Source organism: Leucoraja erinacea, chromosome 15 (genome assembly GCF_028641065.1).
Source record: "Leucoraja erinacea ecotype New England chromosome 15, Leri_hhj_1, whole genome shotgun sequence".
Taxonomy (NCBI): domain Eukaryota; kingdom Metazoa; phylum Chordata; class Chondrichthyes; order Rajiformes; family Rajidae; genus Leucoraja; species Leucoraja erinaceus.
Window position 1 is genome coordinate 20,167,201 of NC_073391.1, and position 121,896 is coordinate 20,289,096.

At 40.5% G+C, this 121,896-nt stretch overlaps 3 protein-coding genes across 4 annotated transcripts in view; 2 read left to right on the forward strand and 1 right to left on the reverse strand.

The window, feature by feature from the left end:
- The window catches only part of bag3 (BCL2 associated athanogene 3), a 16,752-nt gene extending 8,884 nt beyond the window's left edge, over positions 1-7,868 (reverse strand). The window contains exon 1 of the mRNA XM_055646836.1: positions 4,937-7,868. Within this exon, the coding sequence (XP_055502811.1) occupies positions 4,937-5,116 (180 nt within the window). The 5' untranslated portion in view covers positions 5,117-7,868. The remainder of the gene's footprint in view (positions 1-4,936) is intronic.
- A 23,858-nt stretch (positions 7,869-31,726) lies between these two features.
- Positions 31,727-63,359, forward strand: tial1 (TIA1 cytotoxic granule-associated RNA binding protein-like 1). Of its 2 annotated transcripts, XM_055646837.1 has the most exons (12): positions 31,727-31,880; positions 33,644-33,740; positions 37,639-37,788; positions 40,866-40,920; positions 45,741-45,828; positions 53,111-53,186; positions 57,501-57,609; positions 59,103-59,198; positions 59,297-59,381; positions 60,795-60,918; positions 61,021-61,163; positions 61,701-63,359. In XM_055646837.1, the coding sequence occupies exons 1-12, from the start codon at positions 31,852-31,854 to the stop codon at positions 61,819-61,821; spliced, it is 1,173 nt and encodes a 390-aa protein (XP_055502812.1). In that variant the 5' UTR covers positions 31,727-31,851; the 3' UTR covers positions 61,822-63,359. The 2 variants fall into 2 exon arrangements, with proteins under 2 accessions (XP_055502812.1, XP_055502813.1); XM_055646838.1 differs by lacking the exons at positions 31,727-31,880; positions 33,644-33,740; positions 37,639-37,788; positions 40,866-40,920; positions 45,741-45,828 and adding an exon at positions 52,582-52,660.
- An 11,808-nt stretch (positions 63,360-75,167) lies between these two features.
- LOC129704019 (regulator of G-protein signaling 10-like) lies at positions 75,168-117,454 on the forward strand. The gene is made up of 5 exons (XM_055646839.1): positions 75,168-75,424; positions 94,391-94,509; positions 102,895-102,981; positions 106,999-107,142; positions 116,040-117,454. Exons 1-5 carry the CDS (start codon positions 75,373-75,375, stop codon positions 116,187-116,189), a joined length of 552 nt encoding a protein of 183 aa, XP_055502814.1. The 5' UTR covers positions 75,168-75,372; the 3' UTR covers positions 116,190-117,454.
- The last annotated feature ends 4,442 nt before the right edge of the window (positions 117,455-121,896 follow it).

The following is a 121,896-nucleotide window of genomic DNA, read 5'->3' on the forward strand; positions in this document are numbered from 1 at the left end:
GTTTATTGCCTTTTCCTCGTAAATTAACAAACTAAATGCTGGTAGACAGATCAGCTACGATTTTGCACTGGACCATGAAGGCATACTGTTGGAAACTGGCAAGGCAAGTCAACATTTCTGAAGCATCACATCATACACCTCTGAGGATTTTCACTGCTGTTCCTATGTTGAATATTAATGACAAGAGCACGGATGTCCTGAATGAAATTCTTTCTTTAAGATTCACTCATTCCTCAGAAGTGATGTCAAATTGTGGTCCAATGTACAAATAATTCCACAATGGGTTGGAAGTACAGCTGGAGAAATCTTGGTTAGATCCCATTTGTAGTGCACCACCCTGTTTTGGATGGATCACAGATTCACCAGTTAAAGACCAGGCTTTAGAGAATTAAGTTATGAGGATAAACTGGTTCTACATTTCCTTGAATTTCGAAGGATGAGGGATGATCTCATCTGCATATGCAATAAAGTATGTGAAAGGTATGTCTTTAATAGGAGAGCTCATAACAAGGAACACAATCTAAAAGTTAGGGTATAGGCTGTTTAGGAAAGGAACCAGGAAGCACACTGGCTGAAGGCACAGAGGGGATTGAAAATCTGGAACTGGTGCCAGCAAAGAAAGCTCACTTTTATATCAGATGGAATATGGAAGAGAGTCAAGTGGTAGAAACAAAGCATGTAAACAGACATGAGATGCAGTTGAGCCAACACTGAGTGGTGTGTAGGGCTTCCTCCTATTCATGTGCTCTTCACGCAATCTATTTTTTACAGCTTCTACCATCTCCTTATCACCTATACGATACCCCACCTACACACCTCCCAGATGTCATCACCACCACATGACAAAGAGTGATGTACGTAGGTCTTAGCTCCTCCATCTTCCTTTCCAAAACATTTCACTTATACACTTGGCCCCAAAACTTTCCTCAAAACTCGTTTTCTGGAAAGGTTTTTTGCTCCGTCCCTCCGGGCTTCATAATTCTTAATATATGTTTATTCTCTTTACTTGAGAAACTCTGTGAAATATTTTTATGTTTAAAATATGATTTGATGTTGTTGTTAAAATCTGCATATTCCTATGAGTTATATCTTGCTGTACAAATCACAACTGAACCAATAACTGGACAAACTAGCTCTCAGGTTTCTCATCTGAACATTGTTTATTTTACTAGACTGTCCAAATGTGCTCAGCTCCAATTTAATTTCCATGAAGGAAATGCCACATAGAATTAATTGGAACATACAGCACAAGCACAGGTCGTTTAGCTCAACCAGTCTCTGGTGACATCTATGCCCTAGTTGAAGCTTCCCCGCCCCACATACACTCCCACATCTTTTCTCACAATTATATCAGCAAAGCCTTATATTTCCTCTTCCTTCATATGCTTATCTAATCTACCCTTAAATGTGCCGACATCTTGCACCTGAACTACGCCCTTCGCAAGCAAATTGCAAATCCTTGGTACAGAAATTTCTTCTGTATTTCCCTTTTCACTTGTGTAAGATGGAACTGCAAATGCTGGTTTACACCAAAGAGACACAAAATGCTGGATTGACTCAGCGGGGCAGGCAGCATCTCTGGAGAGAAGGAATAAGTGACATTTCGGACCCATTAGATGAAGTTCCTTCTCTCCAGAGATGTTGCCTGACCCGTTGAGTTACTACAGCATGTCGTAGTCTCGGGTCTTTCTCAAAGACTTGTGCCTACAATCTCAGATGTCTCTATAAAGTCGAATTATTGCCTTCTCTTTTCCAGAGAAGGCTGACCCATCTTATTCATATTTCCTAAAGAATGTCACTTTCCATTTCCAGGATCATCCTGACCAATCTTTTTACAACCTCCAGTACCTCTATATAATTTCTATATAATAGCATCCAGAATTGCAGATACCAAATGTGGTTGACTTAGAAGGAAACCAAAATACTGGAGTAACTCAACGGGGACAGGCAGCATCTCTGGAAAGACGTTTCAGGGCGAGACCCTTCTTCAGACCAGCATCTGCAGTTCTTTCCTACACGTTGTGGTTGACAGAGTTTTATACCAGTTTAGCAGAAATATTTTATGTTTTAAATCATGTATTTCCCTCTAGAAACAAACTCTAATGATTTGGTTTGCATTTTTAATGGATTCATTACGATTTACTTTGAGTTACTCTTGGAATGAAGAACAGCAACAGACCTTTTAGAACACAGGGAGATTTCCACCTCCAACATTTTGAAAGGAGTCAGATTACTGTTCCTGCACAGGTGTTCACATTGTTGCCTAAAAGGTTTTTATAACCTTGAATCTCCAAATCTATTCATTTACTAGAAGCATACAAAAAAATGACTGTTTTTTTTCTCACCCAAATGGTTGTCAGAGTACAAACTTCCAACATTACCACAAGGGACAACTGCATTAGGAATAAACTTGTGATTAGCTGACTTTGCCTTGTATATTTTTTCTTGAAAACTTTACACTTTCACCCAGAGAGTTGTGAATCTGTGGAATTCTCGGCCACAGAAGGCAGTGGAGGCCAATTCACTGGATGTTTTCAAGTGAGAGTTAGTCTTAGCTTTTAGGGCTAAAGGAGTCAAGGGATATGGGGAAAAAGCAAGAATGGGGTACTGATTTTAAATGATCAGCCATGATCATATTGAATGGCAGTGCTGGCTTGAAGGGCCGAATGGCCTACTCCTGCACCTATTTATCTATGTTTCTAAGTCAATTAAGGTATTAAAGGGGGTCTAGTTTTGACCAAAATTATTTAAGAGGTAGGGTTATAAAGTAAATATGATTCAAAGAGATTGTTTGAAAGTAGTACTAATAGGTTAAAGGAAATTTGTTCAATATAAAATTTCCAGCATAGATTTCAGGCCAATTTCCCCAAACCAGAGTCTCACTGCCTTAGTGTACGACTCCGAGGAACGTCTAGGCTTAAATCTCAGGTACACTTTATCTGGTTGGTGTTCAGTTCACTCTCATCAGAGCCATTGAAAAGCATATTAATGTGAAGTCATCCCTTTCACCTTGAGGGTAGTGTCTGGCCTGAAGTGTATGAATAATATCTCCTGCTTGTAGAACTTAATGAAGTATTTATGGCCAAGCATTGACCACTCTCCCAGTGCCCACAGGATAGAGAACTGTAGAATGATACAGCAAAAGAGAGGGCCATTCAGCTTTGAATCAAGATTTTGCCAATTTTTCCCAAAGAAAATGCAGTCCTTCACAATCTCCTGTTCTTTCCCATTTATTTTCAGGCATTGTCTTTCTCTGTGTTGGAAGGAACTGTAGATGCTGATTTAAACCGAAGATAGACACAAAAAGCTGGAGTAACTCAGCGGGACAGGCAGCATCTCTGGAGAGATGGAATGGGTGACGTTTCGGGTCGAGACCCTTGTTCAGATGGAGATGCTGCCTGCCTCGCTGAGTTACTCTAGTTTTGCCCACAAACCTCCACATTTTAGGGATCAACCTAAAGGTTGCTTTCTGAAAAGCCAACATTATAACGTAGCTTGTGTTTTAGTGTAAAGTCTTCAAGAAATACAAGGCACAGTCAGCTAAGCACAAGTTTATTCCTAACTTGTTATTTTAAAATGTTATGAATATTTATAGATAAAATGAGTTACCGTTTTTCTATAAACTTTATTTAGAAACCATTCATTGTCTGTTTTTATTTTAAGCATTTAGTATGAAAATCGAAAAAAAATTACATAAATGTTATATAATTGTTTTTAGATAACAATGTCAATCAGCAACAAGATCAAATACCTGATTAGTTAAGAATTACAAAGCTCGTCCTTGAAACTATATACAATCTGTAGATCTTTTATTTTTTCTAATTATTTCAGCTTTATCTCCTACTGCAACTGTGGACACTTTTTTTCACTGTCCACGTTTGGTACAAAGATTGGAGCGCTTGCCTTGTACGTGTGAAAGACACTTCAAATTTATGAGCGCATCGCTGGAAAAAACAATCAGTTTTTGGTCGCTTACTTCACATGGTAGACACTTCACTGCATGCCTCTGAGCTATGCTGGATGTCACAACCAACATAGCACTACTTTTAACATCTGACAGCTGTGAAGCTCCACCAGTTCCCCAATGTCTCCAAACTTTCTCCTGACAACTGGCTCGGTCAGTTAAACAAGGTGCCAGCTGCCCGACTCCATTGAGTCTATCAGACTCTTGGCGAATTCGACTTCATCTCAAATTGTACAAACGCAATCTCATTCGGGGGGAGTGAGTGAGGGAGGGGGGTTGGTTGGTTGAACTTGCAATTGGTTCTCTGTTTTGTCATTTTATACACTGACGGGGTCAACTTCCCCAAAACGTAAGCTCATATTTAACACCGTAACAGTAATAGCTTTAAATAAACCTTACTAAAGGGTGAAAGTTAAAGGTTAACCAGCCGATGCTTCATCAGATTGGACTGCAGTGCGTCATCCGAGGCACAGTCTTAATCTCTGAAACTATACCGATGCCATCTTGTTTCTGGGTAACTTTAAAAGACTTATTAATTGTGTTTAAATTTAATTCCCATACATTTACAGGACCTTGAGGGGGAGGGGGGTCAGAAAAATGTGTTGATTTGTAACTGTCAATCGTTACTCTCGTGGAAACTGGATGATTGTGACAATGCCTGTAAAAATGTGTAAAATATCAGCACCAACCCCCCTGCAACCCTTTGCTATGCACTGCTTGCAGGCAGCACAGAGGGAGGTGACACACGGAGGGAATGGACACACGCACTGCAGTCTCTGCGCACTGGGTGCACGGCCTCGCTGCCTGTATATAACACAAACATTACTGAGCAGCAGAACGCGCTATAAAAACACTTAGCAAAACACTTATTTGGTACAATTTATATGCAAATAGAACTGGTCAGATTAAAAAGCGAGGAAACTCTTGGTGGCTTTGACTCGCCGACAAGGAGCTCTAGGGCATTGCACTGACCTTCTGTGGCTCCAGCCTCGGGTCGCTCCACGTTGTCGTCCTGTTGTTGTGGTCGACGAAGAAAGGCCAGCCGGTCTGTGGGTCAATCTTAACCTCCCAACCCGGCGGCAGAGAGTCGCTGTCGGCCTTGGTGTTGGGAGAAACCTTCATCGCAAAGCTCGGGACGGTGAACTGAGCCATTCTTGACACCGCTCCCCTCTGTGTGATATATAGACTGACGAGGGAGGCTGGGGCAGGGCTGGAAAGTGTCTGGAACACGATCTGAGAGCAGTGAGCAATCAGAGTGTCCAAGAGCTGGAAGATTCTGGGTGTTTCCCTGCTCTTCTGTAAATGACCGGGTTAGATGATTAACCAACACATATGAACTATTACTCTGCGTCTGCCAGTAACCCTGGAATAGGTGCTGAGGAAGTGGATCGTATTTACTGTACTGGCTTTCGGTAGAAATAGGGAGGAGCTTTAGGTCATAATCTATTGACAGAGGGCGTCTTTTTCTCCACAGCCCTGAGCAATTATCGTACACCCCTTTAAATTTATGAAGTGGATTTCTGATTATAATAGTGAAGAAAGCATCTATAAATGCGATTCCAGCCAAATACGGTCAAAGTTTCACCGTGATATAAGGACAGGCAATGATAAAAGGATTTGACTGGATGTCATTTTATTTGAATGGTATATCCATATAAGGTGGATTTCCAAAATCACATCTTGGGTCCAATGCCAGTAGTAACACTCACAGTGCAAGGGAGATGTAACTGTATTTAAAATTCCAGCGGGTAGGCAATGAAACATAAAAAAACACAACAATGATCTGGAATTTACAATTAGATTTGTGATTAGTGATTCTCAGCATTCGCCGGTACAGACTAGAGGGATCCAATAGGAATTTCTGGAGTATAGTTAACCATGGAAATTCAGAGTCACTCTCAGTATTACTCTGTTCTGTGCTGCTGTTGCAATCTTTGCAAAAGTGATTAACATGGAATTGTTTCTTTTAAACACCATCTTCAACCACTCAATGAAAAAGGAAACAATTTATGCCATGCAGAATACATTAAAGGAAGGGCTTTTTTTAAAGTTCTTCTAAACTACTCAACATTATTTCTGGTCCTGAAAGATTGATTGCTGTGGATCCAATTCATGAAGAATAATTATTGAAAATATCATGGGTTTAAAAAAAATGTCTATTTGAGATAGAGAGTCATACAGTGTGGAAACAGGCCCTTTGGCCCAACTTGCCCACACCGGCCAACAATGTCCCAGCTGCACTAGTCCCACTTGCCTGCGCTTGGTCCATATCCCTCCAAACTTTTGTACACCTCTATAAGATCCTCCCTCATTCTCTGGCGCTCCATGGAACAGAGACCCAGCCAATTAAATGTATCTTGTATCTTGTATCTTGTACTCATCCTATCCCTATAGCTCACACCCTCTAGTTCTGGCAACATCCTTGTAAATCTTTTCTGAACCCTTTCAAGCTTGAAAATATCTTTCCTATAACATGGCGCCCAGAATTGAACACAATATTCTAAATGCGGTCTCACCAACATTTAAAATGCCAAAAGCCTTTTTGACCACCTTATCTACCTGCGACTCGACCTTCAAGGAACCATACACCCTCTGCTCAACAACACTCCCCAACCATTTACTGTGTAGGTCCTGCCCTTGTTTGACATCCCAAAATGCAACACCTCACACTTCGCTGTATTAAATTCCATCAACCATTCTTCTGCCTGCCTGGCTAATCGATCCAGATCCTGCTGCAATCTTTCACTACCATCTTCACAATCTGCAAAACTACTCACTTTTGTATCATCAGCAAACTTGCTAATCTTGTCCTGTATGTTCTCATCCAAATCATTGATGCAGATGACAAAACGTAATGAGCTCAGCACCAACCCCGAGGCACACCATTAGTCACATGCCTCCAGTCCAAGAAGCAACCTTCCATCATCACACTCTGCTTCCTTCCATGGAGACAATTTGCTATCCATTCAGCTATCTCTTCTTGGATCCCATGCGATCTAACTTTCCAGAGCAGCCTACCATGTACACAACATCTACAGCTCTGCCCTCATCGACCTTTTTGGTGACGTCCAAAAAAATCAATCAGATTTGTGAGGCACGACCTCCCACATACAAAACCATGCTGACTAACCCTAATCACACCTTGCCCATCCAATAGACAATAGACAATAGGTGCAGGAGTAGGCCATTTGGCCTTTCGAGCCAGCACCACCATTCAATGTGATCATGGCTGATCATCCCTAATTGGTACCCCGTTACTGCCTTCTCCCCATATCCCCTGACTCCGCTATCTTTAAGAGCCCTATCAAGCTCTCTCTTGAAAGTATCCAGAGAACCTGCCTCCACTGCCCTCTGAGGCAGAGAATTCCACACTCACAACTCTCTGTGAGAAAAAGTGTTTCCTTATCTCCGTTCTAAATGGCTTCCTCCTTATTCTTAAACTGTGGCCCCTGGTTCTGGACTCCCCCAACATCGGGAACATGTTTCCTGCCTCTAGTGTGTCCAAACCCATAATAATCTCATATGTTTCAATAAGATATCCTCTCATCCCTCTAAACTCCGGAGTATACAAGCCCAGCCACTCCATTCTCTTGGCATATGACAGTCCCGCCATCCCAGGAATTAACCTTGTAAACCTATGCTGCACTCCCTCAATAGCAAGAATGTCATTCCACAAATTAAGGGACCAAAACTGCACATAATACTCCAGGTGTGGTCTCACTAGGGCCCTATAGAGCTGCAGAAGGGCCTCTTTGCTCCTATACTCAACCTCTTGTTAAAAGGGCCAAAATGCCATTCACTTTCTTCAATGCCTGCTGTACCTGCATGCTTACTTTCATTGACTGATGAACAAGGAGCCCCAGGTCCCGTTGTACTTTTCCTTTTCCCTTGACACGATTTAGATAGTAATCTGCCTTCCTGTTTTTGCTACCAAAGTGGATAACCTCACATTTATCCACATGAAACTTCATCTGCCATGCATCTGCCCACTCCCCCAAACTGTCCAAGTCACCCTGCATTCCCATAGCATCCTCCTCACAGTTCACACTACCACCCAGCTTTGTGTCATCTGTAAATTTGCTACTGTTTCTTTGAATCCCTTCATCTAAATCATTGATGTATATTGTAAATAGCTGCGGTCACAGCACCGAGCCTTGCGGTACCCCACAAGTCACTGCCTGCTATTCAGAAAGGGACCTGTTAATCCCTACTCTTTGTTTCCTGCCTGCCAACCAATTTTCTATCCATGTCAGCACTCTACCCCCAATAGCATGTGCCCTAATTTTGCCCACTAATCTCCTATGTGGGACCTTATCAAATGCTTTCTGAAAGTCCAGGTACACTACATCCACTGACTCGCCCTTGTTCATTTTCCTAGTTACATCCTCAAAAAAATTCCAGAAGATTAGTCAATCATGATTTCCCCTTTGTAAATCCATGCTGACCCGAACCAACCCTGTTACTGCTATCCAAATGTGCCAGTATTTCATCTTTTATAATTGACTCCAGCATCTTCCCCACCACCAATGTCAGGCTAACTATTGTATAAATCCCTGTTTTTTCTCTCCCTCCTTTCTTAAAAAGTGGGATAACATTAGCTACTCTCCAATCCACAGGATCCTGAATCTATAGAACATTGGAAAATGATCACCAATGCATCCACGATTTCTAGGGCCACTTCCTTAATGGCCATTCCTTAATGGATGCAGACCATCAGGCCCTGGGGATTTATCAGCCTTATCAGCAAGTCAGCCATCAGTCTATCCAGCACCATTTCCTGCCTAATGTGGATTTCCTTCATTTCCTCCGTCACCCCGTCCTCTGGCCACTAGTATATCAGGAAGATTGTTTGTGTCCAAATGGTATAACTTATCCCTCAGAATATTCTCTAGTAACTTTCCACTTACAGATGTTAAGCTCAACAGCCTATAGTTCCCAGCATTTTCCCTGCAGCCCTTCTTGAAAAGCGGCACAAAATTTGCCACCCTCTAATCTTCCGGCACCTCTCCTGCGACTTGCCAATTTCAACCAGGGCTCCTGCAATTTCCTCTCCAGTTTCCCGCAATGTCCTCTGATATATCTGATCAGGCCCTCGAGATTTGTCTACCTTCATGCATGACAGTACCTTCAGTACTTCTTCGACAGTGACACTGACTGCTCTCAATACGACTTCCATTGACTACCACAAGTTCCTCCGTCTTACTGTCTTTCTCCTCGGTAAATACAGAGGAGAAATACTAATTGAGGACCTTGCCGAACTGAGGCTCCACACAGAGGTGACCGCTTTGATTCCCGAAAGGTCCCGCTCTCTCTCTCTCTCTCTAGTTATCGTTTTCTCCCTTATGCATCATATTTATAAAATCTTTTGGGATTGTCCTTAATGCTATCCACCAGAGCTATCTCCTGGCCCCTTTTTGCCCTTCTTATCTCCTATATTTCAACCTACGTAAAACCAAAAAAAAAAGTTATTTGGCCTCACATAGAATGTTTACGATTATTTCTGGAAATATTTCTGATGGTTTGCTTTCAGTGAGAATTGTTCGGCCGAATTGGCTGCTTAGATACTAACATCACTGTAGCTGGAAGCATTAACATTTCATTTAGCAGGCATTAGACTATCTGGTGCTGGGAAAGGGGAAATCTGCACTTTTGTGGATTTGTTTTTGAGGTCAGCAAAGCAGTCGACAGTGCACCACAGTGGGAGTGCTGATATGTGCTAATACTGGTAATAATAATAATTACACAAAAGGGTAGCATCTGTACAAAGGCATGTACTTTATTCTAATCATACAGCTAGTGTACACCAACATATAGTGCTTACATCATAAACATACATTACTTCTAATGACCGCATGATTTATTTACATTTTATATGGAAATACACCAGGATTCAGCAGCTTTACGTTTATTTGGTGGGCAGTGAGATATTCCATTTCAGAGAGACGCGGAAAAGTAGAGAAGTCTGAAATGTTCACAAAAATAATTCAGTGTTATTTTGAATCCTGGTAAGGAGAGGTGATGTGTTCTGTTTTGTACATTTATCAATTTAAATCAACTATTTGCAAGGGCAGGTTACATAGAAACATAGAAATTAGGTGCAGGAGTAGGCCATTCGGCCCTTCGAGCCTGCACCGCCATTCAATATGATCATGGCTGATCATCCAACTCAGTATCCCGTACCTGCCTTCTCTCCATACCCTCTGATCCCCTTTAGCCACAAGGGCCACATCTAACTCCCTCTTAAATATAGCCAATGAACTGGCCTCGACTTCCCTCTGCGGCAGAGTTCCAGAGATTCACCACTCTCTGTGTGAAAAAAGTTTTTCTCATCTCGGTTTTAAAGGATTTCCCCCTTATCCTTAAGCTGTGACCCCTTGTCCTAGACCTCCCCAACATCGGGAACAATCTTCCTGCATCTAGCCTGTCCAATCCCTTCAGAATTTTGTAAGTTTCCATAAGATCCCCTCTCAATCTCCTAAATTCTAGAGAGTACAAACCAAGTCTATCCAGTTTTTCTTCATAAGACAGTCCTGACATCCCAGGAATCAGTCTGGTGAACCTTCTCTGCACTCCCTCCATGGCAATAATGTCCTTCCTCAGATTTGGAGACCAAAACTGTACGCAGAAGATGAGAGTGAAAGCCAGAGTATCAGTCAAAGCTCTGGACCTATTTTGAAGGATTTCTGGCAACATGGGGATGCTGGAGACTGCAGATGCTGCAATCTTGAACAAACAACAAACTTCAGAAAGAGCAGGTAAGGAGACTTTGATGCTACTTTCAACCTTCACTCTACTCTGAGTCATCTGGCAATCAACCCCTTCTTACTTGGATCCACCATCTTTCCCCACTTCTTCCCTTATCTCTTTATACCAGCTATTTCTTCTCTACTCCGAGTCCTGAAGAAGGGTCCCAGTTCAAAATATCGTCTATCCATTTCCTTCCACAGATGTTGCCTGACCGTTGACTTCCTCCAGCAGTTTGTTTTTGGTTCAGGATTTCTGGCACAACTGCTCGATGTATCTGCCTGAAGTCAAGAGTCAAGACTGTTTTATTGTCATCTGTCCCAGATGGGACAATGAAATTCTTACTTGCTTCAGCACAACAGAATATGTGAATATGTAAACATAGTACATAAGAAGGGTCCCGGCCCAAAACGTCACCTTTCCATGTTCTCCAGAGATGCTGCCTGACCCTCCAGCACTTGGTTTCTTCTTTTTTGTAAACCAGCAACTGCAGTTCACTGTATTCACTCACTACTTTTTACAGGTTTTGTAACATGTGTTTATTGCAGATTATTTGTCTCCAAACCAGGCCATTGCAGAAGGGCTTCGTCCCGAAACGTCGCCTATTTTCTTCGCTCCATAGATGCTGCTGCACCCGCTGAGTTTCTCCAGCAATTCTGTGTACATTGCAGACTATACAGACTTACACAAGTGGAGACACAAAATGCTCAAGCAAAATATTTATGAAAGGGTTCTTCACAAGCAGCCCAGAGAGTCGTCTGTTTGATGGCACAATCATTAAACACAGCCAAGAATTAGCGATCACATTCAAAATGGCAGACATTATCTCCCCATTAAAATAATCAAAAACTGATTTAACACATTAGCAAATTTTATATATTTAATCAAGTCACCAGTTTACACACTGATCATTGAACAGAATAACTTGTGTTGAAGGTCTTGCATTGTGATATATATGTGGTTGCATTGTGACACATTATGGTGATGCAGGTGGTAGAGCTGCTGCTTCATAGGGCCAGAGACCCGGGATCGATCCTAACGGTCCACTATGCCTCAATAGTTCTTTATGATCACGTGTACCAAGGTACACTGAAAAGGTTTTTTTTGCATACAGATCAGAAAGATTATTGCCAAACATAAGTACAATCCCCGCTTGAGTACAGAATGTACAGAAACAGTTTTGGCACAATTTTACAGTCCCACTGGCAGCTGTCGCCTCCATTCGGATCGCCAGCGAACCGTCGTCTCCCTCCTCACCCGGACTTCAGCCTTCATGCGCCAGGGCCACCCTCCTGCAACCAACCGTGAGGGTGCAGAGAGTAAATCTCCCCTCCCCTCGTTCTTCTTACCGATCCATTATTCTAGTGTCGGCCACCGTCTCTGACTCCCTCCACCCTCCTCTGCGGTGCTACAGACCTCAGGGATGAGCAGGGCTGGGCTTGGCAGCTTCCCTCGTCGAAAGGGTTCCCTGTAGGTTTGACCCGGGTGCTCCGGTTTCCACCCATTCCCAAAGGCATGCGGGTTTGTAGATTGTGTAGGAAGGAATAGCAGATGCTGGTTTACACCAGAGATAGACACAAAACTCTAAACTCAGTGGGTCAGGCAGCATCTCTGGAGAAAAGTATTAGGTAAAGTTTCAGGTCGAGACCCTTCTTCAGACTGAAGAGTATCGACCCGAAACGTCACCTATTCCTTGAGTTCTAGGAGCAGAATTTGGCCCATCAAGTCATCATGGCTGATCTATCTCTCCCTCTCAACCCCAACCCTGCCTTCTCCACTACTTCTTTTTTACAGAGATGCTGCCTGACCCACTGAGTTACTCGAGCATTTTGTGTCCATCTTTGGGTTTATAAGTTAACTGGCCTCTTTAAATTGCCCTCGTTTTTGGAGAGTGGATGAGAAAGTGGGATAACATAGACCTATGTTATTAATGGTCAGTGTAGATTTGATGGGCCAAAGGGCCCGTTTCCAGAAAAAGACACCCAACTAGAATTTCCAGAAAAAGACATCCAACAACACCTGGTGAACTCCATTTTGCACATTTCAGAAATAATCGTGTTAACACTTTTTTAGTTTTTAGTTTTCTAGCATTAGCCCGTGGATCACAAGATAATTCCTAGACCTGTATACTTCCTTTATTATAATTCCACATCTGATTATTGGATAGTCTCAGTATATTAACTCTGCTGTGCAAATTAAACTCTATAACTCTTCCTCAATGAAGCTCGAATAAAGTAAAACACAACAGTATTGTATTACATTGTTCTTCGTAGAATGATCAACGGTAAATCCTCTAAACTGAGTTCGATTATCCTATGAGGAAATCAGAACATGTTTCAAGATTTGATCTTAACTCTTTTATCATTAAGAATCCAAACACGTTGTGTGTGTAGTAAGGAACTGCAGATGCTGGTTTAAACTGACGATAGACACAAGAAGCTGGAGAAACATATAGAAACATAGAAATTAGGTGCAGGAGTAGGCCATTCGGCCCTTCGAGCCTGCACCGCCATTCAATATGATCATGGCTGATCATCCAACTCAGTATCCCGTATCCCTAACTCCCTCTTAAATATAGCCAATGAACTGGCCTCAACTACCCTCTGTGGCAGAGAGTTCCAGAGATTCACCACTCTCTGCGTGAACAAAGTTCTTCTCATCTCGGTTTTAAAGGATTTCCCCTTTATCCTTAAGCTGTGACCCCTTGTCCTGGACTTCCCTAACATCGGGAACAATCTTCCTGCATCTAGCCTGTCCAACCCCTTAAAAATTTTGTAAGTTTCTATAAGATCCCCTCTCAATCTTCTAAATTCTAGAGAGTATAAACCAAGTCTATCCAGTCTACTCAGCGGGTCAGGCAGCATCTCTGGAGAAAAGGAATAGGTTACATTTCGGGTCGAGACCCTTCTTCAGACTGAGAGTCAGAGGAAAGGGAAATGAGAGATATGGATGGTGACGTAGAGACATTTAGAACAAATGAATGAAAGATATGCAAAAAGGTAACGACGATAAAGGAAACAGACCATTGTGAGCTGTGTGCTTGGTGAGAACAAGTACAGAGATTACCTGGCTCATGTTGCTGATGGTGATGCAGAGGAAAGAATCATAATTCCCGAGCCTGGTGAATTCTTAACTCATCTGTCATGCATTCTGTGAACCCCATAGGTTTCAGTAATGGTCACTTTGAATATCTGCCTATTAATACTAACTCACATATTCCTTTCACACAATAATCAATAAGGACCAACTGGAATGGTTTGGTTGGCCAATTCCATGCCTGGAGCTGTGGCTTAGACAGATCATGCATCCCAAGAAGTGGGCAGGGCTGGATTCACCCCCCTACCTAGTCTGTAACTTAAATTACCCATTTATTTCTCCTTTCCAGTTCTCACAAAGAGTCTTGGCCATTAAATGTTTTTTCCACAGATGCTTCCTGACCTGTTGACTATTTCCAGTATTTTCTGGTTTTATTGCAGATTTCCATTGTCTACAATTTTTTTATTATTTCTATTGCCAATTTGTGTTGTCTTCCACTTTGACAATGAGTTCAGTGTATTTTTAACCGCAATCAGTTTTGTTTGCACTGCCTCGTGCTGGGTTCCGCACCTCAGACTTGCCACTATTTAAAAGCTTCATTAGGTATGTAAAGTAAAAGCTTCTTTAGGTATGTGAGGAGAAAAAAATGAGTTAAGACCAAAGTTGGACCCCTGAAGACCGAAAAAGGTGAATTTATTATGAGGAACAAGGAAATGGCAGATGAACTGAACAGGTACTTTGGATCCGTCTTCAGAAAGGAGGACACAAACAATCTTCCTGATATATTAGTGGCCAGAGGATCTGGGGTGACGGAGGAACCGAAGGAAATCCACACTCGGCAGGAAATTATGTTGGGTAGACTGATGGGACTGAAGGCTGATAAATCCCCAGGGCCTGATGGTCTGCATCCCAGGGTACTTAAGGAAGTGGTTCCAGAAATTGTGGATGCAATGGTGATAATTTTCCAATGTTCTATAGACTCAGGATCAGTTCCAGTGGATTGGAGGGTAGCTAATGTTATCCCACTTTTTAAGAAAGGTGGGCGAGAGAAAACAGGGAATTATAGACCAGTTAGCCTGACATCGGTGGTGGGGAAGATGCTGGAATCAATTATAAAAGATGAAATAGCTGCACATTTGGATAGCAGTAACAGGGTCTATCCGGGTCAGCGTGGATTTATGAAGGGGCAATCATGCTTGACTAATCTTCTGGAATATTTTGAAGATTTAACTAAGAAAATGGACAAGGGAGAGCCAGTGGATGTAGTGTACCTGAACTTTCAGAAAGCATTTGATAAGGTCCCACATAGGAGATTAGTGGGCAAAATTAGGGCACATGGTATTGATGGTGGAGTGCTGACATGGATAGAAAATTGGTTGGCAGACAGGAAACAGAGAGTGGGGATTAACGGGTCCCTTTCAGAATGGCAGGCAGTAACTAGTGGGGTACCGCAAGGCTCGGTGCTGGGACTGCAGCTATTTACAATATACATCAATGATTTGAATGAAGGGATTCAAAGTAACATTAGCAAATTTGCAGATGACACAAAGTTGGGTGGCAGTGTTAACTGTGAGGAGGATGCTATGAGAATGTAGGTAGACTTGGACAGGTTGGGTGAGTGGGAAGATGCATGGCAGTTGACGTTTAATGTGGATAAATGTGAGGTTATCCACTTTGGCAGCAAAAACAGGAAGGCAGATTACTATCTAAATGGCGTCAAGTTGGGGAAAAGGGGAAGTACAGTGGGATCTGGGGGGTCCTTGTTCATTAGTCTATGAAGGTAAGCATGCAGATACAGCAGGCAGTGAAGAAAGCGAATGGCATGTTGGCCTTTATAACAAGAGGAGTCGAGTATAGGAGCAAAGAGGTCCTTCTGTAGTTGTATAGAGCTCTAGTGAGAGCACACCTCGAGTATTGTGTGCGGTTTTGGTCCCCTAATTTGAGAAAGGACATTCTTGCTATTGAGGGAGTGTAGCGTAGGTTTACAAGGTTAATTCCCTGGATGGCGGGACTGTCATAAGCTGAGAGAATGAAGCCGCTGGGCTTGTACACTCTGGAGTTTAGAAGGATGAGAGGGTTTCTCATTGAAACATATAAGATTGTTTGGACACGCTGGAGGCAGGAAACTTGTTCCCGATGTTGGGAGAAGTCCAGAACCAGGGGCCACAGTTTAAGAATAAGGGGTAAACCATTTAGAACGGAGATGAGGAAACACTTTTTCTCACAGAGCGTTGTGAGTTTGTAAAATTTTGTGCCTCAGAGGGCGGTGGAGGTAGGTTCTCTGGATGCTTTCAAGACAGAGCTGGATAGGGCTCTTAAAGATAGTGGAGTCAAGGGATATGGGGAAAGGGCAGGAACGGGGCACTGATTGGGGATGATCAGCCATGATGACATTGAATGGCGGTGCTGGTTAGAAGGGCCGAATGGCATACTCCTCCACCTATTGTCTATTGTTTATTTACTGCCATAATTATCTGACCATTGCAGTCATGTGGCCACTCAAAGTCCTTGATTAATTCATCAGGCCGTGATTCTTCACTACCACATCACCATCAGCAATGCAAGACATGTGTTCTCAGTGGATTCCTAATCCCAAACTATGTTGATTGCAGAGTTAACGGACTGATGATTGAGGAGATCAGACAAAGAGTGAGAGTTAATTCAATGGTTCTTCACAGACATGCATGTTGCAGGCCAGAAAGCAATTAGTCAAACAATCTTCAAAGAGATAACTTCCTTAAAATAATGGTCACAAATAATATCTAGTGAGGCCTTGAGATCCATACTTCCAACCATGCTTTCCAGTGAGCTCCCTTCTGGGTTGTCTTCAGTGTTTGTTGGGCACAAAATGCTGGGGTAACTCAGCGTGACAGGCAGCACCTCTGGAGAGAAGGAATGGGTGATGTTTCGGGTCAATGTCCTTCTTCAGACTTCTAGTTACAGTGCTAGTTATTGTTTATTGTTTACTCATGCTGAGTATTCCAACATGTGCAGAACCCTCTGACACTGATTAATCCATGTAGAGTACCAGGCTATGTACTAGTATATTAGAGTGGGGTGCAGTTCACAACGGTGCTTTCTTAGTAGGTATGTTACTTCAGCGGCGCTGCAGTTCTGCCACTGGCCATGTGCGCGACTTTGGCGCCTTTGTGGGGTGGGGGGGGATTAAACTGACGTTTTATCCTGCCTGTCTGAGGTATATTTTCTCGGGCTACTACCTGATGCTGAAAAATCATTCCGATTTCCGTTCTCGGAAGTTTAAAAAAAAAATCACGGGGCAATTTAATCGCTGGAGTAAAATAAAAAAGCTACTTCTAACGCTGTCAACGCCAACAACGGGACAGATCTCACGTAGGGGACAAATCATAATGTAAGTCGTCTATTTTACATATAAACTTACTTCTTAGGATGACTTTAATCCAAATTTCATTGGCGAAAATGTGATTATGGCCCCAGTGATTACGAACCGGCAGTGTTTTTCCTGCCTGGGGTTCAAAATCGCTGCAAATGCAACGTTCCAATCGATCGCGTTCCACAAAAACCCACTCGCAAGATGATTTAAATGGCCATTAATTTACGGGAATTAAACATTAAATTCCTTCCATTTGGCCTATAAATTAGTGACAATGAGATTTAAGAATCATGTTATACCTGTATTGCGAATTGTTGTGTGAATGTTATTTGGACACTTAGGCTATTTAAAAATGTTAATCTTTTCTTAAGAAATGGATAGATGTTTAGATCTAGTAATTGAATTTTGTAATTAGCTACAATTAGGTAACTAACTAATTATATGCTTTAATTTCAGGTCATCCAAGTAAGATTGTTTCATATTTGTTTCAGAATGTTTGAATCTATAATAACTGAAAATGTCTTTTAGTTCTCTTAATTTTTAAGAAAGTTATGGGCTTTTGACTGTCCTCGATCACAGCTTTTGTGTTCAGTCAATGGAAAAGCAATAGGGAACAAGATGCTAATTTCCAAGTATGAAAATGACCATAACTTTTTTAATACTGAAGATATGACAGTGAATTAGGTGTCAAATTAAACTTCTTGTTATGCTTTATCTGATGGGATAAATTGCAGACTTGATTTTTAAATCTCAAAATGTTGTAACATTGCTATTCTTAGGTGACCTGGCCTCCTCTGCTCTGTCAATTTGAGATGAGGAACAAGTAATATTCAGATGCCAGAATCTGATAAATCACCAGTCACATTTTATGCAATGTACAGGACTTTTTGCTGGACTATTGATATCCAGGGATTTCCCTTCATATTGATATATTATTGTCTCCAATGCACCTATACATCAAGTTATACGTCATCTTGTATTGCAAAAGGAGAGAATTAATGACTGGCCAATGAAAAAGAAAGCGGTGGTGTGGAAAACTTTTCCACGCGGTGCAACTGCTGCAGAGAAAAACGGGATGCAACCAGGACAAGGAGGAGAGGAATTTGAAGCCAAGTATGTGGAATTTAAAGTGAGTCTTTGCATGTTAAAAGAGAATGCGAGTGAGGATTGTGTGAAGAAAGCAAATAAGGGGGTGCTTGTTTTGGGAATGAGGGCTTGGTATAAAATTTAAACATGGTGAAATTATTGGGCATTCTGGGAGATGAAATTGATTGGTGTTCATTATTATCATGTGTACCGAGGTAGAGTGGAAAGCTTTTGTTTGCATGCTATCCAGACGAAGAAAATACTGTACATGATTACAATGAAGCCACCCACTGTGTACGGATACAGGATAATGGTTGAACATTCAGTGCAAGATAAAGTCCGATTATAGATAGTTTAAAGGTCTTCTATGAGATAGATGGGAGGTCAGGACCGCACTCCAGCTGATATAAGGACTATTCAATTGTCTGATAACAGCTGGGAAGAAACTATCTTGGTAGGTCTTGTTATCAATGATCCAAAATCAAAATACTTTGGTTTTGTATCTCTTTTCAATGGAAATCTGAAATAAAACAATAAATGCTCAAAATAATCTTTGGGGTGAAAAATCGGAGATAATATTTTAGGCGAGTGACTATTCATCAAAACTGGCAAAAAATACCATTTGAAAGCAGTTAGATCACACTAGTGTGGTTGGGTGCAGGAGGCTGTAAATAAGAAAAAAACAAGTTTGGAATATGTAAGTTTGAATTCTGCCAATCCTCTTTGGTGGACAATCCTTTTGGTGGACTGGGCAAGACCTTTGATATTGGATTAACTGTGGGTGGGGCCATTGAAGGACATCACAACATGCAGATTAGCGTGTATTTTATTCTGTCGCACTGAATTAAAAAAAAGTAGTGTAATTAAACTAAGTGGAAAGAGGTAGAATTTACTCTCACTTGACTGTACCTGCTCACCCACCCCTCTTTTTCCATTTGGTGAGCATGAGTTAAAATTGCCATCGGTTTAGAAGAATGAGGGATGATCTAATTGAAATGTACAAATGGGGCGTGACAGGATAGATGTAGAAATGAAGTTTCCCCCTAGCTGAAGAGTCCAGCACTAGGAGATATACCAGTACTATCTTAAAGGGATCAGCAATTCAGGACCAAGATATGAACATATTTTCTCAACCAGAGGTTGATGAATCTTAGGAATGCTTACCCCAACAGGGCTAAGGAGGCTTAGTCAATGAAAATATTCAAAACATAGATAGATTTTTGGTTACAAAATGGAATCAGGAGATATGGTTTGTGCAGAAAGTGGCTCTGAGATTTAAAAAATCTGTCATGATCTTACTGAATTGTAGAGCGGGCATGAGGAGCCAAATGATTGGTTGATCCCTGCACATAAGACTTTTTAACATGTTTTTTTTCTTCTATTTCCTATATGTTGTGACCCATCATAAACTCAATGGGCCAAAAGCCTCTTTCTGTGCTATAGCATTTCAATGATCCTCAGCATAAAATGCACCGACACATCAAGAGTTAGTACAGGTAGGGGCAAGCGGCACTGAGTTAAAAGGTCAGCCATGATATTACAGAATAGCAGAGCAAGTATAAGGGGCCGAACGGCTCAATCCTGCTTCTGATCCTCTTTTTTTCTTGTAGGTTGACCCATATCACTGAAACAAGTTCACAGGGACTCATTGGGCCCTTCCACAAGGATTTTCCCTTTCTCGTGGTCAGATAATATCCAACACACTGAATTACAACTTTGAATATAGAGTATCCTTAACCATAACCATTTACCACGCCACTGATTTGCAGGCTTGATAGTGAGTGGCACCAAGAACCTTTCCTGTTATGGTGGCTGGTCAGTCTTGAAAGGCACTTCAGCATTTGATGAGGCATTTCAGGCACATCCTCAGTATTCTAGTTGTTTTTAAATTTTTGGATGCCTTTGATTTTACTGTTTCCCGGCCTCTTTAGTTGAGTTCCTCACTGATATCATTAACTATTTTTTTTAATCCTTCCCATACCTCTCCTCCAAGCAGGCACCTAAAGGGTCATCAGCTGCTTGGAAACCATGCAGGCTCAAGCATAAAGATGGTTCTTTTGATTTTGTTCACCTTTTGAAAACTCCTTGGTGATCTGAGGGAGCCTTGGTCACAACAAGCATGCCTTTCATGACATTCAGAAACCCATACATAAACCCATGCTCACCCATTCTGTTTAATATCAACCCAGTGCTTTGGCCAACCAAGCCATCAGCTACCTATCTTACATATTTGTGACTACAAGGTCTGGCAAACACTTAAATGATCCTGACAAATAAATTAACGCAATCTGATTCTTTACATTGGCCACCAGCCAGGCAGTAGGTTTTAGGACCATAAATCATAGTCATACAGCATGGAAACAGGCTCTTCGGCAACTCATCCATTCTAACCAGGATGCCCCATCTAAATTAGTCCCATTTGACCCAAATCCCCCTCAACATTTCATATCCATGTATCTGTCCAGGTGTCTTTTAAATGTTGTTAATTGTACCTGCCTCAATTACCTCCTCTGGCAGCTCAATCCATATATCCACCACCTTCTGGGTGATAAAGGTGCCCATCTGATTCATATTAAATCTTTTGTCTCTCATCTTAACCCTATGTCCTCTGGTCCTTGACTTCCCTACCCTGGGTAAAATACTCTTTGCATTCACCCTATTAATTCCCCATATGATTTTATATTCCTCTAAAAGGAATAAAGTCCTAGCTTGCCCAATCGCTCCTTATAGCTCAGGCCAAGTCCTGGCAACATCCTCGTTAATCTTCCCTGCACTCTTTCCAGCTTAATGACATCCTTTATTATATCATATAATAACCGACTCCAACTGGTCCAGAACGCAGCCGCCCGACTCATCACCCACACCAAATCCTGGCATCACATCACTCCAGTCTTCAAACAACTTCACTGGCTTCCCATCTCCCACCGGATCACCTACAAAATCCTGATCCTCACCTACAAAGCCCTCCACCATCTGGCCCCCCCATATCTCACTGACCTCCTCTCCCCCTACCAACCCTCACGGTCCCTCAGATCCACATCAGCTGGTCTCCTCTCCATCCACAAGTCCAACCTCCACAGTTTTGGGGACAGAGCCTTCTCCAGGGCAGCTCCCAGGCTCTGGAACTCCCTCCCCCAACTGATCCGCAATTCCATGTCCCTCGCCATCTTCCAGTCCCGCCTCAAGACCCATCTCTTCACCTCTGCCTATCCTTAGCCCCACGTGCCGTCCCTTTTCATCTGTGCAAAACTGTGTTTTGTATTGAATTCTGTATTTACTTTGTGTACTAGTCATGTCTCTACTATTTATTTCATTCCCCTTACATGTTTTTCCTCTACCTGCTAAATATTTGTAAGGTGTCCTTGAGACTCTTGAAAGGCGCCCATAAATAAAATTTATTATTATTATTATTATCCTTCATATAGCTGGATGAGCAAAATTGAACACAATACTCCAAATGCGGCCTCGCCAACGTCTTGTACAACTGTAACATCTCAACTTCTATACTCAATACCCTGGCTGATGAATGACAATGTATCAAAAGCCTTCTTTACCACCGTATCTACCTGTGAAGGTTGAATCTGGGGGAGGTTGATGAGAGTGTGGGAGGTAAAAAAAATTAGATTAGTGTAGACTTAGTGTAACTGGGAGCTTGGTGTTCAGGGTTGGCTCAATGAGGGTCTATTTCCATGCCGTTTGACTCTTTTTCTATTGGCCTTAATAAGTTCGTTCAATAGACTCCTGCATGCCAGATGTTGCTTGGGACTTTAAATTACATGTTTATTTAGTGACAGGAATACAACATTGAATGGATTCAACATTGGTGTTGGGAACTGTAAAACATTTTTGGTGAATCATTCCATTTATTCAAGGCACCAGGATGTTCGTAACAATCTCACAGAAGAACATTGCTGTCAATGTCTATTTTTATAGACTTGCCTTTGAAAAACAAGGTCAGAAATAAAATACCTATTGAAAAGGTTTAGAAAAGGTATTGAAATTGTTGGGTATAACAAATACATTCCAGGACAATGAAGAAGGCTGTTGAAGCTTAAAACAGGATAATGATCAACTGGGATATTGGGCAGAGGAATGGGTCATAAAATGTAACTCAGACAAGTGCAATGTGACCAATTTTCCGGAAGTTAAAGCAGGCCAGGACATACACAGTGAATTATGGAGTCCCAGGGGAGTGTTATTGAACAATGAGATATTAAAAGATACGACAAGAGTGGTGATGAAGCTGTATGGTATGCTTACCCTCAACAGCTGACGCATTGTGAATGGGAGATGGGATGTCGCGTTACGGTTATGCAAATCATTGGTTAGGCTGCACTTGATTGTATTTATTAACTTTATTTCGCCTTCCATCACAGTGAGGAATGTGTAGGAGTCACTGTGTTGGATGTTCATGTTAAAATGCGTTTTTGAGTGATCTGTTACTTTTAATTGTATGACTGACCTGGCCAATGAAATTCCTCGTAAGTTGCAAAACATACTTGGCGAATAAAGTGTGATTCTGATTCTGATTTCCCAGTACCTGTACCAGTAGGTTTCATTATTCATGGATCGACCAAGATGAAGCATTTTATACAGATATTTGTGCATCGTACTTGACACGTTTTGCCTTTGATTTACTGATGCATCAGATCAGATTGATGCATCAGATTTACTGAATTAATGTATAACCTTCTTGCCATATTAGTCATAGAGCTATGCAGCATAGAAACATGGTGGTTTGGGTCAACTTTAGTTTAGATTTTAGTTTAGTTTAGAGATCCAGCGCAGAAACAGGCCCTTCGGCCCACCGGGTCCAGTGATCAGCGATCCCCGCACATTAACACTATTCCACACACATTAGGGGCTATTTTTTTTACATTTACCAAACCAATTAACCTACATACCTGTGCGTCTTTGGAGTGTGGGAGGAAACCGAAGATCTTGGAGAAAACCCACGCAGATCACGGGGAGAACGTACTGACAGCACCTGTAGTCAGGATCGAACCCGGGTTTCCGGCGCTGCATTCGCTGTAAGGCAGCAACTCTACCGCTGCGCCACTGTGACCATGCTGACATTGTGGGCTATTGGCATTCTGGGTTAGTCCCATTTGACTGCATTTGGCCATATCCTTCTAAACCTTTCCTATTCATAAATTTACACAAATGTCTTTTGAAAGTCTCAATTGTATTTGCTTCTATAACTTCCTCTGGCACCTGGTTCCAGATATGGACCATCCTCTGAGTGAAAATGTGGCCTCTGAGGTCCCTCTTAAATCTCTCCCGTCTCACCTTAAGCCTATGCCATCTAGTTTTAGAATCCCCTACTCTGAGAAAAATGTGAGCATTCACTTTATGCATGATTTTTAGGGGAAGGTTAAATCACCATAAATACTCTTTACATTCTATAATTAAATATCAATCGACAAAAAAATTGACAAAAAAAATTGTTAAAATGTAACTAATTTTATTTACTTCCTCTAAATCTTCAGTCCCAAGATAAAATATTACTTTTCTTTTGCTATATTTTTAATATGGATTTGTTGACATGGATTACTTTGATTTGTGATGTGATTTTGTATCATTTCTGCCTGGCAGTTACAATATATGCAAAGATCGCATGCCATGGAAAAGAATGAAAACAGGAATTTCCCGTTGCTTCCCTCCCACTTGGATAGAATTTCTCTATCTGATACAATACACATGTGCTGTTAATCTAAGGTCCTAGCTGTCCTATAAGTGAATCTTCTTTTCTTGCCTCCATAATGTGAAATCCCCATTTTCGGATAGATTGATTGGGTAATTCCATTGCCCATCAAACCTCAGATAGACACAAAATGCTGGAGTAACTCAGCGGGTCAGACAGCATCTCTGGATAGAAGGAACGGGCGACATTTTGGGTTGAGACCCTTCTTCAGACATTATAGAAACATAGAAAATAGGTGCAGGAGTACACCATTCAGCCCTTCGAGCCATGACCATATTCAATATAATCATGGCTGATCATCCAAAATCAATACCCCGTTCCTGCTTTCTCCCCATATCCCTTAATTCCATTAGCCCCAAGAGCTATATCTAATTCTCTCTCTCTCGAAAACATCCAGTGAATTGGCCTCCACTGCCTACTTGGCCAGATAATTCCACAGATTCACAACTCTTCAGGTGTAAACGGTTTTCTCATCTCAGTCCCAAATGGCTGACCCCTTATTCTTTGACCCCTGGTTCTGGACTCTCCCAACAATGGGAACATTTTTCCTGGATCTAGCCCGTCCAACCCCTTAAGAATTTTATATGTTTCTATAAGATCCCCTCTCACCCTAAATTCCAGAGAATATAAGACTAGTCGATCCATCCTTTCATCATATGTCAGTCCCGCCATCCCGGGAATTAACCTGGTGACCTACTCTGCACTCCCTCAATAGCAAGAATGTCCTTCCTCAAATTAGGAGACCAAAACTGCACACAATACTCCAAGTGCGGTCTCACCAGGACCCTGTACAAGTGCAGTAGAACCTTTTTGCTCAAATCCTCTCGGTATGAAGGCCAACATGCCATTTGCTTTCTTCACTGCCTGCTGTACCTGCATGCTTACTTTCAATGACTGATGTACATCCAGGTCTCGTTGCACCTCCCCTGTTCCTAATCTGACACCATTCAGATATTAATCTGTCTTCTTGTTCATGCCACCAATGTGGATATCCTCACATTTATCCACATTATACTACATCTGCCATGCATCTGCCCGCTCACCCAACCTATCCAAGTCACCCAGCAGCCTCATAGCATCCTCCTCGCAGCTCACCCTGCCACCCAGCTTTGTGTCATCCGCAAACTTGGATATGCTACATTTAATTCATTTGTCTAAATCGTTAATATATATTATAAACAACTGGGGTCCCAGCAATGAGCCTTGTGGCACCCCACTCATCACTGCCTGCCATTCTGAAAAGGACCCGTTAATTCCTACTCTTTGCTTCCTGTCTGCCAACCAGTTCTCTATCCATATCAATACCTTACCAATACCATGTGCTCTAATTTTGCACACTAATCCCTTGCGTGGGACCTTGTCAAAGGCTTTTTGAAAGTCCAGATACACCACATCCACTAGCTCTCCCTTATCCATTCTACTTGTTACATCCTCAAAAAATTCCAGAAGACTAGGCAAGCATGATTTCCCCTTCATAAATCCATGCTGACTGACCGATCCTGTCACTGCTTTCCAAATGCGCTGCTATTACATCTTTAGTAATGGACTCAAGCATCTTCCCCTCTACTGATGTAAGGCTAACTGTTCTATAGTTGCATGTTTTCTCTCTCCCTCCTTTCTTAAAAAAGTAGGGTTACATTAGCTACCCTCCAGTACACGGAAACTGATCCAGAGTCCATAGAACATTGGAAAATGATCACCAATGCATCCTCAATTTCTAGGGCCACCTCCTTGAGTACTCTGGGATGCAGACCATCAGACCCTGGAGATTTATTTGCCTCAAAACAGTTTACCTAACACCATTTCCTGACTAATGTGGATTCCATTCAGTTCCTCCCTCCCACTAGACCATCGGTCCCCTAGTATTTCTGGGAGATTGTTTGCGTCTTCCTTAGTGAAGGCAGAATCAAAGTACTTGTTTAACTGGTCTGCCATTTTCTTGTTTCCCATTATAAATTCACCTGTTCCTGACTGGAAGGGAACTACATTTGTCTTCACTAATCTTTTCCTCTTCAGATACCTAAATAAGCTTTTACAGTCAGTTTTTATATTCCCCACAAGCTTTCTTTCATTCCCCTCTCTTAATTAACCCCTTTGGCCTCCTCTGTTGAATTCTAAATTACTCCCAGTCCTCCGGTTTGCTGCTTCCTCTGGCTAATTTATATGACTCTTCCGTGGATTTAACTATCCCTAATTTTCCTTGTTAGCCACGGTTGAGCCGCCTTCCCCATTTTATTTTTTACGCCAGACAGGGATGAGCAATTGTTGTAATTCATCCATGCGATCTTTAAATCTTTGCCATTGCCGCTGTCAACCCTTTATGTGTCATTTGCCAGTCTATCCTAGCCAATTCCCATCTCATAGAAAAGTCACCTTTCTTTAAGTTCAGGACCCTCGTCTCTGAATTAACCTTGTCACTCTCCATCTTAATGCAGAATTCCACCATATATGGTCACTGTTGCCCAATGGGCTTTGCACAACAAGATTGCTAACTAATCCTTCCTCATTACACAATAATTTGATAGTTATATGGACGGGAAAGGAATGGAGGGTTATGGTCTGAACGCAGGTGTATGGGACTAGGGGAGAATACGTGTTCGGCACGGACTAGAAGGGTCGAGATGGCCTGTTTCCGTGCTGTAATTGTTATATGGTTATACCCAGCCTGGGATGGCCTGCCCTCCAGTTGGTGCCTCTACATATTGTATACACTCCAGGAAATCTTCCTTCTCAGCGACGTTTACCAATGTGGTTAGCGCAATCTATATGTAGATTTAAGTAATCTATGATAACTGCTGTATCTTTGCTACACACATCCCTAATTTCTTGTTTTATGCTATCCCAACCACACTACTGCTGTTAGGTGGTTTGTACACAACTCCAACAAGCATTTTCTGCCCTTGGCTATTCCGCAATTCTACCCATACTGATTCTACAGCATCCAAGCTAATGTCTCTCCTTACTATTGCTCTTTAACCAGCAATGCCACCCCACTGCCTCTTCCTTTTTGTCTATCCTTTATGAATATTGAATACCCCTGCATATTGGGCTCCCAGCCTTGGTCACCCTGGAGCTATGTCTCCGTAATCCCAACTATATCATATCCGTTAACATCTATGCACATAATTTAAAGTGATGATCTGTAATTTTTTTAGAACATTGTAGTGCAACAAATAGAACTGCTGTCTCACACCACCCAAGACCTGATTGCAATGCTGACTTTGGGTGCTGTCTGTTGAGTTTGTACAATCTTTCTATGACTGCACAGGTTTCTTGTTTACTGCCACATCCCAAAGAAGTGTAGGTTGTTCCTAAATTGTCCCTGGAGTGTAGGTGACTGATAGAATAGTGGGGGTGTGGGGGGATGGTGTTGATGAGAACGTGGGGGAAAAAACATGGGATTAATGTTAGAGTAGTGTAAATAGATGGTTGATGGTTGGCACATACTCAGTCGGTCAATGGGACTATTTCCTTGCTGTATCTCTCCATCACAGCATGATTCTGAATTGCCTTGGACACATTGCTGTTATTTGTTTCCACTGACCTGTAAATGGGTTTGTTTCTAATTAAATTTTTCAGCGGTACAATATGTATCCAGCAGCTGAATGGTTGACACAGCATTGACAAAGGACACTCTGTTCAAGAAGTATCTATATATCAGTAAACAAATATCAGCTGTACACCTTGTTAGGAAATCGTGAACGAACGAACTTCATTCTGTCACTGCATGAGGCACAAATTCTGAATGCCTTTAGTCTGTCAGGTATTTTTATAATGCAGAAAGCAAACATTTGGAGAACACACTGTTGAATCGTATATGATGATCTGTGACTAATTCAAATCTTCACTTCATGGAATTCAGAACTTGACATGTTTTTTCAGTTGCTTGTGTTGTGCCATGACTAAAATTCTCCTATCAAAGCAATACATCATCAGTGCTTCTGAATAGGGCTGGGAGTGAAGAGTGAAAAAGCAGTGGATGGCGCCATGCAAAATTAATTGGGGGAAGTGATAAGGCGAGGCAGGAAAGTTGCTGTAGGGGTAACAAGCAAATCCAAAGGGAGACACAGCAGTGATGGTCACACTGAGTATAGCCAGGCACAGGTGGCAGCAAGGATCATTTGCGCAGGAACGGGATAAAAACATCTTTATGTTGCATCTCGCCAATAGATAGAATTACTCAGCGAATCACAAGCATTGTGTGCCTCTTGTAGAGGCATTATGAACTGCTTGAAGACTCCTTGACTCAATTCAAGGACCCAAGCAGTCTTTCCAGGTGCGGCAGAGGTTCACCTGCATCTCCTCCAACCTCATCTATTGCATCAGCTGCTCTAGGTGTCTGCTGCTCTACATCGGTGAGACCAAGCGTAGGCTTGGCGATCGCTTCGCCCAACACCTCTGCTCGGTTCGCAATAACCAACCTGATCTTCCGGTGGCTCAGCACTACAACTCCCCCTCCCATTCCAAATCCGACCTGTCCTGGGCCTCCTCCATGGCCAGAGTGAGGCCCACCGTAAATTGGAGGAGCAGCATCTCATATTTTGCGTGGGCAGTTTACACCCCAGCGGTATGAACATTGACTTCTCTAATTTCAGGTAGTCCCGGCTTTCTCCTCCCCTTCTCAGCTCTCCCTCAGCCCACTGTCTCCGCCTCTTCCTTTCTTCTTCCCGCCCCTCCCACCCTCACATCAGTCTGAAGAAGGGTCTCAACCCGAAACATTGCCTATTTCCTTCGCTCCATAGATGCTGCCTCACCCATTGAGTTTCTCCAGCATTTTTGTCTACCTTCGATTTTCCAGCATCTGCAGTTCCCTCTTAAACATGAACTGCTTGAAGGCATGTGCAGGGGCCTGGTGTCACATCCTGCCATTCTAATTCATCCGGATTTGTAATTGCAAATTTCATTTTGTCTGCATGATAATGCGTGTCATCCGTGGCTGATGACTGGCACAGGCTTGCTATGTCTACTTCCCTACCTGCCATTTGCCCAATTTTGGTTTTAATACTGTGGCAATCAGAGTTGTGAGAGAATGGGATGATATTCTATATTGAACGAGATAGAACTGGAAACATTCTTCATTTTGAAGTCATATGAACTTAATTTTATCATGTTGCTGAAAATGGGTTTGAACAGGCCCAAGTCTTTGGCAATGGAAGTATCATACTATAAATGACACATTAAAAACATGCTCATGGCACAGTTTGCCCTATGTTATTTGGCTGTGAGTGAAAAATGACAAGACAGCTACTCTTAAAGAAGTTGTGGTTGGCATAGTAAAAATGGATATGAACCAGATACATCGGATCACTTAGAGTGGTAGATCTCAGTGCCCGGTTGGAGAATTGTGTATGCCGATAGAAAGCCAGTCGGTATCGATAGTCTGGCTTGGGTCCGAACTGGTAGCTGGAGCTGGAAACCATGAGGTATGAGATGGGTGCAGGCATGCCCCGAGGAAGCAAATGTGGCTGTGCTTTCGAGTCTGGGTAAGGATGTATCTCTGTCAGGGTAGATCTCAGTGCCCGGTTGGAAAATTGTTGTGGACCTCTCTGTTCTGGGCCTCCTCCACGGCCAGAGTGAGCAACAGCGGAAATTGGAGGAACAGCACATATTCCGCTTGGGGAATCTGCATCCTGGTGGCATGAACATTGATTTCTCACAATTCTGTTAACCCTTGCTGTCTCCTCCCCTTCCTACCTCAGCCCTTGGGCTCCTCCTCCTCCTTTTTCCTTTCTCCTCCCCCCCCCTATCAGTCTGAAGAAGGGTTTCGGCCCGAAACATTGCCTATCTCCTTCGCTCCATAGATGCTGCTGTACCCGCTGAGTTTCTCCAGCATTTTGTGTACCTTACATCGGATCAATAATGGTTTCTTTGAAATGAAAGGCAAAGAAATGTAACTATAAAATGTGGCCAAAACACAAGGGTGCTCCTATTTATGGTGAAGTGTCTTAAGAGAGACTGGTCCGTGATTATGCTGGTGGCCTTGCCAAAGCAGCATGAAGTGTAGATAGAGTCTATGGAAGGAAGGTTGGTTTGCGTGATGTTCTGGGCTTCCTTGCCCATCTCAAATGCCACTGTTGCAACTGCCTCCATCAGCACCCTTGGTTGTGCATTCCAGGCAGCCACTACCTTTTGCATTAAAAAAAAATGTGGCCTGCACATCTCCTATGAACTTTGCCCCTTTCATCTTCAAGCTATGGCCTCCAGCCTCCAGCCACGGTGGGATAAACGGTTCTGCTTGTCTATTCTTCTGCATAGATCAAGCTTTTGGTTATCCATCTTATTGTCTCATTATGTAGATCAGTGGTACAATATGTTCCATATTAGTTCTACAAATATAAAATGCCTTGGGATGTTTCCTAATGTTAAGGTTGCCAAATAAACAAACGCAGTTATAGTTGTAGTTATTTGGCACAGAACTTCCAAGGTTTACACTATTTTGCATCCTCTCTACCTTTTTACAACATTTCTTTGTTTTCAAACTTTATCAGTTATTCTCACCATAATCACTTCTGACTTTTAAACCAACTCTCATTTTCCACCTGACCACAGAATCCTTTGTTTCTTTAACAGTGAGGAGTAATGGCCGTCATCACCAGATCAAGTAGACGCCGACGAAGGAGACGTCATCTTTCAGGCTGATGAACAGTAATTATTAAGTTGGACCTGATGAATCGCAAACTTGTTGAAAAGCCCTACGTAAAACGTCAACCTTCCTTTCCAGACACTGCGAGATCCTCCGAGAATCCCCCATCCTTTGTTTCACTTCATCGCAAAGTTGCTCTTCAAAAATAACCTGCGGCTACAAAACCTCTCGGGGCTTCCTGAGATTTGTTACAACCACGCGGGAAATTGCAAAATCTTTCTTTCATTTCAGTCTCCAGTTTGGGGGGTGGCAGTGGGGGGAGGGATTGTACACAGCCCAAACAACGCGCCTGGGAGATGTAGTTTTAAACAAAAAAAAATCAATGCATGCAACACTTCCCAGGAGATTTTCAGAACTGGGATTCTGTGCAATACTTGGCAGGGATTTCAAGGAGGGGAGTGATGATTACCAAACAGTTGGAGGAGGAGAGATTGGCACAGGGATGGGGGGAATGGGCTGGTGTTGGGTGAAGTGAGGGAACCAGGCTGCAGATGAAAGCTTTCGTCTGGTCGTCTGGGCTTGTTGGCCAGGCGGGGGTAGTGGGCTGGTGTTGGGTTGGGTGAAGTGAGGGGACTATGCTGCAGATGAGAGCTCTGGTGCTGGGATCCACTGGGCTCATGAGCCAGGTGGGGGTAGTGGGCTGGTGTTGGGTGAAGTGAGGGGACCAGGCTGCAGGCAGTTGAGAGCTGTGGTCCACTGGACTCATTTGCCAGGTGGGGGTAGTGGGCTGGTGTTAGGTTGGGTGAAGTGAGGGGACCAGGCTGCAGGCAGATGAGAGCTGTGGTCCACTGGGCTCATTGGCCAGGTTGGGGTAGTGGGCTGGTGGTAGGTTGGGTGAAGTGAGGGGACCAGGCTGCAGGCAGTTGAGAGCTGTAGTCCACTGGGCTCATTGTGAGGTTGGGGTAGTGGGCTGGTGTTAGATTGACTCTTGACTCTTGGTTGGGTGAAGTGAGGGGACCAGGCTGCAAGCAGTTGAGAGCTATGGTCCACTGGGCTCATTGGCCAGGTGTGGGTAGTGGGCTGGTGTTGGGTGAAGTGAGGGGACCAGGCTGCAGGCAGATGAGAGCTGTAGTCCACTGGGCTCATTGGCCAGGTGGGGGTAGTGGGCTGGTGTTAGGTTGGGTGAAGTGAGGGGACCAGGCTGCAAGCGGATGAGAGCTGTGGTCCACTGGGCTCATTGGCCAGGCGGACAAGTAGCGGAGGGAGGAGGAGGCGGGGGCGGAGTGCGCGCATGCGCGGCGCCTGGGCTGACTCACTGCTCGCCCGCCGCCATTTTGAGCTCGCTCGGCGCGGAGGGAAACGGCGATCGCCGGCTCTGGGACATGGACGACGACTCGTACCCGCGGACCCTGTAAGTTAACACGGAAAGCCGGCGTCCGCACTCACCTCCTTCGCCCGGGCGCGGAGTGGAGGGAGGGTTTGATCGGGACGGAGAATAAAATTTGAAGGAGGCTGCGTAGATACGGCGGGCGGGCCGACCGAAGATGGCGAGGCGTCGCGTTTCACCACTCACTCGCTCGCTCCGACCCCCGGGGAGGAGGAGGCCGCCCAGCGCCTAGAAGGGAAAGTCCGGGGAGCCGGGTTCCCACCGCCTCACACACGGTGGTTGGCGATTAGTTTGGTGCGGGGAGCCGGCGGCTATGGCCGACCGACCGACGGAGCGGGAGCGGAAGGCGCCGGATCACAGCGGCGGCTCCCCGGAGGCCGGGGGGAGGGAGGAGGAGGAGGAGGGAAAACTTTGCGGCCTCTGTGCGAAAGGCGAACAATAGAGCAAACGGTGACAATTTACACCAGTCACAAGTTGGTGCATCCACGTCGTCACCCTCGCTAAAGTTGGCCATTTAACCGCTGAATGGTTCCACACTGCCACGTTCCCATTTAACCTTTTTTTTAAATTATATGCCAAGGTACGCCGAATAAGCTAGTGGCCCCAGAGCACAAATATTTATTTATTTATTTCCCCCTCCCCGTGTAAAATAATTTGTTTCTATTTCCTTTAGATTAGCTTAGTAAAATTATTTATTTACCTAATATAATTGGGTATCGCTCTAGATGTTGTTCACCAAGTGGCCCCAGAGCACAAATATTTATTTATTTATTTTTCCTTTCCCCGTGTAAAATAATTTGTTTCCATTTCCTTTAGATTAGTTTAGTCAAATTATTTACTGCCCTAATATAATTGGGTATAGCTCTAGATCCTCCAGGAAAAAGAAAATTGCGATAAAAATGTGGTTCTGCTGCTAATAATGAATCTTTGATTTCTCTGAAAATATGAGTGTTTTCGTAGTATTTTGGGAAGGTTACGTTGATTTTGCTCATGTTTTATACTGCTGACTTATGTTCTATCACGTTAATTGTGAAATACATTTGGTGAAACATAACATATAATTTATGGAGTTATGTAGTTTGGAAACTTGTTCCTGCTGACCAACATATCTATTTGAGCTTGGCCAATCTGTTTGCTTTTGGCATATAAACCGTTTCTAGCCAGTTATCTATCTTGGGAGGCTTTTTTTCATGCTGTATCTAAACCAAAGTCCCTATTAAAGCTTTCCCCTTTCACCTTGTATCCATGTGCTCTAGTCAAGACTCGCATTATGTTGGGTTGGGGGTGGGGGGAGAAGGACTCACCAACCACTTTATGCCCCCTCGCTACTTTATATTCCTCTATAAGGAAAATCACCAACCTCCCATACTGCAGGATTAAAAGTCCTTGTCTATCTGGTGTACCCTTTGTAACTTTGTGATACTACTTTTGTTTCACATTTCATCAGGATGCATATTCCCCCACCAAGATATTTCAACGTCTTCTTCCCCCCCTCCATAGTAAGCTCTATAATGTCACTAAATTTCTACATTTTGTTTAGAGTTTTTTGTATGGCACTTCATTAAGGCTCCCAGCTTTGAATGGGAGATGCAGCAAATTCAATGACATGGTGTGGGAATGATTCACTCATCAGAAGGAAAGTATACCAATAGAATTGTACGTTTTGTTTGGGAACTTTACAATATATTAGAATGATTCTTGCGGATTAATTAACTTCTAAAACTGCATAAAAATGTGATCATGATAGTTGCATGCTGTGGTAACATTAAGATATAATTGTTTTCCAGCTATGTGGGTAACCTCTCTAGAGATGTGACAGAAGCCCTTATACTTCAACTTTTTAGTCAGATTGGTCCATGCAAAAGTTGCAAAATGATTACAGAGGTAAGAACACAGCATTGTTACACATCCACTCACGAACCATAATATCCTGTTTTGATTTGTTTTGCAGCAATGATTTATTTTTGATCCTGAAAAACATCCATGTAGAAGTCAAAAACACATCACTGTCAAATCCAACTTAATGGAAGATTAGATAATTGGCCACAATTTAAACATTTCATGGTTTATAATATAGAATCAAGAGCAGTGTATTTCTTGGGAGCCAAAAGTAAATAAATAAGGGAAGCTTGCAGCCAAAATTGAATTATTTTAACTTTTTAGCATAATTGTAGTAACATTACAAGTGTCATCATTGGTTGAGAAAGTTGGGGGTGGGGAGAGTTAATACGGTAATATTTACAAGTGATGTTGCTCTTCTGGGACACACAAGATATAGATTTGTGCTCTGATCTAAAATAAAATATTACGTAGATGTTGGAAATAAGAATAGTTCCAGCATTTTCCCTATTTCAGGAGAGTCAGGCAGCATCTGCAAAGAAGTAGTCATTACTTAAGGTCAGTGATCTTTCATCGGAACTTTTCATGAAATGTCATTGTCCTGAATGTTAACTCTGCTTCTCTCTCCACAGATGCTGCCTAACCTACTGAGCATTTCTGTTTTATTTAGTTTTTGTTGGAAGGCTGGTTACGAGCCCTGAGCATATTTTCCTTGTGGTCCTCAAGCTAAATATTTATCTGCTTTTTCTTGTTAATGTAGCTGGTCAATGAAGTAGGACAGTTTCAGCAGCATGCTGAATTGGTTTTACTTTGCTCTAGTTATCGCCATTGCACTTTGTAATACGTATTAAGTTTCACTCTGCCTTCTACACTTAGCCAAGTTCATTTGTCTGTTTAAGAGCATTAATTGCAATGCCCTTGAGACAGAGGCAAGTTACCGTCTCTTTTTAATTTACATGCAAAAGTTAGATACTTTTGTTTGCAAATATTAATTTGAGTACATTAACCCATTATAGCGATCCACTTCCAACAAGGAAATTAAAATATTAATTTATAGAATATGATCTTATTAAGTACTCTAATAACTGATAATCAAATCAGTTATTTCAGATGTTTATTATGGGACAGATGCCCAAGGTACCATGGGGAGCTCTCCTGCAATTCTATTAGTACATTGGATCTTGTGTGTTCCTATGAGGACATTGTCACCCTGACCAGAGTATTGCCATTATTATTGTAGTCCGTGTGGAACTTAATATCACATGAGTACCAGCCTGAGTTAAATACTCCATTTGTTGATTGCACAATGAGCATACAAACAACAGTCTTAGACTACAATTTTTAAAGATTTTTTACCGTTTTGCCATTAAATCAATGTTGGTTAAAGGATTTAGAATTGCACTGCATTATTTATTTGCTATTCATTTATGCGTTGCGGTATTAAAAATTGTGTATGTTACAATATACTTGTTGAGCAGAATCAGTTGTTATTTGTGAAGGATTACACCAGTTAACGATTTAGGAAAAAATATTCAAGAACCCAGGGAAATAATTATCACTGGATATAACCGGAGTGGCGCTGGATATTCTTTTGTAATTTGCTTTCTTGAAAAACCCAGGGAATTATATATAAAAGGAGATGAGGTTTTAGGATTGCTTCCATCCATGCACTAACTTTGAACAGCAGTTTTTCAATGTTTAATTCATCTTGATAGGGAAGTGTATCCTTTGGTCAGGAAGTGACAATGAAAATTCATCAATTTTAAATTTTTCAATAAGAGAAAAGTTAGAAACTGCTTTACGTTTTGTCATAGACTACATTTAAACCAGGCATTTTTGTATTTCAAAGGCAGCATTTGAAGTTGAAGAAGCAGTAGGATTATCTGGCTTCCTCTGACATAACTGGGACACACACGTGTTTTGTTTTCACTGTTCTATAATTGCTTCACTGGTGTAGAATTGCTAGTGGAGCATAGTAAAGATGGAGAAGTGCACTGCCTATAGTGATAAAGAAGAGTTAAAGGATTATTACCATACGGATTTAGATCCTAAATACCCTTTGTCAGCATATAATTTTAAGTGTTGTTAAAAAAGCAGATTAATGTTGCAAGGTTAATGAAGACGCGCGCTATCTGAACCAATTTAATAAAATTGGCCTGAATGAAGTCGGAAATGTAAGTGATTTGCCAAAGTAAGTAATTTCTCAAATCTATTCTGGTGATACCCCAGAGCTTTTAGTTCGCAGGATTTGCGAAACTATCATAGGTCACTATCTTTGTTTCCTGCACAGCGGGTAGATACTTAAGCAATGTTACATTATATGCTAGCGTATTGTAATAATTCCAGAGACACTCGTTTGTAAGGGGCAATAAAAAAGCAAAACATGTAAAATGAGTATTGGGGAAAATTAGCGATTATTGAAAAATTCTTTCAACTCTCATCTACCTAGCATAAAGTGTTTGAGGCTATTTTGTAAATTCTATGCAAGTTGATATTTTCGATTCAGTGGAACATTGGAGTGCCCTCCCTCCTGGTCAAGTTAATATATATATATATATATATATAGATCAACTTCCCTTGCTGCTGCGATAATTGCTGATGCAGCTTGCCACCTTCTCTTATTTCCTATGATTACGGTTTACATAAGTTTTGCTACTTTTTCCCCCCAAAAATATAATTCTCTGATAGCCCAAGGCATCGATTAACTGATTAATTTAAGCACTAAATAGGTAATGTTATGGATCATGTAAACCAAGATGTCTTTTTTGATGATATGCTGATATTGACACAATTTTAGTGGTGTTTCTATTGGCCATTGGTGCAGTCAATTTTGAATTTGCAAATTTAATGTTGTGGACCTCAAATATATCAGGGTATTTTTAATTTAAATATTGAAGTGCCTCATAAGCATCCATTTTGAAAAATGAGTAGCGATTACCATATGTGGGAAAAAAAACATGATTTTATATGGCCAATTTGTCAAATGTTGATGCATGACTTTTGCCTTCACTCTGTTGTAAATTTGGCATTGACTGTTGCAGGATTTATTATTTGAAAATCAAGTTTATGCATGTCTTTTAACTTGGAGCCCAGCTAATTTCCGATATTTATTCCATGAATTCCATGAATCTTGTTGATGCACTCAACATTATCACGGATAATGTATCCAATCATTTAAACCTCTGAAAATTACATCACTTATGTCAATGTAACAGAATTTTCAAAAATAGCACACAGAAAGTGTTTAATTTCATATTTTATTTTGAAACATAAATAGACACACTAAAATCAGTTTGGGGTTCATCATCATTGGTCACTTTGGCAGAAGTCATTACTGTCATGAATTTTAACTTTTATTAGCAAGGACTATCTGGCTTAAAAACATTTATTGAATTCTTAATTTCTTGAATTCGTTAGTCATATGACCACAACCTCAAGAATGGCACTTTCAACTCCTTTAAATTAAACCCAATGTACTAATAAATGATGAGAAAATTCAATGTGAAGATTAAATTGCTTAAGAATTCAATACATTTTTTCCTTTTCTTTAAATTTCTTTTTCCCATAATGGAAAAAAAAAACCCCATCATTGATGATGTGCTATTCCTGATTTAGGCAGAAGAGTTCAGTGCCTCAGTAATTGTAGCAAGATATCTGTAAAAGTTAAATCCTCATTATTTATTTTGTTGCACATAGCAGAGGCTTTAGAGTTTAGCTATCAAAATTAAATTTAGAGATTTTGGGGGGCTTAATTGAGAAAAATCATATACTTTAAGCTAGGGGAAGCCCAGTGTTATATTTTTTTAAGTTGTTTAGTAATTTCATTGTAACTTGTTTTTGTTTATAGACAGATTGGCTATAAAAGTTAAAGGCTTTAATGTAGATCTGTAAGTATTTCATTTGTTTTATTTTGTACTAAGTTTTCATGAATTTTTCTTCTCAGCAAACCGCAAGCAGAAGGGTGAACTCTTCTGTTGGATTTTCTGTTTTGCAGCATTCAAGCAATGATCCATATTGCTTTGTGGAATTCTTTGAGCATAGAGATGCAGCAGCTGCATTGGCTGCAATGAATGGCCGTAAAATAATGGGTAAGGTAAGCTATCATACATAACGGGTGAGTGAAGAAAGCCATGCACTGTGAAAGTTTTCAAAGCTTGATGATGTTCTACCAGACATAGGTTTCCTTGGTTAGTTGGTTAAGAAGACTGACTTTCTTTGGCTGAGTTCTTAACTTCTAATTCAACGCAAAATATATGATGTATTTGGCATTTCACTTTCAGAAAAGTTCTATTAACATAGAGAGTTATAGAGCTGTACAGCACAGAAACAGCCTTTTGGCCCACCATGTCCATGCTGGCACATGGGGCTAGTATGTTTTGCCTGCATTTGGCCCATAGCCCTCTGAACCCTTCTTTCCATATAGCTGTCCAACTTTCTTCTAAAAGTTGTGACTGTTTTGCCCTGGCTGCTTGGACTACCCACTGAGTAAATATTTTCTCCTGAAATCCCACTTAAATCTCTCCTCTCTCACCTTAAGCCTATGCCCTCTATTTCGGAATCCCCAGCCATTGGGACAATGACAGAGCATTCATGTCATCTATGGCTCTCATGATCCCGTACAGTTTAATGAGATTACCCCTCGACCTACTACACTCCAAAAATGAGCCCAGCCTTCCCAAACCTCCCCAATAACGTAAGCCTGCAACTTCGGGTCAATCTCGTCTGTGTTACTTCCAACTTACTGATATCTTTCCTAATACAGGGTGACTAGAACTCTACATACTCCAAGTGTGGACTCATTAGTGACTGTATTATGCTGTCCCAACTTTTGTACTCAATACAACAAAAGTCACCTTCACCATACTATCCACCTTTGTTGCCAATTTTAGGAACCATACACCTATACTCAGATCTCTCTATTCTGTAACATTCTCGAAGGTTCTACAATTTACTGTATAAAGGGACTGTTAAGATCCATTTGCCATTCCTTGGCCTGTCTTCCCAACTATCTAGATCTTGTTGTAAACTTAGATAATTTCCCTCGCTGTCCGCTATATCACCTATTTCGGTGTCATTTGCAAATTCATTAACTACATTGTCCTCCAAATTGTTAATATATTTAACAAACAGCGGGTCCAGCAATCACACCTGGGGCCTTTAATAACCTTCCACAACTACCCTCTCACTCCTTGCTGCAAGCCAATTTTGCATTTCCCTAGCTTACCTTTGATAGCATATAATATAACATTCCTGATAAGCCTATTATGCAAGGTCTTGTCAAAGGCTTTTCGAAGTCCATATAGACAACTCCAATGTCCTGCACTGAGCCTCTCCCCTCCCAAGTGGATTGATACCAGATTTACGAGATGCAGTTTCCCATGCATAAAGCCATGCTGATCATCCCAAATCAATCCGTGCCCATCCTATTGCTGATAGATCCAGTCCCTAAGAGTCCTCTCAAACAACATTACCACCACTGATGTCAGTAGTTCCCTGTTGATATCTAATAATCTAATTTGACATTTTTTAAATTAACGAAAAAATCCATAAATCTTAATTCTTAAATTTAAAATAGAAACATATTAGAAATACTCAACGGGGCAGGCAACAAATGGAAAGAGAAACAGTTGACATTTCCCTTGTTTAGAGGCCCTTGTTTAGAGGTATTAAAGGGAGGAAACAGCTTGGTTTTAATTTTGAGAAGGTGAGGGAAGAATGGGTAGGATGAAGTGGATATTAGAATTTTTTTCAACTTGGAACTAAATTGCATTAGAACATTTAAGGGGAGGCTAGGTATATGTCTATATGAAGTGCATAAAGGAATATAAGGACAGTCTAAATGATCCATAGTTTGGGTTGGTTTTTTTTTTTGCACTGATTTGTTCCATAATAGTACATTCTATAAATCTAAAAATATGCTGTTTTTGTAGCTGAAGGTCTGGATTTTGTAGTTGGTAGTGAAGCATCAATGTTCATCAGGAACTTTAGAGCCATCTACAAAGATCTCTGAGGCACCGATTTCCCCGATACTGATGTGGCTTACTGAAGCTCCGCAGCAGAGATATCATCAAGTGTAAAAGCAATCAGTTGTCCTGAAGGGCAGCAGTGGGCAGCAACTAGAAAGAAAGAAAATATTCAGTTAATATTTTAAACATGTTGTGGAGATGAAATAAAAATCTGGGCATATAAAATTCAGGTAGAAGCTACAATATAATTGAAACCTTGTTCATTGTATTTCAGCATTTGAGAGAATTAAAATCTAAATACTTGCAGTTAGATGATTTTTTTACGCAAGTGAATTTGCACTGTAGTAAACCTTTAACATATCAATTAAAACGCTTCATGGAACAGAGTGACATTTCCAGTGCCAATAATTGCTAAATATCTGAAATTATTATCAATTCATTTACTTGTGACATTACAGAAAGTACAAAGTAGCACATCCCGCTGAATTTGAATTGACCTACATAGCAATCTTGTTGTTGCAATATAATCGTGGCAAAACTCTCATGATTTTACTATATTAATAGAGCCCCGTGAGTAAACTCCATGTACTAACATAAGATGTTTTTATAATAAAAATATAATAATAAATAAATATAATAATTAAATTATAATATAATATAAATTTGTTACTAACACCTATGAGAGAGAAGCGAGTGTCACCAAACTTCTGACTTCTCTGGGGTGGAACCATCTCCAAGACAGACGTGAAGCTCACCGTTTGATCTGTTTTTACAAAATGTTAAATGGTCAGCTTGACATAGACTACAAGACCTACACCAAACCCAAACCAATTAGGAGCAGACGAGGGCATTCGATCCAATTTGTGATCCCAGTTACAAAGACAGATGTATACAGCAATTCGTTCTTCCCCCGCACAATTAAAGCATGGAATAATCTCCACCCAACTATAGTTACCCAACCAGATGCAACTAAATTTAAACTAGCTCTTTCTTCCCATAAACCCTTTCTGGCTTAAGCCCTCCCTTCACCACCTCCAGTTTAAATTCCATTTGGAATATTTTGGAGGACCAAGAAACCAAGAATATTCCATCTTTTACAAGGAAAAATTAAAAGACGCATTGTTCAAAGTTTGCAAATACTTGTATTTTTGTTTAATGTGTAAATTGTTGATTTTAATCATTTCCAATTTTTACATTACTTTAGGAAGTCAAAGTAAATTGGGCAACAACACCAAGTAGCCAGAAAAAAGACACAACTAGTAAGTTCTTAAGTTTTTTTTGTAAACTCATGTGTATAGTTAATCTTTTATCAGTCGGTAGCTTGCCACTCTTGGACTGTAAGAGTTCTGCATTTGAAAGAAGGCGTTCAACCATTTGTCCACTTGAGTAATTGTATTGAAGGGAGACAAAAATGCTGGAGAAACTCAGCGGGTGCAGCGGCATCTATGGAGCGAAGGAAATAGACAATGTTTCGGGCCAAAACCCTTCTTCCGGCTGATGTAGGGTGGGGGGGGGGAGGAGAAAGGAAACGGATGAGCCTGAGGGTTGAGGGAGAGCTGAGAAGGGGGAAGACAGCAAGTGCTACCGGAAATTGGACGTCAATGTTTATGCCGCTAGGGTGCAAACTGCCCAAGCGGAATATGAGGTGCTGCTCCTCCAATTTCCGGTGGTGCTCACTCTGGCCATGGAGGAGGCCCAGGACAGAAAGGTCGGATTCGGAATGGGAGGGGGAGTTGAAGTGCTGAGCCATCGGGAGATTAGGTTGGTTAATGCGATCAGGTGTTTGGCGAAACGATCGCCAAGCCTACGCTTGGTCTCACCGATTTAGATCAGCTGACATCTAGAGCAACGAATGCAATAGATTAGGTTGGAGGAGATGCAGGTGAACCTCGGTTGCACCTGGAACGACTGCTTGGGTCCTTGAATGGAGTCGAGGGAAGGGGGGGGGGTTAAAGCCACAAGTGTAGCATCTCTTGCGGTTGCAAGGGAAAGTGCCCGGGGAGGGGGTGGTTGCGGGAGGGAAGGGAAGAATTGACCAGGGAATCTATTGATTTGGTCCACTCTAGTACATTATTAAAAGTTATTATTGTCCCTGTAGAATTGCGTAACATTAAGGTAATGAGTGACACTTTTTATTGCCTCTACAAGGCTAGAATTGGGAAAATGCATTAAAGGCCAAGTATTTTGTACGGTTGTTTTCCTTGGTTAATTTGCTATCACAATTTGAGTTGACTTTTTGGGCCAAATTAAATGTTGTACTCCCATTACTCCCATCTTTTCTGTTCTGTGGATTGGGAGGTGAAGGCAGTGGCGATTAAAATGTTTACATTCAATGGGTGCAGGAGTAGGCCATTCGGCCCTTCGAGTCTGCACTGCCATTCAATGTGATCATGGCTGATCATCCCCAATCAGTGCCCCGTTCCTGCCTTCTCCCCATATCCCATGACTCTGCTATCTTTAAGAGCCCTATCTAGCTCTCTCTTGAAAGTATCCAGAGAACTGCCCTCTGAGGCAGAGAATTCCACAGACTCGCAACCATCTGAAAAAGTGTTTCATCATCTCTGTTCTGAATGGCTTAACCGTTATTCTTAAACTGTGGCCCCTGGTTCTGGACTCCCCCCAACATCGGGAACATGTTTCCTGCCTATAGCATGTCCAAACCCTTTATAATCTTATATGCTTCAATAAGATCCCCTCTCAGATCCCCTCACCGTCTAAATTCCAGAGTATACAAGCCCAGCTGCTCCATTCTCTCAGCCATCCCGGGAATTAACCTTGTGAACTTACACTGCACTCCCTCGATAGCAAGAATGCCATCCCGGGAATTAACCTTGTGAACTGCAGAAGGACACTTTGCTCTGCACTCCCTCGATAGCCATTTGCTTTCTTCACTGCCTGCTGTACCAGCATGCTTACCTTCACTGACCAATGAACAAGGACTCTCAGATCCCGTTGTACTTCCCCTTTTCCCAACTTGACACCATTTAGATAATAATCTGCCTTCCTGTTTTTGCTACCAAAGTGGATAACCTCACATTTATCCACATTAAACTGCATCTGCCCACTCACCCAACCTGTCCAAGTCGTCCTGCATTCTCATAGCATCCTCCTCACAGTTCACACTGCCACCCGGTTTTGTGTCATCTGTTAATGTTACTTGAATGATGTATATTGCAAATAGCTGCGGTCCCAGCACCGAGCCGTGCGGTACCCCACTGGCCACTGCCTGCCATTCTGAAAGGGACCTGTTAATCCCTATTCTTTGTTTCCTGTCTGCCAACCTATTTTCTATCCATGTCAGCACTCTCCCCCCCCCCCCCCCAACCCCCCCCCCCCCCCCCCCCCCCCCCCCCCCACCCCCCCCACCCCCCCCCCCCCCCCCCCAGCCCCCCCCCCCCCCCCCCCCCCCCCCCCCCCCCCCCCCCCCCCCCCCCCCCCCCCCCCCCCCCCCCCCCACCCCCCCCCCCCCCCCCCCCCCCCCCCCCCCCCCCCCCCCCCCCCCCCCCCCCCCCCCCCCCCCCCCCCCCCTACCCCCCCCCCCCCCCCCCCCCCCCCCCCCCCAATACCATACCATGTGCCCTAAATTTTGCCCACTAATCTCCTATGTGGGACCTTATCAAATGCTTTCTGAAAGTCCAGGTACACTACATCCACTGGCTTTCCTTTGTCTATTTTCCTAGTTACATCCTTAAAAAATTCCAGAAGATTAGTCAAGCAAGATTTCTACGTCGTAAATCCATGCTGACTCGGACCAATCTTGTTCCAACTATCCAAATGTGCCGGTATTTCATCTTTTATGATTAACTCCAGCATCTTCACACCACCAATGTCAGATTAACTGGTCTATAATTCCCTGTTTTCTCTCTCACCTTTCTTAAAAAGTGGGATAACATTAGCTACCCTCCAATCCACAGGAACTGATTCTGAATCTATAGAAGATTGGAAACTGATCACCAATGCGTCCACGATTTCTAGCGCCACTTCCTTAATTACCCTGGGATGCAGACCATCAGGCTCTGGGGATTTATCAGCCTTCAGTCCCATCAGTCTACCCAACACCATTTCCTGCCTAATGCGGATTTCCTTCAGTTTCTTCGTCACCCCAGATCCCCTGGCCACTAGTACATCAGGAAGACAGTTAGGGTCCTCCTTAATGAAGACGGATTCAAAGTACCTGTTCAACTCGTCTGCCATTTCCTTGTTCCTCATAATAAATTCACCCTTTTTTCAATCTTCAAGGGTCCAACTTTGGCCTTAACTATTTTTTTCCTCTTCACATCCCTAAAGAAGCTGTTGTTAACTTTAAAGTTGCATGATATTTTGATGCCTACATGTCTGTAACCCAAAATGTATTTATTTGAATGTTCTTCTGAGTTCAGTTTCCTGAAAGCTTACACATATGTTTAATTCAAATTGTATTATGTAAACATTTTAGTTCTAAATCCATCTGCAAAAAAATAAATGTACTTTGGTGAATTTAGAACATAGAGTGCCCTCCATAATGTCTGGGACAAAGACCCATCGTTTATTTATTTGCCTCTGCATTCCACAATTTGAGATTTGTAATAGAAAAAAAATCACATGTGGTTAAAGTGCACATTGTCAGATTTTATTAAAGAGTATTTTTATATTATTTGGTTTCACCATGTAGAAATTACAGCTATGTTTATACATAGTCACCCTATTTCAGGGCACCACAATGTTTGGGACACATGGTTTCACAGGTGTTTGTAATTGCTCAGGTGTGTTTAAATGCCTCCTTAATGCAGGTATAAGAGAGCTCTCAGCACCTAGTCTTTCCTCCAGTCTTTCCATCACCTTAAACTTTTATTGCTGTTTATCAACATGAGGACCAAAGTTGTGTCAATGGAAGTCAAATAAGCCATTATGAGACTGAGTAACAAGAATAAAACTGTTAGAGACATCTTACGGAAATCAATTGTTTGGAACATCATTAAGAAGAAGAGAGCACTGGTGAGCTTATTAATCGCAATGAGACTGGCAGGCCAAGGAAGACCTCCACAGCTGATGTCAGAAGAATTCTCTATAATCAAGAAAAATCACCAAACACCTGTCCGACAGATCAGAAACGCCCTTCAGGAGTCGGGTGTGGATTTGTCAATGACCACTGTCCGCAGAAGGTACTGGCTCACTAATCTTCATTGATGATACAACTGCTGATGGTAGTAGTATAATGAATTCTGAAGTGTATATGCACATCCTATCTGCTCGAGTTCAAACAAATGCCTCAAAACTCATTGGCGGTGATTTATTCTGCAGCATGACAATGAACCCAAACATACTGCTAAAGCAACAAAGGAGTTTTTCAAAGCTAAAAAATGGTCAATTCTTGAGTGGCCAATTCAATCACCCGATTTGAACCCAATTGAGCATGCTTTTTATATGCTGAAGAGACAACCAGCAACTGGTGATGTTCATGAATCGTAGACTTCAAGCAGTCATTGTATGCGAAGGATATGCAACAAAATACTAAACATGACTCATTTACTTGACATTGCTGTGTGTCAAACATTATGGTGACCTGAAATGGGGGGGACGGGGACGACGACGACGACACTATGTATAAACATTGCTGTCATTTCTACATGGTGAAACCAAAATGTATAAAAATACTCTTTAATAAAATCTGACAATGTGCACCATATGCAATTTTTTCTATTACAAATCTCAAATTGTGGAGTACAGAGGGAAATAAATAAATGATGGGTCTTTGTCCAAAACATTATGGTGGGCACTGTAGAAAAGCACAGGAACAGGCCTTTCAGCTTACAATGTCTGGAAATGTTTCAACAAGCCTTGGGTACACCTCATTTACTATGTTATTTTAAAGGTGATTTGTTGTAATATTTGTCCTAATTCTTGGTTTATTGAATAATTGCTTTATTAAGGAGGCAACTTGCTCCAACAATTGCATTATTAACAAGGTCAAACTTCTATGGGACAGCTAATAAATACCAAGGAGAAAGATTCTGATTTATTTGAATAGATGCATGATGGACGATCACAAATTGTCACATTTAACAAAAGATTATTTTTTTGTTTAAAATTACCTTCTCAGATCATTTTCATGTGTTTGTGGGTGACTTAAGTCCAGAAATAAGCACAGAGGATCTAAAATCTGCATTTGCCCCTTTTGGTCGAATATCGTAAGTATTTTACCAGTTCCTTCAAAATTTACATTGTATTTTTTGCACCTTCACTCATCAAAGTTTTTTTAATAAGTATTCCAATTTACACCTAAGTTGGATGCTTGAACTTACGTTCTGTCACTAGACAGTTGAAGAGGATATTATTCCTTGTGCTGAATGAAATTAATGTTGTTTTCCTGTTAATTGCTTATGCATATTATTGAAAAGTAGAAAATTAAACTGATTTACAGGCACAAGATCTGTCATGTACGAGACAATAAATTCACAATCCTGTAATACAATCAGGTGTTAATTTTATTTTTGTGATGGCTGTCATCTGGGTGTCCATTTTGAATTGTTGGTGAATTAAATTAATTGCAACATTTGGCCATTAAAATCTTATTGGGTAATTATATAATATAAGATCTCGCTCTCTTGCTCCCCGTGCTTCCCTCTCAGTGTCAAGACTGTTGAAGGCACAGGTGGCATTGATGAGGTGAAAAAAAATCTGTGGTGCATTGATTACAGGTATCACATGCTGCATATGCAAACTTGCTGAAACTACAGGCCTGTAGATAGACCAGTGAGAATGGGCGTATTGAGTCAACAGGACATGGACCGAGTCTGAACCATCTATTGGAATCAAATTCTTGAAGGACATAAGAAGTCCAGCCTACAGAGCTTGGAATAGTTTAGAATGAATATAGCAAAAGCATGAAGGAGAGTTAAAAACCGGTAACCAGGCTGAGAGTGATGGCGGTTTATTGAGAGGTTGTTTAAATCCCGCCTTGCGGGCCTCCTCCCTCCATTTCACTTCCTTCCTTCCCTCTCCTTGTGGCCTCCCTCCCTTCACCCGCTCACCATGGTTTCCTCCCTCTCCCTGTGGCTCTCCCACCTTCTTCCCTAACTTTCCTGCAGCTCCCATTCGGGGCCCTGTCATCCTGAATAACATAACATCAAATATAGTTGCCGAGCGAGGAAGGCATTAACATATCACTGAATTTTACATTTTATTTGACCATTAGTTTGAAGCTATTTAGTCATTTATGAATAATGGTTTCCAAAGATAGACACAAAAAGCAGGAGTAACAGCGGAACAGACAGCATCTCTGGAGAGAAGGAATGGGTGACGTTTCGGGTTGAGACCCTTCTGTTTCCAGAATTGTATTTGTCATTTTATGAATAAGAATCCTAGATGGAGCTGTTAGATTTGCTTTTGACCTTTGGATCTGATGTCATATGACCTGTATTGTGTACCTCTTGCACTGTCATAAAAAGTGGTTTCCAATTCAGAAATAATGGGGTTGCCTCATTCAGGATTGACTAGTTTACAGGTCATCTTAGAAATATATAAATTTTTGCACCCAGCTGCCGTTTTAGATATGTATGTGCAAGCTGAACTCCTAATTAAAAATGTTATAACTACATGATGAATTAATGAAGCCAAAACCAGGGTCTCAATATACAGTGCTCTCCATTATGTTTGGGACAAAGACCATCATTTATTTATTTGCCTCTGTACTCCACAATTTGAGATTTGTAATTAAAAAAAAATCACATGTGGTTAAAGTACACATTGTCAGATTTTAATAAAGGCCATTTTTATGCATCTTAGTTTCAAAATTGCAAAATAACAGCAGTGTTTATACATAGTATAACCCCCCCCCCCCCCCCCCCCCCCCCCCCCCCCCCCCCCCCCCCCCCCCCCCCCCCCCCCCCCCCCCCCCCCCCCCCCCCCCCCCCCCCCCCCCCCCCCCCCCCCCCCCCCCCGCCACCATGTCAGGGCACCATAATGTTTGGGACATAATGTTTGGGACACGCAGTGTCATGTAGATGAAAGTAGTCATGTTTAGTATTTTGTTGCATATCCTTTGCGTGCAATGACTGCTTGAAGTCTGCGATTCAAGGACATCACCAATTGCTGGGTGTCTTATCTGGTGATGCTCTGCCAGGCCTGTATTGCAGCCATCTTTAGCTTAGGCTTGTTTTGGGGGCTAGTTCCCTTCAGTTTTCTCTTCAGCATATAAAAGGCATGCTCAATTGGGTTCAGATCAAGTGATTGACTTGGCCACACAAGAATTGACCACATTTTAGGAGTTTTGAAAAGCTCCTCAGTTGCTTTAGCAGTATGTTTGGAATCATTGTCTTGCTGAGAATGAACTGCTGGCCAATGAGTTTTGAGGTATTTGTTTGAACTTGAGCAGATAGGGTGTCTATACACTTAATTAATTATGCTGCTACCATCAGCAGTTGTATTATCAATGAAGATAATTACCTTCAGCAGCCATCCATGCCCAGGCCATAACAACCCCACCACTGAGTTTCACAGGTGAGGTGGTATGCTTTGGATCTTGGGTAGTTCCTTCTCTCCTCCATACTTTGCTCTTGCCATCATTCTGATATATAACCATATAACAATTACAGCACGGAAACAGGCCATCTCGACCCTTCTAGTCCGTGCCGAACACATAATCTCCCCATGTCCCTTATACCTGCGCTCAGACCATAACCCTCCATTCCCTTCCCATCCATATAACTATCCAATTTATTTTTAAATGATAAAAACGAACCTGCCTCCACCACCTTCACTGGAAGCTCATTCCACACAGCTACCACTCTCTGAGTAAAGAAGTTCCCCCTCGTGTTACCCCTAAACCAGTCCCTTAATTCTCATGTCATGTCCCCTTGTTTGAATCTTCCCTACTCTCAGTGGGAAAAGCTTTTCCACGTCAACTCTGTCTATCCCTCTCATCATTTTAAAAACCTCTATCAAGTCCCCCCTTAACCTTCTGCGCTCCAAAGAATAAAGCCCTAACTTGTTCAACCTTTCTCTGTAACTTAGTTGCTGAAACCCAGGCAACATTCTAGTAAATCTCCTCTGTACTCTCTCTATTTTGTTGACATCCTTCCTATAATTAGGCGACCAAAACTGTACACCATACTCCAGAATTGGCCTCACCAATGCCTTGTTAATCTATATGTTAATCTTCGTTTCATCTGTCCATTTTCCAGAACTGCGGTTGTTCTTTTAAGTACTTGGCCAACTGTAACCTGGCCATCCTATTTTTGTGGCTAACCAGTGGTTTGCATCATGCAGTGTAGCCTCTGTTTTCTGTTCATGATGTCTTCTGCAGACAGTGGTCATTGACAAATCCGCACCTGACACCTGAAGAGTGCTTCTGATCTGTCGGACAGGTGTTTGGGTTTTTTTCTTTATTATAGAGAGAATTCTGTCATCAGCTGTGGAGGTCTTCCTTGGCCTGCCAGTCCCTTTGTGATTAGTAGTATTACCAGTGCTCTCTTTAATCTTAATGGTGTCCCAAACAGTTGATTTTGGTATGGCTAAGGTTTGGCTGATGTCTCTAACAGTTTTATTCTTATTTCTCAGTCTCATAATGGCTTAGACTTTCATTGGCACAACTTTGGTCCTCATGTTGATAAACAACAGTAAAAGTCTCCAAAGTTGATGGAAAGGCTGGAGTAAAGACGAGGTGCCGAGAGCTCTCTTATACCTGCATTAGGGAGCAATTAAACACCTGAGTAATTAAAACACCTGTGAAACCATGTGTCCCAAACCATGTGTCCTGAAATGGAACTACGTATAAACACAGTTGTAATTTCTACATGGTGAAACCAAAATATATAAAAATAGCCTTTAATAAAATCTGACAATGTGCAGTTTAACCACGTGATATTTTTTTTCCTATTACAAATCTCAAATTGTGGAGTACTGAGCCAAATAAATAAATGATGGCTCTTTGACCCTAACATTATAGAGGGCACTGCATATACAAGACCCTACATATAACATCATTTCTGAAGTGAGTGTGTGCATGTGTATGTAATGGCCAAGGGTTTGAAATGGTGTTTGCTGCATAATTTCAGGATATGCAGTTAAGTTGCGCTGTACATTTTTTTGGATAAGTTAATTAGTATAAAGACTGTCCTAATGTGCAGAGTGCTTGTTTTGTTTCTGTGTATTGTTAGCTGAATTTTGTTGAATTTAATTAAGTGTGTTAATTGTCGTAAGTAAATTTGTACATATTTATTTGACATACTGTGTAGCATTTCTGATGACATTTTGTAGGTTCTCGCGTTATAATTAAAGATTGCAAAATTTTGGTTTATCGTTATATTAAAATCAACATTTGTGCTTGCATAAGGAAGTTAAGTGCAAGCTATTTATCTTACTCTGGTGAGCTGCTGGTGTACAGAATATGTTTGGTTTAAGGCACAGTACTGGGATCTGAATGTAATTTTACAGTAACAGCAATTGGTGTTGGAATATTGGAAAGCAAAATAATTGTAAATTCCACGCTTTTTTGTGGTTCCTGTTTTGTAATGGAAGTAACATTGGCACTTATAGTAGTTAATTCAGTGGTTAGTTGTTGATGAACATAGTTTTGGATACATTTTCATTGAATGGGCGGAAATTGAGCTGTCTCTGACTATGGTGTTCAGTTAGGGTTTGTCCTAATAGCCACAATTTGCACCTCGATATCACAAAATGATACTGGTACATGGTGCAGCAAATTGAAAGGGCTAGATATTCAGGCCTAAGATGGCGGCTATGTTAATTTTTTTAAACACGTACCTATTAACTAACTTTTGTTCACTATGAACAGTTTGCGTTATTTTATTTTCTATTTCCTATAACATTCTTTGCGTTCAGTTGTTGGGACATTTTTGTAAAATGTTTACAATTTAAAATGATAGAATTTTGTCAAAACAATTTACTTGCGTTAAATGCATTGTCTCCTGGATACATCCTGGATTCAATTGATAATGAATGAAGATTTGGTTAGGGACAAAATTCAGCTAGTCCAGTTCAATAGAAATCATTATTCACGGACCAATGTTGGTAAGTTTAGAATTTCTCGGGATTGTTCATCCGTTCTGACTGCTGGTCATGGTTTCCATACCTTGCTGATGGTTTCCATACTTGTCATAAAATCCGGTTTTGCAGCCAAAATGCTGTCCTGCAAAGTCTAGAGCCCTGAAGTGAGGTTTTCATGATATGGTTCAATATTTAAATTTTCAAAACATTTTGATATGAATTCTGCCTTGCACTACCAAATTAAACTTCCAATCTTTCCTTTCACCTGTTCAGTACCATCCCTGAGTATACTTGGGTTATGGTCAATAGTGAAGAATAAACATTTGGCAGTGAACAGGTTAATTGGGTCATCTTTCACATTTGTATGCATTTTAAAGCAAATGCTGTAATTTAAATTATATTCTGGGATAATGAAAGTGACCCAGAATTAGCTGTTGCAAGTCATTTCTTAAGTGCAGAATTAGATTAGTTTCTCTGTGCCTTTCAGCTCCACAGTTTTTATGCGGTGTAAATTGGTATTGGAGCACATGGGAACTTGGTGAAAGCAGGCAAGTGGAGATCAGAACGGGAAATTGGGGAATAGGTAATGAAGAAAAAGGGTACATTTAAGAATTAAAAGTAGACAAAAAATGCTGGAGAAACTCAGCGGGTGAGGCAGCATCTATGGAGAAAAGGACCCCTTCAGACCCCTTTTCTCCATAGATGCTGCCTCACCCACTTAGTTTCTCCAGCATTTTATGTCTTGATTTTTCCAGTATCTGCAGTTCCTTCTTAAAAATTTAAGAATTAGATTTGATAGGAAGGTAGTTGAGGAAAAATATTGTAGAATGAAGTAACTAATAAGATGGGCCATTGGTTTTGATCCCTTTCTATTCCTCTGTAGTTGAGTAGCACTAGTTGCCCCTTTAACATAGTCCTAATTTCTAGGAAACAAGTCCAACAACTTGCTTTATATGCATGGGGAGGTTGACGGCGAGATCTCACCTTTGATGCCAATTGGACGTAGGTTTTTCCAGCAATTTGTGCTGATTTGGCAACAAATTGTATCTTCATCACAACAAATAGCTATTAAAAAAACTCACTGTTTTATGATGTGAATGCCATTTTTCCCCATCATGCACCAATAGCTAAAGCAGCAGGCATTTGTAATTGGGCAATATGTTAACATGTAGTATCGGTTTCCTACCAATAGATGCTGCTGGCAGACTTCAGAAATATTTCCAAGTGCATGCCAGGGCCATTGCATCATCCTTTTATGCTTGCTGTTTCCTGGCTCCTTAATTATTAAAATGAGGCTCAGTACCTGTTACATTGTAAAATATATTTAAAGCCATCGATTAATACTTTTCTTGAAATACTCTGCTTGTTTGCACTTATGCCTGCACTCTTATTGAGTACCCTTTACGTCACTGTTGGCTATTTGCATTGCAATGGCTTTGGTCCAGCATGTATTGCTTTTGTACTTCTCATCTACCTCATTTATCTAAATACTAGTAAATAAGTTCGTTTAAATTTCAACAGAAGAACAATTGTAAGACTGCTTGTACACCGGCTACAGAAAATACTGGAGTAATGTGCAGATTTTTTGTAGTTCCAAGTCATAATTAAAAGTAATAGCATTCTGGTTATTTTACAGAATTGCTGTTAAGAATGGACAGGATCCCCATGGCTAACTGCAAGGAACTGTGCACACTGGAAGTTCATTAACTCAGTTGTAGTTTTTTTTTCTCATTTCTATTTATTCTCTTTTTTATAAATTTATTAGACTTGATTGTTAACATTTTAATGTGCTCTATATAGTGCGAATTTCGTATTCCCAATCCTATTGACGTGCTTACGAATCCTATGTAAATGTTGTTCGTACTGGTGTGCTTAGTATTGTTTTAGTTTCATATTCATTTTCTAAATTTCTGAAAGTCTCAATTTTTCAAAATTTACAGCTGCCCACAGTCCAAAAAGAGGGTAGAGAATTGACCATACCACGAAAAATAAAGAATTCAGTTAACAGGCGATGTATGCCTTTTAATTCCTATTTTTTTTCTCTTTTCTGAATTTTTATATTTCAATTATCTGTGTGGCTAGGTAGAACACGCATTTTAAAGGGTCTATATAGAAATGCATGGTTAAGGAAAATTGGAAACTTGTATTTGTACTGAAGACTTTCTCAGTTTAGTGGCAGTGAAGGTCTGTGTTTTTAAAAACTATTGAGTTCATGGTTTCCAGTTCAATATAATAGGTGAAACCAAGCTCAGGATACCAGAGTTTGCATGTTTGCTATTTATTGCTACATGGAAAGTTAAGTTATAACAAAAGGATAGAACAATTAATTATGTTATGGTGGGATTATAATAATCCCTTTTTGTTTCAAAAAAGACGTGCTGACAATACAGTGTGTGGTTCCTTTTTATTTTGTTCAAGGGTGTTTTACCTATTTTACTGATTAACTTGTATCTATTTTCACAGGGATGCTCGCGTTGTAAAAGATCTGGCAACGGGTAAATCCAAAGGCTATGGATTTGTGTCATTCTACAGTAAACTGGTAAGTTCTTGCAAGAAATAAATTGAATGTAATTAAACCACATTTTGATACAGGTTCGCTCAAGTTTTAAGCATGCAGTCTTCACTGGAAATAGACCAAAAATTATAGGCAATTATGTTATGCATTCAATGATTTCCTCCCATTTCATCACATATCTGGATTAAACCCATTCTGTCCCAACCTTTCTTTCAAGCAGGAATTGTCTAGTTTTAGGTGGTGCATTGTCTAGAATTAAGCTATTTAGTCAGTCATAGAATTATACAGTATGTAAATTGGCCCAACTTGCGCACACTGGCTAACATGTCCCGCTACACTAGGCCCACCAGCCTGCGTTTGGTCCATATCCCTCCAAACCTGTCCTATCCATGTACCTGGCTAACTGTTCTGTTATAACGTTGTGATCGTCCCAGCCTCATCTACCTCCTGTGGCAGCTTGTTCTGTACACCCACCACCCTTTGTGTGAAAAGGTTACCCCTTAGATTCCTGTTAAAAACATTTCCCCTTCACCGTAAACCTATTTGTTTCTACACCTTCCCTTCATAAACCTCTACTTTGCTATCTTTTCTGATGTTTCTTTGTATTACGAATGAATGTTTCCTTACTACGTTGCAGTAATAGGATTTAGTCTGTGAATCAATCATTTTGTAGGCCTGACTCGTTGTAAAGTATCAAATACATTGTTTCACAGCATTCAAACTCGAAAAAAGCAGAAGCTTCGAGGTTCTCGTCCCATATCCAAAACAGATAATTATGAAATCAAGCTATTGAATATGTCCATCCTCTAAAGCATAAATTTGGCAGTATGGAATAATTAATCACAATCAATCCCTACTTCATACATTGGCTTGTAATATTTTAATTTATGGTGATTTTTATTTATAGGTGGTGTAAAACCAGTCCCTACACCTCACCACCACCCAGGAGCCTAAACAGCCTCCCCCACCACCATCCAGGAGCCTAAACAGCCTTTGGCTAGTGAGGCAAATATCCCCTCATACCTTCTCCAACTTTGCTATTCCATGAAGTGCTATCTATGGACTGGTGAGACCAAGTGTAAACCTGGTGACCACTTTGCTGATACCGGCACTTTGTTTGTAATGGCCATCTAGAGCTCTATTTTGCAACCCATTTTCAATCCTTTTCCATTCCCATGCTGAGCTGTCTATCCTGCCTTCTCCACTGTCAGGGTGAGGCTAATAGCAAACTAGAGGACTAGTAACTTGTATTCCACCCATTAGTCTATAGCCTGACAGCATTCATATTGAATTCTCCCAATTTAAGTAACCTACTCTCCCATCTGTCCTTCAAACGTGCTCTTCTTTTTGCCCCCCCCGTCTAATTTGCTGAGTTTTCCCTTAAGAATATCAATCCTCCAGATTCCAACATCTGCAGTCTCTTGTATTTCCATTGATTTCTATTTAGCAATTTTTCAAAATGGCGACACTTTTGACAAGGCCTATGTTGCTCACTCCAAACTTTCAAGATGGTAGTTGGCCACTCATGTTCTGCTCCCTCTGCTGAAGGTACTGTTACACTGTTATTTGATACAAGGTTTAATGCAGCACTTGGAACAACAATATTTTCAAGGCAGTCTTAATGTTTTATTTGGGGTACATGCAGGTGGTATTTCCATGTATCTGCTGCTCTAGTGCTCATGGTCGCAAGTGTTGAAAATAATGGTTTATTAATTGTATTGAGGTACAGTGAAAAAAATATTTGTGTTATCCAGGCAAATCATACCACACAAGTGCAAAAGAGAAAATAAATAGCGTGTAGAATATAGTTTTACAGCTACAGAGAGTGCAATAAAAAGTGCAAGGACCACAACAAAGTAGATTGAAAGAGCATGTATTCATCCCAAGCCTATGAGGCACACTCAGCAGCCTTATAACAGGAGCAAAGAAGTTGATTCTTGAATTTGCTTTGTGCTTTAATCCGTTTATATCTTCTGCCTGATGGGATAAGGGAGAAGAGATAATGAGCGGAGTGGATGTTCCTCGTGTTGACTACTTTCCTGCTACAAAATGAAGTATAGGTGGGGGTGATTAGGGGAGGAGGGGTTATTTTGTGATGAAGGCTGTGTTCACAACTCTGCAATTTCTTGCAGTCTTGAACAGAACAATTGCCTTTCGAAGTTGTAATGCATCAGGGTAGGATGTTTTTTGTCCAAATGCATCACAGGTGGGCTCATTGGACTAGGATACATGAGTAACTAGAATGGATTTTACAGATGTTATACGTTGCCGCCGCAGTGATGAAGGGCGTGAATGTTTAGGGTGGTGAATCTGATGCTGATCAAGTGGAATATTTTGGTCTCAAAGGGATCAATCTTCTTGTGTTGCACCTGCTGGAATTGCATTTGTGCCTGTTAAATGGTAGAAAGAGGTTTTTGGGTCGGCTGGTGATTTACTTGTAGGAGCCATAATATTTATGTGGCTGTTTCCATTGAGTTCCATTCTGATCCGGTATTCTCTCCAGGGTGTATATGCTGGTGTGCCTTATGATTATGCCACTAAATCTCAAGCAAAGCTGGCTACGTTTTCGTATTTGGTATGGTCTTTGCTTGGCATTTTTGTTACGCAAATATTAATTGCTGCTGATTAGGCCATGCTAACCTGTTAACTTGATTCTATGTAGTGGGAAATTGCAAATATAATTGAGCATTATGCAGTCAGCACCAATATCCTCACCAGTAGCAAGACTATCATAAGGATGTTGTCTTGATTGTAGGATCCAAAGAACCCTGGTTAATTAAGTCAGAGACTCTTTAGCACTCAAATAGTCACTTGCATTGCTGAGGTTCCTCGTCACTATTGTCTGCAGTGATTTATGACAAAATGTGGCAGGACTGCAAAGCTTTTATCAGATCTATTGGTTGTGGGATTGTTGAGTTTTATTGCATGTTGTAGTTGTTTGTTGAACCATCACTATATTGGCACCATATCTTTCAAGGTATGCTTAATGTTGCATCTGGCAGGCCCTTCTACACTCATCACTGAACGTGGTTATTTTTCTGATTTAATTGTATGGTAGCTTAGTGACTATTAAATAATTATTTAATGGCATCGAGTTTAAACCATCAATGTTTGCTGGACTTTAGACCTAGAAAGTCATTGAAAAGTCCTTGAATTTATAGCTGTTCCATGTGTACAAACCCTGTAAAAACTAATATAGCCCTTCAAAACGAGGCATACATTAAGCATTGTTGATCAGCAGCAGAAATTCAGGGATGAGTGTAGAAGGGCCCCGCCAGATGTAAGTGTTGGGCACATAAGAACATACCTGGAAACCGCAAATGGAGTAGTTTCCTTAATAAGTTGATAGCAAAGGTGAAAATGTAGCTGGTGTGGAGTTCTGTTAAAGATATGGAAATTGTGAAATTGACCGTGGAGACTGTTAGGGTCCACGGTCAATGGTGAGGATCAGAGAAGATCTGTCCAAACGGTAGATAGAGCATAGGTGTGGCAGAATAGATGAGATGTGGTCAAGGGCTCTGTCAATAGATGGAAAGCAATGGGTCTGAGAAGATAAAACATAGAAACATAGAAAATAGTTGCAGGAGTAGGCCATTCGGCCCTTCGAGCCTGCACCGCCATTCCAAATGATCATGGCTGATCATCCAACTCGGTATCCCATCCCTGCCTTCTTTCCATACCCCCTGATCCCTTTAGCCACAAGGGCCACATCTAACTCCCTCTTAAATATAGCCAATGAACTGGCCTCAACTACCTTCTGTGGCAGAGAATTTCACAGATTCACCACTCTCTGTGTAAAAGATATGAGGCAAAGAAAGAGGCAAATGTGTGAAAAACCTTGTTGTAGCACAGGAGATGGAGAACTGAGAAACGGGCCATTTTTTGCATTGCATAGCATCGGATCAAATATAGCTAATATGGAGTTCTTACACTTTTAATGTAGCCTTGATAGCCTGCGATTGAAATTAAAATCCAGAAAGCTAAATGTCAGAGATGACTAGTCCTTATCTTAAACGTGCTTAATTGGGGTCACTGCAAAGCTAATGTGGCATCTGTGTCATTCAGAACAAGCTTGGACTGATATGTGATGTAATTTGGTCTGATGTTTGAAAGGCATTGCATGATTGAGGGTAATGGCAGCAACTGTCCTACCTGACTTCAGCAACTGGGGCAGTGCCATATGTTAATCTAATCACCCACGCCCCCATCACTTTAAGATTTTGACGACTTTGCACTGATGTATTGTCTCCTGTATTATTGAGCTTAGTGACTATTAAATAATTATTTAATGGCATCGAGTTTAATTTAAATATCACAACTTTTTTTTACCCTTCACAGGATGCAGAAAATGCGATCGTCCACATGGGAGGACAGTGGCTGGGAGGCCGGCAAATTCGAACAAACTGGGCAACACGTAAACCACCAGCTCCGAAAAGTGCACCAGAGAGTAGGTTTCTCAATCTATATTATGTGAATAGCTTTTAAATTAAGCAGAATTTTATATTAAACTGAGGTGTTTTTCCATAAAATAAACTCTCAAAACAATAGAAATAATGAATTTGCAGGCAGCTAATTTTAATTATTTTATTTTACCATTTGTTAACTATTTGCAACCATTTTCACAAAACTCTCACATTTAGTGTACAGTTATGAAATATCCAGTTCAGATCATTTTTAGAATGCCCAAAGAATATAGTGGTCATTTGAATACCTATCTTCTAAAAAACGGTTATGTAGTTATGTAAATTCGTGTGATAGGAGCAGAATTAGGCCATTCAGCCCATCAAGTCTACTCTGCCATTTAATCATGGATGATCTATCTTTCCCTCTGAACCGCATTCTCCTGCCTTCTCCCCATAACCCCTGCCACCCATACTAATCAAGAACCTACTTATTCCTGCTGTAAAAAATATCCATTGACTTGGCTTTCACAGCCTTCTGTGATGATGAATTCCATAGATTCACCACCCTCTGACTAAAGAAATTCCTCCATCTCCTTCCTAAAGGAACATCCTTTAATTCTGAGGCTATGACCTCGGGTCCTAGACTCTCCCACCAGTGGAAACATACTCTCCACATCCACTCTATCCAGGCCTTTCACTAATCACCTTTCACATTGTCCTGTGTGAAGGTAAAGGACATTTACAAATCTTTAGAAGAAATTATAAAATGTTGAGAGACGGGCAGCAAGCAGCGTGGATTTAAGACAGTGATGGTATGGTCAGGGAAGGCTGCCGTGTTTTTTTAAGGACATGGTCAAACTGTAGTAACGCATGGTGAAAGTGGAAAAATAAGTTTACGATGTGGGCAAAAAATGTGGCACCATATTTAAGGAAGATGCAATGCTGATTCGCAATGATGCTGTCTGTTATCATGAAACAAACAGACTGAGTTTTTTTTATAATATTAAAACAGTGCTTGGTATTGTAAGCTGGTTTCTCATGGGTGGAAGAAAACGGCCTCTGTGGACATCAACGTACAAATTGAATGCAAGAATTTGGGGCAAAGCAAGAGGAAGTTGCAGGGCTGTTTTTCATTGATGTCGAGATAATATCACCACTTTTAAGTGACTGAGAGATAGCACATTGAACACATTGTGGAAAGAATCACCACAATTAATTGAGCAACAGATGGGAACATTGTAGACTATTGTATTATTTGAATTTTCCATTTCACTGTGTTTTGGCTTTGCTCTTGCCTGGTGTTTTATAGTCAAACTGCACAGCACACTCATTATAAATGCTGGGAGGGCTTTGGGTATTATGTAGAGTAACTTGATGCAAGATGCCCAGCCTCTGGTTTGATCTTGTAGTCGCAGCATTAGTGTAGTTGAATTTCTGATCAGTGGTCAGAACAATTTGTAAATAAGCCACATTGATTATGGTTCATATTAGTTCCTTGTTATTGCTTCTAATATATGGCCACATTTTTTTCTTTTAGATGGTTCTAAGCAACTAAGATTTGAAGAAGTAGTTGGTCAATCCAGTCCTTCAAATTGTACGGTTTACTGTGGAGGTATATCATCAGGTCTAACAGGTATGGACCATGTTGAATAAATATTTGGCAACCAGACCCGTCTTCTAAAATATGTAGATATTAATATTACTCTGTTTTTTACAATCTTTCACTTTTAGAACAGCTTATGCGTCAGACTTTCTCTCCATTTGGACAAATTATGGAAATCAGAGTTTTTCCTGAGAAAGGATATTCCTTTGTCAGGTAGGCTTCGTTTGTTTTATCTAAATTATAGCTAAGTTAAAACATTGTTTAATGTGTTTAAGCAGGTTGTAAAACCTGCATGTTTTTCATTGCTGCTAGTTAATATTTTTTTCCCTTTTCAATCCTTATCAATAAGTCACAACATTATCTCCAGTTATATCTTGATTGACCACGCATTTTGGAAAAATGTTAGTTTGCATTGTTGCTATTTTTTTTAAGTTTCCAATTCAGACCACATAATTTTAGGACTTTTTCCTTCAGACTGCATTCACTTCAGTAAAGGATCAGTAATGGCCATGGCTATCGAATGGCCTACTCCTGCACCTATTTTTTAGCTTTGAAAAACTCCCTTGGTGCTTTAGCAGTATGTTTGGGATCATTGTCTTGCTGTAGAATGAACCGCAGGCCAATGAGTTTTGAGGAATTTGTTTGAACTTGAGCAAATAGGATGTGTCTCTGCTCTTCAGAATTCATCATGCTACTACCATCAGCAGTTGTACCATCAATGAAGATAAATGAGCCAGTACCTTCAGCGCCATACATGCCTAGGCCATAACACCCCCACCACCGTGTTTCACAGATGAGGTGGTATGCTTTGGATCTTGGGCAGTTCCATCTCTCCTCCATACTTTGCTCTTGCCATCACTCTGATACAAGTTAATCTTCATCTCATCTGTTCACAAGACCTTTTTCCAGATCTGTTGTTGCTCTTTTAAGTGCTTCTTGGCAAATTGTAACCTGGCCATCCTACTTTTGCAGCTAACCAGTGGTTTGCATCTTGCAGTGTAGCCTCGGTATTTCTGTTCATGAACTCTTCTGTGGACAGTGGTCATTGCCAAATCCACACCTGACTCCTGAAAAGTGTTTCTGATCTGTTGGACAGGTGTTTGGGGATTTTTCTTTATTATAGAAAGAATTCTTCTGTCATCAGCTGTGGACGTCTTCCTTGGCCTGCCAGTCACTTTGCGATTAGTAAGCTCACTTTCTTCTTAATGATGTTCCAAACAGTTGATTTTGTTAAGCCTAACAGTTTTATGCTTGTTTCTCAGTCTCATAATGCCTTCTTTGACTTTCATTGGCACAACTTTGGTCCTCATGTTGATAAACAGCAGCAAAAGTTTCCAGAGGTAACTTGGCACATAAACCTGGGGTTTATGTGCCATGTGACTCAGTAGGAGCCACGTATCAAGTTTGGTTGGGTTGAACATTCCCATTATCTTGCACATCATTGAATTAATGGTTTTATGCAGTCTGGCTGGTGTAGAACAGCCAGAATGGCCATTTTCCAACACGAGTTCTACATTCCTGCCAGCTAAATCTTGCAGATTTTGTAAGCTCCTAGATTGTCAGAGGTTCGAGCATATATATATGTTTATTCAGGCACATATATAACTAATATTTTTGTTATTGTAGGTTTGGCACACATGATAGTGCTGCTCATGCTATTGTGTCGGTCAATGGAACTACTATTGAAGGCCACGTAGTTAAATGCTATTGGGGTAAAGAAACTACTGATACTACCAACAAGTATCAACAGGTAATGTGATGTGTGGGATATCTTTTGCAACCAAGGAGAACCTGTGACTTTTAATGGTGAGCATAAGCTCTAATATCTAGTACAATTATTGTTTTTATTCAGATGGAATTTGCTCAGCCCTGGGGTCAGTGGGGCCAGTGGTATGGCAATGCCCAGCAATATGGCCAGTATGTAGCCAATGGTTGGCAAGTGCCCCCTTACGGAATGTATGGCCAAACATGGAATCAACAAGGATTTGGAGTAGAGTAAGTAATGTACTGAACAAAGTTTAAGGTCAATTAACATTTTCGCATTTGTGGAGAACTAGGCATATAAAATTGATGATGATGTCACTTTGTCACGTACCTCATTAGGCACCATGAAATTATTAGTTTTTGCACACAAGTACACAAGAGTCGCCACAAAGGTGCCGACAAAGTTATTCATCCCATCTGAGTCCCGCGGTTCTCTGCGGCACGACCCGTCCACTTTGGCCTGACGGCGTCCTCAGCCCTACTACTCCTGAGGCTCTGTCCCGGCCCAAGACCTCCTCGAGGCACTGTCCTGACCCGTCCATGGCCCGACTCGACCTAGAGGCTCCGACACCAGCCCAACAGGTCTCTACTCGGCAAGAGCTGGATATGTTATCTTGTGGGTTTTGTGAGAAAATTAGTTTGGTATGTTTACCCAACACCCTAACCGGTCATCTTGAGGTGTTTTAATAATTATACAATTCGTGCACTTTTTTGGATGTTTTTATTTTAAATTGCAAAAATAACCACATATATTTTCTTTCTTTGCAGCCAGCCTCCATCTACAACTGCCTGGGTAGGTGGATTTGGTGCTCAGCCACCCCAAGGACAGGGTACTGCTGTTATACCTAATCAGGCTGGCTTTGGAATGGCAGGTTACCAGACACAGTGAGCGGGGACTCATTCTGTTTACCTCAAGCAAAGAGGAGCCCAGATTTTTCTAATGACATCAATGTTCACTGACACCATGAACAAAATATAGACTATTTATTTTAGAGCTGAATATTTTAAAAAATTATATCGCAGCTGAGCTCATGGTGGAGGATGTGAAGTATTTCCCAGTTCCTTTTTGCTCTGGGATGGGGAGGGTCTGGGGAGGTGGGAATATATAATCTGTTAATTGGTTTTTGAAGAGCGAAGTAATCGAGAATGATGAATTTATTTTGAAAATGAAGTGCTTTTCTGTCTGAATTTAAAAATAAATGCAGTGTTAGTGGGAAAATGTCAACAAGACTTTTGACAATCTTTTTTAATTTGAACATTCCTCAATATTAATTACATACTGTTATAAAGGGATTTTTAATGCGTTGTATCCTAAAACCTAGCTTAATATTCAGTGACCACAAGAAAGGTGAATTTCTCATTGCCACAGACCGACTAGCTGTTGTTTTATTGGAAAATATCTAAATCTGGAAGTGCCAGTGCACTGACAAAGATCAAGGTGCCTCAAGTTTACTTTCAACTTTCAGCTTTGAGTTGGTTCTGTAGCTTCAGCATCTAACGCATGGAAGAAGCAGCCGCTGGTGGAAGCAACATTTAAAAAAACAATGGGTTGCACTACACTCTAAACATCATCAGGAAACTATAAAAGGGAGCACTGGCAATATTTGGACTGCTGGCATCCCTTGCACTGTTTTGGTTATTTCAGAGGTGTACTCTACATACGTGCATACATCTGCGGAAAGGGGTTTAGAGTGTAGGTTACATGTGTAAATATCTATATAAAGAACATTTAATACTGATAATTTTCAAAGCATGTCCTCCTGTATAGATCTCACAATTAACTACTTTGTTTCGATTAGCTATTAAAAGATAAAAGTAATTCATTTGTACAGAACCCATGTAGCCAGTTGCCCAGAATATGCAGTGTATGGCTGTTTCATAAGAGTATGTTAATATATCTTCCCTACTACAGTAACGTGGTATGTAAAATTATACAAAGTAAACTTCAAACTGAAGCCTTAAATTTTATTTCTTCATGCAACTTAGTGACATATAGATTAGTTTCAGTGCTTTTTTTAGTTTTAATTCTGTTGCTGTGCTTTGTTAAAACCATTAAGATTTTTGAATCATAAAATTAACGCAAGGTTGAATATTTTCTTCAGGCTGTCTGCACTGGAGTGTTTTAAATCTAAACTTAACAATGTAAAATGTAAAATCATGTCAAAACCAACTGTTTCATTTTAACAGTAAGATGTGCCATTTGTTAATTGCTGGTGCAGTGTAAAAATCTGTACCATTTATAAAACTTAATTTTAAGGATATTTTTGAGTGGTTGCATGTTGGTGCGATTCACTTTGTAAAAAAAAAAGGCTTGTTCATTTGAGTGTTAGGTGTGGAATGGGTGGATTATGAATACATGCAGAAAATGACAATGTTGTGTCTAGATTACTTTGTTCTGTATTTAAAAATAAAATGATTTTAAAACAATTTTATCATGTCCAGTTAGATTGTCTTGCTTATATGGGGTTAGCCACTTTTAATGATTGCACGGTCTAACCTGCATTAATCATGAAAGTTGCTTTAAAAATCATTGGAAACTTTATGGGTTTAATCTCTTTCATCTGATCATTAAACTTTCATTTGAATAGACGTTGCCACCTTTTTCAAAAAGTGACTGTCAGCATGGAATTGTCCCATCAAAGCACATTGGATCATCTGGCATCAGAAATGAGAAACACTTATTCTTGGTGCTCTTAGGTTTTAGTATCTTTAAAAGAGACTACCTTATGCAGCACCCAATTCATGCTGATGGTGATGCTGCTGTATTATTGCAGTTTGGTTGTGGTCAATTTATTTTGCATTGCGAAATATTGAAACGCTCTTTGATACTTGAAGGCAAGATGAATGAATGGAAATGGTAAATTTAGTATAATATACAGAATTAGGAACTATTGATTTTGTTGAGTATTATTTTATGTTTGGATTTTTAGAAGTAGAGCACAGAAATAGGTCCTTCAGTGAGACGGCACCAATCATCGTACACATTTGCATTTGTTCTCACCAGATTCCCGTCTGTTATTGCTGCCCTCTTCATGTTCTCTCCCCCCCCCCCCCCCCCCCCCCACCCACTGCTAACTTAATTTCACCACTCACCAGCACATGTGGTTATTTGTAGAAACCAATCAAACTGTCATCAAGATGTTGGAGGAAAGCACTGTACCTGAGCGAAACCGATAAGGCCACAGAGAGCATATGAAATCCATACTGATTGCACCTGAGATCTGGATTGAACCTGGGTCACTGGAGCTTGGAGGCAGCAGCTCCACTAGTTCCATAACTACATGGCTGAGATTTATCAAGACCTACAGCATATACAATACGATAGAACTTTATTTATCCCCAGGATCTGCCAACAGTCATAAAATAAATACAACCAAATATTAATCAAGAATATTTAAAAAGCTGTGCTTTATTTAACTATTTGAAATTGCACCAGTTCTGTTTATTTAAGAGGCACTCATTTTTTTCCCCTTTTCCCCCATAACACACAGCACATTGTACATAAGTATTATCAAATGCATTACTGCAGTTTTGGTTAATTTGTGCTGCTTTTTTTTATGAAAAGGGGTGATAGTAATCACAAAGTCTAGCTTTTTGGCGTGCTAACACAACATTTAAAATACCCAAAGAAGCTTAACATAATTTTCAAGTCTTGTCTAATACCTACTGTGGAATACATTGAATAAAATTTCAAAGACACAAGAAGGAAAGCAGTATTCTCTTTCTATAGAAAACCATTGTTTTGCAGTGGTTAGGAAATTAAGCAACATTTGAAAAATAGTAGATTATTCAACCCTTAAGTCCTTCAATTACATTGTGCTGATTTGTATCAATTCTATAGTCCTCAACCTTAATTGTGGCAGTTTCACTTATTCCATATTTTATATTTCATATCAATAAACAATTCTGTCACTGATAGTCTATGATACTTGTAGATACTACATTAATTGTTGTGCAAGGTAACAAGCACAACTTTATAGCTGTCAATTGTTAAAGGCATTGTTCAATTGCTGTTTTTGTTTACACAACTGGATAATGTAGCTAGTTTTATATCTGTAAGACCGTGCTAATTGTGCAGAGCTTTCGATATTATCTGCTTTTGATTTCATAATCACACCTATTTTTTCCAGTTAGCTTTTGCATGTAGGAATATGACTCGTCTTGGCTCATTCATTCATTGTTCATAGGTGCATTTGCTTGGACATTTCTAATTTGCACTGGCTAGTTAATGGTAGGATGATGAATATCTCAACATCTGTGTACAGTAGGAATGTTTATTTCTTGGATTTGTGGTTACAACTTTCTGGCTTACAAACTCAAGCTATTGAACCTCTATTTTTGTATATTTTCAAGCACGTTTCATCGATTTGCTTTCTGTCAAATTGTTCTGTTTTCTCTAATGAATATGAAAACATTGACCCGTCACCCTTGTATCTTTGGGGTGGTTATAGAAGAGTTTCATAGTTGTGCTGTTCTTTGAGGATAAATGTTTCCCAATTTTACCATTGAATAGTTTGGCACCAATTATTTAGCATAAATTTTCTGAATTTTCCATCTATCCAACTGAATATAATTTCTAATGTCTTGATTAAGTTATCATTCAACTTCCAGTATTTTGGGGAATATTATTCAACATATTCTCATAAACCTAGGTGATCAGAAGAATTGGGGATTTACTTTAAGGTAATGTATTAAGGTGGGGCTCATCGGAGAAAATGCCAGTGATCCGTCTGGGTTTTGCATTAATGAATCATAACTTTCAAATAAGTTTCAATTACGATGATTAATATTTAAAATAAAACCAAATGAAAATAAATCATTTTGGTTTGATTTTTATACGATTATAGTTATCGTCACGACATTTAGATGAAAGCTGGAAACTGGTGTTGATTTTATTTTTCCGATGTCGGGTTTCACCCGCAGTGTTATTCTGCAAGTTGATTGCATTATTTCAGTCCAATGTGTGACCTGTAAAATGGCATTACGTGAACTTGGTATGTAGTTGTCTGAAGTTTAAAATAAGCATGCGATTTTCCTACTGCTGGCACAGCATGAGCTTGCAGGTGACAGAGGTAAAGTTTTAAAATGTTCGTAATGGCTCCTTGGTGAAAAGCATAACATCTCCATCAACTCATGAGAATTCCTGGCCTTTGACTTCAAAATGAAGGACCATTCACAATGGCATTGACTACCAAGAGTCAATTATGGACACAAAAGACTAAAATAAATTGGATAAAGTGCAACATCTCCCAAACCATCCTCCTTCTAGAGTCTGTGGATCTGACCATTTGTGGAGGGAAAAGACAGACCATTTTAGGTTGGGGCACATCCATCACGGGACACAAGAAACTACAGATGCTGGAATCTTGAGCAAATAATAAACTGCTGGAGGAATCATGGGCCAGGTAGCATCTGTGGCAGGAATGGACAAACAATGTTTTGGGTCAGGATACTTCAGACGTATTAGGCAATTTGAAACCCACAGAACTGGAGGAGAAGTGAAATAAAAAATATAAAATACCAGAAATGTTCAGTAGTTCAGGCCACATTGGTGGGAAAAGAAATAACTTAATAAAACTTACAGTTGTACAATTCCTTTTACAAGCATAGCTCTTCGTTTCCAATTAGACTTTGGGTTGTAATGTAGGAAGCTCCTCGGATATTTGCACAATGTAATCTTCAACAAACAGCCAATTGAGATGAAATAGATTATCTGTTTAGTGAAAATACAAATGTGATCCTATTAAAATTTCATGCAAAATGTTAGATTTGTGGTATTGCCTTCATTGTGCCTCTCAAATATCGTTGCCGTCCAAAACAAAACAATAATGGCATCTTCCTCTCATTTTGCCCAGCCTTTTTGTAAAGTAGTTTTCCTCATTTATTATTGTTTCCATATTTCCGGGTTAAATTGCTCTTTTAGAATTTATGCATTAACACCAAGTTTGATGAATTGAAGATGCTTCTTCATTTTTACATTTTTCTTTTTAAGTCTGCCTATTTTATTTGCTCGGAGCAAATCTGCAAACTACTTTGTACAGATGGTTCTGAATATAATAGAAGTGATCCATAACAACATGCACGTAAATGCAGCAATGTTGGAGGAAAGAATTGCCAAGATATTACAAAACAAAACTTTTTATTGACTCTTGATTTGAACACATAAAGAAGGAAATGTGAAATGAAACTGGTTTTTGATGAGAATTCCTTCAGAAATAGTTTTAGGTTAGCTTTTTGCAACACAGTAGTTCGCCGGTTATTGTGTTGCAGAAAAGGACATGGAAAGGATATCCATGCATATGATTATAGGGGTACAATACCAGCTCATGTTGTCATGGCAACATGGACAATGAAGCCAACATACTCAATGAAACTAGAGTAAAAGATGCCGGTGCAGTCTTAGATCACTGAAACCAACACATTTAGATTAGTTATAAAGTACAGATATATCACTTCCTGCATATTTTAATCAATCTAATTTTTTCCTCAATTCTCTACATTCCATGGCAGAAGGAATAAAAAGCACTGCCCGAGAACAAAATTGAAATTCCCTCCGAAATGCAATTTCTTCAGTTTTTGACTCATCGTGTTTTGTAATTTTGTTTTCTACACCTATGTTGTGATATAGGTATAGCCCTTCCATATATCCATATGTTAGCACTATAGCTGCAGTGAATGGAAACGTGTGAACAAAGCTTAAATGTTCAGAGTCAATTAAGTAAAATGACTTTCTACTTTAGATTATTTTCATTAAACATTAACCAATGCACCTAATCCAGATTCTAACATTATTTTTGAGGCAGAATAAAGCTGTGGACTGTTTATCTATAATGGAATGCTCACCTAGAGTGCAATAATAAACAAAAAATCAATCCTAAATACAAAAGAAAATTCAACTGTATCAGTAATGTTAGCCATCCCACCTTACAGTTCTCTACCTTGATGGATTCCCAACAGATTTTCCACTGCTTCATATCCAGGATATGGTTTCTTCATAGGTACACAAAATTGCTGGAGAAACTCAGCGGGTGCAGCAGCATCTATGGAGCGAAGGAAATGGGCGACGTTTCAGGCCGAAACCCTTCTTCAGACTGATGCAAGGTTCCTTCATATTGGCTGCTGGTCAGCGAAAGAAAATAATTGGCATCTTTATTTTGCACTGATTATATTACCAGACGCTCCAGGATTTCTCCATGGCCAGTGGATTTGTTTTTGCAGTGTAGCCATCGCAATCATAGACAAGTAGACCAGCTTATTTACATAGGGCATGGTCCCATATGTATAAGATAACACTAGTTAATATATTTGGTGCCTGTCTCAAAAGTTTCTCAGGACTAGATGGATTCTGTGCTTTCTCTCTGATCATGCTTACAATCCAAATCTCTTAGGATATCATTTTTCACCTTAAAAATGAAAGTGCAACAGCCAAAAAATCTTTATTGCCGGTTTGTTTTATCATTCAGAAATCCATGTTATTGTTCTATCCACTGAGGGAGTGAATGCACCAAGTTTGGGTCACCAAGAAAGATTGATCATGACATTGTTAAAATGAAGTATCTGTTCACCCTTGTCTGGAAAATGCTGGCAATAAAAGCCTACTGATATACAACATCAATTCCTGTCAGGCAGCTGCTCAAAGAATTTTCAGACATCTGGCAACAGAAATGTTATCAAGTTGACCGAGATGCCAATCACACAGGGAAATTCCCATAGACAGCAAAATGGTAGGGCGGCCCAGTGACACAGCTGGTAGAGCTGCTGGCTCACAGAGCGAGAGACCTGGGTTTGATCCCGACTGGGTGTTGTCAGTGTGGAGTTTGTGCATTCTCGCTGTGACTGCGTGGGTTTCATTCGGGTGCTCCGGTTTCTTCCCACAGCCCAACAACATGCTGGTTTGTAGGTTCATTGGCCTCTGTAAATCACTCCTAGTGTGTCGAGAATAGATGCGAAAGTGAGATAACAGAACTAGTGTGAATAGATGGTCTGAATGAATTTGGTGCGCCGAAGGGCCCGTTTCAATGCTGTACCGCTGAACTAAACAAAACTAACCTAAACCACAAAGTAAAATGGACAAATTGTTAACAAATGCTTAAATTTTTTTTAAGATGAATATAAAACTAATTCATGCACATGAAACTAAAACACTGAAATATCCACAAATCCCCAAAACCTATAAACTATATTAAAATATATTGTATTTTGAAATATTCTTCTGATGGTTTTATAATTCACATATACATATCTTTTTACAGACCAGTGGCTTCATTAAACAGCAATTAAGGCTCAGCACAGCATTAAAGACTTGCATACACTTCATGCAACAACATTTAATATTTGAATGCTGATTATGCTTCAAAGTGCTGGAAAAGACTAAAATAGCACACCCTGGGGGTGGACAAAGAATTATTGAGAGAAACTTGATTATTTCTGCAATTAAATGTTTTGTGTATAGCAGCAGCACGAGGTAACAAGGGGGAGTATGAGTTTAGACCTCACTATCCTTGGAAAATGTGTGGCCACATGTCAGGTTTCTATCGATGTGCCACTTATCCCACTAATAATTTATGTTCTTTGAAATTTTGTGTCCTTTAATGTGCATAATTTGTTTTTATAATTTTGTGCACTAGAATGATTATGGTGCTGCAAATTTTCTAAACATTGAGTGCACAACAAATCAGTTTCTATTTACTGTCCTGATTTACATTTAAAATACATTTTCCCTTTTTTGAGACCATATGTGACATTGCAAACATGGAAACATAACACACCTATCATCATCTTGTTTTAATCAAGATTGTGGATGTCTACAGCATATTTGCATATTTTTTTAACGGTTGTAGGTTTTATTCAATTGTTTTGTCCTGGTATGAAAGAAAATGTGGGTTTAAATCCACTTATGTTGATATTTAGAAAACTGTCACAAGTTTGGTATTTTCTTTTGGGAGTTGTGTTTTAGTCTAAGATAATTGTCAATGCATGTGTATACACTTCATGGATTATTACTAATAACCATCAATAACAGAAAGGTGCTGGTTGATCCTCTATCTGTCTTGGTAATATTGCCTGAGAATTCCAATTAAACTTTTAATAGAATAGAAATGTGGCCAACCTCCATTGTGATATAATATCTGTGCATTGATATTTAATTATAAAACCATGTAAGCACTATGAATCTTATGACATAGAGGATACAAGCTTATTATTTGCCCAAGATTCAGATTTTGAAGATTATCAATTATTCTCACTACAGGATGATTTATGAGAAATAGATATTTTGGAAGCAGAGTTAGTGTTAAAGAAAAATGAAATTAATGTTATTAGCAATGTGCTGATATGTTGTTACATAAGTTAAAAATAGATCTTTAAAAGACCCATGAAAAAAGATTTTTGAAATGAGTTAACAGCTGTTTAATGTTCTGACGTGCCATTGTTTCGTGAGCTGAGCAAGCCTGAACTAGTCCATCAAAACTACAAAATGCCTTGAAGTGCTTTAAGCCACCAGATCATCAGTATTTTGCACAATGACACATTTACAACGATTTTAAAAGACGTTGAATTAAACATTGTTTTAACTTTAAATGAAAATTTGTTTTAACTGTACAGTGTGGTGATGGGAATATCATACATTCTTGAAATTTGTTTAAGAATATGCAAGACAATCAACACAACTATATTAAGCCATGGCACTGAAACCACAAAGGAAATTTTACAGAAACTACCGTGCTTTGAGTTCTGAAGCAAGTTTCTGCTTGAAAGAGGAAGTGAACTCCAGCAATGGAATCATGTGTTACATTCTTCTAATTTTGTGTTACTTCAGATCCCCGTTTTAGAAATATTCATTGCAAAAATGGCATTTAAAGGTAATTTCAGTTGATTAAATAATCAAAGTCACACATAGCCAAAACAAAACCTAAAACGTGTCTGAACTCAATAGATTTACATGGCACAGTAAGTCAAAGAAATTAGATCTGATTAAATGAGATAGTCATTTAACCAGAAATAAAGCAAGATTACAGCAGGTTTATTAAAATGTGACCAAAGGAGATACAATGATAAGTTGGAGGCACAAGAAACTAGATGCTGGAATTTATACCAAAGCAAAAAAGAGCAACAGGAAGAACTCAGTGGGTCAAACAGCATATGTGGAGGGATTTGGACAGTCAACATTTTGAGTTGAGTATGTTCTTTTTTTATGACTGGTATTTTTTGGGCTATAGTAAGTTTAGCTTCATGATAACTAAAATGGGTCCTGACATAAGTCAGAAAGGAAGATAATGTGTTCCTCTGGTGGGCCAAAGTGACAGTTTCACTTGTTTCAAAATGTTTCACTTGACTTTGTTCTAGATCTTTTCAATATTATCCCCAGAATTTAAAAATGTAGTATAAAATCGTGTGAGCACTGAAATTAAAGAATTTAAATCTGCTCTAACAAGAAATTCTTATTCTATCATTTCTTGCGGTCCATACCAAATATTGCATGACCTGAGAAGGTACTTTAAGGGTCAACCACATTAATAAATCTGTAGTAACATTAGCTGGAGTGGATAAGGATGGCCAACGTCCTTCCTGGAAGAACACTGGTAAACTAGATTAGTTTTTATATTCTTCCCATTAATGAGAATTTTTTTAAAGATAGAGTGATTCAATAGTTCATATTTAATTTAAAAATTGCAGTTGCTGTAGCAAGATTCAGTCATGTTTTGGATCAATGGTCTATACCTCAAGATTTAACCCAGTAACTTAACTGTGCAACTGTTATATTTTCTGTCTTCCAAATTCTCTCATAAAGTTTCTGCTTTCCATTTCTTGCTCTCCATCTATGCTCCAAAATCAAAGCCAACTTCTCCAGAACTAGTCCGAGTGCTCAGGGATATATGGTACGTTTTGGTGTCAGTGTGTGTGCTACATGGAACGTTCTAGAGAATTGATTCAAGAGATGAAGTCTCAATCTGCTCCATTATGCATCTCTCCAAGGAAATTTATATTCTTTCCCTTAAGCCAGATGGACACAAAATGCTGGAGTAACTCAGCGGGACAGGCAGCATCTCTGGACAGAAGTGATGTTTTGGGTCGAGACTCCCTTCCAAATCTCTAGACTCCATCTTCTGTGGCTCTCAGTCTGAAGAAGGGCTTTAACCCGAAACATCACCCATTCCTTCTCTCCAGAGATGCTGCCTGTCCCGTTGAGTTATACCAGCATTTTGTGCCTATCTTCGGTTCCATCCTACACGAATATCGTTGAACAACAGGTTAAAGATTTCTGCAAAGCTCATATTATAGGTACTATGTTACCCATGGGAGGACACGGAGTGCTGGAGTAGCTCAGCGGGTCAAGCAGCATCTCAGGAGAACATGCCATGTTACCCACGTTGTACATAGTTTAACTATGTAACCAGTAACAAATTATGAATTCAATTTTCATTGATATAATTTTGCATAAACCCAACTAAAACTTACAATTCAGCTTCCTTTGCCAATGTTATTATTAATGTTGCTTCTTTGTCAGCCTTTGCACTCCCAAAGACATGATCTAAATGATGCTACCAATAGATTTTGAAACTCTTTAAAGAACATGGGTACGAGATGTAAAATAATTAAATTTACTCTAATTTGTTTTTGTTTTCATTATCAGTCCTAGTGCCAATAACTCAATGTTCAACTCCTGACAAATGTTTCAGTACTTTTAATCCAGTTGTACATTTATGATGACAATTAATGCCCATGATATTAAGTGGCCAGCCATCAATTCTTTGTTTCCTCCACCATGAGCAGCTGTTTAAAAGAACCATACAGTGAAGATGAGGCCACACTCCTCAATTGATTCCACTTTTTAACATTGATCAGAGTATTCTCACAATAAGACGGGCAATCTTATTTCCCTGTCTGTACCTAAACAAGTTCCTTTCAGGCATCTATTTCTTCATGGTGTTTGAATATTACTTATACTTGAGCAGCTTGTAAGTTAATAAATGCCAGTAAAGCACATTCCAAAAAGGATATAAAAAACACCATATAGAAACAAGTTATTTTTTCTTCTTGTTAACACATGTTGGGAAGGGTTATATTATCTGAAAACAGACCAGAAACAGGACCTTTACCACAATAGCCTCTAATATTTAGCACACAGACACCAAATGAATGACTGACAAATTCAGAATGGAATGGAACATCGGATAATTGCATTGAAATCTATTTTAAATGTGATTAGTGTTATAATGGAAACAGGCTATAACAGTAGTTCAGGAGGTTATCATTGGAACATCTCACACCACATGCATAGTATGTAATCAAGCATGGGGCTTACTCCTACAGGGAGAAAATTGAAAAGCAAAAATTTATGGTAAAGCTTTAGTTAGCTCACATTGAGTGCTACGTTGTGAAAGGAAATTGAGACAGCAGAGAAGGTATAAATATAATTTACAAAGATAATACCAGAATTTCTTGCCTATCAGGAAAATGTGAACAAAGTGTTGTCTCTTTTGAATGAATGAATAAGTTTATTGGCCAAGTACAGTATGTACACATACAAGGAATTTGCCTTGGTGCTCCACTCGCAAGTAACAACATGACATACAGTAAACAATTAAGAATAAAACATTAAAACATTAAGAAAAAAACATTATAGTTTAAACATGTGAATGAAATAAAATACCAGAGCAAAAGGAGGCTACAGACTTTTGGTTATAGAGTAGAGCTACTGCTCGTGGAAAAATGAAGTTTTCCCTCGGAAAGTGAAGATTGAGGGTGACTTAATGGGGATCTTTAGAATTTTGACGGGTTTTACTTGATTAGACAGAGTACCTCCGTGGAAGTAGTCTTCTAAAGCTTCCTCCACCATTCAATGAGAGCATGGCTGATCTGATCACTGGTTTCCACTTTTCTTACTAGCTCCCATTACTCTTAATTCACCCAGAGTGTAAACATCTATTTTATCTTTGAACATCCTCACTGACTTACAGCTTTCAGTGGTAGAAAATAATCTTTTGAAAGATTAGATTCCTTAAATGGTGGGCCCTTTATTTTGAGACCCACGTCAGAAGAAACAACCTCATGAATTCTACTTTGTTAACCCTTCCTAGGATCTTGTTTCAATGAGATCATCTCTCTTTTTTTTTAAACTCCAGAAAATATAGCTAATTTTAAATATTCCTCAAAAGCTTCAATCTTTCAACACCATCATACTTCAACACCTGCTTCAAGACAGATATATTGTTCTGTAAATAAGCTGACGAATGTTGTGTGCAGTAACCTGGCTGTGATCATGGAATTGAGCTGGGCTACTGAAAGAATCATATGATAAATTCCCCAATTTTGAATTCTACCTTTTGGGTAATGAGGGTTAACATTATATTCAGACCCAATCTGAAGAATGGTTTCATATCCATGTTCTCCAGAAATGTTGTCTGACCTTTTTGTCATTTTGCGTATTAACCAGCATCTGCAGTTCCTTGTTTCTAAAAAGCTAACGGGGAATTCAGGAGAAACTTCTTTACTCACTGGGTAGTGAGGAAATGAAAGCATTTATAACATGAAACGGTTTTAGTGATCAGCAGAGATACATTTAAGGGGAAACTGGATAGAAAAATAATGTAAAATTTAATAGAAGTTTTAAGAAGCGTCCAGGCTAAATAAAAAACTCGCCTATCCACGTCCTCCTGGAGAAGCTATCTGACCCGCTGAGTTTCTCCAACACTTTGTATTTTCCTTTGAAAAGAAGGTTAAGGCTGGTATTTTTTTTCCACTTTTCAGGACTTGGACTTCGCTTGCATTTGATTGCCCTCGATAGGAACTCATTTGATTGCCCTCGATAGATGCCCTCACATGAAACCACTGCAAACTATTTCTGGTGAAGGTAGATGCGGAGGAGAGCATAAAGACCGGCTCATTGATGGACTCGGGGCGAATGGACATCTGCCTCGCGGTCTATACTATGCAGAACGACCAAAGAATGACTTATTGCAATTAAACGTTGCCACTCCCATCTTGGACAGAGGCTGTTTTTTTTTTTTGCACAACTTACCCCAGGATTTGAGTATTTCAAGTGTTTTTTATGCAAAAGAAAGCGCATCTTCCCAGATGCCTGGTTTTTTCGAAGAAACCGGCACAGGGTAGTGGGGTTTCGTGCACAGCAAGAGGAAGAAGAATGGACATGCTTTCAGGCACTTGATCTCATGACACACTGGCATTTCCTTTCTTTGATCTGCCTCTTTCTCTCTCTCTCTCTTCCTGTTCTTTCAGTAGCAGCCGGGGTGTCAATGTATTGCGAGGGCTGAACCTGTGATGCGTTGGGAATTAAGTGCAACTAGTACAGGAAGCCCCTGTCACTTGCCGGCTGAGGGGAGGAGGAAGATGCACACTTTTGCGCTTCAGTGAGTCGAGTCGCAGATCAAGAGAGGGAAGGGAGAAGAGAGGGAAGGAGCACAGTCCCGGGGCCAGGACCATGTTCATGTCCAAGGCTGTCAGCCGGCTCAGCCGCAAGCGGCCGCCTTCAGGTAGGTGCCAGCCTCCGGTGCGCTGCAGCCGCCGCTGCTTCTTTGCCTCAGCTGCCGGCGCCCACGCCCCGTTCGGCTCCGGGGCTCCTGTCAGCGGGCGGCTGATGCGTCCCTGCCCGGGACACACGCGGGAGCGCGCCTCCCCCTCACCCCTGCCCGGGACACACGCGGGAGCGCGCCTCCCCCCCCTTACTCACTCACTCCCCGGGACACGCGCGCTCCCGCCCTCACTTACTCCCCGGGACACGCGCGCTCCCTCACCTCCACCCTGCAACCCCCTTCCCTTCCCCCTCCCCGCGGTGCTCGGGGCAGGCAGAGCCCGGGGCTGCCCTGCAGCCAGAGTCTCTCCTCCGGGCATCTGGACCGGACCGGGCACCAATGCACGCAAGCAGCGAGAGAAGAAGCTCCAGTGAAGAGCAGCCGCTGCCAACCGAAGATACTAGAGGAGCTCTTCTATAATCTTTGCTGCCAACTTCCTCCCAACACTTGACGGGCTCCAGCCGTTTAACTTTATGTGCTGACTCCCCCGCCTCGTCTTGTGCACGGAGCCGGCGAGCTTGCTGACTGACTCCCGATAGAGAAAGAAAGCATTTACTTAAACATAGGGGCTGTTTTCTATGCGCACAAAAAAACGGACTGTTACTGGCATGGGAAGAGTTTGCTATCACTTGTTTTAAAAGTAATCTTTGTAACAAATACTTTTTTTCCCAAAACAATACAGTTTGGGGAGACAAAATGCATTCCTATGCACAGTTAATCCCCAGCCGTTTTGTGTTACTTTTTTTGTGAGATCACAGCTAGATCTGTCTCACCATGTGGACAGGCACACTGAGCGAACAGCCATTTTAAACTGACTTGACTGATTGACTCACGCACAGCAACTAACTGTGATGAAAGTGGTTCCTTCAAAAAAACTTGGGCTCTGGGCAACTCGTTCTTTGGGAACCAAATGTGCAGCTGTCGCATCAAAGTCACAGAGTGAAAAGGGCAACCAGACTGTTTTGCATTAGCAGGCTCCTTAATGCACTCAAACACCAGCCCTTAGTTAACGGTTATACTTTTTATTGATGAAGATTATTTGACTAATACATCGCTTCATCCTGAATTGCTGAAGCACCATGGACTGGATTGAGTGAATGTGTTGCCATCACTCAAGTATGGAAAGAGTAACCATGTATTTCCAAATTGCATGCCTGTTTTCACCAGTTGTAGCATAAACCATGCCCCTCGAATTGATAGGTTTTTGGGTGTCACATTTTATTGAATAATAAAATATGTAGATTTAGTTCGGGTTGATCATTTGCATCCAGTTTATGTATGATTATAAAGTAACGTTGCTCAGCATTTAAGCTTGAGGAATCACTCTTGTATGTAGTTCTGTGATGGTACAAAAAACAGCGTACATACATGGAACTGCAGTTGCCGGTTATTAAAAAAAAAAGGACACAGCGCGGGGGTAACTCAGCCTGTCAGGCAGAATCTCTGGATAACGTGGACAGATAATGTTTTCGGTTGGAACCCGTCAGATTGATTGTAAGGGGGGTGGGGGTGGGGGAGAAGGCTGGAAGAGCGAATGGGGCACGACAAGGCCTGTAGGAAGAAACTGCAGATGATGGTTTACACCAAAGATAGACAGAAAATGCTGGAGTAACTCAGCGGGACAGGCAGCATCTCTGGAGGGAAGATATGGGTGACGTTTTGGGTCGAGACCCTTCTTCGGACGCTTCTTCTGAAGACCTTTTGAAGAAGGGTCTTGGCCTGTAACGTCACCCATTTCTTCTACCCAGAGAAGCTGCCTGTCCCGCTGAGTTACTCCAGCATTTTGTGTCCATCTGCAGGACAAAGTCTGGCATGTCACATAGGTTGATACATGCGAGGGGGATTTTTGATAGGCAGATGGTGGACAAAGGCCTGGGATGAAATGACAGAAGGTGTGACACAAAAGGATTGAAGAGTTTCTAATTGGGAAGGAATGTGGGTGGAAGGGGAGGGTGGGGGCGGATAGGGGCAAGTCCAGATGGGGCACAGCGGTGGGGGGGGGGGGGGGGGGGGGGGGGGGGTTTGTTAAAGAGGTTAGTTAAAGAGAACATGCTGTTTCATTTTGCTCTCCATTCAATAAACCATAGTTGAGTTTGAAATGTTATAATTCAAGATAGTGCAAAATAAAAATATTGAACGTTTTATTGAAACCTAAATTCTGTTTCAAATACTAAATTATAATTTTCTTTGGGATAGTGTTATTTCATCATATTACTACATCATTGTACATTCAGGAAAGATGAATTGAAGTTCCCTCTTTTGATGCAATTTGTTTTTTGTAAATTAGCACACACTATATAAAAAAAAGGAGAAAATCCAAAGCCATTAGCCTTCTGTTGTTAAAGCTAAAGCCCTACTTAAATTTCAGGATGCACTCCAAAAATTGCTAAATTGCCAACAAGTCAGATACAATTGCAGTAAAGTAATATTTGTTTTGGTTTTAATAATTGTATTAGATTTCTTGAATCAATAGAAAGTGAAGCCGGAGCTTAGTAATGCCCAGAGACCCCAGGAGAAGAAATGTTCTTGACCTTTCTATTGACCCTTTAAATATGCCTAGCCAAATCTACTGGAGTTTTTTTTTGAGGATGTTGCTAATATAATATAATGGGATAACTAGTGGAAGAAGAAGAGTGCAAACAGGCCCTTCAACCCACACTGTCTATGCTGAACATGATGCCAAGTTTAACACATTTCCTCTGCCTGCACGTGATCCAGATCCCAAGATCCTTGAATATCCGCGTGTCTATCTAAAAGTTTCGGCAAATGTGCTTCCACCACCACCCTGGGAGCGTTCCAGATACACTCCACTCTGTGAAAAAAATGTTGCCCTACACATTTCCTTTAAACTTTGTTCCTCTAATCTTAAAGTTACCCCCTCTAGTCTTCGACATTTCCATACTGGTGAAGGTGTTCTGACTGTCAACTCTTATCAATGCCTCTCCTAATTTCATATACTTCTATCAGGTCTTCCCACAACTTCTGACATTCCAGAGAAAACAATCCAAGTTTGTTCAGCCTCCTTATAGCTAATACCCTCTAATACAGGCAGTATACTGGTAAACTTCTCAGTTCTGGGATAGATCCCATGTTGTCCTAGGAATTTATCTATCTTAATGCTTTAAGAGACCCATCACCACCTCATCCTTGATGTCAGACTCCCATGATATATTAGTATACCCCACACCAATCTCACTATGTTCTATGTCCTTCTCCTTGTAGAATACATATTCAAATACCCATTTAGTACTTTGTCTACATCTTCTACCTCCAGGTATAGATTACCTCCTTTATCCTTGAATGGTTCAATTTCTTTCCGAGTTACTCTCTTGTTTTTTTGCGTACACAACAAAAGCCTTGGGATTTTCTTTAATCAAGATTGTTTTATTGTCATATGTACTAAAGCAGAGCAATATAATTCTTTCTTGTAGCAGAACACAGTTATGTGAATATAATACTCTGTAAACACCATAATAAACAACAAAAAGAAGTTGAGTGTATAAAAAAACAAACAAACAATAATAGTGCAAAGATAAATAAAACAATGTTTACAAAGTCTATGTAGCCTAGTTGTAGGCTGTAGTGTTTAATAGCCCCGATGGTTGTTGGGAAGGCGGTACAGTTTTCAGGCTCCTGTACTTTCTTCCCACTGGCAGAGGTGAAATGAGTGCATTGCCAGGGTGGTGTGGGTCCCTGATCATGCTGGCTCCCCATTTGAGGCAGCAACTCCTGTAGATCCCTTCAATGGTGAGGAGGTCAGTACCGTGATTGTCGAGGCAGTGTTCACTACTTTTTTTTTATTTTCTTCGTTCCTGGGCCGAATCAGGTCGTGATGCAATCAGTCAATATGGTCTCGACTGTACCCAATTGACAATAGGTGCAGGAGTAGGCCAGTCGGCCCTTCGAGCCAGCAGCACCATTCAATGTGATCATGGCTGATCATCCCCAATCAGTACCCCGTTCCTGCCTTCTCCTCATATCCCCTGACTCCGCTATCTTTAAGAGCCCTATCTAGCTCAGTTCAAGACATGCCAAATGTCCTGAATCTTCTAAGGAAGTAGAGGCATTGTTGGGCTTTCTTTATGATTGCATCAATGTTCTGGGCCCATGACAGATCTTCAGAGATATACACACTCAGGAATTTGAAGTTTTTGACTCTCTCCACCACCGTCCCATCGAAGACAGTTTGGTGGATCTTTGGCCTTTCTCTACTAAAGTCAACAATCAGTTCCTTGGATATACTGACGTTGGGAGCAACATTGTTGTTCTGGCACCGTTCAGTCACTCAATTGATCTCCCCCCCCCCAATACTCTGACTATTCATCATGCGTAATCCGTCCAACAACGGTGGTGTTGTTGGAGAATTTGAAGAATGAGCTGGAACTGTGTCGTGCTACCCAGCCTTGGGTATGGAGTGAATAGAGTTGGGGACTGACCACATGGCCTTGAGGTGCTCTTGTGCTGATGGCTATCGAACAGGAAGTGTTGCTGCCAATTCGTACAGATTGTGTTCTGTTGATGAGGAAGTTGAGAAATCCAACTTGCCAATGACCCTTCATGTGCCTCCTTTATGTTGCTCAAAGGGCCTGTTTAATTTCATCTTCCTTAAATCTTACATTTCCTTTTTGACCAAATTTAGAACCTTCCTGATCGTCCAGAGTTCCCTTGGCCAACCCCGACTCGAATTTAACAATTCACCCGTTGTTATAGAGGCTTGATATTGTAGGGTTCACAATTTAAACAGTGTCTTTATCAGATATTAAATAGCTAGCCAGTCAAGACCAAATTACACAAAACATGTTGTTTTACTGTTTTACTAAACATAATACAATCAACTGATCACTTTGAACAGAGCCAGATTTAAATTGCAACCAGATTATTACATACATATTTGAAACAAAGGCTGAATATTTATTTAAGACTTTTGTGTTACTCACTTTCTGAAGTCAGTTAAGTCATGCTGTTTCGAATGTTTAAATTGTCTAATGCCATATTTCAATTTTTTAAGGAAATGATTTGTTTTTATAACGGAATAAAACTGCAACGGTTGGTTGGATGTTATGAATCCAATTATTTTTCAGGAGAGCAAAACCAAAGTTTTAGAATTTGTAGTCTTACTAATTAGTCCTTGATCATGTCATGCTTTCATTCCAATGGGATTTGCATTCAAACATAGTTGTTATTTTGCAGTTAATTGTACATTTTGATTCTCAATACTATTGTTTGTATCACTTTTTAATGTTAATTCAAAGGTCCAAGCACGTTTGAGTATTTTTAACTATAGTTTGGCGAAACATCTTCTACATATTTTAACATAATTTTCCATTATTAATGTTTGATGTGCTTAATGAACAGAGTAGAGTAACATAATATCAAATTGAAATGAGCAAGTGTATAATCTGAATACCAGATTTACTTGATAAATAATGACCCTGGTTTACCTCTGAATGTATTGAGGTTACAGCTACAATAATTGGATGGTGGCAAATTAAAATTCATAGTATCATAAAATAATTATCAGACATAATACCCAAATTTATTAGAACACTTTCAATTTCAATGTCATCTTTGGTACATATTGTTTATAAATAATCCAGTTTTACGCTTTGCAAGACTAATTCCAATGTGGCAAGCATGGACTGAGTAATATTTTTACACCTAAACTGATCAAATCTTAAGCAGAATTTTTGAAAAGTGAGCTAATTCTCACATTTGGTTTCAACAGTGCTCATTTCAAAGAATAAAGCCTTAATCCTCTTAAATGTAATTATTTTCCATTGTAACCTGATTATCATCCAGAATGCAATATTCATAAGGAATATATGTCAGTCAAGATTTCAGAAACAATAAGTAGTAAAGGGTTGAAGAAAGATGAACCAACGGTACCAGTACAGAGAAAATAAATGTAACTGATGAAAAACAATAGCATTTGTGGAATGTTGCCATGCACACTACTAAGTGCCTTCTTGTAGAGAGGGTAACGATTCTCTGGAATTATCTACCCTGGAGTTGTGGAGGCTGGATCATTGGGGGTATCTAAATGGAAGTAGATACATTCTTGAAGCATCAGAGTGTTGAGTGCTATGGGAAATGGCACAGAAAGATGAGGCCTGGCACAGAGCAGCCATTATCACTTTTAACAATGGGAAGGTGTGAGGTGAACAGTGGCCCACTCCTGATTCCTGGTCCCATTTTCTTATGTTCTTTAGCATCTTCTATTGCTAACTTAGACATTACTTATTACCTTATATATTAGGCCTGTTAATTTTTATAACCATATTCTGAGAGTTGTAACTTTTTCCTATTATTTTTCTCAAAGTACGATTTTTATGATGTAGCCTTTGTAAATTAGCTATTTGAGAGACATCCCATTTTAAAAGACACCCCATTTTATGAGGGTTTATATGAAGGAAAACTCAACATCGACATCTGTAATTAGGGCATTCACTTTAGTGCTATCTACATTCATAGATATGGACATGTTGCATGGGAGCAACAATTATTGTCCACTCCTACTTACTGTCAACTGAGGAGATTGTTAAGAAAATTGATGGGTCCACAGTGACATAAAATACCAGGAAAGGATGACAGATTTCCTTGACAGAAATTTAAATTTGAAATTAAGATGAAATACAACAATTACACTCCAAATTGAATTGTTCCCAACATAGTCCTGAGACTAATCAGATTCATTAGACAGTAATGCCTTAATATTTATATATTATATATTTCTTTAATTGAACTTAATTTGTTATACTTTTACTTTCAGATTACTCCTTGTCCCTTCACATTTTACACATTGTGTTACAAGAGTTTAAACATGTTCTACTTGGCATAAGATATAATTGCAGTGTTGAAAGGGAGTCACTAAATTGACACTGGTTCATTACCAATTTTATAGAAAGTCTTGATGAAATTGTGCTAGGATGGCAACAGTAAAAGAAAACTTTGAATGCATAATAACCAACATGTGTAACTATGAACATAACATAATTGCAACATTCACGTCGAAAAACGTGCTCTCCAGAATAAGCTGAACTTCTGATCAAGCTGTTCATGTACAGTTACAACACTGGCATCCATCTGACATGCTGGAAAATTGCCCAGGTATGTCCCGTTCACAAAAAGCAGGTCACTCCGATTAATTATTGCCCAATCAATCAATTCTCTCATCAGCAAGCGACGGAAGGAATAATGACAGTGCTGTTACACAGAATCTATCGATAATTTGTTCAGCGGTACCCAGTTTAGCAAGATCTATTCTGCTCCAGACGTTATCACAGTGCTGGCCCAAACTTGGACCAAAGAACTGTTTCCAAAGATAAAGTGACAGTGAATGCTCTTGACATCAAGCCAGTCTTTGATTGAGAGTTGCATCAAGGAACCCTATTAAAATTAAGTTATCAGGCATCAGGGAAAAAAAACTCCAGTGGTTAGAGTTATTACCTAAGAGAGAAGTTATGGTTATTGGAGGTTTATTATTCCAGCTCCAGGATACCAATGCAGAAGTTATTCAGGGTGGTGTTCTGGGCATGACCATCTCTGCCTATTTTTTTTAATGACCTTTCATCCATTGCGGCATAGGATGGCACACTGGCGCAGCTGGTAGAGTTGCTGCCTCACCCATGTTCAAACTTGAGCTTGGGTGCTGTCAATGTGGAGTTTGCATGTTCTCCCCGTGACCGTATGGGTTTCCTCCAGGTGCTCCGGTTTCCTCCCACCTCCCAAAGATGGGTGAGTAAATGTAGGTGAATTGGCCATCTGAAAATTGCCTCTAGTGTGTAGGGAGTGGATGGAAAGTGGGATAACAAAGCGACACAGTGAATGGGTGATCAATACTTGGCATGGAATCCATGGGCCAAAAATAAGATCGTTATCTTTTGCAGAGAGATGTTGAATTGTAGAGGGGATGTGTAGCTTTGATATGTTTGCTGACAGTTACAGAATGTTTAATTCCATTCCCAATTCAGCGAACAAAGCAGCTCATCTTTACACACAGCAAGACCTAGACTACATTGAAGTGTGGGGTGATGAATGGCAAGTACCATAGGCAATGCAGTGGTTTGCGCAGCTGCAGCACATTCCTGTGGCCTGTTGCCCCGTGTGTGTGGCGCTTACACTGTGTAGGTTTCCTTTGGGTTTTCTCCAAATCCCCAAAATGTCCCACAAGGTTAATTGACTACTGTAAATTACCCCTAGTGTGGGTGGGTGCCAAGAGAATTGATAAGAGGAATAGATTACTGGGAAATAAGTGGGGAATTGGGACTGATTGAAATAAAAGAGCTGGCATAGACTAACTAGGATAATGTTGTTAAAATAATATGGGAATGCATTTAAACCACAAAGGTGCCAGGCAATGATCACTTCCAATAGTAAAGTTTCTAGGTACCTACCCTGCCATTCAATGGCTTGACATTCAATGACATTCATTGCTGAATCCCTCACCATCAACATCCTAGGTGCCGTCACTGATCAGAAGCTCCTCTGGACCAGCTATGTAAATACTAAAGCACCAACTGCTGTCAAGCTGTACAGAGGTGGTGAGTGCAGCTCCAACAACTCTCGATAGGTTCTGCATATCCAGGACAACGCAATCAGTTTCAAAGTTGCTCTAAATCCTGGAACCCTGACTTAATAGCAGTATGGGAGTGTCATCTTCAGACAGACTGCAGCAATTTCAAAATATGACACATCATGACCTTATTATGAGCAAGAAGGTGTGCGGTATAAATGCAGGGCTTACCATTGACATCCAGACCCAGATAAATACAAATCAGTTATATGTTGAGAAGATGTTAATAAGTAGGATGCTTTTTTTCGTTCCGATTTCACAGCGGGGTAAATGTATCTTTATCTGTAATTAATCATTTGGTGGGGCTTTTTGTAAATTGGATGTATTGAGGGAAATAATAATAAATACTTGAGAACATCTTTCCTTTAAATTAATTTAAGCAACACAAATTAGGCCTTTACAGTTAATTTCCTATTCAAAAAAGAGAAAGCTATTAAAATGAGGAAAGCATACTATTGACTTCTATGGTGCCATTTCAAAAGCAACCAAAATCCAAATCAGTGCCAAAATGCTATAAATAGAATAACAACTTAGAATGTGTTAAAAGATTCATTGTTAAGATAGCCATCAGCTAAAAAGTGGTGTCACTTTGCAACGTTTGATTTAAGTCTCTCATTGCGTCATTTTAAAGAATATCACCATTGCTTGCTGCATATGATCTGCACCTCTGACAGCAGGTGTTACTTTGACCTGTTTTTTTTGCGTTTTGTAATTTTTATGTTAGTTGAGATAAATTGGATACTAAAACCAACTTAAAATTTTCATATAGTAAACAAAAGGATCGGTGTCTTTCTATTCTGGATCATTATCTTTTGCAGAGAGATGTTGAATTGTAGAGAGGAGATGTAGCTTTGGTGTTACCTACCTGTGAAGCCCCTCGCTGAATTGGTGGAGTTTGGGCATCTGGTTGTGAAATGGTCATACAGCATAAACCTTTAGTATCATAGTATCGGTGTAACTCAGATGCCAGATATTTGGCTTCTGTAGCTGGTGCCAGTTCTCTGCAAGACTAGTTTAAACCAATGCCATTCCTTAGCCCTTGCCCTGTAGCTCATCAATTCTTTTTGGACCCCAAACAATTGTTCAGGTTAGGAGTGTCAATTTGTATTTGCAACATATTAGAACATATCGAGATGCTTCATAATTGTGAGAAGCACACAAAAGTTATATAATAGTATCCTTTAAAAAAACCCCACCAGCAACCAGAGGCAGGTATTCATTCTTTATTCGTGTTTTAGACTACCGATATGAGTCTAAATTTTCATTGAGTTACAAGGAAATAATAAGGTTGCTGCTTGCATTTGCACTACTGTGAGGTTGCACTGACTCTGCTTCTTGGCCTAAATAAAGACAACTTGGTTAGGATATAATTTATTAATTCCTATGATTCATGTCCCAATTACCACTATAGGCCACAGATTCATTCACTCAACTGATGCAAAATTGCTGTATATTGTTTGTGCTGCCAAAATGTTTCACAGTGTATGGTGTATTTACAGTTTTACAAAATTTACATAAAAATAGCGTATTTGAAAAAATCTTAGATACATAGAAAATAGGTGCAGGAGTGGGTCATTTGACCCTTTGAGCCAGCGCTGCCATTCAATGTGATCATGGCTGATCATCCAAAATCAATACCTCTTTCCTGTTTTCTCCCCATACCCCTTGATTCCGCAGAATCCTTGATTCTCTTATTTGTGAGTTGAAATATTCTCCAAGTTTTTAAAGTTGCCCAGGACTTTAAAAATTATTTCTGCCTCAAGTAGACAGTAGATGATGTTCAGGACCAACTGAACTAGCAACGTTAGGATAAAATTCTCGATTAACAATCCAACGTGTTACTGAAGGAGTGCTGCATTGTCAGTCTTTTGTCACATCAGCTATTAAACTGAAGCCTTGTTTGATTTCTCGTGCATATGCTAACAAATGTGTAACATATTTTGAAAGCAAGTTAACCAACATCACTCACTTTTATCATAAGTCTCTTGTTTGGGAGTTCCTGTGCATGTTAGCAGTTGGATTTAGCATATTACAAAGGTGACTACATCTTAAAAGTATTTAAAAGATATAAAATTCCGGAGTAACTCAGTGGGTCAGGCAGCATCCCTGGAACGTCATAGAGCCAGAGAGCAGTAGGAATCACAGAGGGGGAGCAGTGAGAGAAGGTCTCAAATAGCTCCCTTCAGAGAGAGGAGAACCTCTTCAAAATAGGCGTACCCTGAAGACATTTTCCAGTGGAACAGTTAAAATGTAATATTAAGGAACTGCAGATGCTGGTTTATATCAAAGATAGACACAAAATGCTGGAGCAACTCAGCGGAACTCCCTGAAGTTTATTTGATTAAAAGTATTTAAAAGGCTGCATTACAGTTTTATACATTCTGCAATTAGGGAGAGCATTGCACATATGCAATTGTCAAAGTGACAAATGTGTTGATTAGTTCCAGTTTGCTCTGCCCTTTTGTTACATCTATTCACTTTTTTAAGGGCTTTGCATTGGATTATCAAATAAACACAGCTACATGACATCAAAGAATTTGTGTACACACGTGCAGCAATTATGCCATGGTGTGCAGGTTGTGCAGTGCACCAGTGCAGAAAAAGGTGTACATGCAAGTGGAGAGATAATGAAGGAGGCAGAGGCAGACACACAGAGAGAGTGACAGGCTCAAGGGGTGGAGGTGGTGTGGCTAACAATTATGATCTCAGTATGTCTGGAGATGGTGGAGATTATTAGATTATTCCAAGTATGTCTGGAGATGGTGGAGATGGTGCAAGTAAGATGAAATGGAGTAGGGAGCAGCAGAAGGAAAGAGAGTTCTCTCCTCAGATACTGGTTCCTTTTTTTCTAAGTCTGTTGCCATCACTGGTCTCAAAGAATTAATTTTTGCCTCTTCCATCCATCCAAGCTACCTTCTGTCTCCAGACTGTGTTTCCTCCAATTTAGCTGCATTCTTACTTGGAACAATTCTGTCTTGCTACACAAGCAGTGCAAACCTAAATCACAAATTATGTCCTATGTGATTGTGATTGTGTACTTGCTTGTCATTATTAATTACTTTGCAGCCTTAGACAAGATTGACCACTCCACCGTGTTGCTATATTTTACTGCAACTTACTGTTTATCTGGATGGGACTGCACTGACATGATTGTATTCAATCTTATTGTTGTAGCAAGAGTATTGTCTGCAATTACACTACTTCAAGTATCCACAGTGTTCCACCTGGTGTTCCACAGGGATCTAATTTTGATGCCTTCCTATTGCTAATCTGCATGCTCGCTCCATGGCCCATTAAAAAAACACGTCTTTTTTTTGCATGTACAGCAATGTTACCTCACCACCACTTCTTTTCACCCCAATGCCGACCAAGATGCCCCATCTAAGCTGGTCCCATTTGCCCGTGTTTGGCCATTATTCCTCGGAACCTTTTATGTACCATTATGTACCTGTCCAATTGTCTTTTAAATGTTGCTATAGTACCTGCCTCAACTACCTCATCAGGCAGCTCAGTCCATATACCCAGCACACTCTGTGTGAAAAAGTTGTTATTAAATTATTCCTATTCAATCTTTTCCCTCTCAATTTATACCTATGTCCTCTGGTACGTGATTCCCCTACCCTGGGAAAATACCATGTGCATTCATTCTATCTAGTTCTATCTATTAATGGTGTAATTCTTTGGCTGACATTCAGAACTATATGAGCGGAGATTTCCTCCAGTTAGATTGGGAAGACGGAGGCTGTCATCTTAGTCCCCCACTCTATTTGCCAATGGCTGACATCATCCCTCTCCCTGGCATAGTATGAAACTTAAGCAAACTCTTCACAGACTTGTGGACACGTTTGGCCCTGGTTCAGTTTTGGACATTGTAGCTGTGCTGTTTCTACAACTATATAGTTCTCTAGCCTCTATGAAATCGCCAAGTTCAGTCCTTGCCTTTACAGCATGAGCTGCCAATATACCTCAGTCACGCAATGGTTTTTTTTTCCGGACTAGAGTATTCTGATGCACTCCTGGCTTGCCTCCCCGCTACACATTCCATGCAATTGAGGCCTTCTAAAATGCTGTTACCATGTCGTGACTCATAAAGAGTCTCATTCACCCAACAACCATTCTTGCTGACCTAACATACTCCCTCAAAAGCAATGCCCTGATTTTAAAACAACTACCATTTTGCAGATTTTAACTGTAAGCTATTTTTTATTTTTTTGCAGCAGCAGCAGCAGCAAAAAAATGTTTAGTTGTCAGAAGCATTAGCAGGCATAAAATGTTTATGTAGCTGTTTCACCTCCAAGAATCACATATGCCTACTGCCTTCAACAAATTACTTCAATTAATAGAAAATCATCATCCATTTTCTGTAATTTAGCCTGAGTACACCACAGTTTTTTTTAACGTTAATCTTGCACTTTAGCTGGAGCTTATTTAAACTTTGTACATTCTCTAATGCACATTATTTACAGAAAATATTTTAACTTATTCATGTGGATCAGCTTTTGGCTGGTGAGATTTCTTGAAGAAAGCACTTTGCATTTGTAAAATAAGAATCCTTGTATAATACAGTATTATCGGATAATTTTCAATGTGCTGTTCGTTATTGGAATGCAGGTGGTGTTTCAGTTTTGAAGCAAATAGCTTGCCATACTAAAAACAGGAAATGCTGGCGATACTCAGCAGCTCAGGCAGCATCTGTGGGAAGAAAAAGAGAATTCAAGTTTGTCAATTACCCTTCATCATGACTGACAATGGAGCTCTGATGAAGGGCCTTTGACGTGAAACATTAACTCTGTTTCTCATCCAACAATGATGGCCGTGCCTTCTCAGTATCCCCAGCATTGTCTGATTTTTCTTTAGATTTCTAGAATCTACAGTGATTTTTTATTTTCACAGCCCTCCTGAATGTACCAGAGTTTGAAACAATACTGAATATTTAATAACGACAGATGGAAAATGTATGTAGCGGCAAGGAACTGGAGATGCTGCTTTACACAAAAGACACCAAGTGACACCAAGTAACTCATTTGTCACTATCCTTGCATACGTTATAGGAGCAGAATTAGGCCGTTCAGCCCATTTAGTCTGCTCTGCCATTCAATCATGGCTGAACTATCTTTCCCTCTCAACCCCGCCTGCCTTCTCCCCATAACTCCTGACACTTAATAATTGAGAATTTGTCAATCTCCGCCTAAAAATATCCATTGACATGGCCTTCACAGCCATTTGTGGCAATGAATTCCACAGATTCTCCACCCTCTGACTAAAGTAACTCCTCTTCAACTTTCTAAAGGTACATCCTTTATTCTGAAGTTATGCCCTCTGGTTCTAGAGTCTCACACTAGTGGAAACATCCTCTCCACATCCACTGTATCCATGCCTTTCATTATACCGTAAGTTTCAATGAGGTCCCTCATGCAGAACGTGAACAGTTGATATTTCTGGTTGGGACCCTACTTTAGACTGAAATTTATAAGAATTGCTTTATAAATATTTGGCTGATGTATTATTAGGCTGATCGAGGGCAGAACATTCACTGAAGTTCTCCATCTGTCAATAGACACGGAATGATTGACTACTGCACCATTAACTATCTACTAAGAGCCGGGACAGTAATATTCAGCTGTTCATGTTTCATTTATTTCATATAAACCCATGACTATGTTTGTGTGTTTGGATCGAGGAGTACAGGTGCATAGTTCCTTGAAGGTCGAGTCGCAGGTACATAAGGCAGTCAAAAATGCTTTTGGCACTTTGGCCTTCATCAGTCAGAGTATTGAGTATAGAAGTTGGGAGGTCATGTTGCAGTTGTATAAGACGTTGGTGAGACCGCATTTAGAATATTGTGTTCAGTTCTGGGCACCATGTGATATTGTCAAACTTGAAAGGGTTCAGAAAAGATTTACGAGGATGTTGCCAGGACTAGAGGGTTTGAGTTATAGTGAGAGGTTGAGTAGGCTGGGTCTCTATTCCATGATGCGCAGGAGGATGAGGAGGGATCTTATACAAAATCATGAGAGGAATAGATTGGGTAGATGCACAGAGTCTTTTACCCAGAATTGGGGAATTGAGGACCAGAGGATGTAGGATCAAGGTGAAGGGGAAAAGATTTAATAGGAATCCGAGGGGTAACCTTTTCACACAGGGTGTATGGAACAAGCTGCCAGAGGAGGTAGTTGAGGCTGGGACTATCCCATCGCTTAAGAAACAGTTGGACAGGTTCAAGGATTTGACAGGTTTGGAGGGTTATGGACCAAGCGCAGGCAAGTGGGACTAGGTTAGCTGGGACATTGTTGGCCAGTGTGGGCGTGTTGGGCCGAAGGGCCTGTTTCCACACTGTATCACTTTATGACTATGAATGTGGAGTGCTGCCAGTTTGGAGTGGTCAATTTCGAATTCTCAAGCGAGCATAATGGAACTGAAATAATTTCAGCAAAGCAGAATGATCATTTTTGACAACTCAATTGATAGATTATGTTAAAACAGGCAAGACACTATATTATACATTTGTTGATCTAGGTACCTTGAGGAAATATGCCTGCAATTGCTCTGCGCTTGATGTAAAAGTAACCGGAAAACAAGGGTGAATTTAACACAACATATTTGACATATTTACAGGTTTACAGTTTATAACTGAAAATAGATAGCATTTGACCATCTTAAGGTCACTCAATCTTTTTTTTTCTAAAAATAACTTTCTGAAACATGATTTTAATATTGTTTTGAAGTTAAACCCTCACATCAACTTTATCTGTTATATAATATAAATATTTTTATTTTCATTAATTTCAGTTTATCCTCTTTACTCTTCCCTGAGGAATGCACTTTCAGCCAGGAACAACAAAAAGAAGCAGCAAAAGACACTATGCATAAGTTTCCTTTATTTGCACTGGTGTGGAAGGAGTTGCAAAGATTAGGGGGCTCAGTCAAAGTTAATCAAGAAGTCACAATGTATTGTCACTAGGAAATGTTTAAGCAAAATGGGTGTTGTGTTAATGCCCAGGGTAAAAAAAAACGGAGTTAGATTTGGGACAGTGCTTTGAGCCCTGATTTCGACATAGCCAAGATGCGGAAAGGAAAATGCCGACATGTTTGCGATTTAAGTAGAAATAACATAAAAGTGGTGTCCGCCGCACGAACAGTTAAATATAAAGCCGTCAAAGATTCTGTGCCCACAAAGTCCTCCTTTGAAGTGGCAGTACATTCGTTTTGACAAGCATGAGGAAGGATAGTTTAGTGTGGTTGCACTTGGATAGAAAGTGGCAGTTTTGTGAGCTGTTTTTTATGGTTAAAAATGGCCTCCCTTCCTCTTTTGAGAATGCTGACTCGTTGTGTAGATTGATAGACTGTGTCTAGACATCAGGTGCTAGCAAGCCATATTCTGGGTTGTAAAGAAATCTGAAGCCTGAATGTTTTTGCATTGTCCCTTACATACAGTTTGCATTTATATAACATGTTTTGTCAAGGCACTTTGAAGGCCTGACATCAAGCAAAATTTGAGAACAAATATTAAATATTCGGACAGACAACTACATCTAATTAGGAAGATAGGTTTTGAGGAGTTCCTTAAATGAAGAGGGAGGGGGCGAGAGGTTTTGGGTGGAGACATGAAGCTAGGAAGCTAGGAAACCAGGCAACTGTATATATGTGTAGAATTGCTAAAAAATTAAACTCAGAAATGTGCCAAAACCAGAATTGGAGCAGTACAAACACCTAGGAAAATAATTTGGATGGAGGAGAAATACTGATGAGGAAGGGTGAGATCATAAAGCTATTTGAAAGCAAGGACGTAGGCTTTTAAATTCCAAGTGTTACTGAATCAGGAGCCAGTGATAGTGAAGTGATAGCAGGTGATCTTCTGGTTGTGACTGGATGGATGTGAATAAAATCAGGCAATGGCACTCAGCTGGATAATTGCAGAGGGTGAAGAGTGTTGACGCCTACAGATGGATTCAAAAGTGTGGGGGGAAAAGAGTTTCCTGGAAATTTAATAATAGCCACTACAACGCTGAGACACTGTTGAGGCAGAGTTGGAAATCTGACTACTAAACATTGACTTTCAAGAACGATTTGCAATAGGCCACATGTGGAAAAAAATCAGGGAGGAAAGGACGTTTGACAAATGGGGTTTATTCATAAGAATTGAGAGATTGCATTTTGGAGGAAGGGTGCACATTTGCGGGAGGGCAGGTAGCTGAGCAGGGATAAGAAGGCTAATAGAAAGGCCAGTAGTTTGGTCAGAAAGGACAGGAAGTAGATTTTATAAACAATACCGTTCAGATAGGCAACAAAGCTAGATAGAGGAACATGAAAAGATGTGAGCTCAGTGCTGGGCATATGGGAAAGAACCTTTGAGGGGTGCATGGTCTGATAGATTAACGGAGGAGACAGACACAAATTGCTGAAGTAACTCAGCGAGACAGATAGCATCTCTGGAGAGAAGCAATGGGAGATCTTAAACCAGCATCTGCAGTTACTTCCTACATGAACTGGTGAAGAAGAAGGATATAAATGAGGCAGCTGAACCAGGTGTAATTCTTAGTGACAAAGTGTTGATATGCTCATTGGGAAAGGCAGTGCGTAGTTTCAGCCAAAGCTTTTGTGTTTGAAAGAAAAGGCTGTATTAGGAGAGCCTTTCACTGTTCTTTTGGAAGCATGTGAAATTGAAGCCCTGAGCTATTCGTCAAAGGGCATGAGATTTCTATTTGTGTTCTGACCAACATATTCTTTTTTACCAACACCAAAACAAGAGCTATTTCACTATTTGTATAATTGTTGGACAATGTTGTACATGTGTTAACTTCCACATTTGCTAACACTCAAATGTATTTCAGTGGCAGTGAATCATTCTACAACATCCTGAGGAGGTTGGAGACATGTAACCACAAATTCAAATAGCATATATTTTCTTTACGTGAAAAAGCCTTGAAAATGTTAAATAAATGCCAACTCTAAAGTAGTAAATCTGTCCCAACCCACATACAATGGACTAATTAAATTTGACCTTTCTATGGGTATGGCACAATTATTCGCAATTAAATATATTTGCTCTTTCAATTCTATGCTTCTAAACAGTTGAAAGATATTCTGATCTGCCTTGTTGATCTTTCAGGAACTGTATAAAGTTGCAGACATGATTTGAAAACTCACATTTTTTGTAAAGATTCTAGTCATTGGACTGCCACTGGATAGTAAGGTGTTGTGGGGTTGGATAATGAACAGGCAGAGTTGTTTAGGAAGGAACTGCGGATACTGGCTTACACTGAAGATAGACACAAAATGCTGGAGTAATTCAGCAAACAGGCCGCAACTGGGAATAGTAGTTGTTCAGACTGAACTGTTCCAAGCACAGGATTGTTAAAGCCATTTGTAGTTCCACACACTGGTCTGTCGGCTCAATACAGACGAGTGACTGAAATGAAATCTCTCTGGTTTGTTAGTCAGTACCTTGAGCACAATAAACTTGGCTACAATGGTCCCACAAGGAGCTCCACCACTATTGATCAAATACCGCCTACCATATACTGTCTTGTATTCTATATTCTTTCCCTCATCTAGATTCATCTCCCTTCAGTCAGACAGTGAAGGGCCTGTCGCGTAAGGGCCTTGCGCAGTTTTTTTCGGTGACTTGCCGGCACCCGTCATAGTCGCAGCAGGTCTCCGAAAATTTTCAACATGTTGAAAATCCAGCGGCGACCAGAATAAGGTATGACTCTTTGGGCGACTACTCACGACCATACAGGCTTCACCCCGCGACATGACGGATGCCGACAGTCGCCGAAAATGGCGTGTAAGTGGGACAGTCATTATGCTGCTGGTTTCCTGGGTGGGGATTCTCAAATATGGAAGCTGGTGTCATCTCCTGCCAAGTTCTATGCCCCAGCAGATTGTCTCCCCCCCCCCTCCCCCCCCCCCCCCCCCCTCCCCCCCCCCCCCCCCCCCGTACCAACACACAAAATTCCTTTGCACCTATTGATGAGAATATCAGGTCCCCCATGTGACTGCCATAATGTACATTGCTGCTATATGGTTGCCATGGAGATTGTGGTTCTAAGGCCTGATGTACTTCTCAGACTAGTGCACAGTTACAGTAAAAGTGATAAGCTGCATTTAATTGGGCCTGCGTCCATCAGGAGATTTGTGTACAATCTACCATTTTAGGATGATTGGTTTACTCTTACAACTATGTTTCCATAAGATTTTGATCCCTTTTCACAATTTTTTGCAGGGGATCTGACCGGGTGTTGCCACTATGTGCAGCATAGGTTCAGCATATCTAAAAAAAACGCGGTCAAAACTCCAGGCATTTATGCCATGGTAATACTCATTGTTAAGCTTTGTGTCTTTTTGTTTTACAGAAATACATGATAATGATGTGCGTGCCTGTTCTAGCCAGCCGAATACATCAGGATTCTCAAAGTGGGCCATTTCACTAGAAAATCTCCTTGAAGATCCAGAAGGAGTAAAGCTTTTCAGGGTCTGTCTGTTTTTAATTTACTAAATTGATTTGTTAGCACTTTTAATATCTGTAGTGAAAATTTTCAGATAAATTTCAATCAACTGGTAGTCTTGATAGGATTTAATTTAACACAAAAAATATTTATCTTATGTTCTTATGCTTTCTGTCTCACCTTTTTCTCTTTATTCTCCTGTTTTACAGTGTCTTCCTCTCCCTTGTTTTACTTTCTTCCCTTCCATTTCATGGTTTTCAGGTATTTCCGAACGACCAAACACTTGGATTGGAAGTTTAAGTTTGACGTGACCATAGACACATTTCCGTTCTTTCTAGTGGACTTATGACAAGAACATGGAGATGTGTTTTTTTAAACTGTACAAAATAGCAGCACTAACATAGTTACAAATGGTATTATGTAAGTGGTCACATGCCATACTCCACAAATCTTGAATATCTGATCTGAGAAAAAAAAAATCCCAACTTCTATTTTTATTTTTAAGCCTTTATTGAAATTCCCTTCTTTGTTAAAGTTGTTAAACTTCAAAGGGTAGAGCTTAGAGATACAGCCTGGATCTTCGGCGACCATCTATCCACGCTATCCCATCCTACACACTAGGGGCAATTTACAGAAGACAATTAACCTACAAACCTGAAAATAGACAGAAAATGCTGGATTAACCCAGCAGGACCGGCAGCATCTCTGGAGATAAGGAATGGGTGACCATCTGGGGTCGAGACCCTTCTTCAGACTGGAGAATGGTCTCGACCCGAAACATCATTCATTTCTTCTCTCCAGAGATGCTGCCAGTCTCGCTGGGTTAATCCAGCATTTTGTGTCTATCTTCGGTTTAAACCAACATCTGCAGTTCCTTCCTATACAACCTACAAACCTGCACGTCTTTGGAATATGGGAGGAAACTGGAGCACCTAGAGAAAACCCATGCGGTCACAAGGAGAATGCACAAACTGCGCGCAGGCATCACCCGTAGTTAGGATTAAGCCCAAAACTCTGGCGCTGTGAGACGGCAGCTCTACCACTGCGCTACTCTGCCGTAATTAAGGGATTTTAAGGACTGGATTCATAAATGGATTGTACTAGATAAGAGAAGCAAGTTTTTTTTCCAAACGTACATGATTTGAATCAGTTGGAATTTTATGGTGATTTGGCAGCTAATTGACATTAGCGGTCTCCATTGGATTACATTTTGTATGACTGCAGTATGATTGATGTGTATATTCTAGTGGATTATTAGTTCAGGTATCGGTACAAATTGTTGGAGTAACTCAGCGGGTCTGACAACATTTCTGGAGGACAGATAGACGATATTTCAGGTCACGTCCCTTCATAATTTTGTACTATGCAAGATTCCAGAATCTGCAGTTACCTGTGTCTATATTAGTTCAGGCATCTAGTTTATTAATCTTAAAGGATTATTACAGTTCAGGACCATTGATATCATTGAGGAGTTGTGTTCAGGAAGTGTCATCTAGAAGGATGATGAAGAATTTGAAATTTGAGATTTTTCATAGAAATAAGCAGGTGGTGTGATGGACAAGTTGCATGAGTGAGCTAAACTCTAGCTCTGAATGTTATATCTCATTTAATGCCATTTTCAACTCTGGGTTGGAAGATTATTGTACAATTGTGATGACTTGAGCACAGAAAGTACTGATATCTTAATGAAGTGTGACACTGGTGTTCACTGGCACTTTTGATTAGACTTTAAGTTGATGTCCTCTCTGCTCTCTCAGGAAGACCATAGGTATGGCATTTAAGAGCTGTTTGCAAAGGCACTGTATGTCATGTTGTCACTTGCGAGTGGAGCACCAAGGCAAATTCCTTGTATGTGAACATACTTGGCCAATAAACTTATTCATTCATTCACATGGATAATCAGGAATGGAGGGATATGGATCATGTGCAGACAAATAAGAGTTCAAGAGTCAAGAGTGTTTTATTGTCATATGTCCCAGATAGAACAATGAAATTCTTACTTGCTGCAGCACAACACAATATGTAAACATAGTACACTGTGAACAATATGATAAACGAGAGAGAGGAAAAAAAAGTGAATTGTGTGTATATACACATATTCACAATATATATTTATATTTATATATATATATATATACACACACACACATACTCAAAAAACAAACAATAACAGTGCAATAATAATAATAGTCTATTATAGTTCAGAGCTTATATGAGGTTGTGTTTAATAGCCTGATGGCTGGAGGGAAGAAGCTGTTCCTGAACCCGGACATTACAGTTTTCAGGCTCCTGTACCTTTTTCCCGATGGCAGTGGTGAAATGAGTGTGTGGCAGGATGGTGTGGGTATTGTTGATGCTGGCTGCCTTTTTGAGGCAGCGACTCCGATAAATCCCTTCGATGGTGGGGAGGTCAAAGCCGGTGATGGACTGGGCAGTGGTCACAACATTTTGCAGTCTTTTCCGCTCCTGGACATTCAAGTTGTCGAACCATGCCATGATGCAACAAGTCAGTATGCTGTCCACTGTGCACCTGTAGACGTTCAAGAGAATCCGAGCATCATGTTCGGCACAGACATTGTGGGCCGTGGGGCCAGTTCCTGTGCTGCACTATTCTATCTTCTACTTCCCCACACATTTTCAAAGAAGCAAGTAGGAATTCAGAGTTCTACTGCACATTTGTCCTTCATTTAACATCATAAGCAAGCAGAGTAATTGATCATTATCACATTGTTATTCACAAGAGTTTGCTGGGCTGGTGCAGTGGCTGCTGCATTTTCTACATAGCATTAGTGACGACATATCCAGAATACCGAATTTGGTTCAATGACCTGAGGTATCAGAGATATTATGCACATGCATGTCTTTATTTTTCAACATTATTTTTTTGCTTATTAATTGCTTGCCCACTATGTTTATACGGGTGCATTTTTCTTTAACGTTAGGCCCAGACTTTTCCCTAGAACATGTAATTTCCTTTTATTTTTCAAGCTATGCTATAAATAGAGCCCTTATTGTGGCTGTTCTTTGGAATAGTGTGCAATTCCTGAGGGCAGTGATTTTGAAAACTGCTGGCAGAAAACACATTTTCTCAGATTCTAAAATATCTGCCTTGAAAGCGTTACGGATTAATGTTGAATAGTTAATTAGTGTCTGGCTATATATGGATAATCCTTTCAATTGTTATGGGTTGATCCGATAAGTGGGGATCTTGATTAATGGATTTTAATTCGATAAGGAGTATTTCTTTTCACTTGGATTGAGAAGCCTCCACATTGACTATGAACTGGGCATGTTTGAAACGCCGCGGAAGCTTGTGGTGAGTGAGGTGGCATGACCAAACTTTTCTCAAGTCAACCACTCCCTACACTCACTTCTTTCTATATCCTGTTGATGAGACAGCTAGTGCACAAAAATAAACTCTGCAAGTCATACAAAAGAAAACGACTGCTCAGCTCCAGCCAAGCAAATATAAGAACATGAACAGAATGAACTATATCCATGGGACAATGACAGTACCAAAAGCAGCTTCATCTTTTTAGTTCTTCATTGAGTCCAGCTGTAACTGCTCACTTTCTGCAGTCATTTAGAAATCAACTAGATGGTATAAATTATAACCATATAACCATATAAACCATATAACAATTACAACACGGAAACAGGCCATCTCGGCCCTACAAGTCCATGCCGAACAAATTTTTTTCCCCTTAGTCCCACCTGCCTGCACTCGTACCATAACCCTCCATTCCCTTCTCATCCATATGCCTATCCAATTTATTTTTAAATGATACCAATGAACCTGCCTCCACCACTTCCACTTCCACTGGGAGCTCATTCCACACCGCCACCACTCTCTGCGTAAAGAAGTTCCCCCTCATATTACCCCTAAACGTCTGTCCCTTAATTCTGAAGTCATGTCCTCTTGTTTGAATCTTCCCTATTCTCAAAGGGAAAAGCTTGTCCACATCAACTCACATCAAATTATTGTGGTATTGTTATATTTTCATGTTTATTTTTCATTCCCAAGGTGTAAATGCACCCATTTTACTTCATCTCTTGTTTGTTCCTATGTTAGCTATAAAATGGTATATAATTCTGTGTGGGTGTGAGGAGTGGTTTTATTCATCTGTAGTTATATTATCTGGTTTGAGAGAGTCAAGAGTGTTTTACTGTCACAAGTCCCAAAATGGAACAACGACAAATCATAAGAGGCCATTGAAAAATATGCTTTATAAACTCAAAGTGCTGGAGAACCTCAGCAGGTCAGGCAGCATCATTGGAGAACATAAATAGGTGACGTTTCGGCTTGGGACCTTTATTCAGACTGACTGTTAGGTTTAGTATGTTGAGTCTTGATTTTTACCATTTGGAGCTGGGGAGGTTTGGAGATCAAATTGCAAAGTGCATGAAGTGAGATCCTAACCTATTGTACAAGTGCTTGCTGTGGTTTTCATAGCACCCGATATCTTGGCAACATTATGTAAAACTCATGTAGGATCAGTGAGTTCACATCACAAAAGGCAAGAAACCCGACAATGAAAAGCCTGGCTGGAGCTGACAGCTCCACAAGATAATTCCTTTTTCAGCACTCTTTGTGAGTCAGGAGGGTTAAACGTTTTCACTCAGATTTTTCACAGAAACATTTGCAGTCTCGATTCCACCCTATCAATCATGGTCAGCAGTGGCCTTATTCCACAGGCCTCTGCAACCTGGATGGGAAATTAATCAAAAAATGTTCTGGAGACTGCAAGTTCATTCAACCATTTTATCCTTGTGTATTAGAGCTAAACTTCCCTCATTCTCTCTGGTTTATCTGATTGCTAGATTGCTGAAGCTCTCCATACAGAGTCCCAGGGAAATTAGACTTCATTAGAAATTAGAAATTTAAATACTTTAAATCATTCATCTTTTTCAATATGGATTAAGTACAACTGATGAAAACAATTGCTCCAATCATAGGTTAACTTTTATCTGTGAAGGTGAAATGAAAGAAGAGGTCAAAATGAGACTTGATTTTGTAAGGAACTTTTCAAAACAAAATTACAACCAGATTAGATTATTATTGAAGTAAGGCACATTTGAAAATTGTTTCTTTTAGCACTTTTTAGCACTGGGCTTGTATTCGCTGGAGTTTAGAAGAATGAGGGGGGACCTCATTGAAATGTACAGAATAGTGAATTGCTTGGATAGCGTGGATGTGGAGAGGATGTTTCCACTAGTTGGAGATACTAGGACCAGTGGTCATAGCCTCAGAATTAAAGGTTGTTTTTTTAGGAAGGAGGTGAGGAGGAATTTCTTTAGTCAGAGGGTGGTGAATCAATGGAATTCTTTGCCACAAAGGGCTGTGGAGGCCAAGTCAGTGGATATTTTTAAGGCAGAGATAGATAGATTCTTGATTAGTATGGGTGTCAGAAGGCAGGAGAGTGGGGTTAGGAGGGAGGGAGAGATAGATCAGCCATGATTGAATGGCGGAGTAGACTTGATGGGCCTAATTCTGCTCCTATCACATGATCTTATGATCTTAAAGCAATCGAACAAACGTTACAATTATACTGCAGATGAATGGGATTTTGCATAGGTGAATAAGGAGGTTGCCAGGATACTGAATGAGATTTCAAAAGTAAAGTACTAGAAAGGCTGGTGGTAGTTAAAGTGAATAATTTTCCTGGCACAGATGCAATGTGACCTCATTTGCTGAGGCTTATAAAACAGGAGATTGTGGAAATTCTGGCCATAATCTTTCAATTACCCATCTTGGTAGAAGTGGTGCCAAAGGATCGGAGGGCTATCAATATTGTATGCTTGTACAAATAAGATAAACCTGCTCATTCCAGACGACTCAGTTTAATGTCAGTTCATGGATATTCAGTGTCTCTATGTTACAGTATTGCATTATTACCATGTCAGCAAAATTGGAGTCTGTGGAATAAAAAGGGAAGCGGGAACATAGATATAAAAGATGCTGAGTAATAGAAAACATCATTGTACAAGTTCTGTTTTTTAGGGAGTGTTCAGTCAAGCTCCTGAGATTTGGTTTACATTTGATCAAGTACTTAGATTTGAGGGCTAAAGGGCATGTTTTTAAACTTACAGGCTACACATAACTTGAAACAAACCCACAAAGTACTGGAGGAACTCAGTGGGTTAAGCAGCATCAGTGCAATGAATGGACAGTCAATATTTTGGATCTGCACCCTATCGTCAGACATCACTTGAAAATGTAGTCGTCTTACAATAAAACCCCTTTAGGATTGCTTCCACTCTGTCCTACGGGCTCTGAGGTGACTGATGAAAGAAGTGTGGGGATTGCAGACTGTTCCACAGATGGAACAGGAAGTGCGCAATTGGACAGGCTGATGGGTATTGTGAGGCGGTACACTCCTTGCATCATTTATGTTCATGGAGCCAACTGAGTGTAATTAGCTGTTTGATGCGAGAGGTTTTGGTGTGAGAGAGGACCCTAAGGGTTTCGGGTGTTATGGGGAGAAGGCAGGAGTACGGGGTTAAGAAGGAAAGATAGATCAGCCATGATTGAATGGTGGAGTAGACTTGATGGGCTGAATGGCCTATTTCTGCTATTATAAGTTATGAACTAACATTAGTTCGTATATTCTTCCAGTTGATTGCGAGGATTTTGCAAAAGCAGCATTGGAAGTATCTTTCCAGTGCCCTGAGGTGCTTGCAATAGACAATCCACGTGTTAGAAGCCAAGAGACACAGATCACTGTTGCCCGGTAGTCCATGATTTTGTGCCAGGTGTGAGGTTTGACTTTGAAACATTTTTTTATCAAGTAGCCAATGCCAGCATTGTGATGATTATGGTAAATCCACCAACAATGTCTGCCTTTGCTGAGAGGTGGATCCAGAGATAGTCCTATTGCAATACAGCACAGAAACAGGCCAATTGACTGTTTAGAAATGGGACTAGTATGGTTAAGTACCTGATGACTGGCATGGATATGATGGGCTGAATGGCTGTTTCTGTGGTGGGTGGCTTTATGACCAAAAATAAAAATGACGTTTTACCATTTTAAAGCAATTCACAAAGAAAGAGTTCAGGAGACACAAGAGACTACAGATGCTAGAACCTGGAACATAACACAAAGTGAGAGATTAACTCAGCAGGCCAGGCAGTATCTGTGGAGGGAATGGACAGCCAACCTTTTGGGTTGACACCCTTCTTCAGACTGAATGATGGGTCCCCTGCTATATGGAAAGACCAGGGATGCTTGTGCACATAATTTTGGAGATAGTAGGGCAGGCTGATTAAGTAAGACAGATGCTGGGTTTTATAATTAGAGGCGTAAGTCAAATGCCAGGAAGTTGTATTAAACCAGTGTAAAGCTCTGATCCTACCCTAGCTTGAACATTGGACCAATGCAAGATCTACAGGGAACCCGTTGCCTATCTGCCTCCAATGTTCAACACATTTTCAACCTCCACGCATGCATGCTGCTGCTCTGAAACCAAATATGTGCTGGAAGTTAGATTCTGACACAGTCCCAGTGTGGTTCCAAGTATACTGGGTTGAGGGGATGAATTCATTAATTCATACATTTATTCATTGAATGCATCAGGCCCTTCAAAAAGCAGTGAACAGGTTGCTGACCTTAAAGCCTGTAAATATCAGAGAAACATTTAAGAAGTATGTGGCAAACTATCAAAGGGTTTCAGGACAGTGCTGGAGGCAAACTGGAGTCCTGGGTTCCAGCCCCAGAGGACTGGCTCCCATTCACAGCCCTCTCCAAGTCATGGACAGGCTGTGGCCTCCTGTATAATATTTCCCGTAGGGCGGTGGAAAAATAATGACACTCAACAGATCACCCAGGGGCGAGCATGAAACTGGGGACAAGCCAAGGAAATCTGACCCATTCTGCCCAATTGTAGGCACTTAAGAAAGGACACAGAGGCTTTGGAATAGATACAGAATGTTCGAGGAATAAAAGATTACAGATTCTTGGAGAAAATGCTGTTTTGTCCTTTTAGCAGAGAAGGCTGAGGAGAGGTTTGACCTCGTCAAAGGGCCTCAAAAGTTAGGGGGAGAAGGCAGGAGATTGGGCCGGAGAGGGAAAAATAGATCAGCCATGATCAATAGTGGAGTAGACTCGATGGGCCAAATGGCCTAATTCTGCTCCTTTATATCACAATCTTATAATCTTATTCATGGCAATGTTTAGAAACATTAACGCTTTAGATATAGTTTGTAAAACATGTTTCTGATGGCATTGTCAGAGGGCACAACTTAAAAACAAACAGAGACGACACGAGGAACTACCTTTTCTTAATGCAATTTGTGGTTGGAATGATGGGAGTTGGAAACAGATTCAACAATAGCCTAAGTGAGCAGGCTCTTAATCTTAACCCTGATGTATCTGTGAACAACGTGACAGTTATTTTTCTTCTTCTTTCCATAGAATTTTCTAAAACGTGAATTTAGTGAAGAAAATGTTTTGTTCTGGTTAGAATGTGAAGAATTCAAGAAAATTCAAGATGAAAACCTGGTAGGTGTTTTGTCCTTGGTTGTAGTATTGAATTGAATTGAATTGAATACTTTATTGTCACATGTGACAAGTCACAGTGACGTTCTTTGCTTGCACACCCAAGGTTTGTAAATGTTTAAGAAAGAACTGCAGCTGCCGGAAAAATCAAAGGTAGACAAAAATGCTGGAGAAACCCAGCGGGTGAGGCAGCATCTATGGAGCGAAGTGACATTTCGGGCTGAGACCCTTTTTCAGATGCAAATAGTCACCAAATTAGTAGATTATCTTTTTGATGTTTTATTGATCTGCAATTGCACAATTTCTGAAGTACAGTTCTGTTATAGCAAAGATTACCTTTGGCTGAAGGAAAGTATGAAATTGAAAATGGAACCAGTGTTGGCAAATATATGGACATGGCCTGTAATTTGTATTTCCAGAATAAAATTGATCATTAACAAAATCTGTTAAATTACATGGCTACAGGAATTGTAATGCAATAAATTTCATTTCCATCAAAAATCGCTCTTGAATATGATTTGCAAGGCAATGCATATTCATTTAATCCCAGGAACCTTTCCTATGATCAAGCAAAATCTGTATGAGATGTGACATGCCTTGATTAAAGATAGGAGGCTGCTGATTTTTAAATTTCAGTGGATGTAACTTAAAGCTGCTTGACAACACTGGTAATATAACGCTGCTGGGAATCCAACACTTGTAATATAATATAATATTTATTGATTCAATCACTGACTCCACAGATATGCTTGGATGAGAGCTAGTAAAATTTACACTCCCCTTCTTGCCCATATTGTGCTTAGGGTAGGATTGGGAACCATTATAGAAGGAGAACAACAATGGCCCTTAGTGTGTGAATGGCTACACATTGCCAAATTTGAGAATATTTAATGATGATGCTGACAAAAGTTGAAGCAAGCCACTTCTTCACACTGACAGCTCACACTTTATATGTACAAAAATGAACATGTAGTTACAAAATCAAACTGTTTTATAAGGCCAGACAGATGGTTCTAATGTTCTATTGTTTCAAATAATACGTTGAGATTGGGAATGGAAGGTGATCTGTTTTATTATATCATTTATCTCTGGATTTAGTCATCAGGATTTGAAATTATCTCTGAAACAATTCCAATACGTACTTTTACTCTCCCTCCCAGCAGCCCAGGTTATGAGATAATACTAACAAACTTTATGACATTAATTTGCATTTTACTAGTCCTATCCGCATCCTTGTGTGCTATTCCTGAATCAACCTGCAATTCTGCAACTTAAAGACAGATACAAAATGCTGGAGTAACTCAACAGGACAAGAAGGATCTCAACCCAAAACATCACCCATTCCTTCTCTCTAGAGATGATGCCTGTCTCTGAGTTACTCCAGCATTTTGTGTCTATCTTCAGCATCAAGTTAAGTTGCTTATAGGCATTCTCTGGCCATTACCTTGATACATGTCACAAATTTCCATCTCTGAGTTATTTGAATTGCACTGGCTCAAAAATGCATTGTCCCTTTTTATTTTACTAATATTAAAGCTCATTAAACACCAGTTATTATGTTATGTTAAAATTCCAAATGTTTATTTGGCTATTCCAACTTTGCATTTGGATGCTTGTAGATGTCTTTAAAATAATCGATATTGGGGGTTTGCACTCAGTTGATGTGCTAAATGTGTGTATGCGGAGGAAGTGACTGGATCAATGTATTATATTACCAGTGTTGTATTCACATTGGGATTTGATACTCCAGCTGTGAATGACGGGTCCGATGACATGCCCTTCTTATCGCCAGCCAAACCTAGCCTGGTGCTTATGAGGTCTGTTTTCTCTGGAACATCGGAGGTTGAGGGGAGACCTGAGGGAAGTACATAAAATTATGATATGTATAGTTAGGGTGGATGGTCAGAACCTTTTCCAAGGGTGGAAATATCAAAGAACAGAGAGCAGAGCTTTAAGGGGAGAGGGGCAGCATTTAAAGGAGACGTGTGGGGAAAGCTTTTTACACTAAGAGTGGGGAGTGCCTGGAAAGTGCTGCCAGGCAGATACAATAGTGGCATTTAAGAGGCGTTTAAATAGGCACAAAAACAGGCAGTGAATGGAGGGATATGGATCACGTGCGGGCAGAGGAGATCAATTTAATAGTCATAGAGTGATACAGTGTGGAAACAGGCCCTTTGGCACAACTTGCCCACACCAGCCAACAATGTCCCAGCTACACTAGTCCCACTTGCCTATGCTTGGTTTGTATCTCTCCAAACCTGTCCTATCCATGTACCTGTCTTACTGTTTCTTAAATGATGAGATAGCCCCAGCCTCAACTACCTATTCGGGCAGCTTGTTCCATACACCCACCATCCTTTATGTGAAAAAGTTACCCCGAATGTGGCATCATGTTCAACATGGACATTGTGAGACATGGGCATATTTGACAGTCTGCTCGGGTACACAGCATGCACTAAAATGGGATGTCAGCAAATCCAGTTCAGATTTCTATTCATAGATTTGTAGCTACCAAGTTGCTGTTATGCTGAATACTGGGAAGTGCTTAACAAATTCACTTCTGGTAAGACATTGAACAGTCACAGAGAGCATAGTGATAATGGTGAACGGACACATGTTCTTCAATGTGTCAGGCCTTTGCATCCCGTTGTGTGTGATGTGAATGGTCACAACACAGAAACAGGCCCTTCGGCCCACCACACCCATGCAGACCTTTTTGCTCATCTATATTAATCCTATTTGTCTGCATTAGGTGTATGTCCTTCTATCATGTGTCTATTTGTGCCTGTCGCAATGCCTCTTGCACATAGTGATTGTATTTTATTCCATCTAACAGCAGTAGACCCAGTAGAGAGTAGTTGACAACCCAGTTGTCAACTACTCTCTGTGTCCCCCCCAGATCCCCTTTCCAATTATTTCCTCAAACCTCAAACCAATGTTTTTGACTATCTGTACTGTTCACGCCTTTCATAATTTTATAACACTGCTCAGCCTCCTTCACGCCAGAGAAAACAAGCCCAGTTTATCCAGTCTCTCACCACAACTGAAATCCTATTGTCCAAGTAGCATCTGGGTGAATTTCCTCTGCACTCTCTCCAGAACAATCACAACCTTCCTGCAGTGTGGTGACCACAATTACACACAGGTGTGGCCCAACCAAGTTGCAATGTAACTTCTCAACCTTTACATTTCTTTGCATGTCTGAAGAAGGGTCTCAACCCGAAACGTCGCCCATTCCTTCTCTCCAGAGATGCTGCCTCACCCTCTGAGTTACTTCAGCATTTTGTGCCCACTTTCCCAATGGTTACTCATCAACTAAGGAGCAAGCATTAGCATTGGCCAATGTAAGAAAAAGTATTTCAAGTACATTCAGCAGATAAAAACTCATATTTCTAGATATTCATACTTCACACAATTTTTTTCTCAGGGAGTCTTCTTACACAAAATTCACCTAGCAATTCTAAAATAATTGTGGGGTACCATTGGTTCAAGAACTAGTGAATCTTATAAGGACGCAAAGTGCTAGAGTAAATCAACAGGTCAGGCAGCATCACTGGAGAACGTGGATAAGTGCCTTTCAGGTAGGGATCCTTCGTCAGACTGATCATAAAGCACATGGCAGACTTGCTTTCATAAGTCAGTCTGAAGAAGGGTCCCACCCCCAAAATGTCACCTATTCATGTTCTCCAGAGATGCTGCCTAACCTGCTGAGTTATCCTGAGACTAGGAAAACTCATGAAGCTTATATATTTCAGTGGTTTCAAATTGGGTTATTGCATTTGATGTACTGACATATATTTGATAAGCTTATACACAACTAAAACAAAAGGATGCGTGCTGTTTCAGTTGTCATAAAAATCTTATCAAGCGCTGACACAGCTAATATTTATAATGATTAGAATTCAATATAATTTAAATTTAAAACAATCAATTTAGTTCCAACCTGATATAAGATTTATAATTTAGTTCATGTGTAATATTTATTAATGATTTGTTCAAATTCTCTTCTTTTGAATGAAGCTTCATGGCAAGGCACAGCAGATATACAAGACCTACCTGTGCAGTAAGGCAGCAACGCAGGTGAATGTGGAGGGACAGTCTCGTCTCACTGAGAACATGCTTGCCCATCCACACCCCTTCATGTTTCAGAAACTGCAAGAGCAGGTAACCCTCTATGTTGATATTTCTGCATGGCTGATTGCATAAAAGATATATTTTGGAGAGCAATGTACTCAAACATTTTGTTTCCGAGATGCGTTAGAAATAAAGATTTGATTGTTTGCTACCTTGGATATTTCCTGTTGCAGAGAATTTGCAAATCAGAATTGAGCCATTCAGGTCAATCTGTCACTTGAAGTGGATCACTCAAGCAGCAAAGTAAACACTTCTAAATTTGATAAATGACAATAATTAGTGGTTAGAATTACTGCAAAAAAGGTAATTTGTCAGTTCCATGTCTCACTGAATGTCAGTTGTAACTCATGCCCTTTCCATCACACAAGTAAGTCTTATTCTCAAACCTCGTATTATCACATTTTTTTTGTGGAAATATATATTTTTAATTGCCCCATGTTCAGCATTCTGAATAAATCTTATTTCCTCTTGTGTGTGGGCTCTGCCGAATGATACTTTCAAAGAGTAGACATCTTGTTTAGTTACAAGGACAGCACAGCAATCATTATTGGCATCAAACTGTTTCATCCAAATGTTCCATTTTAATCAGTTGCTCCTATTTAGCAAATGTTAGGGATTGCATTAGTTCCTGCCAGTAACCCTTTATTCTGTGTATATTGGTGCATCTTTTTGAATGTGCTGGATGCTCAGCAAATTGTTTGCTAGCCCCATTTTAAAGTTTATCTTTGGGATTTGGGATAGTTTGTTGGAAACTAATCTAGACACGGTTCTGTTATTTCAAATAGACTGTCTGAGCTTTTGCCAAAATAACTTTGGAAGAATTGTGGGAATGAAAAAAATACCAATAGATCCTGCAAGCCAATTACTTATCTAAATGTTCAAATTTACATAACACCAGTCAGTCTGAAAAAGGGTCTCGACCCAAAAAGTCACCTGAGTTTAGTTTATTGTCACGTGTACCGAGGTACAGTGAAAAGCTTTTGTCACGTGCTAACCAGTCAGCGGAAAGACAACACATGATTACAACGAGCCATCCACAGTTTACAGATACACGATAAAGTGAATAAAGTGAATAAAGTCTAGTGCAAGATAACACCAGTAAGGTCCGATCAAAGATAGTCCAAGGATCCCCAATGAGGTAGATAGTAGTTCAGGACTGCTCTCTAGTTGTTGGTAGGATGGTTCAGTTGCCTGATAATTGCTGGGAAGAAACTGTCCCCGAAAATTACCTATCCGTGTTTTCAGGTTTGTTGTTTGACTCACTGAGTTACTCCAGCACTTTTATCTGTTTTTTTACAGTACATCATATGACTGATTGACATCCATATAGAGTCATAGAGTTCATAGTACATGGATATGGGCTTTCAGCCCAACTCATTCATACTGACCAAGTTGCTTTTCAGAGATAGTCACAACTTGCCTGTGCCTGGCCCATACTCCACCAAACTTGTCCTATACATGCAACTGTCTGGATGGTCTTTGAAATGTCATAATTGTACCTGCCTCTATCACTTCCTCTGGCAGCTCATTCCATATATGCACCATTCTCTGTGTGAATTTAAATTTAAAGATTCAAATTTGTTCTTCTGAAATCTAATTTATTTTCCTTGCCATCTGGTAGTTCTGTCTGTATTGGTTTTGATCATTTTTGTTTCAGTTAGCTTTTTAAACATAAAATGGATTTCAATGTTCGCATTTTAGATCTAAATTTACTGCAAGTATATGATTTTTTTATATATGCGTCTACATTTTGTTCCCATGCTTTATTTATATATTTCTATAGTTATGATTTGATGATTTGTAGAATTATGCACATTTTACATTCACTTCTCTTTTGCTTTGCATACTGCTGACAAATACATATACCTGTATCTTGATTCAATGCAAACAGAGCAATAACTTTGTTGAATGTCCACGACTGCTCTTGTAGCTTTGATTCTGTAAAGATTTCAATTTCTCAGTGACCATCTCCAAAATGAGGTTTAAAAAAAATGGATACATATATTCTTGTATTCCATTTTACTTTATGATTTTGTGACTGCAAACATTTTCCTTGCTATGGGATTGTAGGAGGCTACAAAACAAGCAAAGAAGAAAGGCTGGAATACTCAGCAAGCCAGGCAGCATCTGTGGAGAGAGAGGGAAAATAAACCTGAAATGACATTTTAGGTCATTAGGGATCAACCTCTTTACTCTATTTCTTGTTTTTTTTTTCTCCTCTTCCCACAGATGCTGATTGACTAGTTGAGTATTTTCCAGCATTTTTCTGTTTTTTATTTGATTTCCAGCATTTGCAATTTTTTAGTGCTTTTTAATCTCCTAAATATATTAATCTACTAAAAGCAGTATTAAAGTTAGGTTTCCAAATCTCCACTGGATCTCATCAAGTACTTGAGGAGCAGGATGCAGATTTGGTTTGTCTGCTTTCCTCCTGAGCTCTCTATAAGGTAGTATCCTTCATTCACAGTCTGTTAGAGGCATTCCATTTAAGAGACCAATGTGGGAAATTCAATTGATGCCCCATCTCAATTTTGCTGATAAGAATCAAGAACATTATTGTGCATTTATTGGCGACCTATTCACTTAGTAGCAGTCTGAACAGACTTGTCTGTTTCTTCAGTCATGGTTCAATGGTTCAGTTGTTCAATGGCCCGCTATTGTGGGCGGCGCGACCGATGTCGCAGCGGCCTCTGCAGTCTGTCTGTCTTTTTTTTTTTTTGTCCCGTTGAGGGTATAGTTTGTAGTGGGCTTTTAAATGTGTATGTGTGGGGGGCGGGGGGTGGGTGGGGGAAACTTTTAAATCTCTTCCCTGCACGGGGACCCGACCTTTTCCCTGTCGGGTCTCTATTGTCATTGGGGCCTGGCGCCGTGGAGCGTCCTCCAACCGGAGCGACCTGGGGGCTCAAGTCACGGAGCCTGCGGAGCTGCGGACCTACCATCGTGGAGCTGGCCAGCTTTGGAGCGTGGAGAGTTCGGAGCGTGGAGAGCTGCGGTGGCGCGCGGCTGCGACCCGACTCCGGTGGATGGTGACACCAGGAGCTCATGGGTCCCCGGTGGGAGACCGCTTTGCGGGGCACCGGCAACGGTGACTTCTCCCGCCCAAATTGCGGGGTTGAAAGTGGCCTGGAGCGGGGCCTTACATCGCCCAGCGCGGCTTTAAATGGCCGCGGACTTGCTAGCGCCCGCCGGGGGCTTTGACTTTGACATTGGGAGAAGAATGGAGAGCAGGGGAGAGACAAGACTTTGCCTTCCACCACAGTGAGGAGGAGATTCACTGTGATGGATATTTGTGTAAATTGGTGTGTGTCTTGGTTCTTTTCTTGTACGACTGCAGAAACCAAATTTCGTTTGAACCTCATGCGAGGTTCAAATGACAAATAAATGGTATTGTATTGTATTGTATTGTCACATGTGCGAAGTACAAACGCACAGTGAAATGCTTTTCTTACAAACAATCCAGTGGAGTATCACCATACTACCCCCGAGTAGCAGTTGTACAGAGATAGCCATGTTTGGCACCATTTTCCACGTCCAGACCACGCTCCAGTTGTTAAGATTCAGGCAAGCCCGAGACTGCTGCGTGCCTCAACTGATGTCCTCTCCTTACCCGTCCACCTTTGTTCCCCAAACTGAGCTTCCCGCAGCCGTCCTTGACTGCCATACCCCGGTTCTCTCTCCTCCACCACTGGCCTCCCTCTTCTCCAGTTGCGTCTGTCATCATCGCCGGCTCCATCCTCCCAGTCTCTGGTCTTCAGGGGATGAGCAGCGGCGGTTCATTAAATGAAGTGTAGCACATGAGGAGCCATCGTGATGAGACAAAATCATTATATAACTATGGCAAAAAACCCCCAAAGTTATCATGATTCAAAATAGTGTCCCGAGGGCAGCAATAAAATTGAACTAATTGACTTGCAATATTCCACGTGCATTCAGAAGATCAGGTCTAGTCTTAAATCCTTGGAAACTTTTTTAACTCCTATTTTTTTTTTAGCCTCTGTTTAATTCATTATCCTGGGTTTAGTGTTGAAGGCTTCTCTCTATTATGTACAATATGACCTTTTTGAACAAGGATCTGTAAAGACTATTTAGACATCAGAATTGAACTAATTTAAAGCATAAAATCAAATTATAGCTTCCTCAAAATACATTTATTCAGTTTACAAATTCTTTCAATGGTTCTTTGTCCTTTGAATACCATCTTTTCAATCAGCACTGATACGAGACAACTGTTGAAATACTATTGAAATTTCTTACATTAAAAGATGAAAACATATTGAGAACAGCAGATCTGGTTTCAGATTGTAGTATTTTGGATCGTGTGGCTGTACTCTGAGATAAATTGAAACTTAAATGAAAATAAATTAAAGACAGAAAACTCACAGCATAGTTTCTTTTTTGAAAATACGTCTTCCATTGCAAAGGGATTGGAGTTTAAAAATAGGGAGGCTTTGTTAAATGCTACAGAGTGCTGATGAGTTTTATGGTCAGTTTAGAGCTCTATGGCTAGTTTTGATTCCCTGACTGATAAAACATAGAAACATAGAAAAATAGAAAAATAGGTGTAGGAGTCAGCTATTCAGCCCTTCGAGCCAACACTGCCATTCAATATGATCATGGCTGATCATCTAAAATCAGTACCCCGTTCCTGCTTTTTCCCCATAACCCTTGATTCCTTTAGCCCTAAGAGCTAAATCTAACTCTCTCTTGAGATTTGAAAACAACTTGATAACATTGGAGGCAGATAAACTGAATTTACCACACAATTTTCCTGGTTTGAGAGTGGCTAAATAGTCTGAATCTGCATCTTTTGCATGTTTGAAGAATGCAAGGAGATCTTACTGATACACAGAAGATCATGAAGGGACTTTGTAAGGGTGATATTGAAATGTTTTCATTGTGGGAGAGTCTCGAACCAGGGGACATAGTGACAAGATAGGGGGCTCAACAATTATAATTATGATAGTGCATTAAAGATATAGAGATTTCATTTTTACAAAGGGTGGAGAATTTTTGGAATGCTCCACATCAGAGTGTCATGGAATCCAGATCATTCAAAGTATTTAACGAGGAAGTAGATAAATTGGTTCAAAGATTGCGGAAATGAGGGCCGTGGAGAACAGGAACCAACACAGAGCTGAGGCCAGCCTAGGTTTGCTGCGAATGGCAGAGCAGACTTGAGGGTTTCAGGTGCCCTCTGCCTGCTCCTATTAACTAGTGTCCAATGAAGCCAACATCACTCAATGGAATAGTATATCATTGTGTAAGCACAAACCCATGGTTGGTGACCTTCTGAAGCAGTGTCCATTCTACATGGATCTTTTTGAATTTCCTAATTACAGGAATAATAGTTTCTTGATTGCCTGTCGTTAATATTACTCTTACCCCTGTCAGAAGATTGTAAGTTCACATCCCCACCGGAGGTGTGAGCATATATTAAGTTCATCCCCCATCACAAAACCGAGGGCATTCTTCACTAATGGCTGTGCTGCCTTTTTGATGAGATATTAATCTGAAACCTCTGCTCTCTCAGATGGATTACGGGTTCGCAACCATAACCAAATTGTTCTCCTGGTGTGTTGGCTAATATTTATTCCTCTCTTAACCTTATGAGAAACACAGAACACCTGGCCTTCTTGCGTTGTTATCTGCAGGACCTCACACCTCACTGTGCATTAATTGATTCCTGCATTCCTAGCATTTATCAGCTTCGATACATACATTAAAACTTGTTTTGCTGCAAGTTAGTGTGAGAGACCCATGAGATAGATACTCATTAAACACAGCATATACATTATATCTAAGCTGCTTTTTTAAGCCATACACTGTATTTATATGTTATGCATCCAAAACTGCTAAATATAAACATGGCAACGTAACTGGAGACAAAGCCACGTTTGGAACTTAAAACATATTAATTATTACCTTGCAAATACCTGAATCATGATATTCAGTCAGTTTCACCACTGCTGCAGAATGGTCAGACCCTGAAATTATTGGGGTTTCTTGTTTTTTTAATTGATCTGAACACCAAGTAAACAACCCTGTTTAAGAAGGAACTGCAGATGCTGGAGAATCGAAGGTACACAAAAAAGCTGGAGAAACTCAGCGGGTGCAGCAGCATCTATGGAGCGAAGGAAATAGGCAACGTTTCGGAAACAACCCTACTTGGCAAAATAGTTTTAATGTATCGATTTAACTTTTGTGCTGACAGAACTTTGCAACCGTGCAAAATGTAGCTTTTAGAATGCAGCACGTGACTTTGAAAATGTCCATTTGGCCGCTGACTTTTGTCTGTGAATGTGGTCTGGTGGGTGTGAAGGGAGAAATAAAAGTGTTAACACCACGAGTGGAAGTGGAGCAAAAGCCCATTACTGTGCATTATTACATTAAAAAGAAAATGATTATATTATAATCCAAGATTTCTGCCTTTGATTTACTCCAGTCACCCTGGGCTGCGGGTAATAATCAGGCTACAGTTGGGTTCTGCACCTTTCTTTAATCATGGACAATCACAGTAGCAAGTAACGGAACAATCTGCCTCCACGTGTGCTCCAGAGGACTTTTTGGCGCTACTCAAAATGAGTCCCCACTACAACAATTGCCAGTAAGAAACAAAATTAATGTGGGACGACCAAAATTAATGACAAACCAAAATGCCACACAATAATAATAATACAATTGCGGTTCGATAATAATAACTATAGCAATAAAATATTGTATAGTATTGCTATAAACCTTTCAAAAATAAATGCCTTATAACAAACTAAGATTACAATATTATATCAATGGTCTGACGGTTTTGCTCCAGAGTGTGTGCCAGGCAGATGTGAACAGTCCTGTATATCTTTAACCAAGGAGCTAGCAGACTTTGTAAGAGAAAATGTATGGGATATTGTGGATTATTTTCAGTGCTATCTTCATTTCCCGTCAAGCTGCAGAGTAGGCTGTCTTCAACTCCTATGTGTGTTTGAGTAAGCTACCAGAAACAAAGTTAAGCCCGACCTGTAGGACACCATGTAAAATATGTGGCAGGGGGCCCACATATGAATTCCTTTAACAGCATGGTAAGAAAATGGAAATCAAGCACAAAAAAACTTGCACATGCTGGGAATCTGAAATAAAAACAGAGAATCCTAAAAACAGTGAGCGTGTCAGGCAGCAACTGTGGAAAGAGAAATGATTAATACAGTACCTCAGTTCCAGAGCTCTTTATTGCGATATGTGAGAGACAAAAGGGCCTGTCCCACTTAGGCGACTGCCGGCACTAGGTTGTCGCCACACGGTCGTCAGGGTGCCGCCTGTATTGCCGTGAGTAGTCTCCTCAGTCGCCCAAAGAGTCTTAGCGTTTTTCTGGTCGCCGCTGGATTTTGAAATGTTCAAAACCTTTCAGTGACAGTTGGTGACCGTGGGCTTATCGTAGTTTGTCTCCTCCTGACATAGATGCTGTCGTAGATTGTCGCCAGGATGATGTAGGTTGTCGCCGCTGCTGACTTCTGGTGAATTCCATTGTCGTAGTTGCCGGCAGTCGCCTAAAATATCTCCTAAGTGGGACAGGCCCATTAGTTCCATCACTCCATCACCATTTTTTCAGCTACCTGCTACAACTATGACAGTCGCCGGCAATCACCTTAAAAATCGCCTAGTGAGACAGGCCCTAAAGGATCTTAAAACATTAAATGTTTCTCTTTCCATCTGATCTACTGAGTGTTTTCATCATTTTTTATTTATATTTAAGTGAATCCCGAGTCATGAACCAGCTTCATTATGGAGATCGCAGATCCAATGCACAAATCATATTGTATGAGCCCACGACAGCTATCACTTTGATTTTGTTATATTATAGAGACCAATAGGCAATGCATCTTTTTTACTTAAAAAAAAAAGAGAATCAATTTGCCAACATTAATATGAAAATTGAACAAAACAAAATAAATCCCAAAGGAGTATGTGTAGGAAGGAACTGCAGATGCCGGTTTAAACCGAAGATAGATACAAAAGGCTGGAGTAATTCAGCGGGACAGGCAGCTCCGTTGGAGAGAATGAATGGGTGACGTTTCGGGGCAAGACCTGTCTGAAGAAGAGTCTTGACCCAAAACAACACCCATTCCTTCTCTCCAGAAATGCTGCCTGTCCTGCTGAGTTACTCCAGCCTTTTTGTGTCTAAATCCCAAAGGATTCAGGTCCTGAACATGCTGGGATGGCGCATAAGCTTTGAGTATTTGCATTACACCTTCCTGCTTTGGCTATCCTGGAACAAAATCACTAAGTGGATGTTGATGTTTTGGTCTTTTTACCATGATTATTTAAGAACTAGAGATCTACATGTCTAAATATGAGAAAGAAAAAGTAATATATGATCATTCTCCTGTAGTGTGCCTTTGTTTATGGTGTTAATAAAGGAATCACTGTGTTAATCTTCCCCATGCTTTCTGCTTATCCAGAAAACTATTTGAATATATTCACTTTTATTTGTTATCTATCCACATTTGTCCAGTGTTGAGGATGTTAGAAGCACATATGATGTGAAATTTTAAGTTGATTTAGAAGTAACCAATGTTTGGTGATATTATCAGGAGGATTTGGGAACAACTGTTGCTTTCTAATTTAGATTGCGTTTATAAACAGCTCTGTCCTTAACGATATAATTTCTAGTTTAACTCAGTCGATCAGGCAGCATCTTTGGAGAAAATGGGTAAAAGACATCATCCATCCATTTTCTCCAGAGATGATGCCTGAGCTGCTGAGTTACCCCAGCATTTTGTGTCTCTCTTCGGTATAAACCAGCATCTGCAGCTCATTTTTATGACATTATTAATTTCTAGTTTATATAGCTTTCATTTTAGTGAGACACAAACTCCACAGATGAGAGAGAGAGATGGCCTGTTTGTGATCACATTGTTTGATTGACTGTATGTTTTATCGTTTAGATATTCACTCTCATGAAGTACGACAGTTACAATCGTTTCCTGAAATCTGATGTATGCCAACAAATCAAGCAGTTGGAAGAAAGAGCAAAGAACTCTTCAGAGACAGATGAATCTGTCCCAAAAAGGGCATCCAGGATCTATAATCGATAGCGGGGGATCTGGAGTAGCTTGATGGCAACTGTGTGCTTTCTTTGCTTTATTTGCTAATGGATCGTAACGATGGCCATTTGGCTTAAAGATGACTGTGCTGAAGAAAAGGATGCCTTTGCTCTGTTTCTGATGGTGCTGACTGTTCTTAGCCAGAATGCATGTCAACGTAACTGCAGAACTGGAGCTGTTGACAATGACATTCACAGTTCAGCATCAGGATGGGTGAGCAGACATTTCCCTCAACCCCTCTGAAGTGAAAATCCACCTCTTGTGATTTTAATATGCTGGCTACTAGGTTATGTTTGCCACCTGTCTTACACTGCTATTCTAATCTATTGCTGTAATCCATTTAAGCTTGAGTTTTACAAATGAAGACAATGATTTCAGTCATTGCTTTGGTCAACCACACGATTTTGAATTGAGAATTGCTTTTTTAAAAAAATTGTCAAAGAACAAGTGGTAATTCACAACTGTACTGTTTGCAGTTTGCTCGTTTTCACCAAGGGGCCACCCAGTAGACTGTCAGCCAAACCCTTGATGTGAAATGTAAATGCATACACTACTGGTATCTCTCTGTCTAATGATGTTTAGCTCTTCAAATGGAAACATGCCATAACTTTATTTCAATACCTGTGATATGTATGCATTATAATAAGATGTATGCTGTTTTCAGTTTCAATATAAAAAAAAGCATAGCCTTAAAACAATGGGACTGGAGTAGGTTTATGATCGAACGATTTACGTGAGAGTTGAGCTTTCCAACGAGTGCAGGCAATATTTCACTTTAATCAATGTAAAGATTACATTTAGTATCCCTACATGTCAAACCAAGTTGTTGTGAAGGACAATGTTGTGAAGAACTTCTTCTTTTGTGTCCAACTTCCATGTTTCAAATGTTGACATCGCTGTCATCGTCCGTCCTGACAAGGACGCACCATCGACAATCAGTGGGAACCATCACTTGTTGCAATAGATGATGGTGGTAGCAGAATTAGCTCGGGATACTTCCAGTTTCCAGCCCCACGACGTGGACGCTTCTGTGGTGGGGCCTGTGAAGAACTGAAGTTCCTTGGAGAAATCTGTTAAAGCTTCACTGAAGAAACAGGCCAAGCAATTTATTGTGAATTCTGGGTGTCCACATTCACATGGTTATTTTGCAACTTTTTCACACATTTTTAATAATTCTCATAAACGAGAACAGGAGAGACAGAGAATGGTTTATTCAGTCATCTGTAAGCAAATAAAGTGTATCAGTGACCCAGTGAACTCATGGCTATTCTCGTTTTGAAGTTGTTTTATAAATAATAAGATTTTCTAAGAGTAGTAACTACATCAAAGATCAATGAAAAATTATATGGTTGTAAATTTGCATCTGCTTGTGCTGCGTGATTGTGCCTTCATTAAGCCCTGCAACACTATATTGTATTGCTCTGTAATATGCTGCTAAAAATTAGGAATGCTGAGCACTCAAATCTTCAAATCTGCAACAAGGTGAATTGATGTATAAACTAAAGATACATTCAACAATGACAACATTTCATATTTGGATGAATGTTTTGAGAGACCTGTTTCCATCACCCGTTTTATATCTGCCTTTGATGTTAATGCTTGAATGAAGTAGCCTTTGCAAATGCTAGTAAAATCAACAAAGCACTATTGAGTATGAGGTGCTGACATGGCTTCATGGTCTCAATGTCCTCTCCCTGTGCAGCACCACTGTTTCTCCCCCCTACTACAATTAGTCTGAAGAAGGGCCCCAACCCGAAACGTTGCCTATCCATGTCCTCCAGAGATGTTACCAGACCATCTGTGTTACTACAGTACATTGTATCTCCTTTTGTAAATGAACATCTGCAGTTCCTTGTTTCACAGGTAAAATAATGGAAAGAAAAGATTCATAATCATGAGTTTGAATATTTAAATTAAATGCAGAAAAACAATATTAACTACTGATATGATGGCCATTTTTCATTAAATCTCAATGGAAAAAAAAATCTCAGGTCCCATTTATATTTGCGTTTTCCAATAATGATTTTAGCAAGGGCGAGTGTTCTTTGGAAAATCATTGCATTTACATCCTTGATAATCGTCAGTGTTAGGCTGAGTTTTCACGTGAGCCTTTATTGTTTATTTTCTGCTGCACTGCAATCCTTTGTGCAAGGCAACTTGAACAACCAGTGGTAATGTCATTCGCCGACATGCCAGTTATCATAATTTGCTTTAGCTTATCTCTGAACTATTCATTTAATCTTGTTCCTTTTAACGAGCTAGGTAATATCTATATTTCAACCTGAACGATGGTAATATGGATTAGGAATACACCTGTGCCGTTTTTCACTTAAAATATTTAATGTATCATTTCAAAGTTTCTAGTGCAAAGAGGTAGAAGTATTTATTGTGAAACTGTCCTCAGATGTTTACGTTACTTGGTGAATTCAGTCTGGTTTAAGTCGTCGTCAGCATTGCTTCAATACTAGTTATATTTGCCTCTGCAGGAACCTGGGTGTAGAGTATCTTGTTTTGGTATTCAATATTCACAAGCTGCAGAGAAACTGTTCATGTCGTCTCGTGAATACTTTGAAATTATTTCTGTGCCAAATTCACAACTGTGATAACTTGAAGAGCTTTCAAGAATCCCCAATAATGACGAATAGAACAATTGCGGCAGATTTACATTTAACCATTCCAGAAAGACAGACCTATAACATCCTGAAGCCACGGTCTGCGGAGCTGCTACCCGCGGGCATGGCGTGGACTTACCATCCAGAGCATGGGATCCCTCGCCGGGGATAACCAGAGAAGAGCTTCGACCGCCGGCCTGCGGCCAACAACAGCCTGAAGCCGCGGTCTCCGGTAAAACAAGTACCGATTCGGGACCTCCAAGCCGCGGAGTGTGTTTGACCATACCAACAAGAGGGCCTGTACATCCGGCCATCTGTAGCGGTGACTGTGGAGGGTTTTATGGTCCTGACCACGGGTGAACAAGGAGGAGGACTGACTGAACTTTGTGCCTTCCACCACATTGAAGAATGCTGTGATGGATGTTTGTGTTAAATCTTATTGTGCATTGTGTGTTTTTTTTTTTAAATTGTACAGCTGCTGGCAAATTCATTTCACTGCACCTTCGGGTGTATGTGACAAATAAAATTGACTATTGACTATTGAGATTGATGGCGTACTGCCTAATATGTGGTACAATGGTACGTGGCAGATATGGAACTTTTTCACACTCTGTAAAAGCTAACATTAAAGTTGGCTTTGATATTGATAAACAAAGGAATATATAGAATAAAAGCTCATTTTTCTGTGAAAATCCGACTGCCAATTTTAAATGGAGGTTAAGATGTGCATATGTTACTAATTTGTTTTAGATGTCATTGCGGTGAAATCTAACTTTTGCCATTTACTGCACTCTTAATCATATATATTGAGGAAAGATGTTGTCCTCAGAACTATCAAGCAACCTGCTCACCAGCACCCTGTTTAGATTTTGCCATAATCATTCAGGCCGCAGAGCTGAATTCCAGTTGAGAGTGACTGCCCTTAACATGAAAGTAGCACGAGACAGATGGCGGCATCAAGGACCTCTGATGAAACTGGAGGAAAGTGATCCATGTGTGGAATCATTTATACTTCAAAGAAAGATTGGATTTGGTTGTTGGAAGTTTCTTTTGTCCTAAACTCAACCAGTTTTTCATCGCTTCATTAAGATCCCTCCTACCTTCAAAGTTTGGCTTGTTTCAAAAGATTAATTCTATTTGCAAATTTACATGAAATTAAGCACTGCTTGTTTACATGCAACAAACGCTAGGCAACATTTAAGCATGAGCAAATAATATTTTACTTCGGAGTCACGTGAGGACCCCGCCAGCAGGCATGCGCGACATAGCGTCTCACGCAGTGCAACAGCGACGGACGGGAGTACGAGCTCTCCCGCAACAAGTTTAAAAACGGGTCCTCCAGGTAAGTAAACTTACTCTGAGGTCGTGTTTTTGGAACCCTTGTTCTGCTTACTTCAACAGGAACATGAACAAAGGAAAACAACCATGGAAGGTCATATCCCGTCCGACTGCAATGGACCAGGAGTGTCCCCAGCAGTGGGGGGCCTCCGGCGTAAACCTCTGAGGCCGTTTTTTGGAACCCTTGTTCTGCTTTACTTCCACAGAACACCGAAAACAGGTCATATTCCGAGCCAAGTCCCCCAGCGACCGGCGGCACCTAGTCACAGCGCTCGGTCCACAGTCACCGACAACACAGCCAAGGCCGCTGGAGCTCGAAAAGCACAACTGAAGGAAGGAAGGACCGGCTGGTTTACTTGGATGAGTCCGGCGCAGAAGACTCACTGCCCGAGAGCGGCAAAGGTGGCCGTTTGAGCCGTATGGAAAGGCTCATGGAGCAAATGCTCCAGCGAGACTTGCTCCGGGAGATGGGGCAAGCTCGCCAAGGGAGCACAAGCACTCCCGCTCCAGTGCACTACCACGCACTGGCCATCGCATCTCCCTCAGCAGAGGGGAACGTTGGCGACCAGGACTGGGCTGGTCAAGAACAGGGGACACTGGCTGAAGAAACCGGGAGTATGCTTGGGGTATAGGATCAGGAATAGCTGCTGGGAGTTGTGAACCGCTACGCGGCAACACCGCGAGTGGGACGGCCGTTACAGCCTAAACTGGCGGCCAGCATTGACTACCTGTCCTTTAAACCACTCCAAGAACAGGTAGTCAATGAGGCGTTGGACCTCTACACGCCTCCCAAAAATTGCATTTCGCTCAATGTGCCTGCCGTTAATAGTCAAATCTGGGGGTACATTGGGCAGGGTATCAGAACCCAAGAACTAAAATTGCAGAAGATATTGAAGCTCCTGACGTCGGCTATCACTTCGTATGCTCGTTCCGTGGATGGGGTTGACATGACAACAAACCAACAGGACACCCTGGATCTACTGTGCAACACACAGTATGAGATTAACAACCTCCGGAAGGAAGCCATAAGACCTGCCCTCAACCCAAAATTCGCAGGACTGTGTAAAACGCCGACATCAGAACCACAGATCCTGCTATTTGGCAAAGACTTACCAAAGCAAGTCAAATATCTGGATGAAGAATCCAAGGCATTTGACCTCATGAGGACAGGACCCAGAACGAGCAAAACCACGCAACCCAGATGGCAGTACCCCTACGCATCTACTAGTAGGCGTCTACTTCATGGTACTGGTGAAAGCTCGGGACCCGCATACCATCCCCGGAAGTCTTTCTTATGACAGAGCCCAGAGCGGGCCCCATGGAAAATGCGATACTCCCCAACAGCACCACCCCGACAGACAAGGAACCAGAAACCGACAAAATGAACACATCACCAATAACAATGGAGGTAGATGGGTCTGGTTCCTACCAGTACATAAAAGGTGGAGGGGATTGTGCTAACAGGGGGGAGACTACACCTGTTTTTGGAAGCATGGAGGACTATCACACTTGATAGTTATATACTAAAAAGTATTCAAGGATATAAGATTGAATTCATTCAAGAAAACATGCCACCAGTTTAGCATGCACCCCAAAGGGGTTTTACCCTCTCACTAAAAGAAAAACGTGAGGGACAAGCAGAACTGGTGAGGTTACATACAAAGGGAATCATAGAGAAATCTAAACATGAACCTTTGGAATTCGTATCAAATATATTTACTAAAACCAAAAAAGATGGTGGATATCGC

Bases quoted from the DNA above. Each gene is read 5' to 3' on its own strand.
- tial1 (XM_055646837.1), top strand. From the start codon at position 31,852: ATGGACGACGACTCGTACCCGCGGACCCT. The intron at 59,199-59,296 runs GTATGGACCATG...TTTCACTTTTAG, and splicing joins TATATCATCAGGTCTAACAG to AACAGCTTATGCGTCAGACT. The intron at 61,164-61,700 runs GTAAGTAATGTA...CTTTCTTTGCAG, and splicing joins CAACAAGGATTTGGAGTAGA to CCAGCCTCCATCTACAACTG.
- LOC129704019 (XM_055646839.1), top strand. From the start codon at position 75,373: ATGTTCATGTCCAAGGCTGTCAGCCGGCTCAGCCGCAAGCGGCCGCCT. The intron at 94,510-102,894 runs GTCTGTCTGTTT...TTCTTTCCATAG, and splicing joins AAGGAGTAAAGCTTTTCAGG to AATTTTCTAAAACGTGAATT. The intron at 107,143-116,039 runs GTAACCCTCTAT...TTTATCGTTTAG, and splicing joins TTCAGAAACTGCAAGAGCAG to ATATTCACTCTCATGAAGTA.